Source organism: Trachypithecus francoisi, unplaced genomic scaffold (assembly GCF_009764315.1).
Source record: "Trachypithecus francoisi isolate TF-2019V2 unplaced genomic scaffold, Tfra_2.0 Lachesis_group2, whole genome shotgun sequence".
Lineage (NCBI taxonomy): Eukaryota > Metazoa > Chordata > Mammalia > Primates > Cercopithecidae > Trachypithecus > Trachypithecus francoisi.
Window position 1 is genome coordinate 127,020,999 of NW_022681465.1, and position 144,179 is coordinate 127,165,177.

A 144,179-nucleotide genomic window follows, 5' to 3' on the forward strand; every position below is an offset into this window, starting at 1 on the left:
CCATAGCATCAGAACATTTTTCATCCTGCAGAGATTACAAGACAAAAAAGAGGGAAGCTTACAAATGATGGCAACCTCCTATGTAAGTGGAGCCAAATATTTAAATGAAAAAATCTGTCAAAAAAGCCAAGCTATTACAGTTTTATAAACCATGCTAAACATCATGGCATGACCTCAGTCATGGCACAATTTAGAACCACGAAAGAATGCTACAAAGAGAGATTTCCATTTACACATTGTACATAGCTTCTCAGAATATTAATAAAACCTTTGTTATATGTTAAAGCAGCGCAAGGTTTTTCTCCTTTTATAATCCAAGAGCAATTCAAGGCCCAAACCAAATGCCAATTTGTTGCATCATTGTAAACATCTCCCATAGACATGTATGGAAATAATATATACCCTAAATCAAATTGAATGAGCTTTTATTTAAACAGTCTGAAGATAAAAATTACAAGAAAAAAATGTTGACAGTACATAGACTTTTCTGTGGATTTATATTAACTTGTCAGTATATTTCATTCCTGCACAAGTTATGATACAAACACAGTTTTTGGAAGCTGGATTCAATTCAGTACTATATTATTGAACATGTTAAAAAACCAACTGCCTTAGGTACCAGGCTCAGAGATATCAAAATTAAAACAAACTCATTTGCTTTTTATCTCTAATATATTTACTAGCAAATTGCATTGGCAACAGAAAGCTCAATATTTGTATGATAAATTAATAAATGTATAAAGAATTTCCCTAATCTTAAGCTTTTCCATCTATTAAATGGGAAATACATATGCTGTAATATGAGTTAATCGAAGTTAATCGAAAATACATTATTTTGTATTTTATATATACCTATTATATAGTATATGTACATATATTGCATATAGAAATTATGACAGGCATACATAATAGATGCTCATTAAGTGATACTTAAAGAACCATTAAATGGTAGTAAAGCCTTCACTAAAGAAGATAATATAATAAATATATTAAATGGTTACTTAAAAGAGGATTTTTTTCAACTCCATGGACAAGAAGTAACATACAGTACTAGTCATCCATATTATCTTGAAGCATAAATTTACACTTTTCTATTGGGTACCATTTAGATGAAGAAAATAGGTCAAACAGCAATGTCCAAATATAATTTTTTTGTCTTTTTTGATTGTATATACTTGTGTACTTGTATATACAATCCTTTGTATACTTCCTTTATTTAATAATTTCTAAAAAGCTTTTTCTTGATATTTGAATTCAAGTTGGTATAATTTCTACTTATGATCAGAAAGGGACTAGAGAACAATTAAACATGGAAACTGAAGTCATTTCTACTTAATGTCACTATAATCAACATGGAAAATCAATTTGCAGCCCCAAATGATTGTTTTTCCCTGATAAGTGAGTTGTTTTGGCTGAATATACTGAATCAATGTTCAACGTCATAGACTTCGTGCCAGTCAGCTTGCCCTTATACTGGGAATGGATTCCAGGTTTCATACCAAGACCATTTCCATAGAGCCAAGAGTGAAATGAAGAGGGGCTGTTTCCTGGTAAATTTTTGAAGAAACCAATTAATTGTCATAAAACTATTGTTAACAATGTAGAAAATGTGCAGCAAGCACACATAGTTTAAATACATAATTTCATTTTGAAAGTAGTCCAAATCATATGCTTTCTCTCTGATAACATTCTTAAGATTTTATAACACTCACCACTCATGGGAATCATGAGAATTTTGTAGAATATAACAAACTGACTAATTTCAAACAAGCAGTGTACACCAAGGAATTCTTACATGAATGCATAGTTTCCAAAATCTCACAAAAAAAATTACATCTGGGCTCAGATTTGCAATTGGAGGAATATAATTCATGTACCTGGCTTCTAAGATGAACATTTTTTTCCATATTTTAATATTTCTGAAATTACAATATACATATCTAGGGCATCACCTCTCCTTCCTCAAATACCTGTTAATTCAGCAATATCACAAAATAAAATAAATAAAATATATTGTGATTTTAAAGTTATATAATATATACTAGATATCAAATTTATAACGTGTAATGTATTATAAATATATTTGTTTTATACATTACGTTAATGAATAACACATAATGTAAACATATTTAAATATATGTAAAATGTAATACAGTAATATACAGGTAAGATATAGAATGCGTATTGTGTATAATTTGTAAATGGGTGAGACATTGCTTTTCAGCACCATTGAAGGTCTGTACAATATGATAGTTTAATAATCTCATAAAAGTTTAATTAAAGAAACACAATTGACAGTGAGCTCTGTGGTTTGGATTTTCTATAACCGACCACATTCATATACTCGGAGTGGGTAATCAACTAGTTCACAACAGTAAATTCTCACCAATAATTTCTGAAGAGTTCACTTATTTAGCTTTCAGGTCGTTCTTATTATATACTTTATTTTAACAGGTGACTCATTATTTTATTAAATTATTTTTGAAGCACACTACAAATGCAAAATAGAATTGTTAATAAAATAAGTTCTAAAATAAAAGCTTAAAATACAGCTTTAATCATTCATGTTTCATAAGGCTTAGGAACAATTACAATAATTGTTATGAATAGAAGTTAGTATTAAAATATTACATCTTTATACCCAATTATCTTTGTTTAAGCCACTCTACTCATTTTCTAATACATTTCAAAGCATGGTACCAGTATAAAAGTTGACACAGAATAAAGAACTCAGAAATAAAGCTACACATGTACAGTCAACTGATTTTCGACAGTCAACAAAAATAAACCATAAGGAAAGGATACCCTATTCAATAAATGGTGCTCGGAAAACTGGCTAGCAATATCCAGAAGAATGACACTGGGCCCCTACCTCTTGCCATATAGAGAAATTAACTCAAGATGAATCAAAGGCTTAAATGTAAGACCTCAAACTATAAAAATCCTAGAAGAAAACCTAGGAAAAACTCTTCTGAACATTGGACTGAACAAAGAATTTATAAGACCTCAAAGGCAAACACAAAGAAATAAAAAATTGACAAATGAGACTTAAACTAAGGAGCTTCTGCACAGCCAAAGAAACAATCAGATGAACAAACAGACAACCTAGAGAATGGGAGAATACATTTGTAAACTCTGCATCTGACAAAGACTAATATTTAGAATCTATAAGGAACTTAAGTCAACAAAAAATAAACAACCACTTTGAAAAGCGAGCAAAGGACATAAACAGACACCACACAAAAGAAGACATACAAACGGCCAACAAACATATGAAAAAATGCTTAACATAATGAATCATCAGAGAAATGCAAATTAAAACCACACTGAGATACTGTCTCACACCACTCAGAAAGGCCATTATAAAAATGTCAAGAAATAACAGATGTTTGGGAGGACTCAGAAAAAAAAGGGAATGCTTACACACTGTTGGTAGAAATGTAAACTAGTACAACCTCTATGAAAAACAGTTTCAAGATATCTCAAAGAATTAAAAATTGAAGTATCATTTGATCCAGTGATTCCGCTACTGGGTATCTAGCAAAAGGAAAAACATTGTCATATCAAAAAAAAAAAAAAAACAAACAAACAAACAAAAAAAAAAACTGCACTGGTATGTTCATCCCAGCAGTATTCACAATAGCAAAATCATGGAATCAACCTAAGTGCCTATCAACAGTGGACTGGATAAAGAATATGTGGCACATATATACCATGGAATACTATGCAGCCATAAAAAGAATGAAATCATATCCTCTGCAGCAACATAGATGAAGCTGGAGGCCTTAATCCTAAGTGAATTAATGCCGGAACAGAAAACCAAACACCACATATTCTTACTTATAAATGGAAGTTAAACATTGGGTACTCATTGTTTCTGGCATAAGGACAGAAACAATAGACATGGGGGACTCACAAAGAGAGGAGGGGAAGAGTGGGGAAAGGGTTTCAAAATAGACTGGATTACGAAAATGTGGCACATATACACCATGGAATGCTATGCAGCCATGTAAAAGGATGAGTTCATGTCCTTTGTAGGGACATGGATGCAGCTGGAAACCATCATTCTCAGCAAACTATCGCAAGAACAGAAAACCAAACACCACATGTTCTCACTCATAATGGAAGTTAAACATTGGGTACTCATTGTTTCTGGCATAAGGACAGAAACAATAGACATGGGGGACTCACAAAGAGAGGAGGGGAAGAGTGGGGAAAGGGTTTCAAAATAGACTGGATTACGAAAATGTGGCACATATACACCATGGAATGCTATGCAGCCATGTAAAAGGATGAGTTCATGTCCTTTGTAGGGACATGGATGCAGCTGGAAACCATCATTCTCAGCAAACTATCGCAAGAACAGAAAACCAAACACCACATGTTCTCACTCATAGGTGGGAACTGAACAATGAGAACACTTGGACACTGGAAGAGGAACATCATACACTGGGGCCTGTTGTGGGATGGGGTGAGGGAGGAGGGATAGCATTAGGAGATATACCTAATGTAAATGACGAGTTGATAGGTGCAGCACACTAACATGGGATATGTATACATATGTAAGAAACCTGCACATTGTGCACAGGTACCCTAGAACATAAAGTATAATAAAAAAAGAAAAAAGAAAAAAATTAGTTATTGGGTAATGATAATATATTCACTATTTGGGTGATGGGTTCAATAGAAACCCAAATCCCAGTATTACACAATATATCCACGTAACAAACTTTCACATGTACCTCCTGAATCCAAAATAATAAAAAGTAGCAGTACATCAGTACATAATTTTAAAAAATGCATTGCATCATATTTTCATATTTCTAAAATATGTAGGTATATCTTAATCTCTTTTAGACTTTTCAGTGCTTATGAACCAACACGCACAAAAATTCAATTGGTATATCTGTGGTTAGCTAAGTCATGAAATCTGAAGATGACTCACTGAATAAGTAAATGTAGTTGTTGAATATTAACTGACATGAGATTTACAGGCATTTCACCAAAGACTATTTAAAATATTCCTCTTCTAATGAATTACTAAAGAATCACAACATATAATTAGGTTTACAGGCTTTAATCAGTGACTGGAGTATATATAAGATTTAACGGTGGCTATCATACTGAATTTGGGAATATGCTGTAATCTTCTGAGATTTTCAAACATTAAATTTCATAAAATTCTGTTAGTTGATGCATGTCATAAAACATATATATTTCTGATGTGAAAAAAATACCAAAAAGGTTTAAAAAGAAACACTCCAAATTAAACAAGTAGTAAATATTTACATACTTTTAAAGGAATAGAATCGTTGTTTTATTACAGCCATTTAAAAATCTTTAGAAAACAAGAGTACACCTCCCACCCCAAGACATAGTAATGAAAATTTTGAATATTTGAGTAGATTATTCCATAATTGAACAGATTTTTCAGAGTGAAAAAATAAAATTGGGCAAACTTTAAAAATATGAAATTACCAGATAGCTCAATACTTGTGAAGGTATAATATTCTACACAGGAGACAGTAGAGCACAAACGTTAAAAAATACAGGCTCTGATGATCATCTGCCATTGAACTCTAGACAGTTTATCAGACTTCCAGTTTCTTCATCTGTAATATCATGATAATAATTCAATATAATTAGCAGGGCAGTTCTGAAAACTACATATTAAAAAAAAAAAAAAAAACGACTACATTAGAAGTGCCCAATAAATACCAGCCATTGTTTCTGTTTTGATAATTTATTTCACACAGCTATATTCTAACACTGCTATTACTAACATTGCTTATCTTTCATCTCTAATGATGGTGATAATGGTGATGATAGGGAGTAGAATGCATTTTCCAGAATTCTGGTTTGTTATTATCAGAATCAATAGATGAAAGTTTCTGTCAATTTATTGTTCTTTTAAAAATATTAGTTCGGCCGGGCGCGGTGGCTCAAGCCTGTAATCCCAGCACTTTGGGAGGCCGAGACGGGCGGATCACGAGGTCAGGAGATCGAGACCATCCTGGCTAACACGGTGAAACCCCGTCTCTACTAAAAAAAAATACAAAAAAAACTAGCCGGACGAGGTGGCGGGCACCTGTAGTCCCAGCTACTCGGGAGGCTGAGGCAGGAGAATGGCGTAAACCCGGGAGGCGGAGCTTGCAGTGAGTTGAGATCTGGCCACTGCACTCCAGTCCGGGCGACAGAGCGAGACTCTGCCTCCAAAAAAAAAATAAATAAATAAAAATAAAAATAAAAAAATAAAAAAATATTAGTTCATGCCTGTAATCCCAGCACTTCGTGAGGCCAACGCGGGCAGATCACCTGGGGTCAGGAATTCAAGACCAGCCTGGCCAACATGGTGAAACCCTGTCTCTGCTAAAAATACAAAAATTTAGCTGGGCGTGGTGGTGGGTGCCTGTAATCCCAGCTACTCGGGAGGCTGAGGTGAGATTTGCTTGAACCCAAGAAGCAAAGGTTGCAGTGAGCCAAGATTGTGCCATTGTACTACAGCCTGGGCAACAAGAGTGAAACTCCATCTCAAAAAAAAAAAAAAAAAAAAAGAAAGAAAGAAAGGAAAAGAAAAGATGTTGGCTAATTTTAAGTTCATGCACTTTTCCATTTTTTTTTTTCTGTTAATTACCTGGTCACTAAACACACCTTGAAAAAACTGACCAAAAGACTAAGAGCAAAAAGAAAAGTATCAAAGTTCTACAGGAGAGCTACATCCTGAAATAAAAGAATAGACTTAGAGTAACCAAGGGTTATTACTATTTCCTAGAACACTATCTATTACAATATCCAAAATGTAAGAGCTGATACTGGTGGATTTATAAACATTGTGATAATCACTCTTACCTTGAATTTCAATTTTCTATTATTTAGAGTTTTATGTTATGACAATATGATGATATCAAAATTTGATGTTATCCAAACATTACCTAGAAATCATGTTTTGTAACATTTTTAAAGTAGTTTACTTATTTTGAACATAACAATAAAATAATTGAGGAAGAGACACATAAGAATCCTTGCTTTTCAGAAATAGCAAGATAATGTCTGGGATACAATCAGTTACCATATTTTTTTTTTTTTTTGAGGCGGAGTCTCGCTCTGTCGCCCGGACTGGAGTGCAGTGGCCAGATCTCAGCTCACTGCAAGCTCCGCCTCCCGGGTTTACGCCATTCTCCTGCCTCAGCCTCCCGAGTAGCTGGGACTACAGGCGCCCGCCACCTCGCCCGGCTAGTTTTTGTATTTTTAGTAGAGACGGGGTTTCACCGTGTTAGCCAGGATGGTCTTGATCTCCTGACCTCGTGATCCGCCCATCTCGGCCTCCCAAAGTGCTGGGATTACAGGCTTGAGCCACCGCGCCCGGCCCAGTTACCATATTTTCTAAGTGTGTAACAGTGCTCCACTTCTTATAACAATATAGCTTATGAATATTCGAGAGACTTCAAAATGTGGAGTCAAAATCATGTGTTTAGAGTGGTCGCTCCATGCCTTTGATGTACAAAGCAAATCAGCCTGAAATCATCAGAGAATTGCCATGACAGGGTTTGGATATATCTCAGCATGATCAAAGCATTCCAAGCCAATGACATTTGAAAGAGAATTAAAGCTTTCTCCACCGAGATTTAGCCATCTTCTAAACAGAATAAATGTGAGAACACTAAGATGGATGGATATGTTAAGTACAGCTAGCATTCCCCCAAACCATCACGATGGTGCTTCATTTATTAAAAGTAGTGTTCACCATATCCATTTGCATACTATGGAACTCTCCACGCAAAAGCTTGTATTGCTATTTTTTCATCCTTTTAATCTACTCCAAAATGAGAAATTACCCTCTGAAAATGGCATTTGTTTGTCATTGTAGATAAGGAATCATGCAAACTTAAAGACAGAGTTGTTGAGAATTAATTTTCTGTTATGTCTGATTCAAAAAGTCTGTTAACAACTAATGTAACTCTCTAGCAAGAACCTCTATAATGGGCTGAGCACAGTGGCTCACGCCTGTAATCCCAGCAATTTGGGAGGCCGAGGCGGGTGGATCACGAGGTCAGAAGTTCGAGACCAGACTGGCCAACATGGTGAAACCCTGTCTGTACTAAAAATACAAAATTTAGTTGGGTGTGCTGGCATGTGCCTGTAGTTCCAGCTACTCAAAAGGCTGAGACAGGAGAATCGCTTGTACCCAGGAGGTGAAGGTTGCAGTGAGCTGAGACCGTGCCATTGCACTCTAGCCTGGGTGACAGAGCGAGACTCTGTCTCAAAAAAAAAAAAAAAGAAAAAAAGAAAAAGAAAAAGAACTCCTATAATGAAATGTAATGACTTAACATGTTTTAATGATTCAAATGACAGTTATTACTTATCTAGGACAATAACTGAAGTTCTAAAGTATATTGTTATCCCTGACATGATCAGAGGTTAAAAGGACAGATTGAAAATTCAAAGCTTGCATTTGCTTTGCAAAGCACATCTTCAAGTGTTCTCTAATATTCTGAAAGACCATTCATTCTGAGACAAACTGAGCATTGAAATATTCTCAGCATGTTGATTGTTCTAGAAATGTTAAATAGTACAAGGCGTATTATATAAAATGGCCCTGAGAACTGCTTGCTTTTACATATTCAAAAATAATTTTGCAATGTAATAAGCTTGTTCTAATTTAGTTTTGCAGATGGTCATTCACTGAAGGCAAGTAGACTTTGTATAAAGCAAATACAGGAAAATTCTGTTTTGATACACTTAAGTACTCTGTCCCTTGGAATAGAGGTGAACATTACATATCATGTTTTTAGTATTTGTTAAGTATATTGTTCAAGACTCACTATGAAAAACATTTTGGGCATTTTAAAAATGAAAAATATATGATTGCACCTAAATAAGATTTTATTCTGATGGGCATATAATTAAAGAGGCATAAGAGGAGGAAAAATAGTGATCAGTACCAGAAATACGTGAGGCCATTCCATGTAACAGGTGCTTCTGTTAAGAAAAACAAGTTTTGCAACATGGTACAGGCTTTCAAGACCAGAGTATGGCTGTATGAAAGGTCACTGGTATCATGGCTAACATTCCAAACTCCAGAATCAGGGTTTTTGGATCCAAATCTTGTCTTTGTCACTTTCTGTGTAGGTTTAGACAATAAAGACAACAGTCCTTTAAGTCATAGAGCTGTTGTGAGGATCTAATGAGATGATGCATATGAATCCTAAAAAGCAGATACATAAAATGAACAAGTCTAGAGATCAAATGCACAACTTGAGGACTGTAAGTAATACAATTGTACTGTATTTGGGATTCATGCTATATGGGTAGATTTTAGCTGTTCTATCCTCAAAACAACAACAACAAAATAGATAACTATTTGAGATGATGGGTATGTTAATCTGCTTCAGCATAGTAATCACTTTACTATCTGTGTATATTCCATAATATCACGTTATGTACCTTAAGTATACACAGTAAAACTTATTTTTAAAAAACCTGATAAATATTAAGCCCCCAAGAAATATTTACAATGTTCACTAACTTGTTATTTTTGCTACCGTTTATATTTTCATGTTGATAAAGTTTATTTTTATTTGCCATTTTTAACTTGGGTTTTGGTAGACAATATTTTCCAAAGAAATTCAAGGGTTTAACCATTTATATGTGATGAATCAAGTAGTGACAATGGTGCTGAAGCTGGTAAACAGAAATGTCTAGAGAATTGATCCAGTTTCTACCCTGAATTGCAAAAGTTTTGAAAAAACATGTTCTTAAGTAATTCAGTCCCTGAGTATAGTATGACCATTCTCTGTCATTTATTTGTTTGTTTACAAAAGAGAAATAAGCTCAGAGAGGTTAATGACTGAAGCAAAGTCCCAATCCTAGAAAATGGAAAAATCAGGCCTAATAGGTACCTTGTGATTGCAGGTACTTTATATTTCCTCATTCTCCCAACTCTCTCACTTATGATGTTCAAATATAGCACTTCTTTACTATCCTTTCAGCAGCAGATCTTACTTGCACATCGCTTTGTTTGTCACTGTTAGTCTTTCAAACATTTTTCAAACATTTTATCAGATACTGTGTTTGCAATAAACATTCTTACATTTTACAACTGACAGAGACATATATGACATCTATAGTTACATATCTGTCAAATTTTGACTTTTCTTCTTAGTAAAGATATTGCTCAGGGAATTATCTACACATCCTAATATGTGGCTGACTGTTCTAAAGGCTTATTGAACATGTATTTGGAAAACTCACCCACTCTACATATCATATATCATAAACTACTTTTGTTACATTTCCTATACTTTTACCTGTAAAAAAAAAAAAAAAAGAATAGTCTGTTTAGAGGCAGAAAACCCTCTTTAGATAGGTGGCAAACAAATCTAGATAGAAATTCCTTCCTCTGAGATTTGGTGTCCTGAGAAAAGTAGAAGTAATCATGTTGTGAGTACAGAAATGTAGCTTAAAACAACACTTTGGTCATTCTAACTGGTGTGAGATGGTATCTCATTGTGGTTTTGATTTGCATTTCTCTGATGGCCAGTGATGACAAGCATTTTTTCATGTGTCTGTTGGCTGTATGCATGTTTTCTTTTGAGAAATGTCTGTTCATATCCCTTGCCCACTTTTTGATGGGGTTGTTTGTTTTTTTCTTGTAAATTTGTTTGAGTTCTTTGTAGGTTCTGGATATTAGCCCTTTGTCAGATGAGTAGATTGCAAAGATTTTCTCCCATTCTGTAGGTTGCCTGTTCACTCTGATGGTAGTTTCTTTTGCTGTGCAGAAGCTCTTTAGTTTAATGAGATCCCATTTGTCAATTTTGGCTTTTGTTGCCGTTGCTTTTGGTGTTTTAGACATGAAGTCCTTGTCCATGCCTATGTCCTGAATGGTATTACCTAGGTTTCCTTCTAGGGATTTTATGGTATTAGGTCTAACATTTAAGTCGCTAATCCATCTTGAATTAATTTTCGTATAAGGAGTAAGGAAAGGATCCAGTTTCAGCTTTCTACTTATGGCTAGCCAATTTTCCCAGCACCATTTATTAAATAGAGAATCCTTTCCCCGTTTCTTGTTTTTCTCAGGTTTGTCAAAGATCAGATGGCTGTAGATGCGCGGTAATATTTCTGAGGACTCTATTCTGTTCCATTGGTCTATATCTCTGTTTTGGTACCAGTACCATGCTGTTTTGGTTACTGTAGCCTTGTAGTATAGTTTGAAATCAGGTAGTGTGATGCCTCCAGCTTTGTTCTTTTGACTTAGGATTGTCTTGGCAATGCGGGCTCTTTTTTGGTTCCATATGAACTTTAAAGCAGTTTTTTCCAATTCTGTGAAGAAACTCATTGGTAGCTTGATGGGGATGGCATTGAATCTATAAATGACCTTGGGCAGTATGGCCATTTTCATGATATTGATTCTTCCTATCCATGAGCATGGTATGTTCTTCCATTTGTTTGTGTCCTCTTTGATTTCACTGAGCAGTGGTTTGTAGTTCTCCTTGAAGAGGTCCTTTACATCCCTTGTAAGTTGGATTCCTAGGTATTTTATTCTCTTTGAAGCAATTGTGAGTGGAAGTTCATTCATGATTTGGCTCTCTGTTTGTCTGTTACTGGTATATAAGAATGCTTGTGGTTTTTGCACATTAATTTTGTATCCTGAGACTTTGCTGAAGTTGCTTATCAGCTTAAGGAGATTTTGGGCTGAGATGATGGGGTTTTCTAAATATACAATCATGTCATCTGCAAACAGGGACAATTTGACTTCTTCTTTTCCTAACTGAATACCCTTTATTTCTTTCTCTTGCCTGATTGCCCACACCAGTTAGAATGGCAATCATTAAAAAGTCAGGAAACAACAAGTGCTGGAGAGGATGTGGAGAAATAGGAACATTTTTACACTGTTGGTGGGATTGTAAACTAGTTCAACCATTATGGAAAACAGTATGGCAGTTCCTCAAGGATCTAGAACTAGATGTACCATATGACCCAGCCATCCCACTACTGGGTATATACCCAAAGGATTATAAATCATGCTGCTATAAAGACACATGCACACGTATGTTTATTGTGGCACTATTCACAATAGCAAAGACTTGGAATCAACCCAAATGTCCATCAGTGACAGACTGGATTAAGAAAATGTGGCACATATACACCATGGAATACTATGCAGCCATAAAAATGGATGAGTTTGTGTCCTTTGTAGGGACATAGATGCAGCTGGAAACCATCATTCTCAGCAAACTATCGCAAGAACAGAAAACCAAACACCGCATGTTCTCACTCATAGGTGGCAACTGAACAATGAGATCAGCTGGACTCGGGAAGGGGAACATCACACACTGGGTCCTAATATGGGGAGGGGGGAGGGGGGAGGGATTGCATTGGGAGTTATACCTGATGTAAATGACGAGTTGATGGGTGCTGACGAGTTGATGGGTGCAGCACACCAACATGGCACAAGTATACATATGTAACAAACCTGCACGTTATGTACATGTACCCTAGAACTTAAAGTATAAAAAAAAAAAAAAAAAACACTTTGGTCAATGATGGACCTCACACATGATGATGACCACCTAAGATTATAATGGAGCTGAGAAATTCCCATTGCCTCATGACATGGTAGCCATCTTAACATCATAAGCATCATAAATATCACACATTACTCATGTGTTTATGATTATGCTGGTGTAAACAAACCTACTGTGCTACTAGTCATATGAAAGTATAGCTTATACAATTATATATAGTACATAATACTAGATAATAGATGATTATATATAGTACATAATACTAGATAATAGATGACTATGTTACTAATTTATGTATTTACTAATATAGTTTTTATCATTATTTTTAGCATGTATTTCTTCTACTTATAAAAAAGTTAACTGAAAAGCAGCCTCAGGCAGGTCCTTCAGGCAGTATTCCAGAAGAAGGCACTGTTATAAGAGATGACAGCTCCATGCGTGTTATTGCCCCTGAAGACCTTCCAGTGGGACAAGATGTGAAGGTGGAACACAGTGTCATGGATGATCCTGACTCTGTGTAGGTTAAATTCATGTATGTGTTTGTGACTCAGTTTTGCACAAAAATGTTTTAAAAATGAAAAAATGTTATAAATAGAAAAAAGCTGAAAGAATAAAGATAAAATTTTTGTACAGCTCTAAAATGTGTTTGTGTTTTAAGCTAAGTGTTCCTACAAAGGAGTTAAAAGGTTTTCTATAAATTAATAAGTTTACAGAATATAAAGGTTCCAGTAAGCTAAGGTTAATTTACTATTAAAGAAAGAAAATAGTTTTTTAAAAATTTAATGCAGCCTAACTCTACAGCATTTGTAATGTCTATGGTAGTGTACAGTGAGGTCCTAGGCCTTCACACTCACTCACAACTCACTCACTGATTCATTCACCCAGAGCAACTCTCTGACCTCCAAGTTCAATTCATGGTAACTAATTATGCACACACATATATAGGTGGTACCATTTAAAAAACCTTTTATGTGGTAGTTTTGTTGTACTTTTTCTATATTTGGATATGTTTAGATACACAAGTACTCACCATTGTGTTATAACTGCCTACAGTATTGGTACACTAACATACTGTACAGGCTTATAGTCAAGGAGCAATAGGCTATACCATATAACCTACATGTGTAGTAGGCTACACCATCTTGGTTTGTGTAAGTACACTCTGTGATGTTAGCACAATGACGGAATTGCCTAATGGTGCATTTCTTAGAATGTATCACCATCACTAATCAACACATGATTGTATTAGTATCTCCAAACTTGTTACTCTTCTAGTGCTATTCAATTATTTCTGTGTTATATTTTTGATCGTCTGCTAAATATATCTGAAAGATGCTGCCTCATGAACTTTGGAAATTTCTTGGCCATTTATCATATCAAATTATTTGCTTTATCTGAAAAGGATAAAATAAATAAATTATCTCTAGAAGAGTATAGTACTCCAAGACTTTGACCCTCTTATTTCTGAGAGGTTATTTTAATATTTATTTCACAACAAGAGAAATAAATTAAAGCATAATATATTATTCAGTCTTCTATCTCACATTAAATCATGAGAAATTTTGCATTAATGTTTCTTGTAATATATTTATTTGGAAATAGAGAAAACTATTCTAAAATTCACATTGAACCAAAGAAGAGTCCAAATAGCCAAGCCAATTCTAAGCAAAAAGAACAAAATTGGAGGCATCCCACTATCCAACTTCAAACTATACTACAGGGCTACAGTAACCAAAACAGCATGGTACTGGTACAGAACAGACACTTACATCAATGGAACAGAATAAAGAACCCAGAAATAGAAGTGTACACTTAACAACTATCTGATTTTTGGCAAGCCTGACAAAAACAAGCAATGGGAAATGGATTCCCTATTCAATAAATGGTGCTGGGATAACTGGTTAGCAATATGTAGAAAATTGTAACTGGACCCCTTATTTACACTTTAATTCAAGATAGAGTAAAGACTTTACTGTAAAACCCAAAACTATAAAAACCCTGGAAGACTACCTAGGGAATACCATTCAGGACATAGACATGGCCAACGCTTTCATGACAAAGACACCAAAAGCAATTGCAACAAAAGCAAAAATTGACAAATGTGATCTAACTACACTGAAGAGCTTCTACACAGCCAAAGAAACTATCAACTGAAAAAAGAGACAATGTACAGAATGGGAGAAAAATTTTGCAAACTATGCCTCAGACAAAGGTTTAATATCCAGCATCTACAAGGAACTTAAACAAATTTACAAAAGAAAAACACCCCATTAAAAAGTGGGCAAAGAACATGAACAGAAACTTCTCAAAAGAAGACATACATGTGGCCAACAAGCATATGAAAAAAAGGTCAAGATCACTGATCATTAGAGAAATGTAAATCAAAATGACAATGAGATACTATCTCACAAAAGTCAGAATGGCTATTACCAAAAAGTAAAAAAATAATAGATGCTGGTGAGGTTATGGAGAAAAAGAAATGCTTTTACACTGTTGGTTCGGAATGTAAATTGGTTCAACCATTGTGCAAGACAGTGTGACGATTCCTCAAAGACCTAAAGTTAGAGATACCACTAAACCCAGCAATCCCATTACTGGGTATATACCCAGAGGAATATAAATCATTCTATTATAAAGACACATGCATGTGTATATTCGTTGCAGCACTATTCACAATAGGAAAGACTTGGAACCAACCCAAATGCCCATCAAGGATAGACTGGATAAAGAAAATATGGTACAAATACACCATGGAATACTCTGCAGCCATAAAAAGAATGTGATTGTGTCCTCTGCAGAAACATGGATGGAGCTAGAGGTCATTATTCTTTTTTTTTTTTTTTTTTTTGAGACGGAGTCTCGCTCTGTCGCCCAGGCTGGAGTGCAGTGGCCGGATCTCAGCTCACTGCAAGCTCCGCCTCCCGGGTTTACGCCATTCTCCCGCCTCAGCCTCCCGAGTAACTGGGACTACAGGCGCCCGCCACCTCGCCCGGCTGATTTTTTGTATTTTTTAGTAGAGACGAGGTTTCACCATGTTCGCCAGGATGGTCTCGATCTCCTGACCTCGTGATCCGCCCGTCTCGGCCTCCCAAAGTGCTGGGATTACAGGCTTGAGCCACCGCGCCCGGCCTAGAGGCCATTATTCTTAGCAAACTAGTGCAGGAACAGAAAACAAGATACCACATCTTGTCACTTATAAACGCAAGCTAAATGATGAGAACACATGAACACATAGAGGGGAGCAACACACACTGGGGCCTATTGGAGGATGGAGGTTGGGAGAAGGGAGAGGATCACAAAAAATAAATAATGGATACTAGGATAATGCCTGGGTGATGAAATAATTGGTCAAACAAATCCCCATGAAACACATTTACTTATGAAACAAACCTTCACATCCTGCACATGTACGCCTGTACTTAAAATAAAAGGAAAAAAAAAAAGGTAATCTGATCTTTAATCTAAAGAAAAAAATAATATACAGGAAGAGACCACCTCTCAATGCCCCTAAGAAGAGAGGAAACATGTGAGATAGATAGCATTTTGTTAACTATCTTGGGCATAAAGAGTGTGTCAGGTCATTTTGTTCTGTGTATCTAATATCCAGATCATGCCCAAGAGCTTGATTAATAGGGAAATTTTGTTGTGAATGCCACATCTAATAAGAAAATGGCAGGTGGCAGTAAACCAAAATCAGTAGCATTTGGACTTTCAAAACATTTTCATTAACACAGATGGGGGAAAAAATGGATATATGGTGACTGGTTTTCATTAATATCTATAATATTTAAAAACTTTGTTAAAAAATACTGATGGTCTATCTCTTGAGAGTCTGTTATTCACTCAAACACCTAATAAAAAAATTTCATTAATTAATGTAGTACTTGGCAAGAAGAAAGGAGTCTTTCCTAACCTTCAACCAATCATATTTGTAAAAGAAAAATGTTAGAGCCATCTTACATTAGTGTTAGATCTGATGAGACTGCAAATTGGTTAAAATATTCATATTAAATTCACAGCAAAAGAAATATTGTTTTACTCTTTATCTTTTAACTGAAGGTTGAAATGATTGCTCCCTAAGTTGTTCATGAATCATCTTTATAGATATGTAAAAGAATATACATATACAAGTCTTTATTAAATAAGTTTATCATTTCTATCTCCAATTTGAAAATTATTACCATGGAGCTAAAAAATCATATGGCATCATATTGTGCTACATTTTTTTCAATCACTTATTCAAAAGTTTATAATATAAGGAGATTCAGGAAGTGAAATGTCATAAAAGATGTTTTGAAAACATTATTGCTTAAGGCAAACTTTCTGGAGTGATGAATTTTATTAAAATAAATATTAATTAAGGGATGCATTGTTCTTCATAATCAGCTAATTCAAATTCTTTTAGTCATCATTCATAAACTTGTGAGTTTGGAATAATCTGGCCAATTATGATTATGTAAGAAATGACATAAAAGGTACTTCTGGTTATTTGGTTAGATGATAATTTAGCAATTATATGAGTCACTGAATACACGTGATTACAACTCTTGGAAAATTTTAACAAAAATGCCTCTAGATTGAACATATACATCATGTCACCCTTTGGCTCAACTATGTTCATATGTGTTTCAAGGAGATGAGGTTGATGTCCTTTCAATATTCATCAATTGGCTATAAAATACTATTCCTTATCCACTTTGATGTAGTCACATTCTTTTATGTTAGCTTTAGATTTTTCCCTTTTGACATTCATTCATAATGTGCTTCAACTTTTGCTTTTGAGTCAGCATCCTTGTTGTTGAATAAGGTGTTTTACTTCTTAGTTTACTGCACTCCTGTATAATAGAAATCCATATAAAATATCAAAAATAAACATTTGTATTTTACATTTTTTGTAAGTAAATGAACAGTGTATACCACTTAAAGAACCTGCTTATCTGAACTAATGTTAACAACTTTAACTTCATTTCTTTTTAAGTGTCTCAGTAATTTGTTTCTCAAAAATCATTTAAGGCCAGGCAAGGTGGCTCAGGCCTGTAATCCCAGAACTTTGGGAAGGCGAGGCGGGTGGACTACCTGAGGTCAGGAGTTCGAGACTAGCCTGGCCAACATGGTGAAACCCATCTCTACTAAAAATACAAAAATTAGCTGAGTGTGGTGGTGTGTGCCTGTAATCCCAGCTACATGGGAGGCTAAGGCAGGAGAATGGCTTGATCCTGGGAGGCGGAGGTTGCAGTGAGCTGAGATTGCACCACTGCACTCCAGCCTGGGCCACAGAGTGAGACTCCGTCTAAAAAATAAATAAATAAATCATGTAAACTCCTCACTAAGCTGCAAAACTCTGAAAGGAGGCTCTATAATTGATGCCACACTAGCCCAGGCTAACATACATTATGCATTTTGTTTTGTTTTGTTTTTTTGAGTATACCTTGGTATACCTGCAATCCACTTCTCCGCTATGCATGGGCGTCACTGTCTCTAATCTTCATTACCATTTGGGTAGAGGATATCTGCATTCAGTGGTTTGTCTAATTCTAGGGTGGAGCATTTGAGAGGACTGATGCCAAATTAAATTTGGTGACACATAATGAGGCATGGTGGAGAAAGGAACAAATCTTAAAGACCAGAAATAGAAACTGATAAGGTGACTGTTTGAACTTTAGGTATTAACCATGTCAACTATAATTTATAAAGTATAGAGAAAGACACTTACACATACATACACAGAGATGAAAGACATTCTGTAAAAGTATTTTATTTTATTTTATTGAGACAGAATTGCTATGTTTCCCAGGCTGATCTCGAACTCCTGGGCTCAAGGGATCCTCCTGCCTCAGCCTCCCAAAGTGCTGGGATTACAGGCACGAGCCACTGTGCCCAGCCCTGTAAAAGTATCTTATAATTTGTTTCTCTAACTTCACACCTCTAATTTTAAAAACATTTTTTCTTCACATTTCTATGTGAGATGAGACACTTTGTTAGTGTTTATAGCTCTAGTTTCATAATTTTAAATTTACCATTAATTCCACAAATCTTGATGTATATAATCTTTAGTTATGATAAGATTTGGGTTCATAGGAAAAACACATTTGCAAAAAAAAAATGAGTAAAAGCTATTTGAATAATTTTTTGACATATGACAAAATGTTAGTAATTAAATACTATGTTAGAAGTAATTAACAGAAAGAACCTAATGAGAAAAAAGACTGGATATGATAACTCTGTATCCAATTATTTTTAATATCAGTAAGTAGTTAAAAACAAAACACCATGAACTCTAGTCTCAGATAGAATTGGGCTAGTATTTTTGCTTTTCTATTCCCTAGTTTCGTGGCCTTTCACTGACAACTTTTTAATGTTCTGATTAAACACAAGTATAATGAACCTACCTCAGAATGTCATGACATAATACATGAAAGAGGAAGCACCTTGCTTCATGTACAGGTGTAATTTCAATAAATGTTAGCTATAACTATAATGGATACTCTGGACTTGGGAAATGATTTACAAATATTTAGAACTGAATTAAATGTCTTTATACTCAAGAATTTAGGCAGATATTTGAAATATGTATTATAACAAAAACTAAAAATTCTCCCTTCTTCCTCACATAATCTTTCTCTACAGAATTTCTTATTTAGAGATCTGCTGCAATTATTTAGGGGTCAAATTCATCCTGTTTATTCTGCTAATTGAAATGCTGTATTTGATTATTATCTCCAGATATGAACCATAGTCAATGTATAAGAACTAACATTAGTTGATTGTTGATTGGCTACATTTCAAATGTGATCCCAAATGGGAAGACTGCCTTCCATGCTTTGAAGTGTACATTTTCATATGCATAATGCAATTATCACAGAGAAGTTAAAACAGACCAGGAAATAGCCCTGACTCTGAGCCACCAGCAATTTAATATTGACATCCCATGACAATAAGTTCTGGCGAATTAACAATGCAGTAGAAAACCTCTAGGACACCTGTCTAGCCCAATTATGGCTTTTAAGAAATTTCCCCTCTTCTCATTGACATCTACAGGTTTGGACTACATAAGCTCACCTACCTGGCCAAAACCAATTACGTGCAATAGATACTTAACCCACACTGGAGTAACCAAGTTTTCTTTTCAGATATTTTTGAGTTAGGTCATTGGGGTTCAATTCAGTTGGCTAATGGTGCTAAAAGCAGCAAAATTCCTGTTCTGAATAAGCAATCAAGCTCATTAGGGAAAAACAAAATTTAAAAAAAAAGCAAAACCAAATCCAACAAAAAACAAAAAAGAGAACACCACTCTATGGTGACATAACAACAATAAGCAGAGACAGCAAACACCAGAGATTTGGAGTATGCTATAGGGTTACTAATGACTTTCCGTTTTCTGGTCTTAACCCTTATCAATCTAAACCACACTTTTTAAAATTTAGGTAGTGGGAAACATTCCTGTATCTATGAAACATATGAGTTTTATTAATATAAAGCAACTGGCTATGTTAAACCCATTCTATGCCATAATTCTCATGAAATTCTTCTAGAGTTCCAGGGCTTTTACAATACTATATTTTTGTACTCATACAAATGAATTTCATGAAGGAAAAGAATATGGGGGTTTGAGGATTACCCATGGAACCATCATCTATGAAGCATGTTTTAAATAGCTTCTTTAAACTTTGTTTTAATCATAAAACTTTCAGTGGGTTTCCTACTTTTAAGTCAGTTTTAACTATGAGCTCTTTCAAAGTAAGATATATTAGAGACGTATACTATTGATCTTACTAGAAATAGATGAATTTTTAAAATGAGACAGCTATGTGAGTCATAAAATACATATTAAATAATTGATGGAGTTTATAAACTTTTACTTTCTAAGAAATAAACCATTTAATTAAGAAATCTGCAATTGAGACATTCTCCTGAAAACCAGACTACAATTTCTTCTTTGACTTATATCTTTAAAAAAAACGGCCGGGCGCGGTGGCTCAAGCCTGTAATCCCAGCACTTTGGGAGGCCGAGACGGGCGGATCACGAGGTCAGGAGATCGAGACCATCCTGGCTAACACGGTGAAACCCCGTCTCTACTAAAAATACAAAAACTAGCTGGGCGAGGTGGCGGGCGCCTGTAGTCCCAGCTACTCGGGAGGCTGAGGCAGGAGAATGGCGTAAACCCGGGAGGCGGAGCTTGCAGTGAGCTGAGATCCGGCCACTGCACTCCAGTCCGGGAGACAGAGCGAGACTCCGCCTCAAAAAAAAAAAAAAAAAAAAAAAAAACAACTTTTTCATGATTTTGTGTTCTATTTATCAAGATGAAACTTGAATCAAAATGTTTTATCATGGCTTGAAATAACCTTTGTTATTTTTTATTGTTGTTAATTAATTATTCTCATATAACAGGGACCCCTAAGTCTATTTCATGTTGCCTATGCCAAGTGGTTCACATTACATATTAAGAACATATATTTTGTCCTTTATCACCCACATTACTTTATAGTATAAAATATATTTTTATTTTTTATTTGCTATGAAGAAAAATGAATAAATCCATTACAATCCAGGCAAAATTGGTTTATCAACATGTAAACACTATATCCAATTTCCTAGATATTTCTCTAGCATTGCCTTATTTGGAAAGGTTCTCATGGATGAACCTATTTTGTAAATTAAGACAATTTGAAGTCAGGCTTGAGTAAGATTACTTTGACCTTGTGATATTGGGCTTTAGATTTCTCTAATTTGAATGTGATGCATTTAAGAAAATAGTCATATTTTTCTAGCTCTTCTAATTTAGTGTCTTTAATTTTCTATTAAGTAAATTATGCATGGGTTTATTTATTAGCAGAAAATATGTAAATGCTAAGTGGACCATTTACCTGAATCCTTAGCACCTAAAACCTTTTAGCAAATAATAACATTGCCTTGTACATCCAAAATAGCAATTTTTCTTTCCAACCATTTTTACGGCTTATATATATATATAGAGAGAGAGAGATTTATATCTATCTATATATATATATATTTGAGATGGCATCTCACTCTGTTGCCCAGGCTGGAGTGCAGTGGCATAATTTTGGCTCACTGCAACCTCCACTTCCTGGGTTCAAGCGAGTCTCCTGCCTCAGCCTCACATGTAGCTCAGATTACAGTCGGCTACCACCACGTCCAGCTAATTTTTGTATTTTTTAGTAGAGATGGGGTTTCACCATATTGGCCAGGCTGGTCTTGAAGTCCTGACCTCAAGGATCTGCCCCCCTTGGCCTCCCAAAGTGCTCCCAAAGTGCTAGGATTACAGGCGTGACCCACTGCACCTGGCCTTATTTGTATATTCTTTTCTTTTCTTTTTTTTTTTTTTTTTTGAGATGGAGTGTCACTCTGTCGCTCAGGCTGGAGTGCAGTGGCGCGATCTCGGCTCACTACAAGCTCTGCCTCCCAGGTTCATGTCATTCTCCTGCCTCAGTCTCCCGAGTAGCCGGGACTACAGGCGCCTGCCACCATGCCCGACTAATTTTTTGTATTTTTAGTAGAGACAGGGTTTCACCGTGTTAGCCAGGATGGTCTCAATCTCCTGACCTCGTGATCCACCCGCCTCGGCCTCCCAAAGTGCTGGGATTACAGGCAGGAGCCACCGTACCGGCCCACTACTGTATATTCTTAAGAGAGAGATGGGTCACAGGAATATTACCTCTATTTCATTATAAAGAACACCAGTCTCTGGTGAGATTAAATGATATTTGAAGGTCACACACATAGCTACAAAAGAGCTGTATATATTTCAGTTCCTCAACTGATAACCTCACTAGCTCCACAGAGTCAATGTAATTTTAGTAGGACATCCATAGCCTGGCAAGTGAGGTACTGGAAGAACATTTGAGCCTTTCTCAAAAAAACATAATAAATCCACCCATTTTTCTCCATCCTGAATCTCACCTTGACTCATGCTTTTTATATTTTGATGGCTCCAAGTTTGTCTTTCTTTCTTCCATTCTTTTACTCTTCCAGTGTATTGACCATAATGACTTTCTTTTTATGTAACTCTCATGCCAAACTCACCTTAATAATAAGAGCTAAGTGACTTTCCCACAGTTACACAACTAGTCAATTGTATAGCCTGGAGCAAAGCCATCCTTTATGACTATCAGATTCCTGAATAAAATCATGAATTCTCCAAGAGTGGAGATTATCATGCATTTCTGCAATATTAAATCTCAGCACTTCGGGAGGCTGAGGCTGGTGGATCACCTGAGGTCAGGAATTTGAGACCAGCTTGGCCAACATGATGAAACCCCATCTCTACTAAAAATACAAAAATTAACCGGGCATGGTGGCACATGACTGTGATCCCAGCTACTCGGGAGGCTGAGGCAGAATCGATTGAACCCGCAAGGCGGAGGTTGCAGGAAGAGGAGATTGCACCATTGCACTCCACCCTGGGCAAAAAAAGCCAGACATTGTTTCAAAAAAAAAAAAGAAAAAAAGAATAATAGGTGCATCATAAATAGTAATTATATCAAGGTCAATATGGACTAGCTAAGGTATTAGCATTAATACCTTGCCCCAGTGAAATTGTGGTTGTGGTTGTCAGGGACGAGCAAATACTCAAATATCAAACACTAAGTGCAGATGCCATGTTCAGTTAAACTTGAGTTACACGTTAACTATTTTTAAAACGATCTAAGTACAGGCTATGTATTGAGTTTCTTTCAGAGCTGCAGTGTTTTACTTGTGGTCAGACAGGGGTAGCTTCCTAATACACTTTCTACTTATATTGTTTCCTGGTATATTTAGGTAAACTTCTTTAAGCAGAGACATTGTGAATATAAAGAAGTAAGAGCAGGCTTTTAGCATTAACCTTAATTGATGCTCTAAGGCCGAATAAACCCTTCAGCAGTAAGTGTCCTTAGCTAGATAAACCGCTGTGTCATAGAAGGTCCCCAAACTGTACTCCTTCTGATCTCCCTCCATATCAGCCAGCTGCTGCCTGGCAGTTCAAGAAGACACTGCTTAAAAGGACTTGCAAGTTTGACAAAAAAAGTTGGAGAAATTGATTGGTATTTAGAGTTTAGTGGTCTCCTATGGGTATTCCTGGGTTTCTGTGACTGATTTTGATGAAGTGCTTTTATTTGTCTCTCTATCCAGAGACTGCAGATGAATTTGCAATAGAGCAGCATGCCTCCTGTTTAGCTTTGTCAGGCACCACTTAGACATGTTATAATTTATTTTCCAGGAAAAATATTTCTCATGAGGGCTTCTGGCTAACACAGTTACAAAGCAGCTGGCTACCGTTCAGCCTGCTGTCTGTTGGCAGCTGGGCTTCCCTGTACAGGCTGAAAAGAAACACAACTAGAAAGAAAAGTTGTGGAAGGGGGGGCACAGTTCAAAACTCCTACCTATGCAGGCCCATATCTTTTCTTCCTGGCTGCTTTCGGTAGTTAACAACTTTGCAAACATCCTACTAAATCTGACAGGGACTGCTGTTATTTCTTTTGTGTGCTTGTGGTTGCATGGTTGTGCTGTGGAGATCATCTTCAACAGGCACTGGCTTGTTCTAGTCATTGTGCAGACTCAAAACTGCCCTTAAAAATTCATTGAATCACCCAGCTATTTCTTTTTCTAACATAGAACACTCTAGCTAGAGCTTCAGATAATTACTTTGTTCATTTTAAAGGAAGATGTTTTAAAAAAATACTTAACACTGCATTCACATACTTTGTGGGGAGATGTTCTATTACGAGCAGTGCAGAGGAATTGAAATTAATTGATATCAGTGTTCCTTGTTATATATTCATTCTAGGGCACATATTGACCAAATGGAATAGCAAGCAAAATTGCCAAAGAATTTAACTTTTTCTTTTCAGTAGTGACATACCATGTGTCATCAAGTCTCAGAGATTATCAATTATAACAAAATATTTTAATGAACTATTAGAAAATGTTTTAAAATCTGCCAAATAACCAAAAGCATCTACGTTTTGTCACTTCAAATTTATTTTTAATTTAAAGAGCTCTTTTAGACTTAGCTATTTATCCTAACATTCTTTCACATGAAAAGGAAAGATTAAAGTAAATAATTGTGCTAAAATATTCTTAAAACTTCTTCACCCTTTGTCTGGTTGTTCTGAATCATTCTTCAATTCTGAGGCATCAATGCCTGAGTTTTTTCCACAGAAAATGCTGTGCCACTGAATTGACACATACTGAATTATTTTGTAAAAACACAGCAGTATTGCCTCCAGGAAATTTTTCTCAAACTTGCTGACACCCATTATGCAAAATTTGATGCTTCTATTTTCTTACTTGTGTCTGCAGGTGTCAATACAAAATCATCAGGTAACAACTAGGTATCATATTCTTTCCTCATATGAGTCTCAAACTGTTGATTGACTTAAACATCAACATTGATAGTCTCCAATTGTCCAGTCAGGCCTCCAGGAACAGCAAACCAAGTTCCCACGGCACTGAAAATTATGTTCTGATTTTAAGATGTCATCAATGGTAAGATATATCTGGATTTTCAAGATGTTAAAATGTGAAAAGATACATCTTAAATTTCAATATATATATAAAGGGTGAATACGTTAAATACGCATATGGACAAGTCCATTGTGTGCCACAAGTGTAGAAGGATTTCAGAGGGAAGTAGCCTACAGGAGTTTTGAGTTGAATAACGTTGTGATCAGAATCAGACAGAAACTTGGAAATGTGGATAATCTTACCATCTAGGAAGTGAGGCCTGGTTAATTTAACAAGCAGTCCAGGGGACTGTGATGCACAGATAGTTGGAGAAAACACTTTGTGGAAAGTCTGGGGCCCACCGGCTGTGTGTTGCTGGCTGTCACACACTTTGCAAGGGAAGAGCATACCTCCAGGTTTGCCCAGGATGGTTCGAGTTTATGCCTCTTTTCCTACCTTCTTATTATTACTATACCCGTTCACTCTTAAAAGTGTCCAGTCTTGGAGAATTTTATAAAGTCATTCTAATTTTATGTGAGGTGTAAAAGATGCATAATCATAACATTTATGCAGCCTTGCTGCTAACATGCAAATAGATCCTGTTTTTAAAATGGCTACTGAAAACCCACTGGGGATTTCACTCTCAGGCCACTCAATGAGAATCCAGTGTGTTGAGAATTTATCTTTAAGACAGAAAAGACAAAATTAACGAGAAATATTTTGTGCTTTGAAAAGTCTATCAGACCCAAACAAACTCTTAATAAGGACAAAATCACTAACAATGCTAACTCTAGGATCCCACTGGCTGAATGTGTGGGGTTTTTCACTATGTACTTTTCACCGTTCTCATATGTATTGTTCAGAGGCTAAAATCACTCTACCAGAAGTAGCAAGCTTTTCACAGGTTGTTTCTATTATTACATGATGGCCAGTTTGGGGAGTTTTTTAGATGGTATAGGTTGAGGTGTTTCCTTTTACCTGGTATTCATAATGGAATTCTCCAACTGATTCTCTTCCCTGATCTCAGTTTAACTTAAAATGGAACAAGAACAAACTTTTACCTCAAAGACGGCATCCATTCATGTAATGGAAATAAGGAATGTTTAGTATAAGCACTGTCTGTACAGGGAAGAAATGAGTTCTTTCCAACTGAATCAAAACAGCCAAAGAGATGTAAGTTTCAAAATATCTGTGAGTCAGTTCAGAAGAAATGCCCTGGAGAATTATGAAGTTTCTCTATGAGTAAATTTGGTGATGCGACAGATTTTGTCAACAAATTGTGATTTGATAGTAGCATAGTATTTGAACTCTATTTGTCTAATTAGATCATGATTTAGGAAATACCTGAAACCAATCTCTGTTTCATTGAGACTTACAATTGTGTTGACCATATAAATCATTTGGCAACCCAAATGATCTGCATTAGAAAATGAAAAATCAAATATTTAAGGGGCTCCTCTCTGTGTCTACCATCTTTGGCTAACCTAGGACCAGCGGGTGAATAATTGAGTAAATAGGCCGGGCGTGGTGGCTCACACCTGTAATCCCAGCACTTTGGGAGGCTGAGGTGGGTAGATCATGAGGTCAAGAGATCGAGACCATCCTGGCCAACATGGTGAAACCTCATCTCTACCTAAAAATACAAAAATTAGCTGAGCGTGGTGTCTCATGCTTGTAGTCCCAGCTACTCGGGAGTCTGAGGCAGGAGAATCGCTTGAACCCGGGAGGCAGAGGTTGCAGTGAGCCGAGATTGCGACACTGCACTCCAGCCTGGCAACAGAACAAGGCTCCGTCTCAAAAAAAAAAATAAAAATAAAAATAGTAAATAGATTTTGGATTAATATGAGGACAGAATTAGTAGCAGTTACAGCTTTCAAATTTGTTAGAATAATTCTTTTCTTTGGAGGTGAATTCCCCATCTCTGGATTCACTTTGGTCCAGAACAGAACCCTTAAATGTGGGATGTGTGTACATCAGGGAATGTGCAAATGTGTGGTGAGCACAAAGAAAATATGAAAGAATATAATCCCAAAATAAGGAAAAAGGCTTTACTGGTATTGAAGATACAGAATGACTCTGGTCCCTCATAGGGTCCACAAGGCAGACCATTATGTGAGAAGGAAGTGTGGGAGTTTCACAGGACAGAGTGGTCAAGTGATACCTTCATTTTTTTCCCTCACTTTTAGCGTATGGAAACACAGAAGTTTATGTGACCTATGCTAGGTGGATTTATAAGGATAATGGTCTAAAGTTTAAACAAACCAACTACCGTAAACTGATGATGTGGTTTAAAAACTATTATTATCTATATCCTTAAACTCAAGATAACATTAATTATGAAAGCCCAGTTAGAAAACAAGAGAATGGTCAATCTGACACTTTGTCTGTTCTTCTTTAAGTATAAAAGTGTTATTAACCACAATACTGGGTTATCAGATTTAATAAGCCACCGTGCCCAGCCACTCAGTGGTTTCTAAGCATCTCTTTTAAGAAAGTTTAAGAGGGCCAGGCACGGTGGCTCACGCCTGTAATCCCAGCACTTTGGGAGGCCAAGGTGGGCGGGGCATGAGGTCAGGAGATCGAGACCATGCTGGCTAACACAATGAAATCCCATCTCTACTAAAAATACAAAAAATTAGCCAGGCATGGTGGCAGTCACCTGTAGTCCCAGCTACTCAGGAGGCTGAGGCAGGAGAATAGTGTGAACCTGGGAGGCAGAGCTTGCAGCGAGCCGAGATCGCGCCACTGCACTCCAGCCTGGGCGACAGAGCGAGATTCTGACTCAAAAAAAAGTTTAAGAGACATAGATGGCAAGAGTGGCCTGTGATAGCAGAGTGAAAAGAGCATCCTGGATTAGGAATGAGTCACAGTTCCCACCATGACAGCCCAGATGTGAGTTTTTCCTTCCCTCTGGCTTTTGCTGGGGAGCCTTGAGTTAGACTTTACCCACATGGGCTTCATATAAGGTGAAGAAGACAGGACAGCAGGCACTGAGGAAGTAGACAGCCCAAGAGAGCACTGCCTGTATCAGCAAACTGCATTCACAGAGCACTAGCGGGAGGAAGCTCCAGGAAACCTGCAAAAATGCTCCAAAAGACAAAAGAACAGTAATGTAGAATTACAGTTCAGGTCCGGCTTGGTGGCTCCTGCCTGTAATCCCAGCACTTTGGGAGGCCGAGGCGGGTGGATCACCTGAGGTCGGGAGTTCAAGACCAGCCTGACCAACATAAAGAAACACAGTCTCTACTAAAAATACAAAACAAAACAAAAAAAGCCAAGTGCGGTGGCTCACGCCTGTAATCCCAGCTACTTGGGAGGCTAAGGCAGGAGAATCACCTGAACCTGGGAGGTAGAGGTTGCGGTGAGCCAAGATCGTGCTGTTGCACTCCAGCCTGGGCAACAAGAGTGAAACTCCATCTCAAAAAAAAAACGAAAAAAGAAAAAAGAAAAGAAAAGAAAAAAGAGAATTACAGTTCACCCAGAGAGCACTGATAAAAGCTAAAACTCTCTCACTGAAGACCTTTTTTACCTGAATTTCCCCTTGCTCTTCTGCCCATTCCTAGAGCACCAAAAAGCAGCACAGTGAGTAGGCTAAGACAGGAAGAGGGAGTCGGGGACAGCGTAGAAAAGGTAACTGTGTACCTCCTTCTCTTTGCCTCCCCCAGGTCCTCATTCTTATTCCTATTCTCACAGCAAAAGCCCACCCCGATTTCATCTGGGCCCAACCTAGTGTGGAGAAGGTTTAAAATGGATGAGACATTAACACCGTGAAATAATGATATAAACTGGGCATTTTTAATGAGACTATTTGTGAACACCTTGAAAATTACTGAGAAAGCTTGGACATTTTGGGTCAGAGCAGGCAACAGGAAAGAAGAAAGCAGCTTTTGTTTGTATCCTATTAAGCATTCTTCTGCTTGCTCTATTTTACTTTTACCATTAATTTTTATTTAAAATCCAGAAAAGTTTGAAGGCCATTGGTCTATGATCAACATTTTTGCACAAAGAATCATTATATTCATATAAATGTATGTCTTTTAAGATCAATTTTATCACTCCAAACCCAGCCCTAATAATAAACCCAAGGCAGCTGAAAGGAAAGGTGTTCTCTACCTCAGTTTCAGATCCAACGACTAGAGGATCACCTAGGTTTAATATCTAGAACATAGGTGTCCCAGCTTCCTCTCCTATTTATTTTCTTTCTTTCATGTCTTTTTTTCTTTTTCTTTCTTATTTTATTTTATTTTATTTTTTTTGCAGAGGTGGAGAAGAGGGTATTTCTCTGTCACCCAGGCTGCAGTGCAGTGGAACAACCATGGCTCACAGCTGCTTTGACTGAGACTGAGCTCAAGTGATCCTCCCATCTCAGCCTCCAAGGCAGCTAGGACTACATGTGTGCACCACCATGCCCACACTTGGTACTTTTTTTTTTTTTTTTTTTTTTAATAGACACAGAGTCTGCCTACTTGCTCAGGCTGGTCTGAAACTCCTGGGCTCCAACCGATTCTCCTGCCTCCTAAAGCGCTGGGATTACAAGCTTGAACTACCACACCCAGCCTTCTCCTTCATTTATTTTCTTTTCTTTTTTTTTTTTTTTTTTGAGACGGAGTCTCTCCCAGTCTCCCAGGCTGGAGCGCAGTGGCGCCATCTCGGCTCACTATAAGCTCCGACTCACGAATTCACGCCATTCTCCTGCCTCAGCCTTCTGAGTAGGTGGGACTACAGGCGCCCGCAATCACGCCCGGATGATTTTTGTATTTTTAGTAGAGACGGGGTTTCACCGTGTTAGCCAGGATGGTCTCAATCTCCTGACCTCGTGATCCGCCCGCCTCCGCCTCCCAAAGTGCTGGGATTATAGACTTGAGCCACCGCGCCCGGCCCTTCCTTCTTCATTTCTTACGTCTAGCCAATCGACTAGTGTGGCTAGATATCACCAATCTGCACTCTTCTCTCCTTATTTGTACTACAATTAAACATGTCTAAATTCCTCCCATAGGTATTTGCAACCACTCCTAAGAACTTCTCAATGAATTTTACTATTTCTAGGGCCTTGAAAATCATCTCTCTAAATCACAAATCAAAGATGTCTTTTTTTCTTTTTAAAGACTATTGTTGGCACACATTAGTAAAAGGACCATATTATTTTCCTAGTCCCACACTAACCAGAACATTTTACAAGTGAAAGGGGCACACTTAGTGATTATTCCAGAACAACAGGTGTAAACTAGGACTGTCCAAAACAAACTACTATGTCTGGGCACTGAATCCATTAATAAGAAGATAAAATCAATACCTATAATATGAGAAGTAAGTTCCACAGTCTAAGTCCTGCCCATCTCTCTAGCAACATCTCTCACCATTTCTTTATTTTATACTCAAACTATAATTTTTTACTCTGCTGGCTAAATGGATACTACTTCTTTAAGACCAAGGTTATATGCCATTTCCTACAGGAAACTTCTTATTTTTTTAGATTGGGTTAGATGCCTCTCTCAGGAACTCTCACATGCCCTGTGAGTATGGCTCTGACTTTAGTTCAAAGGGTACATCTCTCAGCTTTATAACCCTGCTTATTTCTAAAGCAGATGGTAAGAGTATGTACATTTTAAAGATGTGAGCTTTCAATCTGTAGTGAATATAAATCATTGATACACGATTTTGAACAAGTCATTACTTAAGTGTTAGCTATTAGTTTCTCAACTGCTATGAAAAGCATTATTACTCCAAAATGGAATTATTATATGAATCTTTAAGAATAGGGATACTTGATTTTGTAGGCCACTATATTTTTCTCTTCACCTCTAGAAGGATATTGGGGAAAAATTCATCAGAAAATAGAAACTAAAGTCCAAAGGAAATCCTTACGTTCATTCCCATGACTTTCACGTGAAAACATAGGTGGTGTATTAGCATATGTTTTACTAAAAACTTTGTATATATTCAGTGACCTTAGTGAAACATGTGAAGGTTTTTAAACATGTCCACAAATTTCATGATATTGATCCCATTGAGGGTGAGGTCTTTGTCTCCTCCCCTTGAGTCTAAATTGGCTTGTCTGCTTCAATCAATATTGAACAGTGAGAGTGACACCATGTGACTTCCAAAGCCAGGTGATAAAAGTTCATCCAGGTTTTGTTTTGTTTACGGGAACACTGGTCTTGTTGCAAGTAAGAAGTGTGACTACCTCAACGTAGCTGTGTTGAGAGAAGCCTAAGTTACATAGAGAGGCCGGATGAAGGTAGCCAAGAATCACAGCTGTGTCCAGGCTTCCCATCCTTCCATTCCAGGTCTCAGACATATGGCACCAGGGACCAGTTTCGTGAAAGACAATTTTTCCATGGACCAGGTTGTGAGGGGATGGTTTCAGGATGATTCAAGCACATACATTTATTGTGTACTTTATTTCTATTATTATTATTACATTGAAAAATATAGTGAAATAATTATGCAACTCACCATAATGTAGAATCAGTGAGAGCCCTGAGTTTGTTTTCTTGCAACTGGACGATCCCATCTGAGGGTGATGGGAGACAGTGATAGATTATCAGGCATTAGATTTTTAAAAGGAGCATGCAACCTAGATTCCTTGCACACACAGTTCACAATAGGGTTCGCCTCTTATGAGAATCTAATGCCACCACTGATCTGACAGAAAGCGGAGCTCAGGCGGTAATACAAGTGATGGAGAGCAGCCAGTACCAGTCTGTGGTCCAGGGGTTGGTGACCCCTGCTCCAAATAATTCCAGTCCCCAGATATTTGACTCTCCTCAGCTGAGGTTCCAGACATCATGGAGAAAGGCCATTCTTGATGTATTCTGTTCAAAATCTTGACTCACACAAACCATAAGCATAATAAAATGGTTGTTTTAAAACACTAAATTTCAGGGTGGCTTGTTGCACTCCAGTAGACACTTGGAATAAATATAGTCCTCAAATGAACTTGATAACTGAATGCTATTCAGTGACACACATACACTGATCACTTAAATATTACTATAGAGTGCCTATAAAGCTCTGTTTTATATATTGCCTATCCTGAACTTTTTACTCAGGATTCCTTCTCAATATCTCTTCATTCCTCAAAAATTGCTAGTCGGTGCCACTTCATCAGATACAAAATTACGTCAAAAATCTTCAGCTTATTATTCAGGGCTTATATACATGTTAGCCCAGGCCTACTTTGCCAACTTTCTTTTTCATTATTTTCCAACATGCACTTTTTTCTCCCACAGTTCTTGGCCACTATTCGCTGTGAAAACCTTGCCTCCATGCCTTTGTTCCTACTGTCACTCTCATCCGAGAATATATCTACCTGCCACACACACATCCTTTTCCACGTATTCCAGTTCTCTTCACCCTTCAAGACACCTGTTAAAGCAAGTACTATCCCTTCACCCATCAATTACACTTTCTTTCCCACATTAGAGCAGGTATCATCTTCTCTTACATATCCTCAGGTGTGATTTCCTCCTCTTCTACTCATTGTGTATGGCTTAGGAGCCAGGACTGTATTTCTTTTTACCATTTTCTCATTCAAGTTACCTAAGCATATAGTTGCCAGATGGCCTAATATTTTTAAAAGCTACACAGGCCAGAGGCTGAAAATGGCAGTTTACTTTTTGAAAGGGTTTTTCCTCTTACAGGGATAGTTTCCATTTATTCTCTCTGCTTTCCAGTAAAGTAAGACCAGTAAGACCTTTTCAGTTTGCTTTTTTACTTATTTTTTATTTTATTTTTAATTGAAACACAGTACTATATATTATACATTTATGGAGCACCAGGTGATGTCTTGATATGTGTTTACATTGTGGAATGATCAAATAAGCTAATTAGCAAATCCATCACCTAACATTATTATCTTTTCTTGTTAAAACATTTAAAAGCCACTCTTTTAGCAGTTTTGAAATATGCAATGCATAATTTTTATAGTTGCCATTCTTTGCAATAGATCACTAAAGCTTATTTCTTCCAACTGACTGAAATTCTGTGCCCTTTGCTGAACAGTTTAGTATTGTGCTGTAGTGAGAACTCATCAAATTTATGTTAGTGGGAGTGTGTCTATTGCCAAAACTTAAATTCACAGAAATTTTGAGTAAAAAATGTAGCAAAGTAGCAGCTTTAAAGTGGAAAATATTGGTTTTAGTCACATAACTAATAGCTAATGGTTAATACATTGTAGTTTTTTTTTTTTTTTTGAGACAGAGTTTTGCTTTGTTGCCCAGGCTGGAGTGCAGTGGCACGATCTTGGCTCACTGAAACCTCTGCCTCCCAGGTTCAAGCGATTCTCCTGCCTCAGCCTCCTGAGTAGCTGGGACTACAGGTGTCCACCATTATACCTGGCTAATTTTTGCATTTTTAGTAGAAATGGGGATTCACCATATTCGCCAGGGTGGTCTCGAACTCCTGACCTTGTTATCTGCCCGCCTAGGACTCCCAAAGTGCTGGGATTACAGGCATGAGCCAGCATGCCCAGCCACATTGTAGTTTTTAATGCATTGCTTTTTTTTTTTTTAACTTAATCATTTATCCCTGTTAAAATTGAATTATAATCATTTCATAAGTGAAGACCTCATTGATCTCAGCTAGGAAACAATGGACCTAGAAGCATATGGTAAAAATCACTACCAGGATTTGAACTCAGATCTTCCGCTTCCAAAAATCAGTTTTCTTTTACTCACAACATTTTTAAGCTGGTGAAATTATGCAAAATAACTGAAATATTCCAGCCTCCTAAGTTACTTATGTCTAATATTGCACCTTCTAGATCTATATTCCACAGAGCAGCCAGAGGGATCTTTTGAAAGGTATACTTCTTAATGTCCTCTCTTGGTTAAAATCTTATTAGTCTTATTATATTTGGTGTAAAAGGCCCTACAAAGCCTGTCCCTTACCTTCCTTGCAGTCTCAGCTACTGACTCTTGCTCAGTATGCTTTACCCATAAAATCTTTCCTGCTGGCCTGGCCTTGCCTCCAAGTCTTGGGACTCATTTTTCTCCCTTCTTGGAGTGCCATGTTCCCCTCCATTTGCATGACTCACTCCTTCTCAAATTTCTACCTTAGAGAGGACTCCCCTTATCATTCTGGTTAAAATGGCACTCAGACTCATCCATCCATCACTGTTTCATATGATTACATGGGTTTGTGTACTTGTTTGCCTACTTGCTTATTATGTAATATTACCTATTATATAATTATGTAAGTCAGGAAAGTGTCATGAGAACAGGAAAATGTTTCTATCTTCTTAAATGAAAAATTCACAGTAACTAAAACAGCACCGAGCACACAAAAACACTAGGGTATAAAGGTATAAATAAATACATGAATAAATAAATGAATGAATTATCAGTAACTGTATATGACTAGATAAGACTGTGTGTGGTGAAGTACAGGGAGGATGGATAAACAGAGTTCATTCTTTTCCATATTAAAGTTTAAACTTGATCTTCCAGCCATTGAAAGTTTTCCAGCAATGAGAGTGGCATAATCAGATGTGTTTTTCAGAAAAAAATATTTTTGTTGTGATGTAGATTATTTATTATAAAGGACAGAGGCAAGAAGGCTAGTAAGGGGGCTTCAGAATGATTCAGACAAAAGTTGATCACCAATGAACCAAACTATGAAGTCATGGATCTACAGAGGGCTTGATGAATTCTACAGATACTAGGGAGAGACAGCTAACCTTATAGTTTACCTGAATGTCATGGCTAAGAGAGGAAGTCAGGAACAAAACTCAAGTTTGTTTCTGTATAGGCAGCTGGTTATATGGCATTGCCAAAGAGTGGGATAGAAGAATACTAGAAGTGTTCATGAGTGGTTGACTGGATAAAGAAAATGTGGTACATACATACCATAGAATACTATGCAGCCACACACAGGAAAAGAAAGAAAGAAAGAAAGAAAGAAAGAGAGAGAGAGAGAGAGAGAGAGAGAGAGAGAGAGAGAGAGAGAGAGAGAGAGAGAGAGAGAGAAAGAAAGAAAAGAAAGGGAAAGGAAAATGAGTTACCAACATTAGTAGCTCATGGCTAATCTTTTATTTGATGAGTTAAAAGAAAACTCATTTGTTCACTTTTATTGTTTGATTCATCTGCTCATTAATTCCACCTGCATTTGTTGCATATCTTCTATTTATGCCAGAGCCCAGGGACACAAAGATGAATTTGTCATGTTTTTTACTCTCAAATCCTTGTAGTCTTTGACCATAGAAAATCAGATTCAAGGCTAGTACACCCTGCATGTGACAGAAATATTGAAGAGGGCCGGGCACACTGGCTTATGCCTGTAATCCCCGCACTTTCGGAGGCCGAGGCGAGTGGATTACCTGAGGTCAGGAGTTCGAGACCAACCTGGCCAACGTGGTGAAACCTCATTTTTACTGCAAGTAAAATTAACTGGGCATGGTGGTGCATGCCTGTAATCCAAGCTACTCAGGAGGCTGAGGCAGGAGAATCCAAGCTACTCAGGAGGCTCAGGAGGCTACTCAGGAGGCTGAGGCTTGAACCTGGGTGGTGGAGGTTGCAGTGAGCCAAGATTGCACTGCACCATTGCACTGCAGCCTGGGCAACAAGAGTGAAACTCTGTCTCAAAAAAAAATAGAACCAAAAAAAAAAAAAAAAACAAGAAAGAAAAAAGAAAGAAAAGAAAAAAAAGAGGAAAAGAAAAGAAAAGAGAAAAGAAGAAATATTGAAGAGGACGGCCAACAAGGCCTGGGTTGATGGGGAGGTCGTGGTCCTTGGAAGGTTTCCTGATAGAGATGACACAGACAGTGTGCAGCAGTATGTCGTGTTCTATGGCTGGGAGGTGGGGAGGAAGAGCCTTGTGCATGATGGTAGAGCTCCATGTTGGAGTCAGGGGAAGGAAATGTTCAGGGTTGGAGTCTAATGGCCCATGAATCTGAGACAGACAGGAAGCTAAGGAGTAGATAGGAGTCAGATCGTGAAGGGGCTTTAGTTACCACTTATGAAGCAGCAGAAACAGTACCATTATTATGATGAGGTATTTTATTATAACTTGATACACTGTAACACTGAGCCTTAATATACTCCTCTGGAACATACAATGATTGGTCTGCAGTGGGTTTATACTTTTTGTTTCTGGGATTATTTTTGCACATGGGAGTGCAATAAATAAAAATGGGGCTGGCATGTTGGAGGCAAATATGGGAAATCCAGACCATCCCTCTCCGCCATAACCACTTCAGAATTTCCTCACGTTCCCAAGCACAGTAATCCAAGAAGCACACTTTTCAAACTCTCAAACTAGATGATCTAAAATCTCATTTATTTTAAGGTTTAATATACTAAATTCTGTTTTTCTTATTTTTCTTTTTTATTAAATATATGATAATATTGTCATACATCAGTAATGAGAGGAAACTACAAATTGTCTAAGTTTCTGGGTAAAGAAAATGGATAAAATGGTAGCACCAAACACTAGAAGAACTATTTTTGTTCGCTTTTGCTGTGTAGCAAACCAGGCTAAAATTTAGATGCTAAAACAAAAATGGTTTATTTCAATTCTATTGGTTGTGTAGATAATTCATCTGTAGATTTCAGTGGGGGTCACTCTATTGGCTGAATTCAGCTAGCAGTCAGTGAGGATGGAAGACCAAAGAGGCCTCACTCGTGTGTCTGGTACTTGGTGTCGACTGTCACTGTGGCCTCGATTCTTCCCCTCCTTGCCTCTCCTCCTCCATAGGCTAGTCTGGCTTCTTCACATGACAGTCTCATGCCACATGCCACCTTCCAACAAGGTCTCTTAAAGCCTAGCCAGACTTTAAGACATCAAATAATGTCTCTTACACATCTCTTACACATGGTCAAAGAAAACACAAGGCCAGCATAGATTCAAGGATTACCTCTCTTTATGGAAGGAGTGGCAAAGTCACGTCTGAAAGGGGCATGTATACAGGAATAAGTCATATTTTACAAACCCCCACATTTGCAGCCTATAGATCAACAGTTTCCAGAAAGTGGCCACTTCTACTTTCCTATCTCAAGGTAGCACTGGAATGCTCGTACTTGGAAAATTTCAGTAGCTTATTATGATATAGCTGTCCTCTTTGATTTGTATATTGGAACATAGTACACAACTGCATGTACTTGCAGAAATATGCTTGTTGAAACAACTCAAGGGAATCTTCTGAATTGAGGAAAAACATTTACATTGGAACAATTACATTTTACTGAAAACCTAATTGTTACACTGAGAGCTGTACACTGTTGTAATTGCATACTCTTAATTACACACACTGCATTATTTAAAAAAGAATGGCATTGTTTATTTGTGATATTCTCTGCTTATTTACACTTGCATATTTGAGCAAGGAGCAAGGAGTTATTTCTGCCATGCGGCAGAGATTGTTATCTGTTCACAAACATAAAATTAATTCGGTAGAGGGAAGCCGCTCTCAAACAGGAAGAGAGAAATTTCTCCTGAGGCAAGACATTCTACAATGGTTTCTAAATTTCTGTATAATTAACAAAGCACTTACCATCTGCAATGATTGACCTGTCAGAGCTGCTCCTCTGAGATAATTTTGGTGACATTAAAAAAATTGAATATCCAAAAGCCACATTTGACATAAATGAATTAGCCCATTCTTGTAAATAGAAGTAATACTCAAGACAGAATGTTTTATGAGATGGTGCATAACGTAGGTAACCTTAACCATATTAACTCCCCTCAGGCACTTGTGTGAGTCTCTCTGTGCCCGCTCTAATGGTAACCTTGTTCTTTCTGTCTCATGATTTTGATTTTGTAACTGCCACTTGAACCTCAAAGCCAGTGGCCCAGTCAAACCTCTTACTTAAGTATATGGTTAAATGTATAATTCCTTCTGCATTATAATCACATTTCCTGATTGATGTGTCAGGATAAAAAAAAAAAAAAGAGGGGGCTCAGAAATTCTTTTAAAAGCACAAATGGAAAAGTTTCCTTCTCTTCCCTACATTTCACACTCTTTGCTAACAATTACTGTTCATAATTTATAAATGTGCATATCACAAAAGAAGGTGTTTTACCTACTCCTACCAAAGAATCAGAGTGGTGTATAATAGGTACTTTGAGTAACCTGATTATTTTCTCAATATCATGAATATTAATAGCATAACTGACGGTTGATGTGGGTTTTAAAAAGGAAAAAAAAAAAAAAACCCAACAAAGAACATTCCTGATTAGTAGTAGTTCCTTCAGCCACTACCAGTCTGTTTTAAAGACATATTTAGGTATGGAGTTGTCCTTTTTGTCTCAGGAGCAAACAGTCTTTTTTCTTTTCTTTTCTTTTTCTTGTTGTTGTTGCTAAGACATAATATGTTAATGCATTCAGGTTTTAAGAAACTAAAAGCTCAGAAGTGACCAGGATCGCTAGCACAGGGATGTTTAAATTTTAGTGACCTATAGTGGATAGTCACTTACTCCATAGTTCACTGAAATGGTTCCTTTACCTTAATACATGAAAGAAAGAGGAGTCTAACATTTCATCCCTTTTCAGAGGAGATTCCCTCTACAGACCAGTAATAAAGTATCCCTACAAGTCCAGTCGGTGCTCCTAGCAGAGAAACTTCTAAGTCTGTAAGCTTGTGACTGATCTTTCCTATTTGATGTATTTGAACTTCATTACTGTAGTAACAAGAGCTTAAAAACATAAGAGTTAGGCTTACATATGTCTAAAGTGTCTTACAGTAACTTCCTAGGTGTATACCAAGGATTAAAGTAGAGTGTCAATATATCTTATGATAAATGAAAAGATCTTTTTTAATCAGATGGCCTCACCATTATGTATTACTATCATTAATAGGTCTTACTTGCTTTCACTGGTTTAGATTCCATTTTCTAAAACTAGGAAGCTAGGAGTGATATTTTTCCTTAAATAAAGAGTCATGAAAGCCTTTCTCTATGACAAAGGTTAAAAATATCATCAAATAAGATTTGCATTTGCTTCTTTTTCAGAGTACAAATTTTTCTGGGATTTTTGTATGATGTGATATCTGCTTCTGTGAAGTAATGCTATTAACCAACAAAAACTGTTTAAGAATGCAAAATAAAACATTCTATCATTTCAGGTTGCTAAAGTCAAATGCACTTTGTTATTTCAGCACAGCTTCAACCAATACAGACTGATGTGTTCTTTAGCAAGGGTTGATTCGCTAGAATGCTCATCTTAACAAAACAGTTAAAGATATGATGTATGTTTACATAGATCAATTTTATTTTTTATCATACTTCTGTATATTGATCAGATTGTATGATATTACTACATTTTATAATTCACTGCAGAGGGGAAGTACCTACCTACTTTATTCTTTTCAAAGGAGAAGTAATTGAGGCAAAGATATTAGTTTACTTGAATTCTATTTTTGCTTTTCTCCTTCTTAATAGCCAAGTATGAAATGTTATTTTCTTCTGTGTGCATTTCAGTTAAAAAAAAGAGGGTGTAGTTTATATTCTATGTTTTACTAGAAAATTGCAGTCTTTCTCATTTGCCATCTTTTGCTTTTCTGTCTCTAAGGGAAGTGAGGTCACATCCTTTCACTTTTTAGGAACCTCCTACACTCTAAAATTCTTACTTTATTTCTATGTCTCACTCCTTTTCTGCCTTGCACAAGGCTTGTTTCACATAAATAAACTTCATTTGATACGGAAAAAATGTTTATTTTTTATCAAGTTTATTTGATAAAAAGAAAACAGTCATAGCTTTAGCAGAGAGCAATGTAACATTATTGTAACTTTAAACTGAAATTTTTTTCTCTGTGCTGTTCTTATAGTTAATTCAGGAAAACATTCTGTGTATAACTTGATCACACTCATTTAGAAATCTCAGGACACAAAATAAAGAAATATTGGAAAACCAGAGAGAAAATTGTGTTTTCTTCTTTCAATTTTGGTTATCATGGAAAAGTAATTTATGCTTACTAAGTATAGACACATAGAAAGTAGTGAGTAAATTTTCAAAGATAACTATTACCCAGCTTAGCATGGTGAGAAACCAAATGTATAATCTGGCATATTTTATTCTGGTCTTTCTTCTCCATATATCTATGTGATTTCTTTGTTTAAACAAGCATAATTTGGTAATACACAATACAGTAAAGAAGAAATCTTAGTTATATTGAGTAATTTACATCAGTGGATCTGGCCTAGGGAAAGGGAGTGTAGAAAATTAAGATCTGAAGTAGAATTTAAGAAAATCCAAGCAGATTTCATATTCCCCGATCTCCTTGTGAAAATCCACTTAAGATAAGAAAGCAACCTCTGTAGCTACTTTTATCCCTCACACACATTTATATGCTTTGTCAAAGACTGAAAGAGAAAAGGAAAAAAACCAAAGATTTAGCTGATCCCCACTCTGAGCCCTCAGATGGATCCTGGAAAGGTTTGGATGCCATGTCCACACTTTGCACACTCCCTTTCCGCTCCGTTGGCTTGTTTCAGGTTCACATTTCTGCCAGTGAAGGAGTATCTCAGAGAGGTGAGAAGCCTCTCAAAATAAAACTAAAGATGGTTGGTGGAGGTTATATGAAAATGGCTTTATAAATCCAAATTAAATGCCCAAGAAGAGAATCAAATATGTGACCTGCTTTTGAAGGGCATCTAGGAATGAGAATATGGCGATTATTCTAGAGTATTTAAAAGAATTCTTCAGAACATCTATGTGTAAAGCAAAAGGGGAGAAAAAGAACAAATAAAAATATGGCTTTCATGACCTAATGGTTCACTGCCTATTAGGACGGAGCCCACTGACTTATCTTACAAGGGAACTGCCAATTCTGCTCTTAATGTTATTAATTTAAATTGAGTGCTAACTGTAATAGACATGATTAAAAATATATAGAATTAGACATTGTCTCTGCTCATTAATTCTGCTTCCTGGTGGCTAGTTCTCTGCCCATCTTTCATGTTCACAGCTTGCCAGGTGAACAAGGACAGAGTTAAAAATGTTTCATGAGGTTGATCATTGTCATTATTCCCAATTAATACTTTGAGTGCATATGGGGTGCATGGTGCCATGCCGGTTCCCTTAAGAAGCTTGATAGAAATAATTAAAGGCCTTGAAGGAGCATCAGATATAAAGGGCAAGTAATACCTCAAGGAAGGAAATACATCATAAATAAATGCTTTTTAGGGTTTTTTTGTTGTTGTTGTTGTTCGTATTGGTCTGTTTTCATAATGTTATTCAAGTTAAAACTGTGAAGTAACAAAGAGGGAGGAAAATGGTATATGAGCCAAGAAGAGAAGCAATTAAAAGAATAGAGCAGAAAAATATGAGTTAGAAATCACTATTCACACAAGAAAAATAGAAATAAGAAAGTATTAATTAAGAATGTCTGTGCCATAAGTTGTGAAAATCCAACTAAAATTGGCTTAAGGAAAAACAAAGAGGAATTTACTGGCACACAAAAAAAGTCAAGTGGCAGCCTCATGGACAGCTTGATCCAAGACTTTAAACAATGCCATTGGAGTTGAATTTTAAAGTCTTTCATTGTTTAAATTTGTGTTCTGTCTTTATTCCATGGCAACAAAGTTGCCAGCACATCTCCAGCTTCCTGTCATCTCAGGGTAGACAGCATGAATAAAGCATTATGCTAAGCAAGAGAAAGCAGACTCATAGGCTGGCTTTCCTTCTTCTAGCCCTACAACAATTATAGTAGCTCTTCTTGGATAACACGCCTATCCCTGAATCAACCATGGTGGCTTCTGTAGTGCAGTAATTCTTTAAATGACCAGCTCTTAGATACATGGGTGGGATTTGCATCACTCAAATCTATCAACTTGGAGGGAGGGAGAAGTGAACCTCCAGAAGGAAAATGGAATGCCTTCATAAAAATAAGTGGAAATAAATGCTAATAAGAAACAAACAAACAAATAACAGAGAAATCCTCCACTATAAAAAGTATACATATGAAAGAAAAGACAGGGCAGAATAGACCTGTTTGCCTTAAACTTTCTCTTGGATTTTATAACGGATGGAATAAAATTAGGACAAGTGAAAACCACTGACTTTGCTATTACCATACTCCCAGACACTGTTGAATGACTTATAAATTTTATTCACTCAACTCCTAATTCCTAATTGAATGGGAATGCCAAATGCTTAAAACCTCAGTTTCGTTATGTTATGACTCTTAAATATTTGTCTGGCACTATAGGGCAGGGGATAGTGTTTCTGCATTTGTGTTAGAGGGCTGAATGCAATCAGCCCTTGCTGGCACAGAATCCGCAAGACGAGTAAGAAGCTTACTCACTGAGACCAGAGAAAAGAGAAAAGGGTTACAACATACTTCTCAAGAAGGATCAGGAAACAAGTATCCTCAGGATGTAAAGAAAAAAATAAGAGATCTGCTTGCTGCAATCTAAATGGGGAAAGAAACTAATTTATGTTGAAAGTCTAACATATGCTGAGCACTTTATCTTCCTCACCTCATTAAATCCTCATAGTGATCCTAAGAGATAAGAGATTAAATTCCAGATCTACAATATTTAAAAAAAAAAAAAAGAAAGAAAGAAAGAAATTGGCACCGATGAAATACATTCTAAAGGTCCGAGTACTGATAATGTCCAGGACTGGGATTTGAACCCTTGTCCATGTCATTGTAAGATGCAATTTACAAACTGCCAAGCTCGCTCCCTCTGTGGAGCAGTTTCACTGGGCACATGACATTGAAAGCTTCTCACACTTCCTACTCTCTGTTCTTGCATCCACCCTCTACACCAAACTGGGAGGTGGGAGGTGGGGGATGAGGCAGTTTTGGGGGCAAGGGAATTCTGGGTAGTAAGTCGAGAATAAAGAAATTTAAAAGTGACTTTTATGAAGTTTTGCCTCATGGCTGAATCTCCCTTTAGTACTTCAATAAAATACCAATTTCTTCTTAAAGCATTGTGGAATGGGATCTGGTTCATGGTTGTTTTCAAATATTGCTTCTATTGAAAGTGAGAAAATGGGCTAACCTCAGGAAGATAATCACATGTGGGTGAGGCTTCAAATAGGGAGTAGGACTTTGAAAAGTTATATAAACATTTTTTAGAATAATTTCTAAAAGATGTAATTATGAATAATTATAATAATTCCATCCCTGCTTTCTAAATATCAGGGATAAATGAAAAAGAGAAAACTGTATAACAGCACAACATTTAACATTTAAAACAATAGAAAGCATGCACGTTATCCTTCATAGAAGAGAAACTGTTGGCCCCATTTCCACATGCTTTTCTCATATTGAAATATTGTGTTCAAATAAGATGGCAGGTACGCAACCAATTATATTCTTACTCTTATAAAGAAGAATTTTCCCTCATATCCTATATTTCTCTACGAGAATATTTTGTTTGATTAATCTTTTTTATTTTTTCTTCTTTTGAGACAGAGTTTTGCTCTTGTTGTCCAGGCTGAAGTGCAATGACCTGATCTCGGCTCACTGCAACCTCCTCCTCCCAGGTTCAAGCGATTCTCCTGCCTCAGCCTTCTGAGTAGCTGGGATTACAGGTGCCTGCCACCACACCCAGCTAATTTTTGTATTTTTAGTAGAGACGAGGTTTCATCATGTTGGCCAGGCTAGTCTTGAACCCCTGATCTCAGGTGATCCGCCCACCTCGGCCTCTCAAAGTGCTGGGATTATAGGCATGAGCCACTGTGCCCGGCCTGTTTGATTAATCTTATACATATGACATATTCTTAAGAAAATCTAAAGACAAGGATGAAACACTAAAGGTATTTATTACGGCTCAGGGTCATCTCAATGCTATAGTATTGAGGACGTAGAAGGTATTTAAAAGATGGCAAATATTACTTATCATTACAAGGAACATTTCCTCTGATACAGTCAAAAAAAGTCAGCTAAGAAATCTTTCAACAGTCTGAGTATCATTTAAAAGTAAAAATTAGGAAAGAAATGCAAGGTTTTTTTCAAAATACCTACTTGTTTTTCTGACGAGACTTTTTCCCCCCATATGACAATCTGTGAATGGTTTATCCTAATTCATTATAATTTTATTGGTTTTCTTCCTCATTTCTTTGTGCATTTTTACATAATAAAAACCATAAAAACTAGTTAAATATTTACTTAAGATTCATGATAGATATAAAATGAAATAAGGAATATTGTAGAAAGTGAGACTAATGCTTCATTCAACATAAGGCTCTGTCACAAGTAATTCCACACAAAAAAGCATCTGTTTTCTTCTTCTATCCAGGTGAATGATGTACCATGAACACGTCCAACATTATACGAATAATATCGCTCAAAGAGCGCTAAATTTCTTACATGCAACCTGTTCATTTTTAAAGGCTTTGGTAAAGGTAGAATTTTACTTGTTAGCTCTGCTATTAGAAAACACAATAGTGTATAATGCTTCTTTTTTCTTTGCTTTTGTTTTAGAGCATGATGTAGCGAGTGCAATGCTAGTTGGAACTAAAACAAAAATCGTTCTCATCTTACTATACTAAACTTACTAGCATCATGTTACCGAGCACATTGTGTAACACCTTCAGGCCTCACTAACCTCATCCGTAGAATGGGAGTCCAGAATGGCAAATCATTTTTAATTTTTTTTTTTTTTTTATACTTTAAGTTCTGGGATACATGTGCAGAACGTGCAGTTTCTTACATAGGTATACACATGCCACGGTGGTTTGTTGCACCCATCAACCTGTCATCTACATCAGGTATTTCTCCTCATGCTATCCCTCCCCTATCCCCCCACCCCCCAACAGGCCCTAGTGTCTGATGTTCCCCTCCCTGTGTCCACGTGTTCCCCTTGTTCAACTCCCACTTATGAGTGAGAACATACAGTATTTTTTTCTGTTCTTGGGTTAGTTTGCTGAGAATGATGGTTTCCAGCATCACCCATGTCCCTACAAAGGACATGAACTCATCCTTTATTATGGCTGCACAGTATTTCATGGTGTATATGTGCCACATTTTCTTTATCCAGTCTATCGTTAATGGCATTTGGGTTGGTTCCAAGTCTTTGCTATTGTGAACAATGCTGCAATAAACATATGTGTGCATGTGTCTTTAGAGTAGAATGATTTATAATCCTTCGGGTATATACCCAGTAATGGGATTGCTGGGTCAAATGGTATTTCTGGTTCTAGATCCTTGAGGAATTGCCACACTGTCTTCCATAATGGTTGAACCAATTTACCTTCCCACCAATAGTGTAAAAGCATTCTTATTTCTCCACATCCTCTCCAGGATCTGTTGTTTCCTGACTTTTTAATGATCACCCAGAATGGCAAATCTTTTAAAGGTAGGAGTAGAGAGCCAAATAAACTCACTAGCTCTAAGATCTATTGAAGAAATTATAGGCTAAGAGCCTTTGGCAATCTTAATTTTTTATATCACATTTGTCAATGGTGGTATATTGACTGAAAACATTTATCGATTTAATAATTTTTGGACACATCAGAAATACTTGCACTTGAAAAAAACAGAAACACAAGTAGCAGCAGATTACTAACCTAAGAAATCTGTCATTATCAAAAATGTATGTATTGTAACTTTCTTAGAGAACAGACATTGAGACATAAAATGTGTCATCCTAATATTCAACAGCAACCCATATTTCTCTTCATCATTACTGGTCTTTAATTGTAAGTCCCAGGAGATAAAAAACCAATTGTCCTTATGTAATGCAGCAATTGCAAGGATAGGTAGCTACTACGTGTTCTGTTGATGACTGGTTCTACTAGCTAGATATAAAGCGTGCTTACTTTTGTCTTCTTAATTCAAAAAATGTTAACTCAATATTTTTTCTTAGTTATTCCACAAGCTATTTTATTTAAATACTTGAAATAATTTTAAATAGTATTTCCTGATATTTGTGGATTTCAAACTTAAATATGCCATTAAAGGAATATTGCTGTGGATATAAAAACTGCTCAATATATTAAAATTTAACTTGCTGCTCAAACTATATTGCATATGTAGTACAACTTTATATGAGCATCTACTTCCTTCAGAACATCTTGATTTTCATTTGCTTGGTAAAATAAAACTAATGTCAAAAGAGCATGACAGTATTCAAAGAAAATACATTTCCAAACCAAATTTCCATCTTTTCTTTCTCATTTGTAATTTGTTTTCATTGAATTTTTTAATAAACATGTTGTATGAGTAGTTGCTCTTTTGACAACAGAAAATAACAATATTAACTTAATTTCACTTGGTAATATAAGTAAGGCTCTTTGAAAACCTTTAAATAGGAACCATTTGATACTAGATTTTCTCACTTTGTTTTTGTAAGAGAAAATATCTATGTGCAAAGAATCATCATTAATCTTTGCTCCAAACCAGTGATCAGAAAATCTGTTAGGTTAAAAATTAATTGATGCATTTGTAAATTTAATTAATAACAAAAAATGTTCCTGATGGTCTATTTTTCCTTAAACGTTTTAACATCAATGGATAATATTATTTGCCCATTTTCAGAGAACATGATGCAGATTCGGTGCTGGGCATTTTGCCAGAAGAATGATCAGAACTCTCCTCTCAAAGGTTAGAACTGGAAAGAACATTTACTGCTCTTATTTTGAAAACTGTTGTAGATTTCAGTCACCTCTCCATATTGTCATCAACAACAATTTGACTGCCCCAGAATAGTTGTTTAAGAGAAAGAGAGAGCGGACAATGGTAAGAGGGTAGAAAATTGGCAGGTACCCACCTTTAATGGTAGACAAAAGATTTAAAAACTAGCAAATAAGAAGGGGAAGAGGATCAAAAGCAGCTGAGAATTCAAGAAAAATGATATTAAATAAACTAGCATACCATTACTGTAAGTGGGAGAAAACTGAGGAACAAAATTCTGTTAAATATATGTGTTACTGATTCTTTGTTAAATGTTGGCAGGTGTAACATCATGATTTTCCTGCAAAGTATAAATTATCCTCATTTTGGTAATGGACTTCCAATATTTCTTTTGAGGAAACAACCTCTCTGCCATTTTAATCCTTATAGCTCAGGTTGGGCTGGCTCCACACACTCTGGCTTGATGTAAAAATGTCCCTGAGCAACAAATGTGAATCCTAGATCTCACCATGCAATAAGGGAAAAAACAGGGTGTTACAGTTGTCAATATACAGTAGGTGCCCAATAGATGTCAGCTGACATTTTATTACCAGTATTACACCATTGTTTCTATTCACACAAATCATGATTTACTGGTGTTATTGACACTTTAAAAAAAAAAGATTTGTGAATTGAAGCTTTGAGAATTTGTTTTTATTTATAAGGATGAAGACAGAGGAACAGAAATAATATTATTGCATGAGAAATGTTAATGCTTTACATATGTTAAATCGTTTAATAGATAAGTATGTCTTTAGCATAGCATGATGAATTCGGTTCTGTTTTTCTGCATTCATTCATTTGTTTATTATCAAATGAATGGAAAACAAACTTTTTTTTCTTTCAGAAGTAATTTTTATTAGTCTAGAATTTAATCGTGTAAAATGGTGAGTTTCATGACTTTGAGAAAGGATTACATTTAATTTTTGTAATGTAGCCTTTACATAAATCCATGTTCCTTACCATTTTGTACTTGACAAATTGTTCAATTCTAGTGGAATTTATGAAATAAAAATAAATATTATCCATTGAAATCTATTTCATTGATTTCAAGGGCAGCATGCTTTTATTCTAAGTAGATTTGCTACCAATTAACAGATTTTCTCTTTTTAGAGTAATCGTGGACAAAGGTGTGAAAACACATCTACTTAACAAGTACTGCTAGATGGATAATCACCAAATAGAAATGGTCCAAAATATTCAGAGGAGTATTTAACACTACATGTATTGTGAAAATATGAAAGTTTTCTATCATCAATGTACAGAAAGGATTCAAATGACTAAACCTGGGCTCAGCTTTAAGCTCTTTTCTTGAAACTAACATATACTTGAAAGAGAAGAAGCTCTAATTAAAATGAAATAAAAATGTTAGTTATATTGAAATAAGAAAATCATACAAAAGCTATTTTGATTCACAAAGATAGACATAAGCTTTGTGCAGTAGGCATTGCATTGTTAGCATTACTGCCAAGTTACATTTTGAACTCTTGCAACTTTTAGCGGTTTGTCTCCAAACTGATACTGGAGGTAAAAGTTATTGGTGCTCTAGTATTAACAAGGAACAAACAACAAAATTTACTGCAACTTAAAGATGGTCTTATTTTTATAAATATATAAATTACCGAGCTTTTCTTACTTCCTTTAAAATATGTCTCAGCTTGAATTTTCCCAGAATACACTCCCTGATGGATTGCCCCAGTCTTAAAAACTTAATGCACCCTATACTATTAGGACTAAAACAACATTTCCCAAACTGGATTCCATCAAACACAAACACTAGAGGATGCAAACAGGTCCATGGCTCAAAATAAGGCTCCCGGACAAATAATCACGTTGAAGACCGGGTATATTATGCATTCCTCTGGCATGCATAATAAACATTTGGCATGTATAATGAGTATTAGTATCATATTGAGGTTCAGAATTCCTGGCCACTGTTAAAATTTGTTTCACCCCTCTTTCCCAAACTTATTTGTACATGAAACACCTTTTTCCCCATAGCTTCCCTATTAATATCCCCAGGTAAAATCTTCCAAGGAACAACAATGGAGGAAATGCTGTCATAATTATGATTCAAGTATATTTAGACAAGAATAAACTCTGTTAGAGAAACATTGTGACAGGTGAGGGTTTCACAGTTTGCATCGCATTAGGAACCAGAATGTTGGCAGTAATTATCAGGTGGGGTTTTCTGAGTCTAATACTATGTTAAAGAATATTTCAACTTGGGAATTTAAGATTGAGAATGACTAAATTTATAGTAAGGAATATGTGTGTATGTGTGTATATAGCATATGATATACAATATAAAACATGATTATGATATAGAAAATAAAACAGATACATTATAGATAAAGCCAATAAAGTTTTAAATCTAATATGCATTTTAAAGTCTTATTCACTAAGGAATTTGTGTATTTCCTAATCACATTCACGGTAAAGAAATTATCTCCCTCTTTGCTATCTTCTATAATTTAGGGTCTGCTAATTCTTCGTGTCCATCAGAATCAGTATGTTTGTCTTTTATCCCTCTGTAAGAATGGTGACTTAATTCTATGGATGTTAATAGTAATGTCACAAATTCTCTTTTATATTTAAAAAACCATATCTACACATGTATGCATACAGATGGAGCGAGAGAAATGATTACACAATGATTCTATGTTTTTAAGCTTATTAAACTTATTTTTTAATGACTTGAAATTAAATGTATGAAATTGTTCTCAGCAGTTCTATCTAGGGATGGGAATAAAAAAGCATGGGGGTATATGGCATTTAATTTTGTTTTACTATCATCCCATATTTGACATATTACTTGACAAAGAACAAAATAACAGCAGAATATGCATTCTTCATCTGCCGTGATTGGAAAGTACATATTAAAGCCATACTGTAACAACTGCACACGTTCCTTCAATGTGCTCCAGGTATTATCACACAAGAGGGCTCCTAGCTTTAACTATTTGTCAATGTGATTGTACTCTGTCTCACAGGCTTTGCTTTTGTTCTGTTCTGTGTTTCCTTAACCTTCCTTGGTCATTGGCTTTTGGTCTTATGGCCTGCATTTGCCCAGTGCTGCAGCAGCAGGAGAGGGCTTTGGCATGCTTGCTCTTTGATAAAAATTGTAATTTTTACATTTGGTTCTAGCTGAAAGCAGACCTTGCATATTGCACCATATTAGATGATGGGCTATCCAGAAAATGCTGTTTTACAAACCCTTTGATAGCATCAGCCCCAGGGTTTACTGTTTCATCCATCTAGGTTGGCAGTTCCTAAAAACTACATCAGCACTGTGCTTTGCTCAAATAAAACAAGCCACAAAGATTGGCTGATAACTATTGATAAATCAAAATTGTAAAATGCTTATTTGTACAATTTGGAAATTAAATTTTTTTTTTTTTTTTTTTTTGAGACGGAGTCTTGCTCTTTCGTCCGGGCTGGAGTGCAGTGGCCGGATCTCAGCTCACTGCAAGCTCCGCCTCCCGGGTTTTACGCCATTCTCCTGCCTCAGCCTCCGGAGTAGCTGGGACTACAGGTGCCCGCCACCTCGCCCGGCTAGTTTTTTGTATTTTTAGTAGAGACGGGGTTTCACCGTGTTAGCCAGGATGGTCTCGATCTCCTGACCTCGTGATCCGCCCGTCTCGGCCTCCCAAAGTGCTAGGATTACAGGCTTGAGCCACCGCGCCCGGCTAAATGTTTTATATATGGCTTCCTTTGTGGTTTGGTTTTGCCTTCCAGGTTATCTTATGTACTTTTTGAATCTGATAACATATTTCTTATCTCTCCCCCAATAACTCTGTAGGATATTTTACAAAAGCAAAGGCTCACACAATGCCTGTTGCTTGAGAAAATGTACACAAAACAAACTAAATACGCTGTGGAAAGCTAATGATTGAAACCCTAATTTCCCCGGCTTTATTTTTGAATAGAGCCTGCAAGATTAGTCTAGAAAGGAACGATATTGCCTAACAGGGTTGTAAGGGTCTGTAGGGTTCATTCATGCATTAATTCTCTCAATCACACAAGATTCATAAAATACTTTCTGTACTGATGCTGAAACAGCTGGAGAACAATTTACAATGTTTGTCTTCAAGTAGCTTCTAGTCCAGTGGTAAGGCCTACATGGAGGTTGATGATTACAAATACCAGATGGCAGGTCTACTTAGTCTTCTTAAAATTGGTTCCTTAGCCTGACATCTATCCCTGACAAGGGGTAGACACATGTTCCTTATCTTCTATATATGCATAATTTTAACTTAGGAAAAATGCCTTCAGGATCTAGAGTCTACCAGATCAGGATTCTACAGTCACCCGTAACTTATACTCCAGGCACCTTCCAAAACATATGTCAAGCCAAACCTTAAATATATAAATTAAATACATATAAAAATTAAATACATTTATAAATTACATATATTATATATATTATATAAATTACATATATTATATATATACAACTTTGGCCAAGGTGATGGAATGTTGGCTCAGAGCAAGAAAACTACATACACAAAATGGAGGGAATGTCTGTATACAGGCTTTCCCTAAACAGTCATAAAAATACTTTATAAAAATGAAAATATAGCCAGTGGTGAGTGGCCTCCTTTATACTAATAGAGTATTAATTTGGAAAGAGAAAGCATTTGCAAATGCTTTGATGCTGCTCTGTTGTTGCTTTATAAAGTTCTTAGCAACATTTTTGGCTGTTATGTACCTTTCCTTTGTTTCCAGTTTGTTTAACTACTGTATGTGTGTGCAGGGAGGTATGTATGAGGGGTCCACGCAAGTAGAAACTCCATTTCTGAGGCTCCAAGCTGCTCTAGCAGAGCAGTTGAAATGATCTTAAATAAAAGTAGAATCATTCCAACACTGCCTGAGTGTGAAAGATGGTATTAACGTGAGGATCATAAAAAATCGATTTCCAAATTACCATTGGGTTGCTAAATAGCACAGGGAGGTGAGATGAAGAATTAAGAAGCAAACGGAAACTTAGATATCAGAAACAGCTCAGAGGAGGGCTGAATGGAAGGGAAAGGCATAAAATGATTTTGCCGAAGGCAGCTGACAATATGCATCAGAACAGCAGGGGGCGCTATGGTATTGCAGTTGTCAAATATCAGTTTTAATAAAGAGAATTTTCAGATTTATGGTTCTAGCAAAGAGGACACGTTAGTGATTCTTACTTTCGTAATAAACAACCTAGCTACAGACACTGGGATGAGCTTTAATGATCTGTATCTTCTATTGAGGCCAGGCGCGTGATCAGCACTTCCTGGGCTTTGCACAGAAGTGGTCTATATTACACACCAGTGTGAATGAATTTACCCTCGGGCTGGTGTTTTTCTTTCTAAATGTATAGGTTTGAGTTTTGAAAAAAATCATTCTTGCATTTGGTTAATTGAGAGGAGAAACTTGCGACATGGGAGAAAACGTGCGAAGTGTCAAGTAGGAAGCTAAGGAAAGATTTCTAAATATCAGAAGTGGTTTATTTAATTGTTGATACAAGTATTTTTTTAAACAATTTCAGTTGGCAAAGATGTAACTGACAAGTGGCAGAGTAGGTGATTGTACACATCAACTCTTCCATAATAACGTGCCCTCCTCCCTCCCATAAGCAACTAGTTTCTTAGCTGTTTAGGCTGCCTCCTGAAAATAACTGTGGTTTTTTGTTTTTTGTTTTTGGGATGGAGTCTTGCTCTGTCACCCAGGCTGGAGTGCAGTGGCCCAATCTCAGCTCACTGCAACTTCCGCCTCCGGGGTTCAAGTGATTCTCCTGTCTCAGCCTCCCGAGTAGCTGGGATTACAGGCACCTGCTACCACCCAGCTAATTTTTATATTTTTAGTAGAGACAGAGTTTCATCACATTGGCCAGGCTGGTCTCGAATTCCTGACCTCAAGTGATCCACTGTTCTTGGCCTCCCAAAGTTCTGGGATGACAGGCATGAGCCACAGTGCCTGGTCAACTATGTGTTTTATTCCTATTTATATTCTTACTTAAAATAGATGACTAGGTGTAGGCACAGTGAACTGAACTTATATCTCCTAGATCCATCCTTATTTAAAATCACTTGGACACCAAGAAACCTGCCCATCTTCTTTTAAAGTTACTAAGACATTACTAATGAGTGGACTCCCAGTATCCTTTTGAAATGGTAGCAGGGGTGACAGCCCATAGGACAATTATATCTGAAAGGCATCTGTCAAGCAAACCCCCTCTAAACTGAAATGATTTATTATAATTCAGGACACTGTATTAGTTTGCGAGGGCTGCCGTAACCCATTACTAACAAACTCAGTGGCTTGAAATCATAGAAACTTATTTTCTTATAGTTTATGGGTTAGAAGTCCAAAACCAAGTTGTAGTCAGCAGGACCATGTTCTGCCAAAGGCTCTAGGGAAGAATCCTTCCTTGTTACTCTCTCGCTTGTACTGGTAGCTGGTGATCCTTGTCATTCATTGGCTTTTAGGTGCATTGCTCCAATCTCTGCCGCCATCTTCATATCACCCTCTTTTATATGTCACGATGTCCTCCCCTCTTTTTATACAGATACCAATCACTGGATTTAAGACCCACCCCAAATCCATGATGATATCATCTCAACCCTTAACTAATGACATCTGCAGAGACCTTATTTCCAAAAAACAGGTCATATTCTGAGGCTCTAAGTGGACATGAATTTTGGGGGGATACTGTTCAACCCACTATAGGCAAAAGTAAAGGTAAGTGAAGATTCTTGTTACTGGTTTTAATTGAAATAACAAAGAGTGGCAAATTAGTAAAACTGTGATGACCTTAAAGAGGTAAAACATGGGAAAGTAAGTACTTAGGAAAATAAACACAAATATGCTCCCAGCAAGGGCTTACACACTGTTTATTTATTCATTATTTTATTTTATTTTTTTGAGACAGAGTTTCACTCTTGTTGCCCAGGCTGGAGTGCAATGGTGCGATCTCGGCTCACTGCAACCTCTGCCTCCCGGGTTTAAGTAATCCTCCTGCCTCAGCCTCCTGAGTAGCTGCGATTACAGGCAACCCCCATCTCAAGCCTAGCTAGTTTTTGTAGTTTAGGTAGAGATGGGGCTTCACCATGTTGGTCAAGCTGGTCTCAAACTCTTGACCTCAGGTGATCCGCCGGCCTCGGCCTCCCAAAGTGCTGGGATAACAGGGTGAGCCACTTTGCCTGGCCCATCCTATTCATTAATGGAGTTGAAACAGAACTAAAAGTAGTTAGTGGCTACAGCAATAAGCTGACTTACAAACTGGCTGACACATTTCACCGCTAATGATCAAATGATTTCATTTGGATAACTGCATTAGAATTGTACCATTCAAATTGTACCTGTATATGACAGAAAGAAAAGTTGTATGGAGACTGTTATTACTGACATTCTAGCATTATGGTGCAATGTCGGCTATTTAATCCTTCTGGGAATTTGTTTCTTTATTTACAAAACTGAATTCATAATGATGTCTTTGGAATTATCAGAGGACGTGTGGGGGCAAAGGGCAGAGAAGGGGACACAATAAATATTAATTTACTTATCCTCTTTTCTTTCACTTCTTCAACTACTAGTTTCTTTCTTCCAACAGAAATGCATCCATACTTTTGAAGGGCACACAAATTTCTGCTGGTTTGTTATTTCATACAATGATAATATTGAGTGTTTTTCAGGCATCATCATAATAATGATTTATCCAGAATAGTTGCATAGAAATTATGCTAATAGATTTTCTAAGACAGAAAAAAAAGTCCAATACCTACTTGTTTTCCATGTTACCAAACACCCAGCTTACTGAACAGTTCATTTATTTGACAAATATTTATTGAACAGCTAAAACTCTTAGCACAGTACTTGGCATATAGTCATGTATTTATTTTTCCTTCTACAAGCATGGATCGTATGATTACTACATGCCAATACTGTGCTGGACCTGGGCCTTGCTCTCATGGAGCCACACCTAGTCAAGGAAACAGTTAATAAAATAATCATGCAAATGTAGCACGCTGGGCATGACAAGGAATAGCACAAGAGAATTAATTGTGTTCTAGGAGTAATTTTGACCTACCCACAAATTGCAGACTAAGTTTTCTTAAGGAAGTAAAAATTGACAATAAACTTGAAAGACAAAAGGAATTAACCAGGAGAAGAGGATGAAGGAATCCTGCTATGGGTGGAACAGAATGCACAAGCAAAAGAGAACCTATGGCACATGAGAAGGACTTTTAAAAGTGTGACCAGAGAGGGAAAAGCGATGGGAGTGTGGTATAACATGAGGCTCAAGAGTTAGAGAAGAGCGAGACTGTGTGGAGTCATGCAGGTGAGGTTAATGAGTTGTATTTTTTTTTTTTTTTTTTTGTATTTTATTCTACTTGAGATGGAGTCTCTCACTGTCCCTGGGGCTGGTGTGCAGTGGCACGATCTCCGCTCACTGCAACCTCTGCCACTCAGCTTCAAGCGATTCTTCTGCCTCAGCCTCCCAAGTAGCTGGGATTACAGGTGCCTGCCACCATGCCCAGCTAATTTTTTGTAGTTTTAGTAGAGACAGGGTTTCACTATGTTGACCAGGCTGGTCTCAAACTTTTATTTTTAACCTAAGAGTAACAGGATGGCACTAAATCTTCTTAAGCAAGATAGAATGCACAGATTTGGCAGCGGAGAGTTCCTTCTTGTTGCAATTCAGTTGGAGCAGGGCAAAAATAAACTTAAGTAAACCAATTTGAGGGGCCACTGGAGTAGGTCAAGTGACTAGTTTGGATCAGAAAACATGTTGAGGGTGAAATCCATAGGATTGGATATGAGCGATATTGACTGAAAAAGGGACATGGGAAGGGGACCAGTTTTTTCTAAGGAAGAGTTGGGCCATGTTAAATATGTACATAGGCAGCTGGAAAAAGGGATCTAGGGTCCAGAAGAAAGGTCTAGATTGGAGTTACTAACATGGGGGTTATTAATGTGATTAAAATCATTTCTAGCAACTATATATAAAAAGAAGAGAGATCTAAGGATTAAAATAAATATATGCCAATATTAGATACATAATAAATAATGGCAACTAATTTTTTTAACTGTCATTTGCCAAATATATGATTTAAAATCCTAAAGTGATTTTACCTTATGAATTATCAAAACCTGAATCATTTTTTAAAGTAAATCAATACATGGAGTAAAAGTTCTCTTCCTATATTTTTGACCTTTTCTAATTGGACTAGGTCTTGAATTAAGTTGCTGCAAATCAATTTATTCTACATATACTTGATAGTACAAGGGTGGGTAAGACAGGCTCCAACCAGTTCCCAGGGGCTGTAGCTAGAGATCCTACAAGTAAAAGTGTAACCACAGAGTAGAGGAAGCACTAGACTGCATGTGTTAAGGAACCTAGAGTTATATATAGGAGGGATGATATTGTGTGATATTTTAATGGAATTTGGCAGAAGGAATCAGGGAAGACTTTTAAAGGAAGTAATATTTAAGCAGAGTCTTGAAGATTGAATAGAAGGAAGCCAAGTATAGCGTGGAAAGGAAGGATTCCAAGAGCATAGAAGAGTGCATTCAAAGACCCAGAGTCAGGACCATGATGCTCTCTCAGAAATAAAAGCACTTCAATATGACTAGAGTGAGTGAAATGCTTCATTTCAAGAAGTGGATGAATTTTAAATCATAAATGTTCAAATAAAACCTTCTGTTGTCCCTTTTAAATAGTTGGCAAGGAGTTGGAAAGGAGGCATCAAATGCAAATAAAAACACCTTTATAATGATTCAACATTCCTGAAAGGTTTGCACGTTGACATAGGGAAAAACATTTCTCTGAAATTGCTTTGAATCTTCATATAGGATATAATAGCACATTATATATAAGTTGGTGTATCAAAATTTTCCTCTACTCCCTTGACAATTTCCTTTTTTTCTTTTGAGCTGAAACTCTGTTAAAATTTGTTGATTACCACTTTTAAATAAAGAACTCCCTCCCTAGTGTGAGGTTTTAAGGCTTTCTGGTGATGAGTACCAGCACATGATATGACATTTGAATGTAATATTAACCCTGCTTCATGTGTAAAGTCCTACACTCATTCCAATTCAACAGCATGGTCCAGGGAACAATACCAGCCCATTATCTAATGGAAATAGTGATTGGTGATGGAAACTTAGTATGGAAGATACCTAATGATCTGAAATACAAATCGTACTTGAAAACAGTTGTGCTCACATTAATTCTTTCTTATATATTGATCAGGTATATTTTAAGTGAGATTTCCCAATATATTATTATTATTTTTTTCTTCCAAGTGAGGATTAGAAATTTTTCTATCAGCTGTTAACTTCTCCAACCTAAGGTTATTAGCACTGGTAATTAAATAACTCTGTTATGTGTGGGAAGCATTAAGATAAATACTCTTAAAGGAAAGAAACAGTTGGAAAAAACATATATACGTGTGTGTGTGTGTGTGTGTGTGCGCATGTGTAGACTACTTCCATTGCTGATTTTCTCTTTCCTTAAAATTAAATGAATTCTTCATTTGCTATTATAAACTAAATATTTCCTTTGAGTCCAATTAGCATTGCTGAAAGAAAAAGCAAATCAAGGCTCTGTTCAGCATGCATCAATGTAATGGAAAATCAGGTCTTTTATTCTAGCTTTAATAACTGCAGCTTGATTAGAGGCAAAGAAAAGCCTATGAAGGGAGAAGGGGGAAAATGAGAAGGACTGCCAAATTAGTTCTATAAGAATTCTCAACCTGTCTGCTCTCTGGCTCACTATTCAAATGCTAATTGAGCCTTTTGGTAAACAGAATGGGTAATCATGGAAGACAAAAACAGACACAGCAAACAAATGACATATCATACCTTATCCAAAGCAGCATGGCATTTTTCTGATAAGCTTCGGAAGACTTAAAATTTTAAGTCCTAGGGTCTTATTATTTTTTCTGGAAAGATTATAATTGATATAATAAAATAAATATTACATAATCAAATAAAAAATGACAAAGAACCACTTTGTTTCAACAATGAAACCAGTCATGTTATAATTAGATAAGAGGATTTATATTCATAGCTATAACATGAAAGTAGACCATGAGTCTGGATAAAGGCAAGTTTTTAATTCTTAAAAATTAATTACATGGCATTATTCTTATCAGTACACAGAATGCATTAATTATACAATTAATAAAAAGATGAAAGGTTTTTTTTTTTTTTTTGGGGGGGCAATTGTAATGCACAGGGGGACATTTGGTTTTATTCCCAAAATTGTCCTTCAGGCATTTCTATAATCTTCTTACTAGGCAATGTCAAGACCCTAAACCAGTTAGCAGGAATACTGAATGGAGTGGGTCTTTATGTTAGCGCTTAGACACATTTCGGAAAGGTTGTGGATTTCCATGTAATTGGGATCTAAGGTGTAATAGGTTTAATTTGAGGTCCTCTTTAAAAGAACAGTAGGAAAAGGCATTGTCAGCAATGTGTAATAGCCAGGAAGAAGTGGCAGCTCACTCATTCACAATGGGCTTCCATAAGGATGAAAAAGTGATTATCTTACTACAACAGTTATTTCTCTGAGTGCTTCCATCATTGGCAAAGCACAGAAAATGCCTTGTGTGTGCTACCACTTTATCCTTGAAAACATTTTAAAGCTATAAATAACATTCACGAAGAAGAAATGTAGTAGTGGAAAGACAGCTGGCTATCAGGAGCAGAGCCACAGGCCAAATCCATTTTAGCAAACTCCAAGGGACTGTCCAAATTCTCTTGCTGTCTCTCAATTGTGTTTTATCAACTATTACTTGGAGTAAATGGGCTATCAGCCAAGGCTAGGAAATCTGTTTTTGTTATATACAAATTGTTGATGTAATGTACAGCAGGACAGCATGGTCAGACTGCAATGGTATTTGACTTGCCTGACCTGCTGGCAATATCGCATGTGGGAAAAAACATGCTACTAGTTTTCACCTGAAAAGATAGCACTCAGCTATTTTATGACCTCTAAATAATGCAAAATAGTCTTGAAATTAAAAAGCCCCAGATGTTAAGTGTTTTAGAACAAAACTGGAGCAATATCTGGACTATCATAACAATGACCACCTTGCTGTTTGGGATAGGAAAGGGGAAAGACCCCAAAATAGAATGTATAGAATCACAATCAGTGTTGGTGTTTAGACGGGGACTAAGTGGGTGGCTATATCTCCCCCATTATGTCCACCTATCTCTGTTCTTTGATTTGGATAATTAGTATAAAGTGATATGAAAATGCATCTTCCTACCCATTCAGATCGTATTACTAAGAACCCCATATGCTATAGAAAATCTGAGATTAAACATGCATTTCCATTCTGTCATGCTATTCTGTCTCTTCTCTTTCTCTCTCTGCCACACACACACACACGCACACACACCCCCCATCCTCTACAAATATTCTTTGCCTTTTCTATAGCCTGTCATTGTGTTGTTTTCTGTCCCTGGGCATATTAACATTCCAAGGTTAATGATGAGGCACCTTGAAAATGTAGTGTTTGTTTAGCTTAAGGTAATGTTTTAAATGTCTGTGTGTGGCAATCTCATTGCTTCTAAAACAAAGCCCATCTGCAATCTGAACCTGCATTCTATATTAACACCTCAGACACATTTCTGCAGTTTTTTTTTTTGTCATCCTGTCCTGGTTGAAAAATTATATGTGAGACTGGAGGTGGCAAACACTAGAATCAGTTTGATAGGTTCAAGCTTTGAAAATCACATCTCTCCAAGCCTTATTATCAAACTGATGTGCTGTGGCATCGTATCCTTTCAAAGTTTCCTGAACTCCTGGAAAATGGAGGAAAGGAACTGGTATTTAGCCTCAGTTCATTTAGGATTCCTTTGGAATTATAAATCTGAATTTTAGCCTTATCGCTCTATGAGGAACTTTGCAATTCTTATAAGAATAGGTGGCAAATTTTTCCCTAAATATGAAGACACTTCTACTTAGTAGGGATGTATGTGCCGATAATACCTAACAGTTATTTTCCCCTTATCGGACTCACAGTTGATCTAAAAGGGGATTCAAGTTGTCATTAGAGCACATGGTAGATTTGTGCTTCCCTTCTCTGTTGGTGGGTGAACGGACTGTGGTTTGCTTTGACCAGTGACATGGGACCAAAAGAGTTGTGTTCCTGAATGCAATAGCAAGCAAAATTGCCAAGGAATTTAACTTTTTTTTTTTTTTTTAAGATGGAGTCTCGCTCTGTCACCAGGCTGGAGTGCAATGGCACAATCTCGACTCACTGCAACCTCTGCCTCCCGAGTTCAGGTAATTCTCTTGCCTAAGCCTCCCAAGTAGCTGGGACTACAGGCATATGCCACCATGCCCAGCTAATTTTTGTATTTTTAGCAGAGACAGGGTTTCACCATATTGGCCAGGATGGTCTTGATCTCTTGACCTTGTGATCCACCCAACTCAGCCTCCCAAAGTGCTGGGATTACAGGTGTGAGCCACTGCACCCAGCTGAATTTATTTTTAAGAACAAAAGAAACATACACCATCATTTTTGTGCATACACACTTAATACTATATTTTTTTCTTTTGACAGTCCTGAAGACAGCATTTGAAGCTACTGCTATTTGGTAAAGTATATGTCTAAAAGGACTATTAGGACAGAGAGAATCAAGCTTTTTTAGATTTTCAGTATGAGTGTGTTGAGAAGACAAAGCAATTGTTCTCACAAATATGCTTATTTCAGATTGTTACAGAAATGTGTTTCCCTTCTTCCAAAGAGTATGTTTTGAGAGCTAAAAATCATCCTATCATATTTGGACAAATAGAAGTAGTTACTGCTAAGGATCAAGTGATTACTTCCTTTAAAAGTTGTGTATGCTATATTTGATAATCACAGCTTCTAATTCTCAAAACAAGTTCTCACTCTGGCATATCTTTTGAATTTGAATTGACACTATGGATACTAATCTGTATATTCAAATATTTTGGTGTAAGTGTATGTGTTTGTAAGATACACAAGCTTATCCCCTTGCTTCAAGGAAATTTGAATAGCACAATCCAAACTTGCAAACAAAGTAGAAGGCAATTATTCAGGAAATTATTAAGAATATGTATGATTGCCATAACATTGGGTGTATCCTGGGGGTATAAACAATTGAAGAAAACCTCTAATACTCTGTCTCTTTTATAAATACATACACATTATGTGGGTAGCTCAAGGGCAAAATACGTTGAAGATTGATTTCCCAGATTCATTCTGTGTGTTGGAGAAGTGCCCTTCCCAGTAACTCAGAACAAATTGAGGGAGCGTTTCATAATGAGAAGATAGGCTGGCATGGGAGAAGTTTAATAAAAAGTATTTCATCCAGATTGCTAATCCAATCCAGATAGAGCTGAGTAACTTTATTTTTTTCGTATTCAAACTGTGGAAAATTTTAGATTTATATAAGGTCCAGTTAGACTTCCTCCATTTTGTGAATAAAGCATGTATGAATGTTGTTTGGTGAATTCATTATATCAGCCTATATATTACCCAGAAAAATATTTCCATTTATAATTTTTCTGCCAGCATGTGATGACAGGCTTTATGTGCCAAGGAGATCGAAAAGGACTTATGAAAATATTCAGGACAGCACAGAGAGTTTTCAGGGCATTGAAATACTCTGTATAATACTGTCATGACTTGTATATGTCATAATACATTTGTCCAAATCCATAGAATGTGCAACACCAAGGGAACCCTTATGTAAGCTATGGACTTTGGGTGATAAGGATGGTCAATGTAGGTCCATCAGTTGTAACAAATGTATCAATCTGGTGGTGAATTCTGATAGTGAAGGAGGCTATGCATATGTAGAGCAGGGGGTAGATGGGAAATCTTCCATATCTTTCTCTTGATTTGGCTGTGAAGCTTAAACTGCTCTAAAAAAATAAAGTCTTTATATATATACATGAAGGATATATGAAGCCTCTTGTATTCTGCTGCCTTCCTCCCTTTCTGAACCTACCTGCGACTGTTCTGCTGCATGGAACCTACCCTTCCTGTAATCCAGACTTTTTGCAACATTCTGAACATGCCATTTTCTTTTGCACATGTAGTTCTTTCTACTGGAAATGTCCTTCCTTCTTCTCTATGCACAACTATTTGCTATTTCATCCTGTGAAGTCTAAGAGCTCCATTAATCACTGTCTTTTCCAGGACCAATTTTTGTATTCTCCCATATGGGTTAGGAATACTCCTCTCTAGTTTCATGGCATACTGGAATTTTTTGCTCCTACCATATTATTTTGTAAGCATTAGTTTACATATTTTCAGGCATTTAGAAATAATAATCTTGGTTTTGAAAAAATCTCTTTATTCATGATATCTGCATATATAGAAACTCAATAATTTGTGGAGTGAATGAAAGCTGATACATTGGAAAGGTACTTTGGCAATTCATTAGCTATGGTAAGACACTGAAAAAACAATGAGGTAGAGGCGTGCCCATACCACGCAAAGTCAAAAGTCAATATGATGAATACGTACACTGCAAGCTCCTAAGAGATTTAGTTGAAATTATTTATTAAATAAATGCTTTCATGTTCTATTACTTATGTCATATTTGTTTTGTCTTCATTTTTTAAGTGAAATAATTGTTATAGTCTGATTGTGTCCACCAAACTATAATCTCCAATGCAGTAGTGTTGGGAGTTGGGGACTCTGTGAGATGCTTAGGTCATGAGGGCTCTGGCCTCATTCATGCATTAAGGCCATTTAAAAAGGGCTTAACAGAGGGAGTATGGTGCTGTTTTTGCCTCTTTCATCTCTTCTGCCATGTGAGGATATAACATTCCTCCCCTCTGGACGATGCCTCAGCAAAGCACTATCATGGAAATGGAGACTTGGGCTCTCACCAGATGTCAAACCTGCCAGGACCTTGATCTTGGACTACAAGATTCCAGAACTGTGAGAAATAAATTTCTGTTCTTTATAAGTTATCTAGTCTCAGGTATGTTGCCATAGCAGCATGAATGGATTAAGACAAGAATATTAAAACCCTACCTCACTGGCAAAATGCCCCTGCATACCTTAGGCATGAACATGTGAGCTTACTTTTTTGCCACCTCTATTCCATCATAAGAGCTTTTCCAATGGTTTTGAAAAGCTAATGTTCACTTCCCTTGCCTAGCCTTTAACATGGGGTCAGTTACAGAATTTTCAGAGCCCAGTTCAAAATAAAAATGTGGGTCCCCGGCTGGGGGCAGGAAAATCAGTCTCCCATTCCAAGGAAGCCATTGCCCCAACCCAAGGATAAAAGGGAACCTTCAAGGTCTTGCAGTCTTCATGACCGGACCCACTTGGTACCCAGTAAAGGTGTGAGTGAGAGGCCCCCTACTAAGGACACTGTGGTACTACTGGCTCAGTGGAGAGCTGGTTGCCACTTTATTTATGGCACCAATAGAGAAAGGGAGGAAGGTGATTAATATACTTATCTGCCAGAGCAGGCAGGCTTCACAGCCATGGCACCAAAGCAGTAGCCAAGGGCCTTCTATTGAGAAAGGCCCAATATTTGGAGTTCCATGCTCTGTGGTGGCTGTCTTGAGATTCTTAACACTTTTATCTTTGAAACTATTTCGTAAGATATTCAATGGGAGGATGGGACTTGTGCCTGGAGGCTTGAAGCTTCAGCTCATGTGCATATGAATTTCTGGGTTATACTCTTGGTAATCCATGTCTTCCCCCCAGAATTCTGGCCTTGCCTGACATCTCCACTCACATGTCCATGCACCCCACAATGATCTTAGCCCTCTGTCCAGTGGGCAACCCAGTCACTTAGGCATGGAAGGGTCCATGTTCTAGCAGGAGCCTCTTTCACGAGCAGGGGTTTGGGCGTGAGCCTGGAGGGCTAGGATATTTTTTTAATGACCAAATCTTTGTCATCCTTAATAAATAAAAACAACAAAAGCTCATACTTTTTGTAAGCCTCTCTCTCATCAGACTGCTGTCTTTTCTTCCTTACCCTTCACTGAAAAACTTCTTGAAGCTCCACTGTTCTCCTATTCCATATCTTACTCACTTTTCAATTCACTACCAATTGGTTTCTGCTACCATTATTCTACATTAAATACATACTGTATTATCGAACCCTGACAACCAGTAAGTGTTAGATCGGTGTCTTAAGAGCTTTAATAATATTGTCTTAATTTTCACAATAATCTTTTGGAGTAAGTACTACATTATATCTATTTTGTAGATGCTAAACACAAGGCACAGAAAGATTAAATCATTTGCCTTGGGTAACACAGTGAGTGGTGGTGCCAGCGTTTTAATTCAAGAACTCTAGCTCTAGAGGCCCTGCTGTCACTGCTATGACCTCTGGCCTTGCAAACAGTTCAACTCTGGCCTTCTGACTGACAAATCCAGTGGTTTATTCATTTATTTACATCTTCTTACTATCTAAACGATTTTTCAAACAATGCTGAGCACTTCTTCCTTTTTGAAGCAGTGCTCTCTACCTTCAAGGGCAGTGTTTCTTCCTGATTTACCCCTTATACCTCCAGTTGTCTCATAGCCTTCTACTTCACGTCCATCTCCTGTTGATTTGCCCCTTATATATTAATGTCCTAAATGAGTCTTTTCCCGGTCCTGTATTCTTTCTGCCCTACAAAATCTGCCTGAATAATCTCTTGGACAGTAGCCACTCTTATCTGAGGTCCCCTAACAGGCCTTTTGAATTGAAGAGTCATATCTATCTTTTCTGTGAAAACTAGTGACTCATGCCCAAAGTCTTTGACTGCTTGTGACCAGTTGGCTACAATCTGTGTCCTGTCTCTCAACCATCATTTTCCTTTCACCTAGCAGAGTTGTTGTCTCACCCCACCAGTCAAGTTTATTTCCAAGCATGAGTGTTGAAGTCTGTTGGCCTGCTAATGAGCAATATCTTGTAACTGCTGATTCAACCAGCATTTAAACTTGTTACCCTGGACTTCATTTCATAAGAAATTATAAATTTCCTCATGTTTTTCTGTTAGTTTTCTCTTTGTGTGTGTGTGTGTTATATAATGGTTCAGAGTTTCTTATTTATCTGTGTCCTTTATGGTTGGCCATGAACTTCTAAACCAGGAAATAAGATGCTGAAAATCTTTGTGTCTAGTTCAGAGTCTGTCATATAGGTGTCTGATAAACATTTAACAACTGATATGCTTTGGCTCTGTGTCCCCACACAAATCTCATCTCAAATTGTAATCCTCATGTGTCAAGTGAAGGACCTGTAATGCCTGTGTGTTGAGGAAAGCAGGTGATTGAATCTTGGCAGCAGTTTCCCCCATGCTATTCTCCTGAGAGTGAGTGCATTCTCCTGAGATCTAATGGTTTCATAAGGGGCTGTTTCCCCTTCGCTTCTCTCTCAATCTCTCTCTCTCTCTCTCAGCCCCCTACACTGCCATGTAAGATGTGCCTGCTTCCCCTTGCACTATGATTGTAAGTTTCCTGAGGCCTCCTCAGCCATACAGAGCTGTGAGTCAATGAAACCTCTTCCTTTATAAATTACCCAGTCTAGGGTAGTTCTTTATAGCAGCGTGAGAGTGGACTAATAAAATGACTAAATGAAGAAATTAGAACATGAGCTTTCTTAGATGTCTAAAAGATAATTTCAATGTACAATTTTTAGAATCAATCGTATACAGTTAGCTAAGCTCATCATGTTAACATTATTAGATCTTAAAAATATATCTTTAAAAGAGAAAAGCAGAAACCACAGTAAGAGAATCTTTTTTTGTTTACTGTTTAGTTTCATGAATCCTAACTTAAAGACCTAGCACAAGATTTGCGATCAGAGGAAAGTGTTGAACCCTTAGGGCAGGTCAGTTATTACTAAAAAACAAATCTTTATTTACCAAGAGGAAAAACTAGCAAATCAAAAGGGAAATGATTTTCATTTTTATGAAAGAATTTCAGTAGCTATTAGTATTGGTACATTAACAACTTAGATAACATGCGGTGGGAGCAGCCTGCAGATGTGGCCTTAGACAAAAATTGTAAACAGACAAAGTTCATCTACACAGTCTCTCTTTTGGTTTTTCTTTCTTTTTGTATCTCCTTGGCCAAGTTTCCAGCTATTATGTTGACTTTTAATTATCCAGTTTCTACTGCTTTCTTAGCTCACCTGTGCCTTCCCGGGGTCTTTCCAGCACCTTGTCTAGACATTGTTTCTTCTTTCCCTCTCCAGAAGATACTATGCTGACATGAAGAGACAGTAACTTTAGAGTTTAAAAAATTAAACTGTAAATAGTCTACCTATTAGTGTTGCCATCCTTCTAAATCAGTTTTCTCACTTGTAAAATAATACTAGCTACCTAATAGGATGATTGGGAAAGTTAGGAAGCTAAGGTGGCAGAGAGCACAGAGTAGGCACTCAAATGTCATCTACTGTTGTATGCCTGGGTACGTGACCTTGGAATGACTGCTCATCGGTTAAATGGGGACAACATTCACTACCTAAAAGATTGCTCTGATGTTAAATAAAATAATATATGTTATGTGTCTAGCACAGAGTGTGATATATGATAATCTGGATAATAAATTATTTGAAATTATAATTATTTGATTGTCTAAAGTGTTATCTACTAAAGGTTTCATGTCTCCTAATACATAAGGCAAGTTGACTAAGTTTCATATACATTTCTGAAATCATGGTAAAACAAAAGGCAGAAACTAGAATACTTTTAATATTAGCGTGACTGGTTCTAAGCTAAAGAAACCAGCATGGTTTATAAGAGGAAAGATAAGAAGACTGAGGGCTGGGGAACTCCAGCTTGCAGAATTTGGGGGTATCAGGAGTGATCAGCCCAGGAGATGAAGAAGGTAGTGCCAGTGAGGTCTGGGAGCATGTGATGCCTTGGAAGGTAGGTGAAGGAGGAGTTTCAAGGAGGAGAGTGATCAGCTGCATCATGTTGTGCTGCTTGGTCAAAACATGAAAGACACTAATTTACTGTCTAATACTTGAAAGTTTTCCTTGATTGGTGTTCATAATTTTGCATCTGTGTAAAATAATGAAACCCATGTCCTCCCTTTTTGGAGTGTGGCATACTATTTACCAGTACAGGTTATACAAGGCAAGGTTTTCAGAAGCCTTCTATTGGCCCACATACTCACTTGTCTTTTCCGCTTAGGCCTAATTTCTGATGTTTCCCTCTCGATAAGATAGCATCAGATTGTTCCATTTGAGCCAATTACAGTTTCTGGAGAAAGCAGGTTTTAAACCTGTCCTTAATCCAGTGATTCGTGGCAAGTGAAAGTTTTACACCAAAATTGCCAGTTTGGATAAACACTGAAGAGCAGCCTATCTTACTGGGCTGTTTATAAATGGAAAGCTTATCAGTTTGTGGGGAAATATTTTATTTTAAAACTTCAAGATATTGATAAACACCTTCCAAAATAGGTAAACCTCAAACTTGAACTATGTTCCAGCTTATTAGGTAGAAAATGGTTAATACCATGATGTTTGCTTTGAACACTGTTCTCCACTTTGAACTCAGTAATTTCATGTTTTCAGAGGATAGATGGCTGAAACTTCCTTAGCAAAATGGACAAAGCTTTTTAACATGTGGATGGAAGATAATGGCAGAGAAGTCAGCTCTTTCTGTTTTTCCTACTTATATAAACCTGAGAAATTAAATTTGTCAAAAAGGAGTATTTTGTTTATATCCTAAATTTGCATTTTATGTTTTGCAGTTGATGTCATGGCATCCCCAAAGAAGGTGGAAAAAGAATGTGTTTTGCAACAAGGGCTAATCGAGTTTATTACATGTAAACCATTCATAAAACATGGAGCTAAAAGAAACCTTTTTTTTTTTTTAAACATTGTTGATTCTAACCAAGTCATCTTTATACATCATCCCTCAAACTATGGGATTATGCTGTGATTGTGGTTCATTAAACCATTCATTGGATCTTATTATTCTGTGCTATGCCTTTTTATATAGATTATCACATTTTTTCCTGGGCAAAATTGCCCTAATTTCTTTGGGGTTTCTTCCTTCCTCCCTATTTCTTATCCCTTTAACCATTTAGGTAATCTGCTGAGAATTTTTTTTTTTCTAGCATACTTTTAAAATATCAAGATTTGTTATTTGCTCAACAACAATGTTCTTAACATCTTTTCTTTGTTTTCACATTAATAAAGTGGGATTAATAATAGCATCTATTTTATGGCATTGTTAGGAGGAATACATTGACTAATAATCTCTTTTGAAAGAGCATGACACAGAATAAGTACTATGTAAGTGCTTAAAAATTAAAGGAATTTATTTACATAATCTCATAATACCATAGATGTGTGTAATCAATTTACTTTATCTCTATCTTGTAGATATTTTTCTAGCTCAGTCTCAAAACTTTAAGAAAAGCCATGTCTTATTATTAGTATTATCTATAGTTGTAAAAGTGAGGCATAAATATTTATGATCAAATTCTGCCAGACTTTGTAACTGTATATGTGTCTCTCTAATTGATAGAGATAATCAAATTGAAAAAAATATCTAAAGCATGTTTAAGAGAATAAAAGAACATATCAATTACTGACTTTTAAAGAAGAACACAAAAAGGCACACTAAAATTAATTCTAAATTGACTGTCTAAACTACCCTACACAAAGACATTGAAGATTCTGTGTTTTATTAAAAATGAATTATTAACTACAAACCACTGCTCAGTGAAATAAAAGAGGACACAAACAAATGGAAGAACATACCATGCTCATGGATAGGAAGAATCAATATCGTGAAAATGGCCATACTGCCCAAGGTCATTTATAGATTCAATGCCATCCCCATCAAGCTACCAATGAGTTTCTTCACAGAATTGGAAAAACCTGCTTTAAAGTTCATATGGAACCAAAAAAGAGCCTGCATTACCAAGACAATCCTAAGTCAAAAGAACAAAGCTGGAGGCATCACGCTACCTGACTTCAAACTATACTACAAGGCTACAGTAACCAAAACAGCATGGTACTGGTACCAAAACAGAGATATAGACCAATGGAACAGAACAGAGTCCTCAGAAATAATACCACACATCTACAGCCATCTGATCTTTGACAAACCTGAGAGAAACAAGAAATGGGGAAAGGATTCCCTATTTAATAAATGGTGCTGGGAAAATTGGCTAGCCACAAGTAGAAAGCTGAAACTGGATCCTTTCCTTACTCCTTATATGAAAATTAATTCAAGATGGATTAGAGACTTAAATGTTAGACCTAATACCATAAAAACCCTAGAAGAAAACCTAGATAATACCATTCAGGACTTAGGCATGGGCAAGGACTTCATGACTAAAACACCAAAAGCAATGGCAACAAAAGCCAAAATTGACAAATGGGATCTCATTAAACTAAAGAGCTTCTGCACAGCAAAAGAAACTACCATCAGAGTGAACAGGCAACCTATAGAATGGGAGAAAATCTTTGCAATCTACTCATATGACAAAGGGCTAATATCCAGAACCTGCAAAGAACTCAAACAAATTTACAAGAAAAAAACAAACAACTCCATCAAAAAGTGGGCAAAGGATAGGAACAGACATTTCTCAAAAGAAGACATTCATACAGCCAACAGACACATGAACAAATGCTCAGCATCACTCACCATCAGAGAAATGAAAATCAAAACCACAATGAGATACCATCGCACACCAGTTAGAATGGCAATCATTAAAATGTCAGGAAACAACAGGTGCTGGAGAGGATGTGGAGAAATAGGAACACTTTTACACTGTTGGTGGGATTGTAAACTAGTTCAACCATTATAGAAAACAGTATGGCAATTCCTCAAGGATCTAGAACTAGAAGTACCATATAACCCAGCCATCCCATTACTGGGTATATACCCAAAGGATTATAAATCGTGCTGCTATAAAGACACATGCACACGTATGTTTATTGCGGCACTATTCACAATAGCAAAGACTTGGAATCAACCCAAATGTCCATTAGTGACAGACTGGATTAAGAAACTGTGGCACGTATACACCATGGAATACTATGCAGCCATAGAAAAGGATGAGTTTGTGTCCTTTGTAGGGACATGTATGCAGCTGGAAACCATCATTCTCAGCAAACTATCGCAAGAACAGAAAACCAAACACTGCATGTTCTCACTCATAGGTGGGAACTGAACAATGAGGTCACTTGGACTCGGGAAGGGAACATCACACACTGGGGTCTATCAGTGTGTGGGGGTGGGGAGGGGGGTGGGGGGGAGGGATTGCATTGGGAGTTAGATCTGATGTAAATGACGAGTTGATGGGTGCTGACGAGTTGATGGGTGCAGCACACCAACATAGCACAAGTATACATATGTAACAAACCTGCACGTTATGCACATGTACCCTAGAACTTAAAGTATAATAATAATAAAAAAAGAAAAAAAATGAATTATTACAGTAAGTTTAAATCTATAAGGTGACAGAAAGTTATGAACATTAAACTAATGTTTATTCATTAAATTTACAGAAGAAATCACAAAACACATAGTAGTATTAAGATGTAAGAAGAAATTTTATAAATCAAATTATGAAAATGTTGGGTGAAATAACTAGAGTAATCTAGTTTCTTGCTTCTCAAGGACTGCCAGACTCTATTTCTGCTTTTCTCTTTCATTGTTTTTTGCTGTCTTATTATACACAAATAGAAAATAGAAGAGTCAACTTAAGACATTATAAAACTTATTGTGTAAAAATTTTAGTTATCTCAAAATAAATGAAAACATCCTACCTTTACATTTATGTTGAATGGGGATTTTGGATGTTAAATAAGGTTATGCAGGTAGATTCTGGAACACAGCTTCTCACAGCATGCGTATGAGGGACATGGGAGGAAATCATTCATGATCAACCTGCAGAAAACTTACCTTCCCTTTACCCTCCTGGGCCAGTTGCACAAACATTGTGGTTCTTAGGTCATTTATTTTCTAAGTTGTTCTCATTAATATACCTTCACTTAAAATCATTTACATTCAATTCATTTTATTTTTAAATTAAATTTGCATACTTCTTTCCTTCACTTCCGGATTCCATTTCTAAGATTTCTCCAGTAAAAGATTCTAAATGATATTTATTCTAACATTATTTGTAGTTTTCACTGTCCACAGAGAAATGACTAAATATATTTATATTTTAGAATATTGTGTAGTCATTAAAACAAATAAATTAGCCCTCTATCTATCAGCATGCAATGTTGTCCAAAATACATTAAATGAAAACTGCAAGTTGAAAGACAGTAGAATAATTCTTATCCTTTTTCTGTTAAAAAAAAAAAATTTAATTTGAGTTAACGCAGATAAAAATTTGTGCTCAGAAAAAGCTACCAGACTATAAATTGTGGTTCTTCCTCAGAGTGAGATGGGACAGAGGGAGTTTCACTTTTATAAATTTCTGTGCTTGTTTTCGAATGAGCAAGCGCCAATTTTCCAATAAAATGTGTGTGTATATTTAATTATATGTTTAATTGAAACATTAACACAATTCTTGAAAACAGTTATATAGGTATATGGGAGTGTATGTGTTTATATACATATATGCCCATATAAGGATTTAGAGAGAATCATTTTAAAATTCCAATTTCTGGGTCCTGCTTTAGACCTACTGAAGGTATCAGAATTATTGGACCACTCCAGGTAATTCTGATGATCAGGCCAGGTCTGAATAGCTGAGTTTAAGAACAGCCATTCTAGCTTATGTAGTACTGGCTATTCATGTAATTAGTTTAAGTCATGACTCCATTTATCATTATTATAAAAATCCTGTGAACTGTGCTGCTCTGTTTATTATTTATAATTTGTTTGCTACATTAAACAGTACATACTCTAAAAGAACTTTTGGAATGTATTTTGAGGAATGGTGTATTGATTCAAGAAATTATATCATGTGTGCTATATGATGGTTTCTGTGGTAGAAACTCAAAGGAGAACAAAATAGAAAAGACCCCATCTCATGTAGATAATCCTCTCATTAGCAACTATTCAACTTTTCTCTTATGGCTAATTCCATAATACAGTAGTTCTCACATTTGAGCGTGTATCAGATAACCTGCAGGACTTGTTAAATCAGAGAGGATGAGTCCCCACATCCAGAGTTTCTAACTCAGTAGGTCTGGAGTGGAGCCCCAACATGTGCATTTCTGACAAGTTCCAAAGTGATGCTGATACTATGGGTTAGGAACCATACTTTGGAGAACCACTGCTAAAAGGACATTTGGTGTTTTTCTTCCACTGGCTGGCACAGGGTGAGATCCAACCCTGGGGTTTTCCTCTAGCAAGAATATAAGGCTTTGTATGATCAGTACTAGTTTCATAACCTCTACCTTTTTATCCTGATACCTAAATCATATTTTATCTGAAATTGTACATATTCATTTAAGCATCTAAAATACTTTTTGGAAACCTGTCTGCTTCAATGTGGAAAGAAAGGTAATGAGGCAGAGACAGAAGCTGAAGCTTATTGACCACCTGCAACAGGGCACCTAAAGTGAGTTTAACAATACTTTGCTTCCTCTGGGAATTATGCCCACCAAATCTAATTATTAGCGTGGCTGAGATCAAATGAGTTAATATTTATGAAAAATTTAAATGTAAAGAGCTATAAAATGTAGGTTACTTAGGGAATTCTTCATCTCATCTCTGATTCCTAGAAGAAAAACATAGAATATGTCTTCCTTGGCCAGCTCAAAGAAAACCACTGCCTTTGCATTAGAAACATTGAGTTTGACCTCTTGCCTTCCAAATTGGTGCATACGTCTGACCTAGGACATGCTGTGCATCACTCATTAAATGCCACTGTGGTGAGTGTCCCCTTTTGAACACAGCTGTGAGTCTCCACACTGTGGAGAGAAGCCAGACACAGGCTTTACATGCACCTCGAGATTCCTGGAGAACATATGCCATGTGTTTGTCATCTTTTCAGGAAAGCACTTCTGAAGAGCCCTTTAATGAGTTTCCTAGAGAAATTCTGAAGGAATCGTAATGCAACTAATCATTTCCTACCTTCCCACTGAACCTCTTATTAATTAACATGTTAATGCTCTGTTTGATTTCTTAAATTTAGTTTGAGAGACAGTAAAACAGCTATTTTCAAATTAAATTAAATTGAGTTGTGAGAAGATTTTCAACCGATATAGGGCTTTTTGTACTCTACTAATTCCAGTACTCATTAAGGTTAAAAAAAAAAAAAATCAATGAGCTTGGAAATGCAAGTGTTGATATTATTGTAGGGTGAATCTACTTCTGAATAACTTACTCCCTCCATGACAATGTTTTACCATGTATGCGACATTAGAAAATGCAAATTCCAGTGTTTAAAGAGAGGGAAAATTTTCCAGAGTTACCATAAATGTCGCCCAAGTATCTGTTTGGGGAATTAACATACTCATAAACTATAAAAATTAAGGTTTTTTTTCTAGTACAGTAGATATTCTTACCGTTAATAGTCAGCAATAATCCTTTGGTTTTCAATGGTATATTGCTCTCAGTTCATTGTGCAGATTTCAGGTATAATTAATTACCTTTTATCTTCCGCTAAGGCTTTTCCTTTTAGCAAAAGGGATTTGTTTTGACTTCTGCTCTAATGGAATCTCTTGGGAAGTGTCATATAAAATAGATCTTATCACTGAGCTATTGCAACATTATAGACCAATTGGTTTTCACTTACTCTTCCTCAATAAACAATTTTCAAATACCTTTATTTATATATCGATTTGACTTTTTAAAATTTTTCCTCATTATCTTATGTTGAAACTCAGGATATCTTCTATTGCCAGTATTTGCAATTAACCAGTTTTAGATTAGCATGCAGTAACAGTTTTTGAGTTGACACCAGAATTCCATACAGGAAAATTACCAACAGGAAAATTTTCTTATATGTGATGGAAATCTGGTGTCAACTCAAGAATGACGTAAGTCTGTCAGTACTTCTCCAACTTGGATGATGTAAATTCATCAGTACTTCTCAAACTTTAATGGGCATCTGCATAACTGGCTGATATAGTTTGGCTGTGTCTCCACCCAAATCTCATCTTGAATTGTAGCCTCCATAATTCCCACCTGTTGGAGGAGGGACCAGGTGGGAAGTAACTGAATCATGGGGCAGGTCTTTCCTGTGCTGTTCTTGTGACAGTGAATAAATCTCATGAGATCCGATGGTTTTATAAAGGGGAGTTTCCCTACACACACTCTCTCCTGCCTGCCGTCAGGTAAGATGTCCCCTGCTCTTTCTTCGTCTTCCACCATGATCGTGAGGCCTTCCCAGCCATGTGTAACTGAGAGTCCATTAAACTTCTATCTTTTATAAATTATCCAGTCTTAGGTATGTCTTTATTAGCAGCCTGAGAGTGAACTAATACACTGGCAGATCATGGTAATCCACAGATTGTGATTTAGTGGATGTGAGGTGGGGTTTGAGATTCTACATTTTTAACAAGCTTCCTGGTGATGCTGATGCTGTGTTGAGTAGCAAGGGTTTAGATGACATTGATAATCCAAGAGTAACAGTAACATGATGTCTTTAATAGTTGCAACTCTCACAGATTTTCTGGACACCAGAGTTTTCTACTCACAAACTGCACCGTCGGTTGGACCAATGTACTGTAGTAAAAACAGAAATCTCTCTTTCTATATTCCTAAGGTACAGTAGAGCTCCTAAAGTACAGCTTTCCAAGCTGAAAAGATATTTTCAGTTTTCACTGTCTCCTCTATTTATAATTGTAAATTGTAAGATATTTGTAATTTTTTTTGTCTTAGTTTGCCATTTGACCAAAGCATTTTGGAAGCTCAGTCCAGGGCACTGTGGTGATTCATTCTATTCCACTGTGACAGAAGTTCTTCAAATATGTTTGTTTTTTAATCTTCATTGAGACTCTTGTGAAAGCGAGCATATACAAACATACTACAGCTTGGGGAGGAAAAAGCCTGTTTTATCTTACAGACAGCAGTCACGATGAGCCAATTTTTCATAAACACCAATTGTATTTTCTAGGATCCTACAAGAAGTAAATGGACCACCAGACACCAACAAATTTTTATGTCTCTTTTTAGAATATCTAAATATCGAAATGTCTTGACACCAAACTCTTTGTACCTTCTAAGCGTTCAGTGAGGAATTTAATTTATATCTATAAGTTTTTTGTTGTTGTTGTTACTGAGAAAGAAACTCTTTAAAAGAAACTTCTCCCTTTTCCTGAAAACCTCCTTCTGTTTGAAAGTGTGCATTTTAGTTCAGGGCAGTGGTTATCAAACCTTACTGTGCATTAGAATCACCAGGAGGGCCTGCTAAAACACATCTTTGCTAGGTTCCAACTCTAGAACTTCTGATTCAGTAGGTGTGATGTAGGATCCAAGAACATGCATTCCTAACAATTTTCCAGGGGAGGATGATGTTGCTGGTCCAGGGCCCACACTATGAGAACTACTAATTTAAGAAAATATGCTCTTCTTTTGTCCACTTCTCTAAGATGTTTTAACTAATTGTGAGAATGCTGTATTAATAAGGAGAAATGTGAGACTCTCAAAACTTGAAACATCCAACAGATATCAAGGAGCACTGATATCCCTATATCCCACCTAGGGAGAGGGATCGATCCAGTGGCAGCTTACAGATCACTTAGCCAGGGCAGTTTTCTTGACCCCATTTATCTGGACAGTTTCCTTTGTAAAGACATAGCACCTGATAATTGATCTTCATGATGATAATCACAATTGTAATTATATAATTATTTGTGAAAATATTTAATGACTATTTCCTATTGGAAGTTTAATCTTCTTAGGTGCCATCATTACCTTTGCTACTGTTATATTTGTTCAGCACCTAGTTTGGAGTTTGGCACATAGTCAATGTAGTATCTGCCAAAATAAATGTTTGGAAAAACATTAGAATTCTTCCATTTATATAGAAATGGTGAGTTCTAAGAGCCTTAAATCAGAGATAGTATTCTCCTGTATCCATTGCCACCATTTTTTAAATTGATTATGACATTCTTGCATGCTGAACTCAGACTGGGCCCAGAAATGATCTTCAATACAGGCAGCTTCCACCAGTTGTAATATATGACCTATGAGATAAAATCTAATTGCCATTGTTACAGTGAATTCTATTCAGGATGGCCTTCGCTTTGTTCACTCAATATTCCCTGAGATTTTGCCTCTATCTTTGTTCGTGCTGTTTCATTTATCTGAAATAGCTACTTTCCTCCAAACACACTCCATTTGTTGAAAACCTATTAATTCCTTAAGTCCTATCTTGAGCACCATCTTTTCTGCCAAGCCTTTTGAAATCCCCTTAATTAGATGAAATCTCTGATGACTCCAACCTTACTCTACCTTACAACATAGTAATTTGTATGCTCGCCTTTACCTCCTTACTAAAATGGTCCTCCTTAAAGACAGGAAAAACGTATTCAACCCCTTACCATAACTTCAGTTATTAAACACATATACATTTGTCTCCTATCATGTGCCAGGCCCTGTGCTAAGTACTAGGGGTATAAAGCTAAAGGAGACCTAGCCTCTGTCTTAAGTAGGTCATCGTTTTCCAGGGCATTAAACAAACACTTAAAGACATGGTTGTAGAATAACACAGCAGATGCTATACTGGAGGCATTTACAAGTCACAGTGATGGGTTGAAGAAATAAATGATCATCTCTGTATGGGCCGGATGTGGTGAGTAAAGATATTAGAATGATTAGAGACAATTAAGTAAAATGCTTAAGAGATGGGTAGGAGATTTTACAGACATGGTAGATGTTTAGTTCCTTCCATTTAACCAACTTATTTGAATTGATCTTAATGCAGCTTGTAAAATTGAAGCTGGGAAAACAAACCCTATTTTATTTTCTTACTTCTCTTTAGTTTTCTGAATGCTGCATAAAGTTTTCACATATCCTCTATCTGGATTCTCCTACCGTTGACTGCCTTTCCACACTACAGTTTATTCAATTCATTCATGCAGGCCTTGCCACTGTTCTATAGACTCACCCTGGTTGCCCTGTACTCTGTAGTAGTTGCATTATTTCCAATAGGAAGTGCCATGATAAGCCACATCAAACAGATATTTGGACTGTGCTGAAGTAGATCCTCCTCTACCAACTTATATAACTGTGTGAGTTGAGGAAATGTGCCAAGAACCCAAATCCAGTTTTCTGCTATAGGATGTAAGGGCTGCTGAAAACAATGTTCTCAGCCAGGACAGAGGCAGTACAGTCATCAGAATCACTAGGAGATATATCATCAAGTGGCACAAGGTCAACCTGACTTCCCTCTTTTAAAAAAATACCACCCAATCACCATTGAAACCTACTCCTCCAAAAATATTAAATGCTTCAGAAAGTCAATGAATGCAGCTTGATAAACTTAAAATTGCTAACTGAACTTCAAAATAATGCTCAGGAAAAGGAAGATGCCATCAGTTGAATAATTTGGGAATGTTTCTGAGAAATTAAAGATTGTTTTTCATCAACTAGAAAATAGTTGGTATGTTAATCACACTAAAACAGATGATAATTTCCATGTAAACATGAAGGTGCTGCAAGCTCTCTTAGCTAAAAGTGTCTCAAACTTTAAGGTACTCCAGACTTACCCAGAGATCTTGCTACAAACATTAGGTCATTGAGTTCCACTCCTAGAGATGTGTTTTAGAAGGTCTGGGTATGATTCCAGGACTTTGCAGTTTGAAGAGGCATCATGGTGGGTAATGTTGCAGGCAGCCCACAGACCATACTTTATCCCAGGTAAATTATCCCTGATCTTGTGGGATTAAAACACAGTGAACTGTATAGCTGACCCTTGAACAACACAAATTTGAACTGCGTGGGTCTACCTGCGCACAGATTTTCTTCACCCGCTACCACTCCTGAGACAGCAAGACCAACCCCTCAAACCAACCCCTGCTCTTCCTCCTCCTTTTCAGTCTACTCAATGTTGAAGGTGAGGTTGAAGACCTTTATGATAATCCACTTCCTCTTAGTGAATAGTAAATGTATTTTCTATTATGACTTTTAAAATAACACTGGTTTTCTTAATACCACTGTATTTTCTCTTGCTTTCTCAGTAGGCTATTAATAGTTAAATTTTGGTGGAGTTAAAAGTTATATATAGATTTTTCAAATGCATGGAGGTCAGCACCCCTAAACCCTGCATTATTCAAAGATCAACTATATAACATTCTTCCCACCACAACCTCTATATGCTAATGTGGGAAACAATATGCAAAGAGATTAAAATTTCTATCTTTGACAAGTGGCCTGCCCCCAAACTTCTCTGTTGTCCTTGACTGTTCTTTTTTGCCAAGAAAGGGGAGTAATCGTCTTCCCCATCTCCACATTTAATACAAAAACAATTTTAGAAATCTATTTCTCTTATTGATCGCGCGTGTGTGTATGTCATTATGATTTACTTAGGCAAGAAAGAGCTAAAGCCAATCTCCCAACCAATCATTAATGAAGTTTTAGTATCTACTGATTACTGGCCACTACGCACAAGGAGAGTTTCTCATCTCATTTCTCCCTCACAATAACGTTAAGAAAAAGGGGCAGCTGTCTTCACTTTACAGATGAGGAAACAAGATGAATAGTTAGGGAACTTGCAAAGATCAAAAAAACAAGTGAAATCCAAGCTTCAAATCTAGGTGTCAGATTTGACCAACCACTTTGTCTTTACCACAGCTAATAGTTGTTATTTCCCTTCATTTTTGGGGGGCTGTAAACTTTGAGGGAATGATGAGTTTGTACCAGCGGCAATTTACTGTTTAATGATACAAGTGAAGTTATATCCTTCCCTCATATCCTTCAGTCTCATTCCCATCTAAGGGTGGGATCTGTAATCATGTTCTCCAACAGCCAGCTTCTAGCTTCTGTGGTTTTCTCTGCCTTTGATAACCATTTATTCCTCTTCGTTTAAGATTCTGTCTCATCGATCTTTGATCTAGGCACCTTTTCTTTCTTCTCCAGAGTGTTTCTTCCCAGCAGTCCCCTAGTTTTATTATTCGAGATTTCAGACCTTCCTTTCTCTTTTAGCTTTAAGCTTTGGGCTTTTCTCTCCCTCTCTATCTGTGGTGGTCATATGGCATGCTGTTTCTTTCATTTAGTTTTCTTTTTCGTGTTCAACCATATATTCTTTTCTGTTCCCCGTTATTCTAGATTGCATCATGTCACCTTAATCCTTACTAACCTGCTGGAAAGATTTTCTCTCTCTAGTATTTCTGATACCAGCCTGTTAACCATGGGGGAGAAGGGAACATTTGACATCCTCATAGTTAATTTTATTGATCACATTGATATTTTTCCAGAATTTTGCATACTTTTTTATTTACTCAAGTGTGTGGGTATCCTATCTGTGGCCTAAAATGAATTGGCAAGTTTTGATATAATTGCCATTGAGCCTCAAACTTAGCAGTGAAGTGAATTTACAGCAAGAGATAGGATAATATACTCACACTTGAAACCACAAGGACCTCATCAGCCATGAAAAGTAACATTTCCTGAAAACAGAAAACAGGCTAGTTTCCAGACATTTCAAACCAGTGGATTTTTTTGTTTTTGTCCTAAGACATCTTCATAATAACTACTAAATTTAATTTTAAAAAATCAAACTTCTCTCTCAGGCTTACAATCTAGTACAAGAGCAGATATAAATTCTGTCATTGGAATGATTTACCTGTCACTATCACATAATTTATAAATAAGATAGAGAACAATGTAATTTTTAATACCATGAGTCATATGCTTTATGTTGCAATAATTTTAGTTTAGTCTTTCTTTGCTCTTTAGCAAAATAAAAGCAAAAGAATTTCCAGAACAGAGGAATTGTGACAGGGAGAACAAGAAATGCAATGCATCAGAGCAACACAAGATGTCACTTTTACACAGGCCTGCATTTGCAGTGTAAGGCTATATCTGCATTGTGCATAAAATAGTATGTGAAGGGAAAAGCATCAAGATTTACAAATGCTTCAGAAGCATGAACAGGAGCAAGAAACCTTGGTTTTGTTTTCAGTATTTTTAATGATATCTTGAAATGTATCGCCAAACTGGAATTATTCTCCTGTATCTGTGTAAGTTCACACAATACATTGCTTTAACAATACATTGCATCCGCAAATTTCTGGATAGCACAGAATCCAAAAACAAGCTTATTCTCACTGCATAGCATGTTTTTTCTCTCAGCTTCCTTATTTCTGCATCATTAGTTGCCTTCCAACATCGTATTGGGGGCCTAATCTGTTAAAAGTAGGTCTCTGACTATTTTTCTTTTTCTGGTCCTGCCCAATTAACCCATTTTGCACACTGCTCCCAGGTGGACCCTCTTGGGGGCAATTCTGATCCCAATATTCATCTGCTCTCCAAGGTCAGGTTGAGCAAGAAGTATTAGTTTCCTATTGCTGCTACAATAAATAACCACAAACCGAGTGGCCTAAAGAACACAAATTTATTTTCTGCAGCTCAAAAGTCTGACTTGGATCTCACTGAGCTAAGATCAAAATGTTAGTAGGGTAGGATTACCTTCAGGAGCTCTGGGAGGAACCCATTACCTGGCCTTTTCCAGTTTTCAGTGACCACCTGCTTGCCTTGGCTGGTAGCCCCTTCCTCTGTGTTCAAAGCCAACATTATCAGGCCAACTCCTGTCCTGTTGCCATCTCTCTGGTTTTTCATAGTCACATCTTTCTCTAACCCTTTTAAAAACCCTTGTGATTATGTTGAGCCCACTGAGGTAATCCAAAATCGTCTCCTTATCTTAATGTCTTCAGGTCAGCTGATTAGCAACTGTGATTCCATCTGCAACCCTAATTCCCTTTGCCTTGTAGCCTATCATACTTACATCTTTAGGGAAGTCATTATTCTGCCTACTATACAAGGTATCCAAAAGGCTTCAAGATCTGGCCTAGTTTTACTTTCCATCCTTGAGCCCCTTCTGGGGTCTATTCTCATTTCTTTTGTGTCAAGTGTTTCGGCCAAACTAAATTTCCCATGAAGTGGCCGGTGTTCCTTCTTTAATCTCTAAATTTTGTTCATGCTGTTCTCATTTCCTACGTTATTTTCCAACTTCTCTGAAAACATATCTTCATTCTTCAAGTTTCCTCCCCTGTGAATCTTTTAAACACTCTCTTAGGCAGAACTACTTCTTCATGTAGTTCTTGATTACTCCTTCATGTGTGCTTTCATTGACTATATCTTCTACAGAATTATTGTGTTAAGCCATCTGTAAATTTTTTCTTTCCTTTTTTCTTTTTTTTTTTCCTGAGGCCCCAGGATACATTTTTCCCCAACCCTTCCAGTTGCAAAATTGTGAAAGGTGGTAGATATATTTTGTTAGATGTTTGAAAAGTATATTATAAAGTAAGAGAAGCTGCCATTACAGACTCCCTTCTCCAAATACCAGTGGCTTAACATAACAGAAGGTTATCTCTTGATCATTTACAATACAAGGCTGGTATTTGTGGTCTACTGGTAACTCTCATCCACACTGATTCAAGGACCCTGGTGCCTACCACCTCCTGGCTCTGCTGTACTACCAGGCCCTTCTAATTCAAATCCAGACAGTAGAAGGTAAAAGAGAATGTTCAAGAGATTCATTTGATTTTTAAAAAGTGGCTTGGAGGCTCCTTCATTTTTATTTACATTCCCTTGGAAAAAACTTTGTTACATAGTGCCCTCAGTGCCCCCAAAAAACTGCAAGGGAGCCTGGGAAATGTAGTCTAACCAGGTATCCAGCAAAATCCTATTACCACAGGGAAGAAGGTAACGGGTTTTAGTAGAAAACTGTGATATGTGCTACAGAGTGAAGAGGGAATGCTTCCCTCCTGCCAACTCTTATTTGAACATGTATCTCTTATGTAAACGATAATATTCCACCTTGTATCCTATTTCTTTGTAATATATGTCTGACTTATTCCAAAGTACATAAATCAGATCAATGCAGTAGAGGAATGGTAAAAGTATGTATAAATCCTACATTTTACACAAGCTTTCCTATAAGAATATTTATTAAGTATCATTCTGTTAGATTGAATTGTTCCTTATGACAAATATAACCTGGATAAATAAGGAAGTTTTTTTTTTTTTTTTTTTTTGGAGAGGACAGAGTCTCGCTTTGTTGCCCAGGCTGGAGTGTAGTGGGGTGATCTTGGCTCACTGCAAGTTCCGCCTCCCAGATTCACACCATTCTCCTACCTCAGCCTCCTTAGTAGCTGAGACTACAGGCACCCGCCACCATGCCCAGCTAATTTTTTGTATTTTTTAGTAGAGACCGGATTTCACCATGTTAGCCAGGATGGTCTCGATCTCCTGACCTTGTGATCCACCTTCCTCGGCCTCCCAAAGTGCTGAGATTACAGGTGTGAGCCACCGCACCTGGCCCAGGAAGATACAATTCAAAGTCTTCAGACATAATTTTAAATGTTGAGAGAAAAAGTAGGCATTGTTCTGTGGCAATGGTAAGAATGATGGAAAGCAAGATGGTAAGAAAAGAATACAGGACTTGACAGAAGGTGAGACTTTTGTCAAGAATGTTAGTTATGAGCCTGGGGTTTAAAATTAAATGGATAAGTTCTACATTTTTATGGCTATGTCACTTAAACTCTCTGAGTCTCAATTTCAGTATCTGTCAAATGGAGGTAACTGTTTACCATTTTTAGAAGGTTTAGATTAGGTAAGTTTGTAAGACATTTAGAACTTCTAATTCATAAATACTCTAAAATGCTAGGTTTTATTTTTCTTAAAAATTGTTGAATAAGGAAATCTATATTAACCTTAGATTTTTTAAAGCATGCATATAAAGAACAAAGACAAATAGAAGTTTTGAGTTAAGAACAAATTCAGGAGAGCTGAAATTCAAAGACCTGATGTTTATAAGGACACAAGGACAAACAAAAGATCTTTCAAGGTTTTTACATTTACGAGAAGAAAACAAAAAAGTGCTTGAGGTTAACAAGCTACATTTTTTTATCCCCCCAAAAGCGTAGCATCTCAAGAGTGGAACAAACACTTGAGAGAAGTGGTTGAGGCACCATGCAGGTAAAGTGGTTGGGGAGAACCATTCTGCCCTGAATAAATGGCTTTATGGCCAGGCTTTGGGTGTCTAAGTTCCAAAGTGAGAAAACTTGCCAATGAGATTGAAAACTTGATATTGAATTAATCAAATAGAATAAAGGACCAATAGGAGAGGCACAAGAAAGTTGAGAAGAAAAAGGTAGGGTCTCATTTTCAAAGAAGAATATTGATAACTATACACTGGAACATAACCTTTAGCATTCAAAAGATTCACGACAGGTTACCCTAGCTCCTCAGTGGGACATCACTCTTAGAAATGCTGTTGCATTTAATATATACATCAATTTTTAGAAGCAGTCTGATTTCAGAAATAAGACAGTGTGTGCAGGCAAGAGAAGTGTCTTAGGCTAAACACACATGAGTTGACTAGAACAAGATTGGGAAAGATGAATAAACATGATTGTTATGCTGAAGTCCAAGTGTGTTCATTCAAGTCTTTAATTATATCTTTTTGGACTAAGTTTTAGAAACAGGGTGGGTGAGATGCATTTTTGTAAATTTAGTTGGTTGTTATCTTATTTAAGCTAAGTGAGAAATGTGTGTGTTACTCAAGAATAGTGTTCTTAAAGCATTAGAACTTTGACCCAAGTCTTAAATTTTAGCAATGCATAGAATGATCAGAAGAAATTATTTTCAAATTAAAGATAAATAAAATCAAAATGATTAGGCATATGGATTTTGAAATTGTTAGACTCAGAAGAGAGTTCTGGCTTCACCATTTATCAGATGTGTAGCTTTATTCAAGTGATTTAACTATTCTAAACCTCAATTTCCTCATCTATAAAACTATAATTTGGAAAAGGCCATCTACCCATTGTATGGATGATGTGGGATAACTAACATAAATGCACCTAGCATATAGTATATGTCCATCAGGATGGAGATAGTTACAATGCTGTTATTCCAAATAAAACTGTCTCTCACAACGGAGAGCATTTCAATAAAGTTAAATAGCTTACAGAAGTGGATAAATCAAATCAAACAAGATTAAAATGAATTGCAATATGCCATTTGAGCAAGAAGATAAGAGAACAAGTAATGTTTTTGTACAGGAATAGAACTAAAAAGGCAGATAATCAGAGGCAGATATATGTGTTTGAACCATTTAGGTAACTATGTTCAATATGAATCTATTAAAAAACATAAATCGATGAAAACACATAACTAACAAAATACCTAGTATTTTCTTTGACTACATCTGTGAAAATATGGAAAGTAATATAAATCCGAGACCAGCTTCACTGTGCTCTGTACTGTCTAACAACACTGAAAATCTTATATTATAAATGGAAGTCAGACAAAAGGAAACATATTCAAAGGAGAGTAATCAAAGCATGGGGAAGTATGCCATCTGAATAATGACTGGAAGAAAAGTGGTAGTTGTTTCCGGTTTGGGGCTATTATGAAACAGCTGCTGTGAATTTTTTATATAAATCATTTTCATAGACGTATGTTTCCATTTATCTAAGGTAAATATCTAGAAGTAGAATTGTCTATGGTAGGTGTACATTTAACTTCATTAGAAAATGCACCTAGCATATAGTATATGTGCTATTTTCCAGAGTGGTTGTACTATTTTACACTACTTTTTAATTGTTTGTATATTTATTTCAATCTCATTCCTTGATGGAATTATGTCAATCTTTCCAGATTCCTGTCTTAGAAAAAAATTGGAAGACTTAACCACTCCACACTCATATGCAGTGACAAAAAATAAGCAGAATTGAATATCCATTACCCTTTTAGATGGCACAGGAACAGTCCAATTTCCCTCACACTTCACTCATCACTCCTGACTCATTCATTCATTTGGTACTAACTGATATGTATTAACATGAGTTTGCATACCCTCATGTAATGGGAGACTGACACAACCCCAGTCATTTTAACTTGCTGACAGCAGGCCATTGTTGATGCTTGCATTTGAGTAAGAACATAAACTTTGAGGTGTGTGTATGTGTTTATACTTTGTCATTGTTGTTGCTTTTTGTAAGTGCCATCTTGGAGATATTTCTGTTTTTCCTTTTGACTGCCTCCTCCTTCAGTTGTACCCAGAGGGTGGGAACAGAAGCAGCAGCAGGGATGTTGCTAGGCAAAAAGTTTCTGATGACAAGGATGGAGATTGCAGATTACGATTAGTGCAAACCCGGGATGTGTCCTCAGCTTAGGATTCTGTTATTTACCTAATTTGAGCCTAATGATATGAAACATTGTTGTAATGTTGAATTTTCCTTATCCTTTTCAAGGTGCTTCAATTCCCTGAGGAAAGAGGCAAGCAGATGGAACCTTTCACACTGCAGACATAGAAGAACGAGATAGAAATATGCTCTCTGTCCTTGATGTGAAGATGCTGTCACTTTTAATTCTCCAGCTTGTTTACTTTTCTACTACATAAGAACTAGGGCTTGTTTTAGCAGCATTGATTAAGTTGTCATTGATTTTCAAGATAGGAAATAAAACTTTCAAATTTCCCACATGAATTTTAAGTAAGTCAGATATTAACAACAAGATAAAACATTTACCATGGCAATGACAGAATAGTCAAGTATCATTCAAAACCTTTCAAGGCTCACAAAGAGCATATGGATTCTAGATGTCAATACATACATGACTAGGTAGTAATTTTATTATTTAATCTAAATAAATGCTTCCATAAGCATCTAGCACAAAAAATAGAGCGTTCACTTATTTTTCTACATGTTTGTGTTCACTCGAAATTTGCATAAAGGTATATTTTCTACCAGTCGATAGAAATCAGTCTTATTAACAGTTAAGATTTATTGAGCTCAGTATTCTGCTAAACTTTTAGAGCACTATGTGAATTAATCCTCGCAAAAACCTCAGAGCAGAGTTTGCCCAACTTGGAACTACTGACATTTTGGGCTGGATAATTATTTCAGGGTAGGGACTGTCCTGGGTATTGTAAGATATTGAGCACAATCTCTGGCCTCTACTCATTAGAAACCAGTACCGTCTCTCATCCCAAATGGTGAAAATAAGACAGAGTGCAGGGGCTCACACCTGTAATCCCAGCACTTTGGGAGGCTGAGGCAGGAGGATGACTTGAGCCTAGGAGTTGGAGACCAGCCTGGGCAAAATGACAAAAGCCCATCTCCACAAGAAATACAAGAATTAGCTGGGCGTGGTGGTGCACACCTGTCATCCCAGTTACTTGGGAGGCTGAGGTGGGAGGATCTCTTGAGCCCGGAAGGCAGAGGTTGCAGTGAGCTGAGATTGCACACTTGCATTGCAGCCTGGGCAATAGGGAAAGACTCTATCTCAAAAAAAAAAATATATATATATATCTCAAAAATATCTTCAGATATTGCAAATGTGCCATGGGGGCAAAACTGCACTCTGGCTGACAACCATTGCTTTAGGACAAATATTATTACTTCTCCTCCATTACAGAATTTACCTGGAGACACACAGCCGGCAAGATGAGCATCTGGAGCAGAGAGGTAAGCTTGTTTGGATAAAGCCCAGGAACTTTGTATTAATTGATAATGTCTCTAGTTGATTTCAAAGATACATGAGCAGAATTGTGTCTAGTTACATGTGAGGGTTTTCTTAGTATTTACTATAATATATATGTGAATTGAGCATTTACTATTTGGAAAGTACTACACCAGAGCAAAAAGTGATGACAAACTTAACTTACTCATGGCCACTGAAGAACTTAAACCTTGTCATTGGTAAATAGCTAATTCACAATTGAGGTTATGAATTTCATGTACTATACTCAAACGCCTTTAAAGAATGAAATATACATTCAAGTTTCTTAAACATTACCTTTTAAACATTTCTGTTCATTTAAGTTTTGGTATCATTGAGCAAATATGCAAATATAAAATTATTACCTATGGTAGAATTATCTTGTGAGAGAGAGTGTATCTCTATACTACAATAATTGGCAAATCTAGCCCATTACCTGTTTTAGTAAATAATGTTTTATTGGGACATAGCTATGCTCATTTGTGTATGTGTTGTCTGTGGCTACTTTTATGCTGTGATGACAGAGATTAGTTGTTGTGGCAGAAATCATATAGTTCACAAAGCCTGAGACTTTTACTATTTGGCCTTACGAGAAAGTTTGTTAACCCTAACATAGTATTTCAAGGTAGTCAGATTTTTGTAGCTGTGTAATCAAAGGTATTCTACTTGTCTGTGTTTATGCTTTGTATATTTTTAAATGTATATTAATCTGGAATACATCTGTGAAGCACAAGAAATAACATTCAGTCTTTTCTCCTATTAAATTGCCTTAATAAAGAATAATTGATTAAAATGATCTGAAGACTCATTCTGTGCTAGTCAATTTGCCAGGAGTTCTACATGCATTACACTACTTAATTGTTACAACAACACTGTGAGGTAGTCAGTCAATTTTCACTTTTTATGAGGTCACTGAGACTTATGAAGGCTATGGAACTTCCTCAAGGTCATGCAGAATCAGAACACAGACATGTTTGATTGCAAAGCTCAAGTCTATTTAACAACTGTATTACACTCTGTGCACAGAACAAAATGTCAATAAAAATTTTTTTTGGTTTTACCTATGTTTTAAAGATCTAAGCAGATAATTTTTTCAAAGTTTATCCACATTTTCTGAATCTTCTTATAAAGGAAAAATACCCTATGCCTGCATAAATGAAAGGAAACCAAGATTATTGACTTATTCATTTAGCAAATACATAGTGAGCCCCTATCCTCCACTAGGCATTGTACTAAATACTAAGGATATAGTTGATAAGATACATAATCCTTTACCTCATCAGGCTCTGCTCCTAGTGGGGAGACAAAAGAAAAGCAGAAAAAGATGACAACACAACAGGCTGAAATGACCATAATACAGTTATGTGCCAGGTACTTAGAGAGGATGAAGGTTTCACGAATGTATTTGAAACCAAGACTTGATAGGTGAATAACGATCAGCCCTGATGGAGATTTGGACTCTGGCCATGAAGTCTTTGGAACTGCCTTGGGATACAGAAGTGTTTTTGTACAATTCCTGACTCTGCAAGCTTGTGTTTTAGTTAGGGGATGCAAGCTAGAATGTGTAAAATATCCATTAATAATACAAGACATCTTATGAGTAACTGCTAAATTGTGTGGAACAGCATAAAAGTACAATAGCAATTGAGAGTTGAAGCGAATCAACAGAGTGTAGGGGGGAGTCAGAGGGAAGGAGGGATGGAAGTTGAACGTTTAAAATAATCAGAACCTGGCTAAATGGGGAAGAGGGGGTGTTGAGGGGACTGAGTATTTTTGGTGACCAACTGAAGGAGGGGTAGTGTCCACAAGCTCTTGACTCCTAAAGAGACTGGCCTCGATAAAATCAGTGTTAAAAATAGTGGTAGAGAAAGGTCTATTGGTAGCTTTGGGCAAACATGTAGATAGTTTTGAGAAGAGTGGAAGAAATAAGAAAACATTTATCTGGGCTGGGCGTGTGGCTCACACCTGTAATCTCAGCACTTTGGGGTCCAAGGTGGTTGGATCACTTGAGGTCAGGAGTTAGAGACGAACCTGGCCAACATGGCAAAACCCCGTCTCTACTAAAAATACAAAAATTAGCTGGGTATAGTGGCACGCACCTGTAGTCCCAGCTACTCGGGAAGCTGAGGCAGGAGAATTGCTTGAACCTAGGAGGCAGAGGTTGCGGTGAGCCGAGATCATGTCACTGCACTCCAGCCTGGGTGACAGAGCAAGACTCCATCATCTCAAAAAAAAAATATATATATATATATACATACATATATATCATACTGATAATAGGTGGTTTGTAAAGAGCATAACATAATCTTAGGTGAATAAGTGAAAAAAGACCAAATGCATTAAATCAATCATTGCTGTAGACAATTTTTAAAACTTCTATTAATGTAATTTGATCCCAAAATAATTGGTATTCATGCCACATTGAAGAGGCTACACAGTACTTTAAAAATGAATTGATATCTTCAAGTAAATAATTCTAGTTTATCACTTAATAAGGGTACCTAGCTTACTGTGTATCTGACACTGTGAATAAAAGCATCTATGACTCATCATCACCGCCCTAGCTTTCTAATAGAAGAGGCAAGGAGTAAATCAAATTATCATACAATGACCCCCACATTTAACAACTAGATAAGAATTCCAAATCAGAAGCAATCACCAGGAGAGTTCATCATAAATGATGCTGGCTTAGGAGTAGAGGACATTAAGGAAGGTTTTATTCTGATTAAATGGGATTTAAAGGGAGCTGAAAAATAAATAAATGTTGCTGAGGCAAAAGGCAGGTACATGTTGTGGACTGAGTAAGGAAGAAGCATCCAGACTGAAGAAGTAGCATATACAAATCCCTGGGCAGGAGGGAGAACAGAATATTCTAGCTTGTGAATTTATTTGAAATGTGAAAGATACATTTGGAGTAGTCATTAATGGTCTCAAATTCCTACTGTTGAAGTAAAATTGCAGCTTCACAGACAAGGACACATGGTTTTCTTTATTATTCAGATGTAAAATCTGTACATCTGGCACAAGCAATGTAAGTAGGTAAGGTATAAATAATTTGAAAATGCCAGACCATTTTAAAAATTGTTACGTTTCTCTGCCTGAAAATAGCACTCCTTTTTTCTTTCTACCCGGAGACAAAAGAAAGATCAGTTATACATCTAAGTCTTGGGTTGAAATAGATTGGGTCTTAAAATTAAACACACATAGTTAGGATTATTTGATCTAGATCAAATAACCACTCCTATGTTGATTAATGTAGCTCTTAATTAAAATTCATCTCCTTTTCCTTCCTCTGTCCATTTATTTGCTTTTTTGGTAAAGTTGCTTATTTTTGAATATGATTTAAATACTGTTTTTAGCAATCATGAAAATAAATGTTAAAATTGTGTTGTTTTTGATTAAAGACTTACATTTTGTTCTGCTTCTCATAAACTTATGAGATCAAAATTTTTAATCTTCTATCTTGAACCTAGATAGCTGTTTTAAGCAATATGGAAAGGAAATATTTATGAATACAAACTTTGAGAAAGGCACAGCGCCAAGAACCACTGTGAGGAATATCACCCCATTTTCATCAAGTTGCTCATAGTCTAGATGGGAAGCCTAAACTTAAATTATATGTATAATTTTATATCCCATAGAGATGAACAATATGTATGAAATAAAAACGAATTGGGAAAAACTTATTTGGAGAAGAGGATGGTCTGTAGTGTTCTGTATGAGAGCTTCATGGATAAGAGAGCACTAGAGTTGGATCTTGAAATAGATTAGATTAGATTGGGATACAAGAGACCTATTAAATTAGTAGATGGGGTGTTTATCCATGTCTATTAAATGTCAGAGTCCACATCTCCATCTAGTATGCTGTATTTTCTTCCTAATGGCATTTTTTAATATCATGATCAGTTTTGATAGAATTCTTCTATTATAAATACAATGTGTTTTTATTGTCTGTTTTTCAGGAATTTTACTTTAACAGAAGATAGTAGTGAGGGATTGAACACTAAGGAATTAATGAGAGATCAGGTAACCATCAGTTAATACACATTCAATGCTCTTTTAGCTTGGTTATTTTCATTCTTTCAAGTCTCATTTTCATGAGATGATTTCTTCCAAGGGGCATTAAGATTTGACTTTTGTAATCAGGTCATGATGTGGCTTGCTTGCTTATGTGAGAGGATTTTAGTGCAAAGTGAATTAAATTCATAGAAGAGAGCTCTGTTGCTTGAACTTATGAAAAGTTTAGCTTTTAGTTTGAACAAGAGTATTTTACAAGAGACAATGGTGATTTTAGACTATGCTGATTATTTTCATATTTGAGTCAAAGTGAGTAGATTGTAGTTTTTCCAAATTTGTGGCCATTTTGAGAAGACAGCAATGTATATGTAGTCTAGTTTCATAGAGAATTCTCGTAAGAAATAGTGAAAGATAAATTGATACAGAAAATGCAATTAAGGCCCAATTATATGCGTACTTAATGGATAGGTGAAGGCATTAAGGAAAGAAAGAGGGAGAAACAGAGCGATCATGTGCATTTCAAGTGTAAACTGGTTATTGTTTGAGGGATTTGTGAAAGGATATTTGGAAATCAATGTTTTATCACATGAATATAAGAAAGGACGCCAACAGAAATATAATACTTCACAAAATTATTTTTGCACATGGTGATAATCATCAGTAAAATAAGATTTACTTTTCATCCAATAAAACATTAGAATAGTGTAACCTACAAAGATGCTATTTTCTTCATTACATAACAAATTCTGTGAATTTTCTCAAAGTATCGCTCTCAAAGAAATGTGAGGTTTTAAGATTAGATAAGTAATATAAAACAAGGAAGAAAAGAAAAAAATGCAACTAATTACATAAAAATTAAATCATCAGTTTTCACACTCTAATATTGTTGGGCTTCAAATGGAATGCCGTGAATGATTAAACACATGAACAAAAATGCTATTGTGATCATTTCTCAAAATTCACAAAAAGAAAATTATAATAATCAAAATTTAATCTATGCTTAATACTAGAATATTAGTACTTAGATTTTGAATATGATTCTGAACATGTTGAATGTTTTAAGAAAGTACTTTATTCCAAATGATGACAAAACTATTCATGACAGAATAATCTGAGATTATCGGAAGTTTCCTAATTTGTTCTCGTGTGTTAATTGTTATTTAGACACTAGGAACTATTTTAAACCTAGGCATTGCTTTAATTCTTACACTATTCTTACAACATACAACATGTCTATTGTAGTTAGTATAATCAATAATTTCATAAATAAGGAACATAAAGCTTAAGAATTTAACACCTTTGAGGCAATTAAGATGGTAATTCATTGAGCTAGAGTTTGAACCCAGATCCCAGTGATTACAAAAAAAATTTAACAATCAGGTTATAGGGCCATCTATAGAAAGGACCACAAATACCCTACTCAGTAACTACAGAGGTTCCAGTAACTGGGTTGCAGAACTTCAGAGAACCACTTACTAACTGAGCTAGTCATTTATTCTCTCTAAACATCATGCTAATTATCTGTAATGCAGCATTTATGTTAGTACTTACAACCTCTTAGGTCTGAAGTAGTAATTTAATAATGTAATGCACAGAGGTAGTTTAATAGTTTAATTTCGATTATGCATGACCCTAAGAAAGTGAGCATTAAAATAGCTTTTATTATTATTCTTAGATTCATATACCTGTGTTTATAAAACTGGGTACCTTAGATTTGTGTGGCATGGCGGAGGTTTCAAAATGTTTTCACACATAAAATATTCATACATATGTTATTTAACATTTTATGTCATGTTTAATTAAGATAGGCTTAACATCTGCGATTGTAAGGCTTAAGAATGACATATAAAATTCCGGTGCTGCAACTTAACTAGCGTTTGGGGAAAAAAACACAGAATACACTTTTTTTTAGGTTTGAGATTCAGTTCTAAAGAGTTTGCTGCTTTACCTTCTGAACTTACTCACTTGAAATATGGCTTTCTTTCTACGATTCTGTGGAATTGGCAACCTCCATTTTTATTCTAACAATGTAATACATTTCTAAATTAATATTATACACATTTTTCCCCCAGCAAAAACTGCTCCCAATCAGAATAAATACACATCTCCCATACTTTGCCTACACTTTTACTTATCTCATTTGAGGAATGTATCTATTTTAAGAAAAACAAGAAATATAACCTGATTGTGTTTCTTGGGGTCAGAATCCTGTTCTTTGAGTATCTTCTGATCACAGTAAGCTTTTGATGAATTTTGCTAAGATTGTTGAACATAATTTGAGTAGCTACAAGCTTGGGAACTAACTATATAAAATTATATCCACGCCATCAAGTGACTTGCAATTTTATTGGTTAGAATTCTCTTTTAAACAGCTTTTTTTTACCAAGACTTTGATAAATGTAATGAATCTTTTTAGAAAATATAGAGAAATGCAGATTATTATAACAAATGCCAAGGTACTCATCTTGATTTTCTTAATTGTCTTCATTGTTAAAAAATTATTGCTTCCATGAATCTGTGCATGTCTGTCTGTCTAATTCAAGTTTCTATATGTTTCCTAAAATTTATATATTTCTACTCAATGTATAATATTAAATTGTGGATTTTATTCTTTACATAAAGAGTGTTATACTGTACCTATTATTTTTTTTCCATTTCATTTTTGAGATTAGCCATGTTAATGGACATAGATCTATTTCACTTTAATTGTTGAATAGTATTACATGATTTTAAAATATTGTATTTTGTTTATTCCCCTGGTAATGGGAACAAAATGAACAATAATAAACAATGTTTAACAGTATATTCTTGTACAGACGTCCTTGCTGACATAAGTAGGAATAGGTCTAACAAACATACTTTTGAGTGAAATTGCTGGATTTAAGGGTGTATGTGTTTTCAACTACTTTGGTGTCAGACTCCTTTTGCTCACATTTCATATTTATAGTCAGAAAATCCAAACTGCTGTACCTGTGAAAAATGTCTAGGCATGACTCTTTTTATCACTTCTACTTGTCACTGCGGTCTGAACATCCTCTTGATAAGCTACTGCACCAACAAACTAACTGTCCTCTTTGCATCCACCCTTCCTTCTATAGACCATCTGCCACACAGCAGCCCAGGGGATACTTCTAAAACTTAATTCAGATCCTATTACTTTTCTGCCTCAAGCCCCATAAGGGCCACTAATTCATTCAGAGTAAAAGACAAAGATGTTATAATAATTTACAGCCCACAGCCACAACTCAAGATTGCTTTGTTTACTTGTTTTCCTTTTTCTTCTTCTCTAGACGGTAGATGGAGACTTTACCTCCAACTTCATCCCCATTTCTGACAATGGGAATCATTATTACTTCCTCTTTTCCTGACGGTGTGGTATTTTGTGGTCCTTATTTAATGTGGGTTTGGTTTCCCATGGGGTTCCCAGCCCCAGATGGCAGGCACTGACTTTGACTTTCCTCCTTCTGCCCAGCAGAGCAACAAACCTCAAAGCTCAATTTACTTAGATTAGCAGATACTCAGGGAGAAAAACAGTTAAATGCTCCTGTGATCTTTATTTTGCAGGGTTTCCACTCTCTTTTATATTACAGCTGGTTATTCTCACCAATCCTGTCAACACTTGGTCTCTTAAAGAGTTTTAATTTTTTAAAATCACCCTTGGTCACTAAACTTACGATTTAAAGACAAAAACAAACAAATAAAAACCATCATGAACATATTCTTTATCAATAAATCAATATAATAGTCCCAATAATTTTAAACACCATAAACCATTTGCTTCTCCAGAAAATCAAGGGCTGTAGTCTCCGAGAGGGAGAGTGAATCTACTCTGGTTGAACACAATCAAATACTGAATTATTTTTATTTTAACTGTCATTTTAGTAGTTCCTAGACCTTCAGAAGCTTGTCAGAAATGAAAATGTTATGTGGTTATTACATTATTTAGTGTCTTGCATGAATAAATGTTTTCAGTTTCCCCTATTTGGACTATCTAAATAGTCTAGAACAATCATAGCATCTGCTTGAATTTCTGATAGCCTTAGAAAGACAGGACAGAGCACCAAAATGACATGTATGATGGCAACATAAATTAATAAAGACACAAATATCTACTTTAGATAGCTTTCCTTTTACATTTTTATTTAATTGGAAAGATATGAAAACAAAAATTTAAAAATCTTCCATAAATTTCTCACTAAAAAAAAAGTACACACAACAAGAAAAGTGGTGTTATTTCTTTTCTGATCTTCCAATTCTAATACCAAGAGAAAACAGTTGCTAATAACAATGATAAATGTTTCTGGATTTCTTTATGCATGTTTACATATACTTTTTATAAAACTTAGATCATATTACATAAACTATCCTGCATACTGCTTTTTTTTTTTCACCTTAAGGGGTTATTATAGTAAATGCATACATTTAGTTAATTTTTCAAATTATAAATAGCACAGCAATACTAGAATAAGTATTAGACATATGTGGAATTAGAATAAGACATATGTCAGCACAAAAATAATTAATACCCATAGATGGAATTACAACTTAAAAACTGCTTTATAAATTATTTTCAGTTAATATGATTTTTGTTTTATTCTCAGAAATATTTACTATGGAAAATGCAGATGTCATCTTTTTTCAATTAATAATATAAGGGCTATATTCATATACTCATGTTTGCTTATAATATCATTTGGATAATTTAGTATTATGAATATACCTCCACTTTAGTTTCTATAGTCAATTTTTTTCATTTCCTATCATAATTTAGTAATACACATTTACATAAAAGATTTCCACATATCTTAACATATAAAACTACAGTATGTGAAAATGATCATTGTAAAGTTTTTCTATAATGTATTAATTGGTCATAACAAAATCATTCCTACTTCTTTGCTTCATAAAATGATTAGAAGTGAGAGCTTAGACCTGCAGCATCCAATATGGTGGCCAGGAGCCACTTGTGGTATTTGGGAATGTGAAATGCTGCAAGTTCAAACTGAATAGTGTTATAAGAGTAAAATACACATTGGATTTCAATGACCCAGTATGAAGGAAAGGAATACAAAATATCTCATTAATCATGTCATATTGATTTTATTTGAAATGAAAATATTTTTGAACACTAGGCAAATAAAATATATTTTAAAAAATTATCTTCATCTTTAATTTAATTGGATTTATTTTTGAAATGTTGCTACTAGAAAACTGATGACTGCATTTGTGGCCCCATTATATTACTTTTGGACAGTGTTAGTACAGTTTTTAAAATTAATATACCTCTTGTCTTTGAGACATAAAAATGCAAAGTCAACAAAGAAGGGTATAACTCATTGAAGCAATTTACTGACCTAGATGTGGCCAAGAACTTTTCCAGGGACCCACGGAACCTACTGCAGATTCCAGAATCAGGAAAGTGAAAACTTGCACAGCTGATGGCACACACTTCTATATTCTTTCATTTTGTTCCCTATGTGATCCTTAAGAACCAGCTAGTTGAACAGATAAAGAGGGGCTATGCAACTGAAAATGTCTGCACTTCACTTGTATGCAAAAAGGATGAATGACAAGTGAGAACACTTAAGTATTTAAGTATTCACTGAAAACCAAAACTGCTTCTGGGTCATGCATAGATTGATTGAATCCAGTTTTCTGGATTCAAAGATTGTCTTAGACTGTTTGGGGTGCTATAACAAAATTCCTTAGACTAGGTAATTTCCAAAAAAATAGGTATTTATTATTCACAGTTCTGGAGGCTGGGAAGTCCAAGATCAAGTCACCAGCAGATTTAGTGTTTGGTGAGAGTCAGTTGCTTTAAACAGCACCTCACATGGCAGAAGAGCAAAAGGTCTCCCTCAAACCTCTTTTATTAGGGCAGAAATCATATTCAGGAGGGAAGAGCCCTCTTGACCTAATCACCTCCTAAATGCTTCATTTATTAATACTGTCACTTGAGGATTAAGTGTTAATCTGTAAATTTTAGGGGACAAGCATTAAAATCACAGCATTCTGTCCCTGGTCCCCCAAAGTTAACGTCCTTCTCATTTGCATAATACATTTACTTCACTCAAATACTCCAAAAGTCTTATCTTATTCCAGCATCAACTTTAAAGTCTAAGTCCAAAGGTACATCTAAATATCGTCTAAATAAGATATGAGTGAAACTTAAGGTTATAATTCATTCTGAAGCAAATTTCTTCCCAGCTGTGAGCTTGGGAAATCAAACAAGTGATGTGTTTCCAAAATACAATGGTGAAACAGACATAGACATTCCTATTTCAAGAGTGACAAATAGTAAGAAAGCAAGAGGTACCTGGTCTCAAGAAAGTCCAAAATCCAACAGGGCAAACAACAGGCCCAGGAGAACTGTGGAGGGAAGGATATTCCCAAGACAAGAGACCAGTAGAGCTACCAGTGTGCCACTCTTGCCTAGGAGAGATGCAGGAGTGTGACTTCCATGTATCAGAGCTGCTGCATGAGCTGTGCCCAGCAAAACTATGGGGCCATGGCTTCCTGGAGCCTTGGGGACCCATTTACCACCCCAGTTTGTTTGGAAGGTTAAGATATCAAGCCAGAGATTATTCTTAAGCTTCAAGTCTCTCTGGACTATTCTTTGAAACTGAAGTGGAGATAACTATGTGCCTAGAGCTTGTGTACTCTGCATGCCAGCAGAAATAGCACCTTTCAAATACTATCAAGGTACTACCTGTGCCCTCTGGAGGGGCAGCTGGAAGTGCACTTCTACCTGCTGGAGTCACAGGTGGGGTAGATCCTTCAAATCACTTTCCCTCTGAAGACCCTGGAATTCTGGGCCTATGATGGGAAAGGCAATCCTGCCTCTGAAATGCCTTCAGGGTCATTGTGTGTGTGTGTGTGTGCTTATTTTTGTTTTTTGTTTTCTGAGACAGAGTCTCGCTCTGTAGCCCAGGCTGGAATGCAGTAACAGAATTCACAATCTTGGCTCTCTGCAACCTCTGCCTCCAGGTTCAAGTGATTCTCATGGTTCAGCCTCATGAGTAACTGGGACCACAGGCAGGTGCCACCACATCTGGCTAATTTTTTGTATTTTTGGTAGAGACAGGGTCTACCATGTTGGCCAGGCTGGTCTTGAACTCCTGGCCTCAAGCGATCTGCCTGCCTCGGCCTCCTAAAGTGCTAGAATTAAAGATGTGAGCCACCGTGCCTGACCCAGGGTCATTCTTGTTTTTTTCTCTTGAGGAGCAGCACCTAGATTATTTCTATTCATACAAATCTCCTTATTCAAGAGTTGCTTGCAAGGTTTGCTTGGCCACATCCTTGGTATTCTCTCTGAAACTGTCTTTTTCATACTTTAAACATGGTCAGGCTAAGAATTTTTCAAATCTTAAATACTGCTTCCTTTTGATTATAAATTCCATTGTTAATTTGTTCTCTCTTCTTCCATTTTACTGTAAATAGTCAAGAGAGACCACGCCATACCCTCAACCTCTCAACACCTTGCTTAGATATTTATTCTGCTAAATATCCAATTTCATCACTTGTAAGTTTCTCCTTCTACAAAGCGCTAGAACACTAACACGATTCATCCAAGTTCTTTTCCACTTTATAACGAGGATGGCCTCTCCTTCAGTTCCCAATAGCATGTAGCTTAGTTGCAGCTGAAACTTCACCAGAATGGTCTTCACTATCCATATTCCTACCAACATGATCACACGACCACTCAGTCAATCTCTTAAGAAGACTGAGACTTTCTCTATAGCTCTCTTCTGACCCTCCCCCAAATCGCCCTTAATGCTCCATTCATGATGATATAGGCTTTTTCTAGTATGTACCTCCAGCCTCTACCAATTAACCAGTTCCAAGGCCGCTCCACATTTTAAGGTATTTCTTAGAGCAAATACAGTACCCCCATTTCTTTGTACCAATTTCTGTCTTGGTCCGTTTTGACTGTTACAGCAAAATATCTTCGACTTGGTAATTTATAAACAATAGAAACTTACTGCTCGCAGTTCTGAAGACTGGAAAGTCCAAATCAAAGCACCAGCAGATTCAGACTCTGGTAAGGGTCTTCTTCTCCTAGAGGGTGCCTTATAGCTGTGTTCACACATGACGGAAGGGCAAAAGGTCTCCCTCAAGCCTCTTTTATAAGGACACTACCCCCTTTATGAGGACAGAGCCTTCATGGCCTAATCACCTCCTAAAGGCCCAACCTCTTAATACTGCCACATCAGAGATTAGGCTTCAATTTATAAATTATGGAAGAAGCAGCACTCTGAACACAGCAAAAATGTTCATAAAAGTGTTACCGCAGTTCCTTATGAATCAAAGAAAGATTTCAAACAAGTTTTGGTTTTCGTTATAATATAGCTTACTGTTTCCTCAATATTGAAAATTAACTATCCAAAGAGTTGATATATAAAATATCTTCAGAAATCAGGGTATGCAGTTAGTTCACTTTGTTTCCAAACAAATTGAATAACAGCTGTGTCCAATTATTTAGAATATTTTTAAATTTAGCTTTGGACAGAAGAAGGGTGGTTTAAGGAACACTAACAGATCTGATAAAACAGGTATTTGAATTCATAGCTCTCCTTGGTTAGATGACCTTTTACAAACTGCTTACATTTCTCGATCTCTGCTCTTCAGATAAAAAAGTCAAGTTTGTATTAGAACAGCAAAAATGCTGTGGTTATACTTTAAAGTGTTCTGTAGTACAAAACCTTCAAGAAATGCAACTAAGAATATAAATTGTAGAGATGGAAGAAGGCTTAGGTAACAGTGGAGTATCCTCATCCAGAGGTCCTCCCAGGGAATTTCCAGGGATTACAAAGGATTCCATTTTGAAAGTTTTCTGTACTGAGCTTATCTGAGTGGCAGTATGAGCTCTCAGTATCAAATAAAAATTGAGCCCTGAATGAAGCATTTGCCATTTGTCATTCCTAGCAGTGCTATGTCTTCTAATGCAGTTTATCATTTTAAAATATGACATTCCTGATTAAGTTTTATCATTTTAAATATCAAGAAAAATATTCACCCGTCATCTGCTCACCTCAACCCCTCTTTCCCATTGCTTATTCCAGGTGTCCATGATTGTCCTATAGATACCTAGTGAAGGGGGTAAATTTTAGGTAACAATGCTTGCCGCATGAACCTTTATATTCAACCTAAGCTGATTGTACCAGAAACAAATGTAACTCAGAGGCCACAACAAAACAAATAGGTCAACCAGTGCCATTATGTTCTGATATCACACCAAAATATGAATTTAGTCTATCAGCTTTCTTCTCTTGAGAATATGAACTCAGAATTAATAACAACATGAACATTTTTTAAGTGGGCAACGTACCTGGAAAACTATGATGTAGAGATGAGCCATGAGGTGGGGTAGAGAATATAGAAGGGTTTTTTAAAAAAGCAAATAGATAAGATAAAAATAGAAGGGAAGATCTCATGAGAGAAACATTAAACTAAGCTGTGATCAATTTTATTTGGAGTAACATTTCTTCCATTATATTGAAAACAAAAAGTACCATAAATAAAGTATGCATCACAAATTATGTTGCTCATTAATAATCACACAATTGTAAGATGTGCATATACTTTGGTTTTGGCCCTACCTTTTACTGTATATGAATCTGCATTTCTTGTGAAATGGAGACAATAATACAGTTGCTATGGAATTCCATTGGAAACAAAATGAAATAATGTAGGCAAAGAATCTTTTGACTACATTATTTCTAAAATTCTAAATAGAGTTCTAAAAAAACTTTTAGAATATATTAATACTCAGTTCTTAACCAACAATCTTATTAAATACCTTGCTTTTCATTGGAAAACATTTTGGCATTACTCAAATTTGAAAAGGAAGATAAATTCTGAGTCTACAGAATGTGTGTCATAATCTACAGAGATAGACCATGATATTTTAAAGATAGTGAATGTTTAAGGAAATCAGGTATTAGCTGAAAAAAATTTTTACCTCTCTTGTGACATGACAGTTGAAATTCTCTAATTCTCTTAATGAATTTCACTTACAAAAAAATGGGTGGCAGTATACTGAGCAGAATAATATTACTGTTCTATGTCACAACTCTCAGTAATGGACTTTCAATTATGTTTAATAAGTAATTTCTTACCAAAAATTCATGTTATAGTAATAGAATATGATAACCAGAAATGTGGCTTATACTACACAAAAAGCTATTTATCAGATTTAAGCAGTTCCATTGTTCAAAATAAATACACTAATACATGATATAAATCAAGCTTTTTGGATGCTCAAAAATAGTTTTGACTGAAGGAGTGATAATATTCAGCCCTCATTACTGATGTAATTGTAAACCTCCTTGAAACATTCATGTGAAGATGATCACAGGAAAATAAGGCATCGTACAAAACTTGAGCTTGGGCAAGAAACATCACAATGTGAGACAGCTAGGGACTTAAAAGTGATGCCACGGTGAATACTCTGGGGAATGAAACACTTCAAATGTTCAAAAATTCAGAAAACAAATTATGCCTCACCTATGTGAAGCCCTATGTGTCCTTTTCTACATAGCACAAGAGAATTCTAAGGGGATTGGGAATTGGTGCAGAAGGAAAGGAGGAAGGAAATTACTGTATTTTCACCTTCTCCCACTTTATCACTGGGCTAGGGGATGACTCATGTACATCTTCTTGAAATATCCATTGTCATCAATAAAATGAATTTGAAGTTTTAAATAAAGCAATATTGAAATTCGAATCACACTTATTTCCTGTCATTATTTCCAAGATGCTGAATAATCCAGATGAATGGAAGAAAAAAAGGTCAATGAGTTCATCCTTAAATATATTCAGAGAGAAGCTTTCAGGAAACCAGACTCAATAAAAAAAGAAAAGTAAAGAAACATGAGACTAACATAATACAGGATAACTAAAAACTCATCCAGTTCTCAAAAGGTTCACATATGAGGGATACTGTTCACCTGCCTGATGGCACATTTCCTTTTTGCTTACTCTACGAGCATGAAATCAACCAAGCAAGACAAAAGTGCCTTTTTTATATTGTGTGCTTAATAAGCAGTGATCCATCCTACTCACTTAAAAAATCTAGTTGAGCAGATTGGATCCCAGTCTTCTAAATGTTTACAAATGGTGATAACACTGGTAGGATTAAGCTCCACTGGATACATCACATATTTTTGTATATAATACATGTTTCTGGATTTCTTTATGCATGTTTACATGTACTTTTTATAAAACTTATGTCATGTTGCGTAAACTATATGGCGTACTGCTTTTTTTTTTTCAACTTACAGGGCTATTAGAGTAAATGCATATATTTAAGTAATTTTTCAAATTATGAATTGTACAGTCATATTAGAATAAGAATTAGACATATGTGGAATTAGAAGAAGACATACATCAGCACAAAGAAAAATACCCAAAGATGGAATTACAATTGAAAAACTGCTTTATAAATTATTTTCAGATAATATTATTTTTGTTTTCTTCTCAGAAATATTTACTGTGGAAAATGCAGACGGTGCAGGTTGGTGCAAGAGTAATTGCGGTTTTTGCATTGCTGAAATTTGCTGTTTGATATTGGAACATATTCTTAAATAAATGTGGTTATGTTTACATCATTTTAATGTGCATTTCTCACTTTATGTTTTTTTACTAATGACTTATTACTTGTTTATTTCATATTTATTTTAGCCTATGGAAATGATGTTAGACAAAAAGCAAATCTAAGTGATTTTCCCGTTTTTTTTTTTTTTTTTTTTTGAGACAGAGTCTTGCTATGTTGCCAGGCTGGAGTGCAGTGGCGTGATCTTGGCTCACTGCAACCTCCAACTCTCTGGTTCAAGCAATTCTCCTGCCTCAGCCTCCTGAGTAGCTGGGACTACAGGTGCCCACCACCACACCCAGCTAATTTTGTATTTTCAGTAGAGACAGGTTTCACCATGTTGGCCAAGATGGTTTCAACCTCCTGACCTCAGGTTCCACCCTCCTCAGCCTCCCAAAGTACTGGGATTACAGCCGTGAGCCACCGCGCCCAGCCATGATTTTCTTATTCAAGTTCAAAATGGGTCATAAAGCAGCGGAGACAATTCACAACATCAACAACATATTTAGCCCAGGAACTGCTAAGGAACGTGAATTGTAGTGGTGGGTCAAGAAGTTTTGAAATGGAGGAGAGCTTTGAAAATGAGGAGCGTAGTGGCAGGTCATTGGAAGTTGACAACAACCAGTTGAGAGCAATCATTGAAGGGGATCCTCTTATAGCTACACAAGGAGTTGCTGAAGAATTCAGCGTCGACCATTCTATGGTCATTCAGCATTTGAAGCAAACTGGAAAGGTCAAAAAGCTCCGTAATTGGGTGCCTCATGAGCTGAGAGAAAATCGAAGAAATCATTGTCTTAAAGTGTTGTCTTCTCTTACTCTGTGCAACAGCAATTAAGCGTTTCTTGATCAGATGTGACATGCGTGGCCGGGCGTGCTGGCTCATGCCTATAATCCCAACACTTTGGGAGGCCAAGGTGACTGGATCACCTGACATCAGGAGTTCGAGACCAGCCTGACCAACAGGCGAAACCCCGTCTCTTCTAACAATACAAAAATTAGCCGGCTGGGGTGGCTTGCGTCTGTAGTCCCTCCCAGCTACTCAGGAGACTGAGACAGGAGAATTGCTTGAACCCAGGAGGTGGAGGTTGCAGGGAGCCGAGATCAGGCTGCTGCACTCCAGCCTGGGTGACAGAACAAGACACTGTCTCAAAAGAAAAAAAGAAAAGAAAAACTAAAAAAAAAAAAAAACTTCATGACTTGATGAAAAGTGGATTTTATACGACAACCGCAATGATCAGCTCAGTGGTTAGATCAAGAAGAGGCTCCAAAGCACGTCTCAAAGCCAAACTTGCACCAAGAAAAGATCATAGTCACTGTTTGTTGGTCTGCTGCCAGTCTGATCCACTACAGTTTCTGAATCCCGCACTGAAAACTGCAATGCCTGCAGCCAGCATTAGTCAACAGGGCTCATTTCTTCTCTATGGCAATGCCCGACCACACGTTCAGTGCACAACCAATGCTTCAAAAGTTGAATGAATTGGGTTACACAGTTTTGCCTCATCTGCCATATTCACATGACCTCTCGCCAGCTGACTACCACTTCTTCAGGTATCTCGACAACTGTGAAAAATGCTTCCACAACCAGCAGGATTCAGAACATGTTTTCCAAGAGTTTGTCAAATCCCGAAGCATTATTTTTACGCTACAAGAATAAACAAACTTATTTCTCACTGGCAAAAATGTGTTGATTGTAATGGTTGCTATTTTGACTAATAAAGATGTGTTTGAGCCTAGTTGTAATGATTTAAAATTCACAGTCCGACCGCAATTACATTTGCACCAACCTAATAAATTGATGTCATGTATGGACCGTCTGTAAGGGAAGAATGCTCCTCTGAGGTGCCACAACACAAGTCAATGTTTGACTTTATTTCATAAGTTTTTAAAAAAATTACAAAACAAAAATATCACAAAATTAAATAAGTATGTAAGGCATACCTGAAGTCACGAAATAATCTCAGGAGAAAGAAAGAGTAAAGGCGGCAACAGCACAGGTAACTGAAGGCACTTCTTTTTCCTAAACATGCTTGTCTTCCAATCTTTTAATCATAGTTCTGGCATGTAGCCCAGGCTAAAGCATAATCTTTTCAACAGTTCTCTGTAGCTGTCTGAGTGCTCTAGGTGGATGGTGAAGGGGTTAAAATGTGCTATTCCTGAATATTGACTATTTAAGTTAAAGACACTTGAAAAATAGCAGATGTGAAAAGATCACATTGACCTTGTGCTGTTTCTCAAGAGCAGAACAAGAAATTCCCATGTGAAAGGTGCTCTTCCTATATTAGAAAGAGGCAACGTCCTTATCCTCAAGGACGGGAAGTTGAAACGGAGAGAATTCTATGCAGACACTGCTAATATAACTCTGAAGTCTCCATATATAATTTAGTTGCTTCTTCGCTTTTACTACTCTTTGTCTTATTCACTCTATATAAGTAATAGATTCTAACTGCTTCTTTAGGTCTTCAGTATTTTTTTTTTTTTTTAATGAGGGCTCCCATGCCATATAAAACTTACATTTTGCTTTTCTCCTGTTAATCTAATTTTTGTAAATTTAATTCTCAGACCCAATCGGAGTACTAAGATGATAGAGGTGGAGTTGTTCTGACCTTACAAAAGAGAGACGTGATACTACTGGCTGTTAGGATTCACAGGCCAGTTAAGATTAATGCATGTGTGTGTCTCCATATCTTTAAAGTGCATTTGTTCCCATTAAAAGAGTAAACATATAGCCATATAGATTATTTAGCACCCTGAATGTTAAAAACAGAAAGACAAAAATTTGTACTTTTAAGGATAGAGAAATATTACATGGTATTGTTGAAGTAATATTCTTTTTTTTTTATTTTATTTTATTTTATTTATTTATTTTTTTTATTATACTTTAAGTTCTAGGGTACATGTGCATAACGTTTATATCATGTATAACTCCCCAATGCAATCCCTCCCTCCTCCCCCCTCCCCATGATAGGCCCCAGTGTGTGATGTTCCCCTTCCCGAGTCCAAGTGATCTCATTGTTCAGTTCCCACCTATGAGTGAGAACATGCGGTGTTTGGTTTTCTCTTCTTGTGATAGTTTGCTAAGAATGATGGTTTCCAGCTGCATCCATGTCCCTACAAAGGACGCAAACTCATCCTTTTTGATGGCTGCATAGTATTCCATGGTGTATATGTGCCACATTTTCTTAATCCAGTCTGTCACAGATGGACATTTGGGTTGATTCCAAGTCTTTGCTATTGTGAATAGTGCCGCAATAAACATACGTGTGCATGTGTCTTTGTAGTAGAGTAATTTATAATCTTTGGGTATATACCCAGTAGTGGGATGGCTGGGTCATATGGTACATCTAGTTCTAGATCCTTGAGGAATTGCCATACTGTTTTCCATAATGGTTGAACTAGTTTACAATCCCACCAACAGTGTAAAAGTGTTCCTATTTCTCCACATCCTCTCCAACATCTATTGTTTCCTGACTTCTTAATGATTGCCATTCTAACTGGTGTGAGATGGTATCTCATTGTGGTTTTGATTTGCATTTCTCTGATGGCGAGTGATGACGAGCATTTTTTCATGTGTCTGTTGGCTGTATGGATGTCTTCTTTTGAGAAATGTCTGTTCATATCCTTTCCCACTTTTTGATGGGGTTGTTTGTTTTTTTCTTGTATATTTGTTTGAGTTCTTTGTAGATTCTGGATATTAGCCCTTTGTCAGATGAGTAGGTTGCAAAAATTTTCTCCCATTCTGTAGGTTGCCTGTTCACTCTGATGGTAGTTTCTTTTGCTGTGCAAAAGCTCTTTAGTTTAATGAGATCCCATTTGTCAATTTTGGCTTTTGCTGCCGTTGCTTTTGGTGTTTTAGACATGAAGTCCTTGCCCATGCCTATGTCCTGAATGGTACTACCTAGATTTTCTTCTAGGGTTTTTATGGTATTAGGTCTAACATTTAAGTCTCTAATCCATCTTGAATTAATTTTCGTATAAGGGGTAAGGAAAGGATCCAGTTTCAGCTTTCTACTTATGGCTAGCCAATTTTCCCAGCACCATTTATTAAATAGGGAATCCTTTCCCCATTTCTTGTTTTTGTCAGGTTTGTCAAAGATCAGATGGCTGTAGATGTGTGGTATTATTTCTGAGGACTCTGTTCTGTTCCACTGGTCTATTTCTCTGTTGTGGTACCAGTACCATGCTGTTTTGGTTACTGTAGCCTTGTAGTATAGTTTGAAGTCAGGTAGTGTGACGCCTCCAGCTTTGTCCTTTTGACCTAGGATTGTCTTGGCAATGCGGGCTCTTTTTTGGTTCCATATGAACTTTAAAGCAGTTTTTTCCAATTCTGTGAAGAAACTCATTGGTAGCTTGATGGGGATGGCATTGAATCTATAAATCACCTTGGGCAGTATGGCCATTTTCACGATATTGATTCTTCCTATCCATGAGCATGGTATGTTCTTCCATTTGTTTGTGTCCTCTTTGATTTCACTGAGCAGTGGTTTGTAGTTCTCCTTGAAGAGGTCCTTTACATCCCTTGTAAGCTGGATTCCTAGGTATTTTATTCTCTTTGAAGCAATTGTGAATGGAAGTTCATTCCTGACTTGGCTCTCTGCTTGTCTGTTACTGGTGTATAAGAATGCTTGTGATTTTTGCACATTAATTTTGTATCCTGAGACTTTGCTGAAGTTGCTTATCAGCTTAAGGAGATTTTGGGCTGAGACGATGGGTTTTTCTAAATATACAATCATGTCATCTGCAAACAGGGACAATTTGACTTCTTCTTTTCCTAACTGGATACCCTTGATTTCTTTCTCTTGCCTGATTGCCCTAGCCAGAACTTCCAACACTATGTTGAATAGGAGTGGTGAGAGAGGGCATCCCTGTCTTGTGCCAGTTTTCAAAGGGAATTTTTCCAGTTTTTGCCCATTCAGTATGATATTAGCTGTGGGTTTGTCGTAAATAGCTCTTATTATTTTGAGGTACGTTCCATCAATACCGAATTTATTGAGCGTTTTTAGCATAAAGGGCTGTTGAATTTTGTCAAAAGCCTTTTCTGCATCTATTGAGATAATCATGTGGTTCTTGTCTTTGGTTCTGTTTATATGCTGGATTACGTTTATTGATTTGCGAATGTTGAACCAGCCTTGCATCCCAGGGATGAAGCCCACTTGATCGTGGTGGATAAGCTTTTTGATGTGCTGCTGAATCCGGTTTGCCAGTATTTTATTGAGAATTTTTGCATCGATGTTCATCAGGGATATTGGTCTAAAATTCTCTTTTTTTGTTGTGTCTCTGCCAGGCTTGGTATCAGGATGATGTTGGCCTCATAAAATGAGTTAGGGAGGATTCCCTCTTTTTCTATTGATTGGAATAGTTTCAGAAGGAATGGTACCAGCTCCTCCTTGTACCTCTGGTAGAATTCAGCTGTGAATCCATCTGGTCCTGGACTTTTTTTTGTGGGTAGGCTATTAATTGTTGCCTCAATTTCAGAGCCTGTTATTGGTCTATTCAGGGATTCAACTTCTTCCTGGTTCAGTCTTGGGAGAGTGTAAGTGTCCAGGAAATTATCCATTTCTTCTAGATTTTCTAGTCGATTTGCGTAGAGGCATTATAGTATTCTCTGATGGTTGTTTGTATTTCTGTGGGGTCGGTGGTGATATCCCCTTTATCATTTTTTATTGCGTCTATTTGATTCCTCTCTCTTTTCTTCTTTATTAGTCTTGCTAGCGGTCTGTCAATTTTGTTGATCTTTTCAAAAACCAACTCCTGGATTCATTGATTTTTTGGAGGGTTTTTTGTGACTCTATCTCCTTCAGTTCTGCTCTGATCTTAGTTATTTCTTGCCTTCTGCTAGCTTTTGAATGTGTTTGCTCTTGCCTCTCTAGTTCTTTTAATTGTGATGTTAAAGTGTCAATTTTAGATCTTTCCTGCTTTCTCTTGTGGGCATTTAGTGCTATAAATTTCCCTCTACACACTGCTTTAAATGTGTCCCAGAGATTCTGGTATGTTGTATCTTTGTTCTCATGGTTTCAAAGAACATCTTTATTTCTGCTTTCATTTCGTTATGTACCCAGTAGTCATTCAGGAGCAGGTTATTCAGTTTCCATGTAGTTGAGCGGTTTTGATTGAGTTTCTTAGTCCTGAGTTCTAGTTTGATTGCACTGTGGTCTGAGAGACAGTTTGTTATAATTTCTGTTCTTGTACATTTGCTGAGAAGTGCTTTACTTCCAATTATGTGGTCAATTTTGGAATAAGTGCGATGTGGTGCTGAGAAGTTCTCTATTAACATGGCAACTTTTTGGGGAAGAGTAACTATTTTTATTTTTTTGGAAAGTCCTTGAAAGAGACTTACGGAGACTGAGGTAAACACTTCAATGTTATGTTTGAGGCTGGCATGAAAACCCTTTTGCACTATGGTCATTTAAAGTAAGATTCTTTCTAAATATTAACCAGAGTCATTTTCCAGATTATTTAACTCTGTTACTAATTGTGCTATGAGAAATGAAACTTCTGACTCTTACGCTGCAGTGTTAATGGACTGATTCCTTTTCCTTACAGCATATTGTGGATATTCTGTTCACATGTGTTATGAAGAATAATGATAGCTTTATGCAATATATATTTTTGTATTCTGGGAAAATGTATATTACTTTATATCACATTTGATTTCTCATATAAATTACTGTAGCCCTTTGCAAAACTTTGAAAATCCATCTTTGGAGTTCACTATGTTAGTCATGCCTTTTAGTGTTCTTTATTTGTATTTTTGACAATAATGAAATTACTTAATGTCATTTCGAGTTCATCCCATTACATATACACATGAACTCAGAGCTGGGGTAATTCACTTATGTAGTTCAACATCTCCTTTGTTACAGATGGTAAACGTGCAGATTTCTCCCTCCAGGAAAGAAACTCTTTCATAAAATAATTGCATATTCTGCTCAATTTTTCTCTTCACTGATGCTTTTGTATTGTTATTACACCCTGTCAGATTAGTAATTAGCACGCAACCTCCATATGACATAAATGCATTTATCTTGCTTTCTTAAAAGCCCCTTTAGCAACTCAAAGCATATTATAACTCCAGCTGGCCAAAAAGAGATGAAATAAATAATATAACAGGAACAACTGCAAGAGCAAGTGCAGCATCAGGTTGTTGCATTTCTTTTGATCAAAAGGTCAACTTGCAACTGCTCTTTGAAGAATGTGCTGGTGACAGTGTGCAATCTTTGTAGTAAGTTTTTTCATTACTTTTTAATACATAATTGAATTAATAGCCTCAGTCACAATCTGAGGGAGGAAATTAGCTGAAGAAGGAGAGAACTCTGTGATAAACCTTCTGAAAAAGAGGGGAAAAAAAGGGTTAATCCATAGGCCAACCTTAAGAAGGACTGAAGACCCCAAAAAAACTGACCAAAGAGTCTATGCCTAGTAGAGTCAGTTTGAAACGATGTAGATTAGAAATGGAATTACAGGAACAAATTGCTAATTCGTACCCATATACGGAGGAAAATTCAGTCTGCTTGGATATCTTTTTCAAAGGGAAAATAATTCAATAACAATAACCGAGGTGAAAGTATTCTGTGAAATTTCTATAGTGAATAGAATTGGTTATTTAATTTGCAAAGTTCAGTGTAAAATGAAAATGCAAGATTGCTTATTCAAAGTTATTAAGAATTTAAAATTGCCAAAATAGTGATAGCAGAGCCTTAAACTAGGTTGGGGGAGGGGAATGCAATGAGGATAGGAGCGGACATCGGCGGGGTGGGGGTTTCTAAGTGAGACTATACAGGTTGCATGTCTATGAATCCTGCTCCTGCAGGTAGCCCCTGGACTGGCCTTAGGCTGCTTTCAAATTAAACCAGCACTGTAAAGAAGAGAGCAAGTACCCTAAAGCTGAATGAAGGGGCATCTTAATTCCAATCCTGGCTCCACTGCTGACTGTAAGTATGACCCTGGATGAGTTACCTCTCTCAGTCTCAGTCTCCTCATCCACAAAGCAGGGATCACAATAAATGAATAGCACCTTTCAAAGAACCCACCATATAGTGAGTGTTCAACAAATTCTGTGTTCACCATCTAACATCATAACACATTGAGTATCCATCAAAGCAGAAAGTAGTTTGTACCTGGACATTTCTGTTTCTTTTGTTTGCTATCCTACTGGTGTTTTACTTAAATTTAGTGTGGTAATATGAAAGAAAATTACTGCCCTTCTGCTATTTAGTTAGCATTTTTATGCTTTTTTTTTTTAAAGTGTCGCAACAAAATTAATAAAATTTGAGTCGAGTCTTTCCTATTTAACTAATATTATGTAAAGATAACTACCTCCCAGGACTACATTATACAACAACATATAGTAGCTACCCAGGGGCAGCATCTGAATTGTTGAGAAAATTCTACAAAGAAAGTACCTTCCTGTGGATATCATACCTATTCATGTTGCCAGTGTCAGGGATGCTTACCATGGTTATAGCATGAGAATAACATGATACTGATTATCAATACACAGCAAATGAACATACTTCCTCAATTCTAATAAAGCATCAACTGGGACACATAGGCCGTAAAATGACTAATAGCCTTTAGGTGGGGAGAAAAACAATTAGAATGCCATCATATTACATGTACAAATGAATTTAAAAATACAGTCTGATTTCCAAAATACTAGGCTATTTTATACACATGTTAGTACTGAGGAAGTATGTCAGGACATTCCATTGACCTATGATATAATCATTAAGTTTTGTTCATTTATTGACCTTATGAGAGTTTGTTCTTTCATTTGCTTATATATGTGTGTATATATATATATGTCTCCCATATATATATATATATTTCCCTATGTATCCTATACATATATGTATTTCCTATATGTGCATCTCTCCATATGTATAATGTAGACTACATCAATAACATTCTTCTGGCTTGTTTTGAAAATAGGAATTATTCCTTCCTTTATTCATTCTACAGATGTTTATTGAGTACCTTCTATGTGCCAGGCACTTTTTTAGTAATTTGGGATAGGACAGTAAATAAACTGGAGAAAAATCCCTGTCCCATGGAGCTTACATTCTATGAGGGAAGATTTCAATAAACAAAATGAATAAGTAAAGTAAGAACTTGGTAATGATAAGCAATGTAGAGAACTTTTCTCTTTTAAAAGAAGAGAAATCTGGAATTCTGAAACTTGATTTGAAGTAGGTGCTCAAAGATGATATGATATAGAATTCTTCCTTTGATATTCTAATATAAAGGGTGACTCCCCTGTACTATGACCTAGATTGTATATATCATGATCTTTTTGTTTGGTTGGTGTCCACTGTCAGTCTTTTATCGTACTGGGCGTTTTAAATAAATAAATAAAATACTAATAAATCATGGTTGCACATTACAAAATATGAATTGAGAATAAAGAACAATGCATCTAGACACTGGACAAGATATTTCATTAAGTGTTAAATCATAAGGTACAGCCATAAATGTTGACCACATTCGGAGAAGAACATAGGCAATTCCTAGCAGATCCCGGGAGGCGCACCTCTTCTTAGAGTTACAGGGAGAGACATGCTTTAATTAGGCATGCATATCCAGCTCACCTAGCAAATATTGAGAGCCTCTAGGGATTGCTTATCTTTGATTCCCAACACCTTGTCCGGGATGTGGAGACAAAAAAGATAATCAATGAAGAATTATAGAATGAAAGCATGACTCCTTCATTCCTTCAATCCATCTCTCACGGGGTGGGGAGAACTTTTATAAGGAAGTGGTTCTTATTTTTAAGTAGATTATAATTATTTCTGGAAATTTTGTTATTTCTATAAGATTCTGTTCATATACTGACAAATCTATATCTATATTCTCTCAGATTATTGGGGATATTATTTAAATTCTTCTTTAATGAAAGGAGCTTTATCCTTAATGTTTTGTTAGAGCCTATACTGTTTTTGTTGAAATGTACTGTGATGAATATATTATAAAGGGACAGACCTGTAATTTAACCTTGGAGGAAATAAGTTTTAGGAGGTACTAAGTTGTTCTACATTTCAGGTTGATTGCACACACAGGACAGCAGAGAGTAATCGCTCTAATATACATAGCTTAAGCTCACAATTATAGTACAAATTTCATTTTGTTTTACTGGTTTGTTCTCAAATACTATTTTAAGTTCACTTATACTGAATTTTCACGTTTGGATATTAAGATCTAATTATTTGCAGTATAGCTAGCTGTATTGCATAAGATACAAATTATTGTGTTTTTCGCCCCACATAACTCCATGTTCTGATTAAAATTCAGTGACATTAATAAGATATCATAGCCAAACTAGCTTACATTCTCACAATTGTGTTTTTTTAAAAAACTCAGAGTAAAAACACTGTTTTGGTGAAAGGAATGTCATTGACTTTAACTGAAATAGTAGTTCAGACTTTTGTTATATAGCTGAATAATATAACCTTGAATATATTTAAATGATTCATGGCTCTTAATTTTTCATCCAGCAGCATTTTAAGCATCACATGATAAAATATACATTTTGGGTTAACTCATTAAATAGTGTTTGCATAATTAAATAGGTAAATTAGCATCAATACAGTAGGTACCATCTTATGAAAATAAAAGCACAGTAAACTATACAACAAAAAATATGATTTTTAGGTTTTTAAATAATACATTTTTGAGGTTACTCACCTCTGTGATCAAGTGATATTTATGACTTACAAATACAAGGTAGGCTCTATTTTAGATCATTCCTGTTCTTGACTGCCTACTTTCTCTGAGCTGCTTCTCTCACTGCTCTAGGCTCTGGGCTGGAGAGATGTAGCTATAAACAAAATGCTGAAAAGTCTTTGCCTTTCTATAGATTGTGTTTCAGCAGAAGAAACAGATGAAAATAGATTAATAAATACATTATTAAAATTGCAAATAGTGGTAAATACCATGAACAGAAACAGGGTAATGGGGAGGAATGGGGAAACAGGGGGTATTCTAGAGACCGTGGTCAAGGAAGGTATTTCGAAGGAGATAAGGTAACATATTGGCAGCCACCTTGAGGACAAGATTTTGGAAGGTATTTGAAAATCTGTTAAAAGCCTTCTAGGAGAAGGAAAAAGTACAAAGATCCTGGGTAAGACATGAACTTGGTATGTTTAAAAAGCAAGAAGATCCGGATGGCTGGAACTTAGTGTTCAAGGAAAAAAGACCAGGAGAGGAGATCAGAGAGTAGACAGAATGGCAAGGATCAACTTCCAGAAGGCCATGTAGGCTGTGGTAAGGAGTTTGGATTTTATCCCAAGAGTGATAGAAGGCTACTGATGAGTGTTGACTAAGATAACAACATGGGTTCTTTCATAGTTTAAGAAAAGAACACCCTAGTTTCTTCAGGGCACAGATGAAAACGGGAGACGAGGCTGTTGCAGGACTATAAGAAAGTGATGAAATGGCATTTCCCTTAATGCCTAGGGTGGAACTAAGACACAACACATTATTGTGTCATTTAGATATCCCAGTGTTTGGTTGAGTGTGACAGTAAGATAGACAAAGTTGTCTGGTGATGTTGGCCATGTCCAAAAAACCCATTAACTGACACAAGTAAAAAGAAACAATCATATTTCAAGGTTAATCACTGTTCTACTTTTAGACAGTTGTAAAACTCATGATTATTTAAGCATAGTCTGTACATCTGAAAATAGGAAGAAATATTTTGACCTGTGGTCATTTTTAATTTTTGAGGAAAATAGATAAACTATATAAATGAAGATTAAGTCTAGATATATCATTCGAAAAAGATAATAAAAGCTTGCAATCACTGCTGTAGTGACTGTACATTTATGAATTCACTAAACAGCATCTCTGTGAAATACTCATTGCATAAAATGATGGCTACATTTTTGAGTGTCAGTTACCAGACACTCTGTTAGGTAACTTGCTTTATCTCATTGACTCTTGGTCAGTCTATGTCATATGGACATTAGTATCACCTGTATTTTTAAAGCTGAGGACATTTTAGGCACAGAATTTTTAAGTTACTTTCCCTTAGTAAGTCACAGAGCTGATAACTGATAAAGTTGGGGGACTCCAGCCTAGGTTACTTACTCTTAATCACTGCCCACCAGTGTATCATATTTATTTATTTATTTTTGAGACAGGGTCTCTCTCTGTTGCCCAGGCTGGAGTGCAGTGACACAATCAAGGCCCATTGCAGCTTCAACTTCCAGGGATGAAGACATCCCCATGCCTCAGCCTCCCAAGTAGCTGAGACTACAGGCACACGCCACCACACTGGCTAATTTTTTAAAACTTTTTTTGTAAAGGCGGGGTCTCCCAGTCTCCCAATGTTGCCTGGGCTGTTCTTGAACTCCTGGATTAAAACAATCCTCCCTCCTGGGCCTTCCAAAGTGCTGGGATTACAGGCGTGAGCCATGGCACCCCACCAGCACCAGTGGTTAATTTAGTGAAAAACACACCAACCCAGTTTCTCTTAAGAGTTAAAAACAGCCAGCTGATGAAGACTTTTCCTATTCCATTGGTTGTTTTGAAATACAGACACAGCACCTGTGTGGTAGCAATAAGTGGCAAGAAGGCAGTTTATAAAACAGATATGTCCCTCTGCAGGATGTACACTGGCCCTTTTAAAGTCAGCGAGCCAATACAACCACCAAGGATGTAAATACACTAAGTGACAGCATAATTAATCCTCCGTTACACAATCAATGAGGAATAATAACGTTTCTTGGGAAATGGAATATAGTAGACGGAGCCTGAATTTTCCCAGAGCACAGATGTTGAGTCGTCATTTGATGAATCCTCCCTGGAGGGGAACCGTAACGAATACACACAGCCTCTCAAGGACAGCCAGAGTTGTAAATTGTGGGCTATAAAAATAATATAAATATTGTGCCAGCATTTATAATTTATTTGTTGGACTCACAGGTGAAAATAAGGTCTAGCTGGCAGGTCTGATGTGAACTAGTATTGGCAAATCCATGCTGCATACTAAACCATTGCTTTCTGTATTTCATTTAGTTTAAAAACATACAATAAAGCTCAGAAAAAGGAAGTTCCTTTGGAAAAATGGAGTTATGGACACAGATTTTTGTAATGTGACATAATAAAGTTATTGGGGTGTCAGTAAATTTAGTTTTTCTTGACTTGTAATGGGGAAATGTAGGCACTTAGAGCATTGAGGGAAATCATAACATCGAGAAACAATTCTGCTTAAAAACACGCAAAATTGCACAGGTGTATTTTTTTTGGTTGGTTGGTTTTTTACTGTAACTTAACATTGGAAAGTCAAAATCATTAACTGAAGAAGGACATCATTGTGAGACAGCGAGGGGCTGTGAAAAGAATGTAGTTGTTCAGTCTAAAAAGCTGTTTCCTAATCTCAGCTGTGCCTTAAACCCCAGTGATCTTGGGCAAGTTCCATAGTGCCCCAGGGCCTATAGATAGTTGTGGCAGTCCTTGCTAAATAAGACTCATGAATATAAAGTGAGGTACACGTAAGAGAAGGCAGTATTGCTTTGAGCTTTAAGATGTGCACCATTCTCAGCTGTGCTGCATTAGCAAACTCTTCTGTTTCCATGTACCTCAGTTTCCCCATCTTGTCAATGGGGATAATAACACTTATCTTTGTGAGTTTTTGAGGATTAATGGAAATGTGGTACACGTCAAGTTCTGGGTACTGTGTCTTAGAGAAATAAGAGCTCAATAATTGTTAGCATTGCACATTTACTGTAATTCCTCAAGGTGGTCAACCTTCAATAAATATTTTTTGAATACAAAGAATAAATATGGTCAGAGGTTCTATTGAATATTTATTAGATTCCTATTTAGGGCTATAGTTCGCTATAGTTCGTAGATTTATACCAACTGATATGATTAATAAGCCATAATACAAGTAGCTATTTCTGTCTGAGAATATCAGACAAGCATACATGGAAATATTTGAGGCCACCCTATCAGATGCACAGCCAAAAAGAAAAAAAATGTGGAGACACCACTCCATCAACAGATGGACAGAGTGGTAGAAGTATGACATCTATTTGGAGAACTATCAAAATTAAATGAAAGAATGTGTTAGTGAACAGAGTGCTACGAGGAGCAGAAGAAATAAGAAGTGAGGCTTAACTATTATTGTTAGGAATACAAATGTCCTGGTGTTAAATAAATTAGATTTTCTTTTTTTGGAGGAAGATTTCAGTAAATCTAAATGTAAAATAAAAGTTGCTAAGGAAATATATTTCTTCTCAGACTATCAATAATTATCTCTTTAATGTTTCAATCAGTCCTGGGCAGGGTTAGTCCCTCCTCTCTTACTTAACATGCATATTTATCTCTTCTAGATTCTAGAATCAAAGTTCATGGAGGGCAGACCACCTTGTTCTGATAACATGATGAAAGAGAGCCTTTTTAAGAATATCAACCTGGCAGAGATATGTTAGATGAAGTAAATGGATTGGAAGGAAAAGGGGAGACCCCCAAGGGAACAACTTAATTAGCCTAGTGGTTAGGTGGCAAAGTCCCAGCAAATGTTGTGACCTCACTGGAAAAAAACAGAACAGATGGTATGTGTGTTGGGGAGGAAGTAAATATCAAACAAGTTTAGTAGGTGCATACTTCTTTATTTTGTGTTTATGATTATTGCAATGCATGTGATGGCTTGAAGTACTGGATGGTGTGTTTCACCATCTCTGATGGTGGTTATTATGGTAGCGGGGGATAAGATTGCTGAATTTCTGGAAGAAAATATTTAAAGTTTAACATCTAAAATTGTTCTTAATGATTCTAACATACCAGAAGTCTTTCAATAATTAAATAACAACATGTGTCTCTAATTTGGGGGGGAAAGTTGGTCCTGAGTATCCTCATAACTCATACTGTAATGCTAGAAAAATGGTCCCCTAGAAATAATACATTTCTCATGCATGTATGTTGACATCAAAACTAATCTCTAAAATCATTAAGAGACTGTAGCAAAGGACAGGGTCTTCTCTTGTCAAATAACTGTACATGATGTATACATTTTAGTGAGACGCTATATTTTAGGAAACATATCTATTTATCCCCAGATGCCTTTCACCCTCTGAGTAGAGAACCCTGCTAGCACATTAACAATAGAACGTTAGAGACGGTTGCAATAGTTTAAATGTCAGTTTATCTGCGTTTATCCAACTCTGTAATCTCTCCTGTGGATATATTAGGTTTGTTTGCATTTTAAAAATCTCATTACAAGTTTTTGAAAACAGGAAATTGCTTCTACTGTAAGAGATCAATGTACTCTTGACGCTAGCATTTTCAACAATGGTTTATCAGTCCTGATGTAATGGAGATTAGGGGATACGAGAATGAGTTTGGGTTCTCTAATAGGCTTGGGAAAAAAGTCACTGAGCAGAAATACCACAATAATTATGAATTCTTAAACTTAATGATGCTTATTCAATTAGATCATTCAATTGCCCAAAGAAGCAAAACCCTCAAGTTCATACCTACTTTTGTTGTAAAATTGTATTTTTGAAGAGGAGAAGGAGAAAAACATGTTTGTAATATCAGGGTTAATAGATTTAATTTAGAGAAAATTGTATTATATTTTTCTCTGTAATTAGAAATGGGGAAAAATTCTCTTTGAGATTTGGCCCAAAACATAAGCCAAAGCATTTCAAACTGGAAATGATTCCAGAAATGTAAGCGTAGGATTTTTCATTTTATTTCATCTTGGTCAGAAACAGCATGAGATCAATTGGGTAAAATTTTACTTCTCATTAAACAGAACCTGTTAATTTGTTCCAAAATAAATACTATGATGTGGCCAAGTGTGGTACAGATTGTTATCTGCCTGAACCACTCAGGGTCACTTTAGTTCGCATCCATTGCCTAGATAACTATCCTAAATCCTTTACCTCCCTCTTTGAAAAATTTTATCTATTTCCTGTATTCCATGCTAAGCCCTAAAGCTCTAATTCAAGCTCTCTATTGCATTCTACCCAGAAGTTCCATAGGCAGCTCAAGAGTCATTTATTTAAAACCAACAAAGCATATACCTGTCTTTTAATAGAATATTCTTGTATTTTTAGCTTGATTTCTACAACTTTTCATTAGATTTAAATTTATTGAAATCTCTATTTAATTATACACCTTCAAGTGATCTTCAAATGAATTTTCTTCAGAAATCTTTTACCAAATTTGGACACCACCCCCGTCTATTTAGGTTTTCATTGACTTTCAGTATAATTACATAAGTTCTAAACGTCTAATTGTTACTCTTTGCTTTGAATCCTCCATTTTTCTGCCAAAGTGGTCTTGACAAATCCCATATGTTAATATGTTATCCCATCAGTAATTCAATCCCTAATGTCCTTCAGTGATTCCTTTTGCCATCAGGATAAAATATCAAGCTCTTAGAATGACTGCCAGGCACTTCATGAACTGGTCCTCATTTTAAGCTGCCACATCTCCCATTTCTACCCTACTTCAGATATACTTCTCATTTTGCAGAAAATTTTTTTGGTGGTAGTGGTGGCGGTTTTTTATTACCTTTTTTACTTTTTGTAGTTACATTCTGTATACTTCAAGATATTTAACATTACCTCAATACAACAAAATCTAAATTTCCTTATTTTTTTTCTTCTATAACTTTAGGTATATTAAACAGCATTAAGAAAATAATAAAGTAAGACATTTGCATAAATATCCCCATATGCCATTATTTCTAATCTCTTCTTACTCTCATCTATGATCCAAAGCACTTCTTAAAGATGGTTGTAATTAGAAAATGGGTAAAACTGTAATTTTATGCAGCTAACATTTGATGTACACACATTTTACTCTAGGATACCCTTTGTGTAGTTAACATTCTGTTGCATTCTTATTCACATTTTGAAAGGCCCAATTTCTCCTTTTTAACTCTAGGATATCCTTTCTGTAGTTAACATTCTGTTAAATTCTTATTCACATCTTAAGAGCCAATTTTTTTTGTCTGTCGTATCCAATGAGAAGATTTCCTTGCTTGGGAATCATGGTACACAATTTCAACCCATGTCTCTTGGTAACTGATAGGAAAGTAGACAGAAAATCAGTTAGGATAGTTGACCCTTAAATAATTTGAGTCTGAACTGTGTGGATCCACTTATACTCAGATGTTTTTCAATAAAATTTACACCAAGTGTGCCTTCATCTCCTGCATCCTCTTCTACCTCCTCCACCTCTTCTGCCTCTGTCATCTCTGAGACAGGAAGACCAACTCCTCCACTTCCTCAGCCTACTTAACACAAAAAAAATGAAGATGAAGACTTTTATGATACATTTCAACTTAATGAATAGTAGATACGTTTTTTCTTCCTTATGATTTTTAAAATAATATTTTGTTTTATCTAGCTAACTTTATTCTATAAAATACATGTACCATACAAATAGGTGTTAATCAACTGTTTATGCTACCAGTAAAGCTTATGGCCAACAGCAGGTTATGCTATTAAGTTTTCGGAAAGGTAAACGTTACACAAAGATTTTTTGACTACACAGGAGATGGCACTTTTAACTCTCAAGGGTTGTTCAAGGATGAACTGTGTATGAAAGACTTAAACAACACTATCAATCATCTTGACCCAATGAACTCTCCACTCAACAATAACAAAATATACATTATTTCTATGTGTGCACAGAATATTTGCCAAAGTGCACCGTATTCTGGGCTATAAAACAAATCTCAATACACTTAAGAAAACGGAAATCCCAGAAAATCAAGCCCTCTGAACACAATGGAGTTAAATTAGAATTCAATAACTAAAAAGTATCTGGAGAATCCGTGAACTATTTGGAAATTAAACAACACTTCCTAAATACCTCATGGGACAAAGGACAAAGTAAAATGAGAAGCGTCCTTACCAGATAAAAATAAAAATAAAAGTAAGCCAGATAAAAACTAACATTATCAGAATTTTCAGAGTAGAGCAAAAGCGGTGCACAGAGGAAAATGCATAGCATTAAATACTTACGGTAGAACAGATGAAAGGGCTCAATTAATAATTTAAGAATTCAACTTTAAAAATTTAAGACAAAGGGGAAAATCAGGCAAAAGAGCTAATTAAATCCAGTAAGCTGAAGGAAAAGAAGTACAATAAACACAAGAAATAAGAAGAAGAGAATAACAGCAGCAATCAATGAAATAAAAACAGTGAAGACAACAAAGAAAATCAGTGAAACCAAAAGCTGGCTAACTGAAAACTCTATCTGTTGTTTTTTTCTATTATTCTGTTTCCTTGTTCCCACCTGACAAAACCTACCATTCCGCCATTATCCAGCGAGAGCTCTTATTCTAACTGCCCTGATTCATGGATCACAAATAAAAGCCTGTTAGATCTATAAATTTGTAGTACACTTTCTACAAAAGACCGCAAAGGAGTTTCTTGGAGGAATGAAAATATTCTGTATCATGATTTTGGTGTGACTTACAACACTGTGTTATAAATTTGTTAAAACACATCAAATTATACAATTAAAATTGGTGAATTTGTTGCACATAAATTATAGGTCAAAAATATTATTTTAAGGGTTATAAATTTTCAAATGAAAATTAATTAATTTATTAAATGATCAATATGCTATAGGGTAATATTAAGATAGTATTGGGAGGGGGATATTTACTTGTTAATTTTGCCTCACTTGTTTTAGACAATTTGGTTCTAAAAATATGTATATAGGTGACATAGATGAAAAGAAATGTACAGGCTGTTTTATTAAAGTGTTTTTACTTTTAATATGAATATTTATTTTAATATTATTCATTTAAATGCTGCTATTCTCCAACTTACCCAGCTAATAGAATTCTGATAGCCCAGCTAATAGAATTTCTAAGCTGTTATACCATTCTACCTCTATCATATGAACAGTAGTTCCACAGATAAGAATATAAATTATTTTCTTACATAAGACATAGACGTAGTACAAAATGGTAACTTCTATAAGGGACTATGTTTCACACCATTTCAGATTAGGAACTAGGTATTCCCCAGGCTGTGGTGAAATATTTTATTGGTTGTTACAGCCAGTGCAATAGATCCTAACTTATCTTTCATCTGACCTTAAGTATAAATGAAAAACAATAAATTTATTTCAAGGTTGCACTGAGAATAAGCAAGGCCAATTGAAATTGAGACTTTAAGCCTCTTCCAATTTATATTCTGAGCCAAGCTACAGTAAGAAAAGAAAAGAATTAGACTTAACTTTTCTGTTGTCAAATTATATTTTAATATTGGAAGCCGTGATTATATTCTTTTTCTTGTTTGTGTGTTAGGGAAGAAAAGAAAAAGAACAGCATTCAGCTTAAATAAAGGACTAACCATTATTAATGAATATCGATGAATGCTTTAATGTAGCAAATCGTAAGCATATGGAAATACTGGCACTGATTAATATTTCATATGAAGTTGAATTATTTCTTCATTGAAAAAAGTTTCCAAGCATCTTTTCTTATGGGGGTAATATGAAAAACATAGGCATGTATCTTTTCCAAATACTCTTTTAAAGATCATGGGATTAGAGTAAAACTCTAAGATCTTAAATTAAAAGCAGGAAATAATCAAACATGGAATAAGGTATGACTTTAAATGAATATCAAGTAAACGGCATAGATACATAGCTACAGAATTAACTTGAAGAGCAACACATTGAAAATCAGCCAGTCTCAGCCCACAAGAGTTGAGAAAGATTGCTGTGTAATATACTGTCGGGTTTGTTTATTAGACAAGACTTGGATAGGAAACTTCTTTTGTTGCATTTGCTCCCAGTGAAATTTGAATCCGAAAAATCCACGACACAAGTGTTCCATTTCATTACTGTGTATTGATTGCTCATGTGTATCTTTCTAAGAAACCAGAGAAACATGGCTGTTACAAATCCTCTTACTTCACACTGATACTCTAGTTTAAAAAGTGAAGTGGTAAAACACAATTAAAAGACTGTTAAGTCATCCTGAATTTTAATTTCCATGAGGAAGGTAAACTTAAGGTAGCCAAGCAACAAAGGAGAATTATTTCTGTGCCAGCCATCTCTGGTTCTTGCCTACCAGGCTCACAACCATTTGAATGGTAGTAACAACGGGTCCAGTGGAAAGAAAATACGTTTAGGACTTACATGAGGGTAAAACCATCTTGAAACAGGTCAACTTATCTACAGAAATGGAAAGCCTACAATAACAAGAGTAGTTGTCAAGATTTTTATGTAGTGCTATTTACTTCCATGTTTTTCTTATGCAATTTTTTTAGCCCCTTTCTCCCAAGGTAACAGTGAGCCTTTCAAGTCTCCCCTCTGATACTAGGCAACATACTTTAAGTCACAAGTTATGACATTGCACGCATCTTCAAAGCCAGCTTCCCTTGGAAATGGTAAGTTGGAATACTGATTACTTGACCACTTTCTAGGAACTCTACTTCTTCCTTCTCTAATTGGAAGCTGTGTTGACTTCGGTTCAATAATTTAACTTCCATAATTTTACTTTGGAAAATTGGGTTTATGTGACTCTCAATGGCTTTCCAAATTTAAATATATCATTTTATTAAGTACATCAAGCAATACAGTGTTAATGTATTAAAAATAAGTTTTGTCACTTTGAGAGGCCAAGGAGAGTGGATCAATTGAAGTCAGGAGTTCTAGACCAGCCTGACCAACATGGCAAATCCCCATCTCTGTTAAAAATACAAAAATTAGTCAGATGTGGTGGCATGCACCTGTAGTCCCAGCTACTGAGGAGGCTGAGGTAGAAGAATTGCTTGAACCCTGGGAGGTGGAGGTTGCAGTGAGCCACGATCATGCCAGCACACTCCAGCCTGGGCAACAGAGCTGGACTCCATCTCAAAAATGAAATAAAATAAGTTTTGCAATGATGGTTTTATGTTCCTTGATCTAAAGCAATTTCACACATTTTCCCAAAAATGTGAAATAAATTAAAAAGTCATCATTTTAAAACCATGTTTATAAAAAACCACAGTTAATTTGTCTCACTTTTTTTTGTATTGTTCCTTCCACTACCCTCTTTAGTTGCATCAATTTGTCTCTACAATAGTGGCTTTATCCTCCTTTCTGGCCTTTCTGCATCTATTCTCTTCCACATTTGTTTTTATACCACCCCTAGATTAACCTTCAGAAATTGTGTTTAATGCTTTTATGTGCAATACATTACTGAGAACATCTAAATTGTTTTTCCAGTAGTTCAAGGGCTGGTAAAATCTGGCTTCGAGTTTTCCTTTTCAAAATTTCTCCCAGTCTTCTGAGCCTCTAGCAAATGTCTGTTATGATCCTCATTTGCCCCTTTGCTTATATTATGAGCCTTGCCTGAGAAACATGCAACTTGATGGCTCAGCAGCAAATAACAAGCTTGTATAACTTTTATACAAACTCTAAATAGCAAATTTTGGTAATGGCGCTATCACTTGATTGGTATTTACTATCCACTGTAGCATATTTGAATTTAGATATCTGAATACCTAGTCATGTGATATACACATATAAAGGGTAGTCACACACACACATGCAAATGATAAATACACACATATAAACACAAAATGAAAATTTATGGGGTTGCTGACCCCGCACTCCTTTTCCAGCAACTGTGGCCCCATCAGCACCATTGCCATAGGAGTGAGCATTTTATTCAAAGTGACCCATTCCACTGACAAGAGGTGATTATCAGATGAGGAAAAGGTTAATTATTGTGCCCTGGGAATTTTAAAACTTGCAGGAGCATTGACTCAATATCTTTCTAATGGCTGAATTTCTAAACTGGAAACTTGGAACATACCAGGCATATTTCATGACCAGGAAGTCTATTATGCATTGACTCAATATCCGTTATCTCTTCCAGTCTTCTTCTAGAGTGCCTTCTTGCACTGCTGAAGCTGAAGGGCTAAACCCACCTAAAACTACCTCTCCCAGACTTCCTTTCAGTGAGAGTCCTAGATGGACTCTGGACTCTACCAATTAAGTGCACATGGATGAGACATGAATTCAAAACTGAATTTCCAGTGAAAAAAGGCAGAGGTTTTACTAGTGTAGAGTGGGGCAGAGGCAGAAAGTTTAGCAATGAACAGCTACAGTGGTGACTTCCAGTTTCGTTGGCAATTTTCTTTTTTTTTTTTTTTTTTTTTTTTTAGACGGAGTCTCGGTCTGTCGCCCCAGGCTGGAGTGCAGTGGCCGGATCTCAGCTCACTGCAAGCTCCGCCTCCCGGGTTTACGCCATTCTCTCGCCTCAGCCTCCCGCGTAGCTGGGACTACAGGCGCCCGCCACCTCGCCCGGCTAGTTTTTTGTATTTTTTTTTTTAGTAGAGACGGGGTTTCACCGTGTTAGCCAGGATGGTCTCGATCTCCTGACCTCGTGATCCGCCCGTCTCGGCCTCCCAAAGTGCTGGGATTACAGGCTTGAGCCACCGCGCCCGGCCGGCAATTTTCAATTAGGTTAGAGGCAGCAGTGTTCTTGGCTATGCAGTACTGCAATGAACCTTTAGAAATTGTTCCTGGAAATTCAGCCTAGGTTCTATTTTTTTTTTTTTTTTTTTTAGCTTTCCCAATAATTCATAATCTATTTAATAAATGTAATAAACATCTTTCTGTTGAAATGAGCTAGACTGGACTTTTTTCCTACATTGCCCTTTGGACAAGGCTGGTCTATAGTGAGAGAGAAGAGCTAAGGAACACCAGGGGTATCTGGTTTCCTGGCCCCGTGTGCACCTAGCACCAAGCAGCATCCTGGCATCTCCTATTGGTTTGGTTGTGAAACACTTTTCTGGACTTTACCAGCCAATAAGTTCTACCTGCTGCTCTTAAATTTGTTTGAATTTGTTTCCTATCCTTTTTCCGACAAGAATTGTACTGATATACTATGTTTCACCTATCCCATATCACACCCTGTCATAAGGAGAAATATGTATACCTTAATATCTATCTTTTGTATATCAATCCTATTTCATGACTAAAACTTACTGACTGAAGCAGTTTTTATTGTTGATGCCTCTATAAATACATAAACCAAAATATTTTGTTTCTTTTCTCATATATATCTGAGAAAATATATAATATATAATTATATACATATTATATATAAAATATTTATTATATGTATTTTAATAAACATCAATAAGTATTATTATAAATATATATTATATCACACGTTATATATTATATAATAAATATTATATATTATATAATATATATAAATTCATCGATTATATATATAGATGAATTAACTGCGATTGCCTCAACAAACATTTTAAATGAGAAATTCTCTGAAATGTTTTCAACTTTTTTGAAGAAATCTCAATCATTTTTTGATTCCATTTAGCCATACTCAAGGATAATCCTGATAATTACATGATTATTTTGCAAGTGGAAATGTCAACAATGAAAGAGTAAGCATATTTTGCAGAGGCCAGCAAAGATTCCCTTTCTTTGATGAAGAAAATTAGCCACCTCAAATTGATAATAGCAGTCAAACAGATCCAGACATAACTTTAATACCGTAGAGGCCTATTAAATATTTGAAGATAATTTAACTACTGATTCATCCACTAACATTTTAAAAAGTCCTTCCTCCCATTTCCTTGGGAAAGGTGCAAAAATTTCTCCAAGGACAAACAACTGAAGGAAAGAAGGCACCTACTGTAGGAAAACCATTTAACACATCCAGGGACCAGCTACAGTCTTGACCTCATTTAAATGAGCTTGGACGTGGCATGAGGCAAAAAACAGTTTGAATAAAAAATAAATAAATAATCTGCTAACGATCACATGCCTTAACTCACAATCTGGCAATAAATCACTTCTACTGGAATGAGAAGGAGGAGGTTCAGCAGCACTACTTAAATCAAACGCCATTTTTTGTGGTTATTTTTACTTCAGTCATAGATTTAACCTTTAAATGCAACATAAATGGAAAGCATTATTTCCAGTTTAAATTTGGACATGAAAAATTAAGGTGAATAAGAGATTGTTTATCTTCTCCAGCATGTGATGGTAGCATTTGTAATTTCATATAACAATAGATATCTCTTGCTTGGTGAATCTCTGCCTGGAATAAATCAAATTTGTCATGTCTATTTTGCATTTTGTTTGTCTTATGCTGTTACTAAGGTGCCAGGTTTAAAAATCTCAGTGACCCTGTATCGGAGCCATGAATTCCGGAGAAAGACAGAGATATTACTTGATCTCTCTACATTCTATTTCTTCTCTTTATTTTCTGTCTCATTTTCTTGTTGATTTTTTAAACTATGGACACTTCATGATGTGAGTGACACCATCAAAAAGATTTAACAGTTTTGAGTTAGGATGTATCTTACATTTGAACAGAGGGAAGACTGTCTATCTGGGGCAATCTGATAAATGTTATAAAAGATTCCTTCCTTTCATAATGTATCTCTCTCCTAGGCCTCATACATTTCTACCAATCATGATTTAATCTATGGTATTGTCTTCAAGTCTCTAGGAGTTCTCTTTTGAATAACAAATACTCCCAGGAGACAATTTTTTAAAATGAGAAAACAAACACAATCCTAAGTCATTAATACATTTATGTGACCTAATTAATTAGAGATGCAATAACATATGTTTTCTTGCAAGTTTCTTAGAGAAAGAAACAAGTGATAATTAGGTTATGACAGGGAACAAAAAAGATGTTTAAAGCTGGAGTATGAGGCACTACTTTTTGGTGCTTCCTAAAGGTCAGGCTCAGCATGTGGACCCTGGTGGCAGGCAGGAGGGAGGATTAAAAGGATAATAAAAGACGAGAGAGAGAGAGAGAGAAACACACACAGATAGAGACAGAGATAGAAAGAGAAAGAGAGATGTCTCATTCAAACAATCTCCTGTTATTCCTACATATTTATTCTAAGTGCCTCTGGGAAAATTTTTGGTATTAATTACCAGTTTACTAAATCCTAGTCTGACTACCTTTAAGCCTATTTTTATCTGAATGTGGTAATGTCCCAGTGTGCATTTTTAATTCAAAGTTCAGTATTTTTAAGTGAAAAATATATGATAGGAATAAAGCTATAAAATAGCTTGTTTAACTGGGGTTAATATATACAAAAATTATTGATAGCAATGAGATGAAATTTATATATATATTATATATATACATACAACACACACACACACACACACACACTCCAGAAGTGTTTTGGACTTAGGATCTTTTCAGATGTTTTAATATTTGCATATATATAATTAGATATCTTGGGAATGGAAAGCCAAGTCTAAATATGGAATGTTTTTGTTTTACATATGCCTTTTACAGATTGCCTAAAGATAACTTCATGCAATATTTTTAACAATTTTGTGCATGAAACGAAGTGTTGACAGCATTCTGACTATGACCCATGTCTTTGTCCAGTTTGCGTTGCTGCATAGGAATACCTCAGGCAAGGTAACTTATGAAGAAATGAGATTTGTTTGGCTCATGGTTGTGCAGACTGTACAAGAAGCATGTCACCAGCATCTGCATCTGGTGAGGGTCTCAGTCTGCTTCCTCTCATGGTAGAAGGCAAAGGGGAGCCAGCATGTGCAGAGGCCACATGGCACGAAAAGAAGCAAGAGAAATGGGGGAGATGTTGAGCTGTTTTTAACAACCAGATCTAGAGAGAACTAAGAAGTGAGAACTCACCAACCTCCAAAGGACGGCATCAATTTTTTCATTAGGGTTCCAGACCTATGACCCCAACACATCCCATTAGGCCCCACTTCCAATAAGGGATCAATTTCAACTTGAAGTTTAGTGGGGACAAACACCCAAACCATAGCAGCTCATTACATGAACTCAGGTATGGAATTTTCCACTTAAGGCCTCACGTCAGTGCTCAAAAAGTTCAGGATCTTGGAGCATTTCAGATTTCAGTTTTTTAGATTAGGAATCCTCAACTTGTGTATTTAAGCAGCTATTTTAAGGAAAGACTATTAGCTTAGAAATATTGTCCTGATCCCAAAATTGTAAACAGAGCTTTGGTATTGCAAGATGAAAGTGAACCACGGAATTCCATTACTCAGATTCATAATGGCTTCTCTAAACATTTCTAGTTTTGGAGACAAAGGAAGATGGGACCACAGATTAAAAAGTATTCCAAAATTTTAAAAGATTTTTAACATGCATTAATAGAAAAAATATTTAAAACATTTAAAATTATTTTTATAAGATTAGATGTAAACATGCCTAAAAGTATTATTTATATATAAATACCACAACCTTTTATAGTGATAGTTTTAGTGAGTATTTACAAGTGTTGTCAATAATTATTTGAAACCTATGAAGATTTAGCCAAAACCACAAAATAATTATTGAGTTACACAACACCAAAAAAGTATTGGTTAAAGCTTATTTATTTAAATATAAATACACTGCCCCTTTCCCATTGGACATTGGGACTGGAACTAGACCTTGTTAAAAAAAGAAAGGAAAAACATAATGCTACATAGCCAGTTAAGATTTTGCTTGAGGGTGGATCCCATTCCCCTGAGTTCTGTAGATTATCTATCTGTTATCACAAGAGGTATGAAATCCAGAAGTAAACCAAGGCACGAGGAAGCAGAACCGTAAGTTTCTCAGCTACAGGAACTTTGCTGTTATGTGGTCTAGTCTCTTCTTCCACATTCAGGAGACCACATTTACACAGCTGCATTGGGACTGGCTATACTAGAGAATCCTCAGCTTGGTTCTCAGCTGTTGGTCCCCTGGCAACAAGGAGGAAGAAGAGTTCCACAGGAGCTTTGTGAGAAATGTATTATCACATATCTTCTACTCCATTTAATTAATAATCTTCTGGCTCTAAATATTATATCTGAAATGATAGTGGTATTAAAATGGATAACAAAAGTGTCACATTGTTATATATTTTTTTCTATTTTTATCAGTTTACTAAGTGTTGTTATAAGTCTCTCATTTCTCTCATTAAGAAACAGCCCTGCACCTTATGCTGTATCAGTTAAAAAACTGTAGTTGGCAAGTAAAAGAAAATTCAACTTAAACTAGTATTGCGGGGGGAAAATGTTGGTTCATCAAAGTGAAAAGGCTAATTTCTTTCAAGTATGGCTTAATCTGGAGATTCAGATGACATTCAACACTCACTACTACTTTCCACTGGCTTCATTTTCAGACTCATCCTCCCATATCCTAGTTGATTTTGAATGAATAATTTGCCCCTCTTAATATTGTAGTTTGATGCCTGAGACATACTTCTATCCCCTGAGGCCAGAGGCATTTTGGTGTATTAATTGAGTCATATTTGGTAGTAAACAAACCAAAATATTCTACCCTGAAGGTCAGTTTGAACCCCACTTAAACCACAGGGATGAGAGGAAGTCATGGCTCCTAGAATTCTAGATGCTGATTACAAAGAAGAAAGACATAGTGGCCAAAATACTCTTTCCTGCAAAGAAGTATAAGCATATATTTGGTCCACTGTTTGAAGACAAAAGGTAAGGCATCCCACCAAATTGGAAATAAACTTGCTTTTTAATAATAAAACAGGATACAATTTAATGAGTGTTTAACTGATGTCAGAAACTGAGCTATGTGCTTTATTTGCATAATTTCTTTCAACTTTTATAACAGCTCACATGAAATAGTCATTGCTACTATAACCATTTAATAGCAAGGAAACTGAGGCTTAGAATGTTGAACCAATTGCTTAAGGTCAATAAATAAAAGAGCCAAGTACTGGAGAAGTGGAGTCAAGATTTGAACTCAAATAGTCAAATAGAGAAACATGTACTTAAAACACAACTCTATCAGCACAGAGTCTTCCAGAGCCTATGTACACAAAAGCTCCTTTAGTAAGCCAGGCTTTTCTTCCTTGTTGAAGATATGGTCATCAACCTAAAAAAATTAGAAATTACTTAAAAGAACTCTTGGAGAGTATGCCAATGTGGAATAAGATTATTGCAGAGCAAACATGTACAGGGCCATTCATTAATGGAGCCTACCCTCTTAGCTAACTGGCCTTGAGAACACAGTCCCATGGAAAGACCATCTCTACTGTTAAGTGGACAAGTTAGAGTATTTTTTCCTGACACTATTAACTTTTCAATTCATTGAACTATTTGTTCTGATTAAGCTGATATCCTCTAAAGAAACTTCTGATAATGATTTAATTTTCTGTAGGTTCACTAATGATTTAGTAAAAACTAATGATTTGGTTTCCTGTAAGGAGAAAATAAACTAGCGTGGGATTTTGAATGTTCCAAACTCTAAATGGTTATTTCCTTCTCTGTATGATTAAAGGGTTATCTGCATTGGTACCTCACTCTCAGTAAAGCCACTGTTCACATCTTCACTTTTCTGAGCCTGTAAGGCAAGTTCCTAGGCTGGGCAAATTCGCCCAAGGAATCTTCGGAAGCTGCCTCCTGGCCATTTTCTTCTGAACCAACCTCTCTGCATTGCTATGTATAGTTTTGTAATGCTATTACTACATTTAACATTATTTAATTGTAATGGATCTGGAAAATAAAGCTTAGGGAGATAAATAGACTCAACTAATTTAAAAGGCAAATAAGGTACAGAGAGAGTGAAAGCTCCAGTTTCAGCTTCTAATTTATTGGAATTTCTACTATACCATAATGCCTGTGATATATCTTTTTTCTTTCATACATTTTCAATGCTTAGAAGTATAATTTCTAGAAAATGTAACAGTATATCCACTAAAATTCATGATGATTAGTCTAAGTAGTCAATCTGAAAATATAGCCTTTCTTAGAAGATTGCCATAACCATTTTTTAAAAAGCATTAATAGATTTTACTTTACAGAGCAGTTTTAGGTTTACAGAAAAATTCAGTAGAAAGTACAGAGAGTTCCCACATGTACACCCTCTGTCTTGCCATCCCCTACCCTTTATACTCACCCATTTTCCCCATGATTATCTTTTATTTGTGTGCTATTTACATATTGAAGTGTTCAATTGTATGGATATAGCAGTGTTTATCTATTCACATTTACAATTGGTGAACCAAAAATGATGTATTATTGTTAACTAAAGTCCATAGTTTACACTAGGCTTAATTACTGGTGTTGCACATTCTGTGGATTTTGTCAAATGCATAATGTCATGTCATGTATCTACAATTATGGTATTATGCAAAACAGTTTCACTTACCTAAAAATCCTCTGGGTTTCCCCTGTTCATTCTTCTCCCCTCCCACCTGAACCCTAGTGACCATGGATCTTTTTACTGTCTTTACAGTTCTGCCTCTGTTAGAATGCCTTATAGTCCGAATCGTATAGTATGTAGCCCTTTCACACTGGCCCTTTTCACCTATCAATATGAATTTAAGGCTGTTCCATGTCTTTTTGTGGCTTTATCAAGAAACATGGCTGATTTCTTTTTCAGTTTTTGTTAATTCTTCATTTATTTTAATTGACAACAATTAAACAATTGTTTGTTTAATTAACAATTATCTCTGTATCATGGACAACATGACATTTTGAAATATGCATACATTGTGGAATAGTTAAGTTGAGCTAATCAACATATGCATCACTTCATATATTTATCTTATTTTGTGATTAAAACTTAAAATTTATTCTCTTAGCAATTTGCAAGAATACAATACATTGTTATTAACTATAGTCACCAGGTTAGGCAATAGACCTCTTCAACTTATTCCTCCTAACTGAAATTTTGTATCCTTTGACTAACATCTCTCCAGCAGTCCTGCCTCCTCTCCCCCAGCACCTGCTAACCACCATTCTACTTTCTGATTCTATGAGTTCAACTTTATGTTAGATTTCACATACAAGTGAGAGCGTGCAGTATTTGTCTTGCTGGGCCTATCACTGAATAGTGTTCAATTATATGGATATACCAGTGTTTATCTATTTACATATTGAAGGACATCTTGGTTGCTTCCAATTTGGGGCAATTATGAATAACAGTGTTATAATCCTTTATGTACAAGTTTTTACATGACGTAAGTTTTCAACACAGTCTTATCTTATTGTACAAAAATTATGCTCCTTGGTGTGGGTAAATACCTAGGAGCATAATTTTTGTATTGTAAGGCTGTGTTTACCTTTGGAAGAAACTGCAAAACTGTCTTTCAAAGTGGCTATATCATGTTTCATTCCCACCAGTAATAAATGAGAGTTCCTGTTGCTCCACATACTTGTCAGCATTTGATGTTGTCAGTTTTGGGTTTACCTGATCTAATAGGTGTGTGGGGATATCTTGTTGCTTTAATTGGTAGTTCCCTAATAACATATAATATTGATCATCCTTTCATATGGTTGTTTGCCATCTCCATAACTCTTTCAGGGAAGTCTCTTTGGAGATCTTTTGCTCACTTTTAATTGGTTTGTTTGCTTTCTATTTGTTGTTGTTGCTATTGTTGTTTTTGAGACAGAGAATTGCTCTGTCACCCAGGCTGGAGTGCAGTGGCACAATCTCAGCGCACTGCAACCTCTACCTCCAGGGTTCAAAGAATTCTTCTGACTTAGTCTCCTGAAGAGTTGGGACTACAAGCATGCACCACCATGCCCAGATAATTTTATTTTTAATTATCTTTCAGTGGAGTCATAGTTTTCCCATGTTGGTTAGGCTGGTTGTTTGCTTTCTTTTTATTGAGTTTTAAGAATTCTTTGTATATTTTGGATACAAGTTCTTTACCAGATATGTTTTTTTGCAAATATTTTCTCCCAGTCTGTGGCTTGTCTTTACATTTTCTTAAACATACATTTCACAGAGCAGATTTATATTTTAGTGAAGTCCAACTCATAATCATTTTTCTTCATTAATTGCACTTTGAAAATGCTTTACCAAGCTAGGGTGACCTAGATTTTCTCTTATGCTATCTTCTAGGAGTTTTATACTTTTGTGTTTTACACTTAGGTCTATGACTCTTCTGGAGTTAGTTTTTATGACAGATGTAAGATCAACATCTAAATTCATTTTTGTAATGTGTGGATATCCATTTGTTGTGGCACTATTTGTTGAAAGAATACCCTTTCTCAATAGAGTTGTCTTTGCTTCTTTGTCAAAGATGAATGGACTAGAAATGATTGCATTTTTGACAAGAAACAGTCCAGGTTTTTTGTCATGCCATTGTGTGAATAATTATCTGTCTGAATGTACTGTGTATTGTGATATTATCACTAAGAACACTTATGTGAAGTTAATGCAAGCTACCGAAATAATTTAAATGTTAAAACATGCTTCAGTAGAACAATGACTCTGACACGACCATACTAGTCAATTCTTATTAAAATGAGCAATATCTTGTCCTTGTCCATGTACAGATAGCATGCCCTATCCCCTTATTACTTCTTCACTGTTCCACATTCGCATGTAAGATACATAGTAGCAGAATAGATTTTGACTGTGGATATTATTCACATGATGCTACTTTGACTATTCACAAAAACTAATAAACACTTAGAAGCCTGGTTAATAACATTAAAGGTATTTCCTTGGACAATGAGAAGGTTACAAGGTTATTTGGGTAGAATATGAGAGAAGAGAGCTACAGCAAGTAATCAAACCAGGGTGTTGTTAGTGTTTCTTCTCCTCCCTTTCCCTTCCTGAGTCATTTTATTTCATTTGCATAACTAGTTCACAATAAAATAAATCCTGCGTCCTCAAGACATTAGCATTGCAGCATTGATCAAGCTGTATAAATCAGAATCCAGTAATTAAAATGCAGATAGACAGAAGTAGACGTTATAAATTGCAGCTTCGCAAACTCAATATTATTTTAAGACTAATGGGTTAGCACCCGGAAGGACAGGTGGCAGATGAGAATGAAGAGACAGGAGTTGCCCCACGCTGTTGGGGTTCATGTCTAATATCCTTCCTTTCCTTTTGAAAAACACTCTTGCCTTTTTATGAAATTTTCACTCTAATAAAATTGAACCCACTGGCCCATTATAATCCTTTGCTTGTGTTATTTTCTTAACTTTTTTGCAACAATCCTTCTAACAATGATTTGTCCTCAGGACTGGGTACACAATTCACTCGGCCCAGCACAAAAGAAAATGCAAGCCTCCTTGTACAAGTATTATTAAGAATTCAAGATGGCAATAATAAAGCATTAATCTAAGCATAGGGCCTAAGTATCAGGCATTGTACAACTGCATGACCCCATCTGTCCTAAACAGTTTAGACTGTATCATTCATATTCTTTCTACCTCAGTCAACATTAGTATCTCAGTTCTCTGAAGTTTCCTGGCATTTTATTATAGTAGACTTCTTGCTTTCATAAATTCTTCTACCTCTGTCTACCCCTGAACCCCCTAAAATATGATTTTGCCAACAGTCAAAATTGGGAATTTTAGGAGTTTGTGATTTTCCTATTAAAAATGGATGCTTTGTAACCCTTTAAATGGTCAGATTTTAACACCTGGGTGACTATGGTATAATTATTACCCTATTTACAAAAAGAGGAATGCTTCAGTCAATTATGGGTCTGATGTTTAAAGTCTATATGTCTGATATTTCATTAAGTCATTTTAGCTAAAGCAGACCCCCAGCAGAGGGCAGTCACTTTATGGAGAACAGCCAGACTGTTTTTTACAAGAGTCTCCAACCCTTGTATTCCTAACTGGGCAGGGCCTCTTGACCTGGGTCTCCAGCCACCACTGACCTGGGCTCTTGGGCCAGTAGAAGCTCTGCACTTCTCTGGGACAGAGCTCCCAGAGGGAGCAGGCAACACACCATTTTGCTACTCTGCATCCCTCGCTCCTGTTGCCCTCAGGCTCCAGAGGGCAAGTAGTGATGAGGAACTAATGCAGACCCCCAGCACAGTGCAACTGCCTTATGGGAAAGTGGCCAGACGTTTTCCATGTGAGTGTTCAGCCTCAGCACCTCTGGCTGAACATTCCCTGTAGCAGTTTCTCTGAGGTGCAGCTCCCAGGGGCAACTGAAAGCCCCTGTGTCCCTGTTGCTGCAGTGGTATTGCCCTTATTGCCCTTGGACTGGGGAAGGAATGAAGACTCTGAGTACTTTAATCACACCCCAGCACACCACAGCTGCCCTAAGGAGAGGCCAGTTGGTCTCCCTAACAAGCCTCCTGCCCTCCCTGCTTGTCACCAGGTGGGGCCCTAGGCTTGGGCACACAATGCAACCACCCCACACTGGGCCAATTGCACTGATTACTAGCAGCTCTGCATTTCTATGGGGTGGATCCCCAAGAGACAAGTGAAAGGCCTCTGCCACAGCAACTGTGAAATTCCCTTCCCCTGCTCCGTCCAGCTGGGAAGGAACATAAAGACTGAGCTCACCCTATAACTGTGGTGTGTACCTGTAGAGTGTCAAGCTGAGACCTGCAGCCAGCACTGGAGTGGGAAAGGAGCCCGCCCTTTCAGAGCACTGACAGCAAATATGGCTGCAATCCTGAGGAAATACAGAGGGTCACCTGGCTGAGCAAGAGAGCACCTACTAGCCATTTTACTTAAGCATCACAGCCCAAACTTCAACACCAAAAATACTTTGTTGATATATTCCCCTGTAAAACTAAGGACAAGAATTCAGCTACAAAGATAGATCCTGGACAAAGCCTTAGCCCACTGAAAACATCCAGAAAAGTAGTCTACCAACTGTACTCAAATCACACCACAGTTAGAGGATCATCAGTCCACACAGATGAGAAAGAACCAGCCCACGAAACTCTGACAATTCAAAAAGCCAGGGTGTCCTCCTTCATCCAAATGACCTCACTAGTTCCCCAGCAAGGGTTCTTAACCAAGCTGAAATGACTGAAATGACATAAATTGGATTCAAAATTAAATAAGAACAAAGATCATCAGGATTCAGGGGAAGTTTGAAACTCAATCCAAGGAATCTAAGGATTACAATAAAGTGATAGAGAAACTTATAGACTAAATGGCCATTATCAGAAAGAACAAAACTGATCTGGTAAAACTGAAAAACACAGTACAAAACTTTCATAATGCAATCACAAATATAAACAATAGAATAGATCAAGCTGAGGAAAGAATCTCAGAGCTTGAAAATTGGTTCTCCAAACTAATTCAGACAAAAATAATAAAAATAGTAAAAAAGAAAGAACAAAGTCTCTGAGAAATATGGAATTATGTCATCAGACCAAATTTATGGCTCACTGGCATCCCTGAAAGAGATAGCAACAAAACATGGGAAACATATTTCAGGATGTCCTCCATGAGAATTTCCACAACATCACTCGAGAAGCCTATATTTAAACTCAGGAAATGCAGATAACTCCTGTGGCATACTATACAAGAACACCATCCCCAAGACACACAGTCATCAGATTTCTCCAAGGTCTAAATGAAAGAAAAATCACAAAGGCAGTTCGAGAGAAGGGGCAAAACACCTATGAAGGGAATCCCATCAGGCTAACAGCAGACATTTCACTAGAAACCCTGATGAGCCAGAAGAGAATGGGGCACCTATATTCAACATTCTTAAATAAAATAATTTCGAACCAAGAATTTTATACTCAGCCAACTAAGCTTCATAAGTGAAGGAGAAATAAGATCACTTTCAGACAAGAAAATGCTAAAGGATTTTTTTACCACCAGACTTACCTTACAAGAAGTCCTGAAGGGAGTGCTAAACATGGAAGGGAGAGACTGATACTGGCCACTACAAAAACACACTTAACTACATAGACCAGCGACACTATGAAGCAACCACATAAACAAGTCTGCATGATAACCAGCTAACAACATGATGACAGAAACAAATCCATATATATCAATACTAAATATGAATATAAATGAGTTAAATGGCCCAATTAAAAGGCACAGAGTGGTAGGTTGGAGAAAGGATCAAGGCCCAATGGTATACTGTCTTCAAGAGACTGAGACCCATCTCACATGCAATGACACCCATAAGCTCAAAGTAAAGGAATAGAGAAAAATCTCCCAAGCAAATGGAAAACAGAAATAAGCAGGTGTTACTATTCCAATTTCAGACAAAGCAGAGTTTAAACCAGCAAAGATCAAAGAAGAAAAAGAAAGGCATTGCATAATGGTAAAGGGCTCAATCCAACAAGAAGATCTAAATATATATATGATATATATATATATATATAAAATATATAATATATATATCAGCTACAACAAAAATAGAAATCCATATTAATAAAATTGCTCAAAACCATATAATTACATGGAAATTAAACAACCTGCTCCTGAATGACTATTGGGCAAATAATGAAATTAAGAAAGAAATCAAGAAATTCATTGAAAATAATTGGGACAAAGATACAACACACCAAAATCTTGGAAACAGCTAAGGCAGGGTTAAGAGGGAAGTTTATAGCACTAAATGCCCACACATCAAAAATTTTAAAAAGATCTCAAATTAACAACCTGACATTGCAACTAGAGGAACCAGAAAAACAAAAGCAAATCAACCCCAAAGCTAGCATAAGACAAGAAATAACCGAAATCAAAGCTGAACTGAAGTCAACTGAGATGCAAAAATTATACAAAAGATTAACAAATACAGGAGTTGGTTTATTGAAATAAATAGTAAGATATATAGAATGTGAGCTAGATAAATAAAGAAAAAAGAGAGAAGATTCAAATAAACACAATTGGAAATATTAAAAGAGACATTACCACTGACCTGACAGACACACAAAAAGACCCTCAGAGAGGACTTTGAGCCCCAGCGCTCAGCCCTGCTCCTAGACTGTGGAATATACTTTCATTTTCAATAAAACCCTTCATGTTTTCTTTGCTTTGTTTGTGCATTTTGTCCAATTCTTTATTCAAGATGCCAAGAACTTGGACACCCTCCACCATTAACATATTTTGGTGAGCCAGGCAGGAGGAAGAGTCATGCAGGTTCACTAGGGCCGCTCAGGGAGAGAAAACCCAGAAGCCTGGCATGCTGGCAAAAGGGTAAAGAAAGCTATTAATGATTTGAATCTCCTGGAAACATCGGAGAAAGATCGTCCTTGCCATCCACACTACAACAAAACTTGGGGACCCTGAACTTTGGGTTCGTGGTCTTGCATCTGAGAAGGGTCCCTCTACACTTTTGGAACCGTGCACCCATTGGAACCCCCGAGAGACCATCAAGCTTCAGATGATCATGCAACAAAGGCTCCAACCAGTTCCAGGTGAAGACACCACCCCTGGCCACTACTCTGACTCCACTAGATAGAGCAGGGCTAGAGTTCCGTGATCCCTAATAAGTAGAGACTATGTCCCAAGTCAGCATGAAGCAGTTACAGAAAAAAAGGCCATTGGTCCCTCTGCCTCCCATAAAGATTTATGAGGATCACATCTCTAAGTGGGCAGATGAGGCAGGAAAATAGAGTCTGGAAGCAGGGAACATAAGGCTGATTCACATTTCAGCTATAACAGGAAATATCCTCTCCATAGGGCAGACACTGAGTAAATGACTTATAACTTTACTTAATTCTCTTCATTTGCACAGAGCGTACCCCAAGCAGAGGGTATTTAAATTCACAAAAACTCTGTAACAGGGCCTTTGACCCCCTACGTTCAGGCCCACACTGTGAAGTGTACTTTCATTTTCAGTAAAACCCTTCATTCCTTAAACACACAAACAAAAAAACCCTCAGAGACCATTAGAAAAATCTCTGCACACAATCTAGAAAACCTACAATAAATGGGTAAATTCCTGGACACATACAATCTCCTAAAACTGAAGCAGGAAGACACTGAATCCTTGAACAGATTGATAATGAGTTCCAAAATTGAATCAGTAATAAAAAGTCTGTCAACCAAAAAAGCCCAGGACGAGACAGATTCACCATAAATTCTAACAGATGCATAAAGAAAAGCTGGTACAATTCTTAGTGAAACTATTCCAGAAAATGGAGGTGCAGGGGCTGCTCTCTAACTCATTCTATGAGGTCAACATCATCCTGATACCAAATCCTGGGAGACACACATACACACTTCAGGCCAATATCCTTGATGAACATAGATGTAAAAATCCTCAACAAAATACTAGCCAACTGAATCCAGCAGCACATGAAAAAGCTAATCCACCATGATCAAGTAAGCATTATCCCTGGGATGCAAGGTTGGTTCAACCTACATATATCAGTACATGTGATTCATCACATAAACAGAACGAAAAACACAACCACATGATTATCTCAATTGATGCAGAAAAAAGCTTTTGATAAAATTAGACATCTCTTTATCTTAAAAACCATCAACAAACTAGGCATTGAATGAACATACTTCAAAATAATAAAAGCTATCCATATCAAAGCCACAGCCAGCATCACACTGAATGGGCAGAAGCTGGAAGCATTGTTTTTGAGAACCAGAGCAAGACAAGAATGCCTCCTCAAACCACTCCTATTCAACACAGTACAGGAATCCCTCACCAGAGCAATCAGGCATGAGAAAAGAAAAAAAAAAAAGGCATCCATATAGGAAGAAAGGAAGTCAAACTATCTCTATTTGCAGATTATTTTCTATACCTAGAAAACCCTGCAGTCTCTGCCCTAAAGCTTCTTGATCTGATAAACAGCTTTAGCGAAGTCTCAGGATACAAAATCAACGTACAAAAGTCCGTAACATTCCTATACACCAACAACATTCAAGCTCAGCCAAGTCAGGAATGCAATCCCATTCACAATAGCCACAAAAATAATAAAATATATAGGAATACAGCTAATCAGGGAGGCTAAATATCTCTATAATGCAAATTACAAAATACTACTCAAAGAAGTGAGAGATGATACAAACAAATGTAAAAGTATTTCATGCTCATAGATAAGAAGAATATTTTTTAAATGGCCATACTGCCAAAAGCAATTTACAGATCCAATGCTATTCCTACAATGACATTCTTCACAGAGTTAGAAGAAAACTACTTAAAAATTCATATGGAATCAAAAACAGAGAGCTTTAATAGCTAAAGCAATCCTAAACAAAAAGAAAAAAGCTAGAGGCATCATGTTATCTGACTTCAAATTGCACAAGGCCACACTCACCAAAACAGCATAGTACTGGTATAAAGACAGACATGTAGCTCAGTGGAGCAGAACATAGAACCAGGAAATAATGCTTCACACCTACAACAATCTGAAATCTGACGAAGTTGACAAAAACAAACAATGGGGAATGGACTCCCTGTTCAATACATGGTGCTGGGATAACTGGTTAGTAAGAAGTTAACTAATGAAGAAGATTGAAACTAGACCCCTTCCTTACACCATATATATAAATAAACTCAAATGGATTGAAAACTTCAATAGAAAACCTAAAACTATAAAAACCCTGGAGGATAATCTAGGAAATACTGTTCTGAACATGAGACCTGGCAAATATTTGATGATGAAGATACCAAAAGCAATGGCAACAAAAACAAAAATTGACAAATGGGACCTAATTAAACTAAAGAGCTTCTGCACAGCAAAAGAAACTATCAACAGAGCAAACAGATAACCTATAGAATGGGAGACAGTATTTGCAAACTATGCATCTGACAAAAGTGTATTATTCAGAATCTATAAGGAACTTAAATCTACAAACAAAAAACAAACATTAAAAAGTGGGCAAAAGACATGAGCAGACACTTTTCAAAAGAGGACAAATGCTCAGCCAAAAAGCATATGAAAAAATGTTCAACATCACTAATTATTAGAGAAATGCAAATCAAAGCCACAATAAGACACCATATTACACTACTCAGAATGGTTATTATTAACAAGTCAAAAAATTACAGATGCTGGTGAAGTTATTAAGAAACTGATGGTGGGAATGTAAATTAGTTCAGCCATTGTTAAAAACACTTTGGGGATTTCTCAAAGAACTCAAAGCAGAATCAGCATTTGACCCAGCAATCCCATTAATGGATATATAATCAAAAGAATAGAAATTGTTCTACCATAAAGACACATGCATGCGTATGTTCACTGCAGCACTAGTCACAATAGCAAAGATGTGGAATCAATCTAAATTCCCATGAATGGTAGACTGAATAAAGAAAATGTGGTACATATATAGTATGAAATACTATGCAGCCATAAAAAGGAACAAAATTGTCTCTTTTGCAGCAACATGGATGGAGCTGGAATTCATTACCTTAAGTGAACTAACACAGGAACAGAAAAACAAATACCACATCTTCTCACTTGTAAGTGAGAGCTAAATATTGAGTACCTATGGACACAATGAAGGGAATAAGCGATACCAGGGCATACTTGGCGGGGCGGGGGGGGGGGGGGCGGTGGGAGGACGATAAGGATCAAAAAACTACCTATTGGATACTATGTTTATTAGCTGGGTGTTAAAATAATCTGTACACCAAACCATCATTACATGCAATTTACCTATATAACAAACCTGCATATGTACCCTAGAATCTAAAATAAAAATTTAAAAATTTTAAACAAATAAAATATAATAAAATTAAATAATTTAATAAGATATATTATACAAAATTATAAACATAAAATATATTTTAAAATAAATAAAATTAATAAAAAATCATTTTAGAATATGGAACCAATTTTATTTTCCCCAGAGATTTATATGGATTTTTTTAGAAAGATGCTTTTTATACTCAAAATGAACCATGTAGAGATTTACCCTTATTTCCTAACACCTTTTTTATTTATGAAATCATCATTTTCCTTCTGTGTTGTCTAGCTACCAATATCTCATATTGAAAGTATCCCTCCAATAGCATCCTATTGCTACCCTTAAAATACCTGGTTTATGCAATTTTTATTTATAAAAATTGGTCTTGAAAGTACTAACTAAATATAAAAGTGGGCACTTAACTTACACATGTGTAGATGACATAGAAAGGGACTCATAGGTATAATGGCATATAAAATGCCAATGTTCATTCTTTCACTTCTTCAACAAGTCTTTGTTGCTCACTTTCTAACTGCAAAGTCACCATGCAATCCAGTAACAACGAAGATAAGTATGTGTTCCTTTCCTCAGGGAGCTTATATTCCATAACAAGCAAAAGACAGTGCTTCAAGAAAGATATGTAAATTATATAAGGGAAAATTCTGAGGGAAAAGAGAGCAAATGACGGCCACATGCTTGTCTGGGCGTCTAGAGAAAGTTTTGCTGTGCAAATAAATATTACAGATGGTGAAGAGCCAGCTAGAAAAAAATGGGAGTGAAGGAAATCAGTTCTGAATTGAGGCTCTGGAGTGAATTCCAGGAGTACGGACCTTTCGACTTGTCAACAGACACCATCCTCCCATCGGGTCACATGCTTGATACAGCATGGGTACTCAGTAATACATCAACTGACCAGAAGGAACAGAAACAGCATTACTTATGGTTTGCTTAAAGTTCAAATACTTTTTGATCCAAAATTATTTGTAAAAGTGCTAAGACAGTCATCTTAATGGTAACAATAACATTTTATTAATAGTTTCGTAATTATTTATCTGGTAATGTTCAAATTCCCTTGTTTGTGAAAGCCTTTCTTTTCCTTGCAGAAGCAGAAAATAATTTAGCCTAAAGTGCTAAAGTGATCTCTTTCCCTTAATGTATTCATGGAAAATATAATGATTGTCTATACAATTTATTTGCTAGTTATTCATGTACTATTTTGTAAACTCTTCCCACTGAAATATTTAGGGGTTGTTTACAGATGTAATTCTTTAAATTTACACTTTTTAATATTTTTACCTATATAAGTTGTAATTTTTTTGAAGAAGGGATTATTCTTTTTTGTTTTTTGGAATCTTCTAAAATGTGGTTATATAGCAAATACTAGACTTTAGCTGAAGGGGAGAGAAAAATGAATATTATATTACATTTCTATACAAAGTGTTTTGTGTAGGTTCGAGTGGGATTTATTACTGACAAAATGAGGATGACTTCCTGCTGCAATCAACTTTTGGTTGCCATCTCCAAATTCAAGGATTATTTAATTTGCTTTTCCGTCTGCAAAAATCATCAGATTTTATAGCTTTCCCCTCTACCAAACTGTTGCCTTCCCAGGCCATTAAATTTAAAATTTAATAATAAATAAGTAAATATTGCAATTTAAAACAAAATCCTAAATTATTGTCCTCATCTTCCTGAACTTATTACCAGCCTTGATCATGTAATTTCTCTTTTATACAGATTCTTTACTTGCCTTCAGGATGCCTTATTCTCTTGATTTCCTTCTACCTTACTGGTGGTTTACTGGAGTTTCTTTTCTCTCTAACCTTTAATATCAAAAGATTCAGGGCTCAATCCTTAGTTTTCTTCTCCTCTCTACCCACACTCACTTTGTGACATCATTAGTCTCATGGAATTCACTCACATCTCTATTCAATGAATCCTAGCTTTCCATCTCTATTACAGACTTCTCTACCACATCTAGACTCATATCCCGAAATCTCTCTTTCTCTTTATTTGGATATTTAATAGACAGCATTAACTCAACAATATCCAAACCTGAACTCTTGATCCCTTGATCTGATCATCTGAAAGCTGCCTTAACCACACCTTTCCTCATCCCACTTAAAGGTAGCTTAATCTTTCCAGTTGTGAAATACAAAGATGTTGATTATACTCGATTTATCTATTTCTCAAACATCACATTCAATCCGTTAGGAAATCCAGTTGGCTCTAATTTGAAAATACATCCTGAAACTCGATTTAAAAAGGAGCACAAAAGAACAGACAGTTCACAGAAGCAGAACAGCTAATGGCCCTTCAATGTATGAGAAGATGTTCAATTTCATTCATAATAAGATAAATGAAAATTAAAGCTACACTGAGATACTATTTTTCATATATAATCTTGGCAAAAGTTCAAAAGCGTGACAGCACAGTCTGTTGGCAAGACTAAAAAAAATCAGCATGCTCATCTATTTGACATTGGGAATGCAAAATGATTCAGCCTATGTGGAGAGGAATTTTGAAATACTGAACAGAATTACAGATGTGTTTCCTTTTGGCCCAACAGTTCTACTTTCAGGAATCTACTCTGAATATCCATCCATCCATCCATCCATCTACACAAACACATACATTATACACATATACATATATATACACACACACACGCATACATATATACACACATATGTGTGTGTGTTTATCCACTATATAATTATAAAAAAGAATTAGGACAATATGCATGGATATTATGCTTGGGAGTGTGTTGGGTGTGTGTGTGCGATTTAAATAAAATTAACAAAGTACAGAACAGTGTATATGCTACACTATTTTTGTTTAAGGAAGAAAAATAAGATACAAAAAGAAACAATGAATGTGGCTGAGTCTAATTTTTTAAAATGGTTATCTATAGCATAGTTCAGCAAAATATGACCCACAGGCCAAATACAATCATGTTTTTGTATATAGCTTTATTGGGCCACAGCCATACCCATTTAGGTATATATTGTCTGTGGTTGCTTTCTCACAATTCTGCAACAGCGGAATTGTGTAGTGCCATAGGGACCATATGGCCTGTAAAGTCTAAAGTATTTATTCTTTGGCCTTTTACAAATGGTGTCACTCCCTTATCTACAGGGGTGAAAGAGTATGAGGTAGAGAGCATATGGATGGAGAAAGACTTTTATAAATATACTTATTAGTAACTTTTTGAATTTTGAAC

General features: G+C 36.3%; 2 long non-coding RNA genes across 2 annotated transcripts; one reads left to right on the forward strand and one right to left on the reverse strand.

Annotated features, from left to right (window-relative positions):
* Positions 1-17,220: 17,220 nt before the first annotated feature.
* LOC117065504 lies at positions 17,221-84,596 on the reverse strand. Its single transcript, XR_004429948.1, has 4 exons — positions 84,406-84,596; positions 65,637-65,705; positions 17,953-18,139; positions 17,221-17,359 (listed from the first exon to the last, which is right to left on the reverse strand). It is a non-coding gene; the product is annotated as an uncharacterized LOC117065504 (long non-coding RNA).
* Positions 84,597-87,421: 2,825 nt separating this feature from the next.
* LOC117065505 lies at positions 87,422-109,684 on the forward strand. The gene is made up of 4 exons (XR_004429949.1): positions 87,422-87,477; positions 90,015-90,078; positions 108,700-108,881; positions 109,470-109,684. It is a non-coding gene; the product is annotated as an uncharacterized LOC117065505 (long non-coding RNA).
* Positions 109,685-144,179: the final 34,495 nt, after the last annotated feature.